This window comes from Dipodomys spectabilis, unplaced genomic scaffold (genome assembly GCF_019054845.1).
Source record: "Dipodomys spectabilis isolate Male_0828 unplaced genomic scaffold, ASM1905484v1 ptg000002l, whole genome shotgun sequence".
Classification (NCBI taxonomy): domain Eukaryota; kingdom Metazoa; phylum Chordata; class Mammalia; order Rodentia; family Heteromyidae; genus Dipodomys; species Dipodomys spectabilis.
In genome coordinates, this window is record NW_024870679.1 from 43,464,081 (window position 1) to 43,582,358 (window position 118,278).

Below are 118,278 nucleotides of genomic sequence, written 5' to 3' on the forward strand. Positions count from 1 at the left end.
GTTTAGGCAGGAAAGTCTGTGAGACTCTCATCTCCAATAAACCACTCAGAAAGCCAGAAGTGGTGCTGTGGCTCAAGTGATACAGCAGTAGCCTTGAGTTGAACAGCTAAGGGACAGTACCCAGGCCCAGAGTTCAAGCCCCATGACAAAAAAAAAAAAAAAAAAAAGCTTGATATTTCAGCCCTAGTCTGAGTATCAAGATGCTGGATCTAGGCTGATGCTGTTACTAATCCTTGGTATGATTTCAAGCATATCTCTGGGCCTGTGGTTCATCTTGTGTGTAAGTGTGTGAGTGCTGGTCCTGGGGCTTGGCACTGGGCTTTTTTGCTCAAGGTTAGTGTTTTACAACCTGAATCCCAATTTCACTTCCAGCTTATTTGGCTGCCATTGAAGAGTCTCATGGACTTTTCTGCTAAGGTTGGCTTTGACCTGAAGTCCTCAGACCTTAGCTCCTGAGTAGCTAAGATTACAGGCATGAGCCACTGGTGTTTGGCTCCATCTTTAGAAATGAGGCTGGGAGTGTGGTAAGCACTCAGTAGTAGAGTGCTTTCCTAGTATGGGTGAGGCCTTGAGTTTGATACCCAGCATCATATAAGAGTAACTGGACTGAGAAGCTCACAGTTTTATTGGTAGGAGAACACATGAAGGAAGAGGATAAGTTAGATTGGGGTTGCGTGAAGAGGTTTGATGGTTTCCCACTTTCAGTTTAAATTTTGCAGCTCCATTTCAAACTGTCATATTTTTTTTCTTTGTGAAAAGGTCTTTATTTATTTTTTTTATTGTGAAAATACTGCACAGAGGGGTTACAATTACGTGGGCAAGATAATGAGTACATTTCTTATCAAGCATTGTAGCCTCCTCCTTTGTTTCCCCTTTCCATCCTCCTCTCCATCCTCCCTTTCCATCCTCCTCTCCCCACTCCCACCAAAGTTGTAAAGTTTGTTTTCGACATAATGACTTGTACATCTCATTGTTGCAATGGGTCCACCTGTATCCCTATTTAAACGATTTTTTTTCCCCTTCCCCTCCACAAATTATACCAACATCAAATACAGTGAAAGCAGGGGTTATACCATGGGGAAGGGACATACAAAGCAACAAAGAAATAATCTTATAAATGTCAAACTGTCATATTTTATTAGAAGGGAGTATTTCATTGTCAGTAAAAACAGGTAGGAACTACTAGATATACTTTCATTTTTCTTTTTTTTTGGGTCCGGTCGTGAGGCCTGAACTCTGGGCCTGGGCACTGTCCCTCAGCTCTTCAGCTCAAGGCTAGCACTCTACCACTTGATCCACAGCGCCACTTCTGGCTTTTTTCTTTTTGCTTATGTGGTGCTGGGGAATCGAACCCAGGGCCTCATGCATGCAAGGCAAGCGCTCTACCACTGAGCCAACTTCCCAGCCCATACTTTCATTTTTCTATACTTACTGGAAATACCTTTCTTTTTTTGACAGTCCTGGGGCTTGAACTCAGGGCCTGGGCACTGTCCCTGAGCTCAAGGCTAGCATTCTACCACTTGAGCCACATTACTATTTCTGGTGTTTTCTGTGTGTGTTGTACTGAGGAATCAAACCCAGGGCTTCATGCATGGCTAAGCAAGCACTCTACCACTAAGCCACATTCCCAGCCCATATATATATATATATATATATATATATATATATATTTTTTTTTTTTTAAAGGCATCTTTTTTTTCTTCTCCTTGACATAGAACTAAAACTATAGGGTAGGATATATTTAAAACATTCTTGCTGAAATAGTTTTTCTTTCTTTTCTTCTATCCAGGAGTGAAATGGAAGATAAACAGGTTTAAACAAGCACAGAAATGTCTAGCAATGTTAGATAGTGCTTAGTGATCAGTGAAACGTCACAGATTAAACAAACTTTGCAGGCTCAGAAAGCTACCAAGTGGCCCATAAGAGAAGTTACATCGCGGTACCTTGTGACTTTAGGAGTCACTCAATCACACTTGACTTTATCACATTATAGGGAAAGAATGATCTTCAAGAGGAAACTTCATTGGATTTCTTGCAGTTGTCACTAAACTATCATAAATGTTCCTCTACCTGAATAAAGAAGAATGAGTCAAGCTCTCATTCTCCTCAGTCACTGCAGTATAGAATCCAAGAATAGAATCTGAAGGCGAGCTAGATCTAAGTCTTTTTCTTTTTCTTTCTTCTTAGTACGATTCTGTCAGCTTCTTGAGCTCTATAGATAGATGGTGGCCAATGAGAACACTGAAAAGTTGCAAGTCACTTGAAATATCATAGCACGTTGGTTTTTAATGTTCTCTATTGCCTTGAAGACAGCTTGGTACATTGAAAATTCTGGAGGATTGTGCCTCAAATCTTGATTGTATTTCTGCACCAGTCACTAGATATCTCAAGGGTAGATTACTTCCTGTGGCCAGACTTGAAGTTACACCCTTGTGAACAATGGAGTAGACGACTCCTAAGATCCCTCTTTTTGATGCTTCAATGACACACTACTATTGAGGAGACTATCTTCATAGTTGGTTCAGTCTTCAAAATCATCAGCGGCTCTGATTTTGGGGTTAGGCCATGGGAGTCGGTCCTTCACACTGCATGTGTTAGGCTGCGGAAAGGCAGGCGAGTTGGTTTTCCTTGAGATGACCGTCTTGTTCCCTTATTGGATGGGACGGTTCATGTTCAGAGAGGTCCACTGAGATCTTCGGCTCATCACCATTTTCTTTTCAAAGGTTATCTTGGCAGTCAGGTGTAAGATGGTGGTGTAGACCCCCTCATTGACATTTCACCCAGCGGTCCAGATTGTCTTTTTTATTCATTTCTTTCATCATTGTGTCATGGTCCCTTTAAGGAAGCGGCCATAGTTGAGTGGTGGGAGCAGCTGCTGGCAGCAGAGAGACTCACAGGATTTGGCCTACCCCGGGCCACTCACCGCGCACGCTCCGGCCGGGGGCTTGGTGGGAAAGAGGGGCGGGGCCTGCGGTGCGCCTGCGCACCAGGGGCGCGCGCAAGGGGCTGGTTTGGTGATCCCTTTAAGAAACCACAGGCGGAGGAATTTCTCTTAGAGAAAATAATCCTACTCACGGGGCCCCTTGGAGGCCATTAACCCCCCGAGTCCCGGCCCCCCCCTTTCCCGGGCAGGCCCTCCCGCCCACGCGCACGCCCGCGGGACCCCGGGAGCCGCGGCCGGCGCGCGGCATCCGCCCCCCTCGTCATTCCCGCGCCGAGGCCCGGCCGGGCTCCGGGGCCGCCGCCGCCGCCACCGCGAGGCCGCCGTGTCTGCAGTGTGGGCGGGGGCCGGGGGCCGAGCGGGGCCGGGAGGGGCCGAGAGGGGCCGCGGCGGGGCCGTGCGGGGCCCAACATGGCGGAGAGAGAGGTGGAGTCCGGCCCCCGAAAGAGGGTAGGTGAGGTGAGGTGAGGCCGAAATCGGGCGGCGGCGGTAGCGGGTGGCGGGGGCGGGGCGCGGCCCGCGCGGAGCCCGGCCGGCGCGGCGGACCTCTAAGTGGAGGGTTGGGGGGAAGGGGGTCTGGGTGCGCCGGATCGAAGCCCACCTGAGGTCTGGGCGCTTTGGCGAGTGGTCCCTGGGCAGGTGGGACAAAGATTTGTTGGTGGTGGGGGTGCTGATGAGAGGGGGAAGGGCAGGGGCTGTGGGCTTCCTCCCCCTCCTCAGCTTGGGGGGTGTGCTCTGAAGCGGCCTGGGGAGTGAAGGTGTCACATTCCCAACTGTATCTTTAGTAAAGCGGAGTCTTTGGAAGTTTAACTGGGGTGAGGTCAGGAGGGGGGTTAAAGTGGTGGCGGGAACGAATCGAGGCGTGTGTGGGGGGTCTCCTGAGGATTAGCCTGGGGGTTCCTCTAGAAGGAACACCCGTGGGAATTCGTTTTCCTGCCTCTTCTGCCTCCCCCTCCCCCATAGTCCTACAACTGTTATCCAGACCCAAGTGGAGGTGGTACTCTTTTTACCTGGGAGGTTAAAAAAAAAAAAAGGGAGGATCGTTGATCCTGATGGAGGGGGAAGATATAGGCAATTGCAAATGGCCTGTTCTAGTCTGGCTTCTTTACCTGCTCTGAGGAACCTGGAAGAGTAAGACACGTTCTATCATACACAACAAGGATATGCGTATATAACAAGGATATGCCTGTCCTGCATGGGAGTTGTTAAATACCTTTAAAAGTTTGTCTTGAAACTTCTTATTTAATTCGGAGTGGTTTCCTTTAGTTGGGGAGCAATACTGTGAATTGAATGTTTTTTCAGACATTTCTTCTCCTCCCCCCAGATGTTAAGTAGTGAGTTTTCCTGTCTGGAGTCTCCTTTTTGAAAGTGGTCTGAGAGGAAGGATCAGTTAGTATTAAGTTACCCGAGTAAAAAATTGCTAATCTTTACTGAGAATGCCCTTTGTTTTAGCATACATTCACAATCTCATAAAGATCATTGCCAACATTTTTAGTGCTTACTGGATGTCATAGTTTGTGAGGGACTTTCATGTGAAGAATTTAGCCGTACAGTGTACAATGACTTTATAAATCACATTTGCTGATGAGCAAAGGAAGGTATAGATTGGTTTAAGAACTAAGATTTGGCTTGAAGTCAAGAGGTTTGAGCTAGGATTTGAATCTAGGTTTGTCCCAACTAAAGTGTCTGTCTGTCTGGGTTCGGTTGTGGGGCTTGAACTCAGGACCTGGGCGCTGTCCCTGAGCTCTTTTGCTCAAGACTATAGCACTCTAGCTAGGTCTTTGAGCCATGTGCCACTTCCGGTTTCTGGTGGTTAACTGGAGGTAAGAGTTTCATGGGCTTCCTTGCCCAGGCCAGCTTTGAACCTCAATTCTCAAATCTCAGCCTCCTGAATGGAATGACAGGCATCAGTCACCTGCACTCAGCACACATAGTGTTTTTTACAATTGGTTCTGGGGCTTGAACTCAGAGCTTGGGCGCTGTCCCTGAGTTTTTTCACTGAAGCTAGCAGGCTACCACTTTGAGCCACTTGTGGTTTTCTCCTTGTTAATTGGAGATAAGAATCTCTAGAACTTTTCTGCCCAGGTTGTTTTCCTACAGTGTTCCTCAGATCTCAGCCACCTAAGGATTACAGGCGTGAGCCCCTGGCACCCTGCTCCCTTAGGAGTTTTGTCTCTTCTTAAAAGTTTTAAGTGAGGAACCAGGCGCAGGTGCCTTACGCCTGTAATCTGCCCAGGAGGCTGAGATCTGAGGATCACAGTTCAAAGCCAGCCTGGGCAGGAAAGTCCGTGAGACTCTTATCTCCAATAAACCACTAGAAAACTGAAAGTGGTGCTGTGGCTCAAGTGATAGAAGCCCTAGCCTTGAGCTGAAGAGGCCAGGCTCAGAGTTCAGTCCCCACAACTGGAAAAAAAAAAGAAAGTTTAAGTGATAACCAAAGAAGTGTCAAATTATTTTTCCCCAACAATTTGTTAAGTATTTACAACTATCCAGAAATACTGAAAAAAATGTTCCCCTACAATTAATTTATTAGGAAAGTATTGAACAGCTACCCAGAAATATTGAAAACAAAATTTTACCTGTGGCTCATCATGCCAGTAATCTTAGCTACTCAGCAAGCTGAGAACTGAGCATCACTGTTTGAAGCCAGACCAGCCAGGAAAGTTTGTGAAACTCTTATCTCTAATTAACCAGCACATATCTAGAAGTGGAGGTGTGGCTCAAGTGGTGGAGTGGACAGAGTTCTAGGTCTAGTAAACACACACACATACACACATACACACATACATGCACGCAGTTTCAATTCAGGATGCACCCATATACCCAACCACCTTGATTCTACCATTTAAATATTACAAGACATTTGTTTCTGTCATATATTTATCCCTTCTATTCCTTCAGCATCATGTTGTAGTAAATTTTCATTGTATTTTTAAAATTTTTTTCTTTTTCGTTGTAGGGCTTGAACTCAGAGCCTGGGTGCTGTGCCTGAGCTTTTCACTGAAGGCTAGCACTTTACCACTTGAGCCACAGCTCCATTTCTGGCTTTTAATTGGAGGTAACAGTCTTACAGACTTTCCTGTCTGGGCTGGCTTTGAACCATGATCCTCATATCTCAGTTTTCTGCATATTTTAGGATTATAGATGTGAGCCACTGCCACTTGGCCTCAGCTTTTTTTTCTTTTTCTTTTTTTTTTTTTTGGCTAGTCCTGGGGCTTGAACTCAGTGCTTGGGCACTGTCCCTAAGCTTCTTTTGCTCAAGGCTAGCACTCTACCACTTGAGCCACAGCACTGCTTCCAGCCTTTTCAGTTTATGTGGTGCTGAGGAATTGAACCCAGGGCCTCATGCATGTGAGGCAAGCACTCTACCACTGAGCCACATTCCTAGCCCAAGCTTTTTTTTCTTTTTTAATTAAGGAAGATATATCTTTAAGTAATGTACAAAGGTATGCTAGTCTATAAGTACAGTGCATCTTGATTAATGTCATCCTTTACATTGTTCACCATCTCTCAACCCCAATCTTTTCAAGTTATCTGTTTCCATTTTCACATATGTACATTGAATACATAATTCATCTTGTTGCTACTTGTTTAGAAGGTTTAGTAGATTTTGTGTGTGTGTGTGTGCGCGCGCACGCGAGCGTGAGCACGCTCGCATGCCAGTACTGTGTCTTGAACTCTGGGCCTGGCACTCTAGCTTAGCTTTTTTTGTTTTGTTTTGTCGGTTGTGGTAGGGCTAGAACTTTGGGCCTGGGCTCTGTCCTTCAGCTCTTCAGCTCAAGGCGATAGTGCTCTACCACTTGAGCCACAGCGCCACTTTTGGTTTTCTGAGTGGTTTATTGGAGATAAGAGTCTCATGGACTTATTTGCCTGGGCTGGCTTTGAACCGAGATTCTCAGATCTCAGCCTCCTGAGTAAGTAGGATTATAGGTGTGAGCCACCAGAGCCTGGCTTGCTTAGCTTTTTTGCTCAAGGCTGAGGTTGGAGGCATGGCTCAGGTGGTAGAGGGTCAGCCAATGAGTGAAAGTGTCACATAGCTTTGAACTGTGATCCTCAGATCAGGCTCCTGAGTAACTGCATTAGAGGCGTGAGCCACTGGTGCCTGACTTCAGTAGAATTATTTTACAAGGAGTACATGCTCCCATTTTTTGTGTGTATGTTTGCCAAGTTCTATGTGAGTTTCATATGTGTAATCTCAGAAAATGAGTGTGGGTTATATTGTATTATTTTAAAATAATTTGTGGTTTGAAACAGTTAAGCTATTTACATAGACATGGATAATACATTGATGCTATTTTAATCTGAAATTACATTGATGATATGTTATTTATGATTATTGCCCTTGACCTATATCATGAGTATTGCTGGCTGGAGTGGTGAGGAAACTATATGCTTGCTTGCCCTTGTGCAGTGATATTTATGGTCTTTTAGGGTCTACTTTGCTGGTTTTTCTGCTGAATTTAGTGTAGAGCTTATTTAAAACCTTTGGAATTTTTTTATTTTTTTTGTCAATCATGGGGCTTGAATTTGGGACTTGGGTGCAGTTCCTGAACTCTTTTTGCTCAATGCTAGTGGTCTCCCACTTTGAGCCACAGTGCCACTTCTGGTGGTTAACTGGAGATAAGAGTCTCATGGAATTTATTGCCTGGACTGGCTTTGAACTGAGATCCTCAGATCTTAGCCTCCTGAGTAGTTAGGATTACAGGCGTGAGCCAACAACTTTTTATTGTTTTTATAAAGGAGATGTACAAAGTAGTTACAGTTGTATAAGTCAGGTATTACTACTACTACTACTGTTACTACTACTACTACTACTACTATTATCCGTCCTGAGACATAAACTCAGGCACTGTCTTTGAGCTTTTTTGCTCAATGTTACCACTCCAGCACTTGAGCCACAGCTCCACTTACAGATTTTTGGTGGTTAATTGGAAATATGAGTCTCTCAGACTTTCTAGCCTTGGCTGGCTTTGAACTGTGGTCCTCAGATTTCAGCCTCCTGAGTAGCTAGGATTACAAATGTGAGCCACTGGTACCCAGAACTCTTGTTTCTATTTATACCTTCAATTCTTAGGAGCTCCATATAATGGGAATTCAGATAGCTCTTATTGAGTTTTATAGCAAGAAAAGTTTACCTGTTAACAGTAGGTTAAATCTGGCTTGGGTAGCAAGTTATGTGGTTTGTAATTTTGTGGGGCTTCTGTAAATTTTCCACACCATAATCACTACAAAGTTCTCTCCTCTGGGTCTTTGTGTAGTTAAGTATGGAACATGAACCTAACTAAGGTATTCCTTAGGAGGAGAAGGGGAGAGGAGAGGGAAATGAAAGATAAGGATGAGAAAGTGGTACTGTGGCTCAAGTGGTCGAGTGTTAGCCTTGAGCTGAAGAGCTGAGGGACAGTGCCCAGGCCCAGAGTTCAAGCCCCACGACCAACCAAAAAAAAACCCAAAGATGAATGATTTTGAAGTACATTGTGTTTGTAGTATATGTGAAAATAGCATAAAGAATCTTAGTGAAAGTGGTTGACCAATAGGTGGTTGAATGGTGCGTAAAGAGAAACAGACTCTGTGAGGGGTGCTGTCTGAGGGAGTGGCTTGGGCTAACAAGGGGGATGAAAGGGGATGAATATGGTTGAAGTAGATGGTTTGCATCTATGAACATAGAACAGTGCAAACTTGATTTCAACCTCCGTGCTTCAGTATCTTCCCAGTGCACCCACCCTAATGCAACATCTTTCATTCTTTTCCTCTCTCTCTCTTCCTTCTTCACTGCTGAGAATGGAACTTGTGATCTCAGGCATGCTAAGCAAGCACTCAACCTCTTAGCTACATTCCCATCCACAAACTCTCATTTTCTGGGGGCATTTAGAAAGTATTTTTGAGGTTTTTTTTTGTTTGTTTGTTTGTTTTTTGGTTAATCTTAGGGCTTCACCTCAGGGCCTGGGCTCGCTGTCTCTAGCTTTTCTGCTCAAGGCTAACACCTTACCACTTTGAGTGACAGTGTCACTCCTGGTTTTCTGGTGGTTAATTGGACATAAGAATCCCATGCTGGGTGCTGGTGGCTTACGCCTGTAATCCTAGCTACTGAGGAGGCTGAGATCTTAGGAACGTGGTTCAAAGCCAGCCCGGGCAGGAAAGCCCATGAGACTCTGATCTCCAATAAATCACCAGAAAACTCGAAGAGGCTCTGTGGTTCAAGTGATAGAGTGCTTGCCTTGAGCTGAAGAGCTGAGGGACAGCGCCCAGGCCCAGAGTTCAGGCTTCACGACTGGACCCCTCCAAAAAAAAATTAGGTGCGTAATATTCTTTTTTTTTTTTTTTTGAAATAAACAGATTTAATTACCACTTAGTTTTATACATCAAAACCTAGACAAACTTAAAAGACAAGGTGCGTAATATTCTTAAAGAATGATATATCCTTTAACAATCCTGTTATACTATGAACTAAATATCCTTTAACAATCCTGTTATACTATGAACTAAATATGCAAGTTACTTTGAAAAGGAAAGAGAAACAAAATATTATTGAATGGTATTAAATTTAATTACATAGATTTGGTCAGGCTTTTTTACATGTCTCTACCAATTAGTAAGCCTGGCTTTTTTTAATTTTTTTTTTTTTTTTGGGTCCGGTCGTGGGGCCTGAACTCTGGGCCTGGGCGCTGTCCCTCACCTCTTCAGCTCAAGGCTAGCGCTCTACCACTTGAGCCACAGCGCCACCTCCGGCTTTTTTCTTTTTGCTTATGTGGTGCTGAGGAATGGAACCCAGGGCCTCAGGCATGCAAGGCAAGCACTCTACCACTGAGCTACCTTCCCAGCCCAGTAAGCCTGGCTTTTCAGTTTATATACAGTCTGGTATTTAGCATTTGGGAAGTAGTAACAGTTTTAACAGTTATCTGCTTAGCCCATACCCCAACACACTTTCCTCTACTTAGACAATACTTCTAATTTTATTTTAATACCATTCATTCTTTGCCTTTTTCTATCTACACAGAAACTTTATCTTTGACCAAAGATAGCACCTCCCTCCCCCCCACATAGAAGGACGTAGTATATACTGTACTCTGAGATTAAGGATAATATATATTCATTTTTCTTCATATCTTCCAATATGTCTTACAAATTAGAAATAGAAAGGAATTTGTCAAGGTTACATACAAAAAATTGTAGTTAATGTCATGCTTAGTAATGGAAGACTGAAAACAAACCAATCAATTTTATCTTTTCTCCTCTTCTCTCCTCTTCTCTTCTCTCCTCTCCTCTTCTCTTCTCTTCTCTTCTCTTCTCTTCTCTTCTCTTCTCTTCTCTTCTCTTCTCTTCTCTTCTCTTCTCTTCTCTGTCCCTCCCTCCCTTCCTTCCTTCCTTCCTTGCTTCCTTGCTTCCTCCCTTCCTTCTTTTTGCCAGTCTGGGCTTAAACTCAGGGCCTGGGCACTGTCCCTGACTGAGCCTCTTTGTGCTCAAGGCTAGTGCTCTACCACTTGAACCACAGCACCACTTCCAGTTTTCTGAGTAGTTTATTGGAGATAAGAGTCTCATGGACTTTTCTGCTAAGGCTGGCTTTGAACTATAATCCTCAGATCTCAACCTCTTGAGTATCTAGGATTATGGTGTGAACCCCTGGTACCCAGCTGAGAAATTTTTCTTTTTAGATCAGGAATAAGAGTGCTGAGGAGGCTAAGATAATGAAGATCATGGTTGGAATCCAGCCCTGGCAGGAAAGTGTGTGAGATTCTTACGTTTAATTAACTGGTAAAGAGTTGAAAGTGAAGCTGTGGCTTAAGTGATGAGTGTCTGTCTTGAGTGAAAAAGCTAAACCAGAGTACACCCCAAGTTCAAGCCCTAGTACTGGTACCAAAAAAAAAAAAAAGTCAATGTCTTTTGCCATTTTCACTCCATATAGTAATTGAACTTCTAGTCAAAACAGGAAAGAGTAAAAACAAAACATATCCAAATTGGAAAGAAGTAAGTAAAACTATCTATCTTTAAAGATACTATGACTTTTTTTTTTTTTTTTTGTCAGTCATAGGGCTTGAACTCTGGGCATGGGCGCTGTCCCTGAGCTCTTCTGGTTTTCTGTTGGTTAATTGGAGATAAGAGTCTCAAGGACTTTCCTGCTGGTTTTGAACCATGATCCTTAGATCTCAGCCTCCTGAGAGCTAGGATTACTGGCGTGAGCCACCAGTGCCTTGTAATAATATGATCTTATATGTGGCAACCCCTAAAAATCCTCCTGCCTTCCCAGGGGCTCAGCATATAGGAAAGAGACTTGACAATGTGATTACATAAAAATAAAGAGTTGTGGGGCTAGGAATGTGGCTTAGTGGTAGATTGCTTGGCTAGCGTGCATGAAACCCTGGGTTCAATTCCTTAGTACCACATAAACAGAAAAAGCTGGAAGTGACGCTGTGACTCAAGTGGTAGAATGCTAGCCTTGAGCAAAAAGAAGCTCAGGACAGTGCCCAGGCCCTGAGTTCAAGCCCCATAACTGGCAAAAAAGTTTCTGCACAACAAAATACATAGCTACTGAACTAAAAAGACAGCCAACAGACTGATAGATCTTTACTATCATGAAATCCAACAAGGGCCTAATATCCAAAATACATATGAAGGTCAAGAAATTACTCCCCTCCCCAAACTATTAAGCCAATCAATAAATGAGCAAAGGAGCTAACGACAGACTTCTCAGAAGACTCTCAGAAGATGTAAGAATGGTAAATAAGCACACGAGGAAATATTTAACATCTCTGGCCATAAAGGAAATGCAAATCAAAACACCCCCCTTCCCCCCTTTTTTTTTTGGTCTGTTGTGGGGCTTGAACTCTAGGCCTGGGCACTGTCCCTGTGCTCTTCAGCTCAAGGCAAGCGCTCTACTAGCTTTGAGCACAAAAACTTAGGGATAGTGAGTGCCCAGGCCCTTAGTTCAAGCTCCAAGATTGGGAAAAATGTAGTACGTATACACAATGACATTTGATTCATCCACCAGAAAGAATAAAATATATCATTTGCAGGGAAATGGAAGGACCTAGAACAAAGCATGTTAAGTGAGGTAAGCCAAGCTCAGAAAGACAAACAGCACGTTTTCTCTCATATGGGAAAGCTACTTCTAAAATACAATGAACATGGGGCTGGGAAGGTGGCTCAGTGGTAGAGTGCTTGCCTTGCATGCCTGAGGCCCTGGGTTCGATTCCTCAGTACCACATAAACAAAAAGAAAAAAGCTGGAGGTGACGCTGTGGCTCAAGTGGTAGAGTGCTAGCCTTGAGCTGAAGAGCTGAGGGACAGTGCCCAGACCCAGAGTTCAGGCCCCACTACCGGACCAAAAAAAAAAAAATACAGTGAACATGATAACTTATATAGGACTCTAGGCATTCACACATAAATAGACTAAAGGAGGATACCTTTAGGGGAGGGGAGGAGCTCAAACGCTTAAGTAACTCCTCTGAAGATTTAAAATACTATTTATTGAAACAAATTCCAGGAAATGGAAGTGTGGGTTTTTTGGTTGTTGCTGTTAGTGGTGGCATTTGTTTTTGCTTTGGGGCTTTTCTTTTCTTTTTTTTCTTTAGTGGGGATACAAAGGGAACACAAGAGGAAGGGTAAACAAATGCAGTGATGGTATTCACTATACACTATGTGGAAAATGAACTATGCAATTAGTGGGCAAGGATGGGAGGGGGAAACAGTGGGAGGGAGAAAAGAAGGGTGACAATGTCCAAAAAAGAAATGTACTCAATTTCTGGACTTATGAAATGGCAACTCCTCTGTATAACACCTTACTAATTAAAATTATATTAAAAAGTAGCCAGAAAAAAAAAAAACTCCCTGCCTGCATCTTCCTGCCTTCCTGACTGCATGCATGTGAACAGTCCCAAGAGGAAATTGAGAAAGCCATTTTATTTATATTAGCCTCAAAAAGAATGAAATACTCAAGGACCTGGGCTCCTTTGATTTACTTTCATTACTTCTTGGAGTATTCGTTCCTTTCTCGACAAAAAAGATGTTCCCAGGCTCATCTTATACATTAGTATATCAGACTTGAAATTACCCAGTTCTTCAGGAAGCTTTGATATCTTTCAATGGGAAATAGTGTTTAGGGACCACAGTTGAACTCAAGCTTTTCAAGTTGGAGTTGATGAACTTTTGTTGCCCAAGGTTGGCACTCCATGACGCGCGCCACAGCTCTACTCTTTTTTTTTTTGGTAGTTTAATAAGAATTTCATGGGGCTGGGAAGGTGGTTCAGTGGTAGAGCGCATGCCTTGCATGCCTGAGGCCCTGGATTCGATTCCTCAGCACCACATAAGCGAAAAGAAAAAAAGCCAGAAGTGGCATTGTGGCTCAAGTGGTAGAGCGCTAGCCTTGAGCTGAAGAGTTGAAGGACAGCGCCCAGGCCCAGAGTTCAGGCCCCACGACCGGACCCTCCCCCCCCCCCCCAAAAAAAAAAAAAAAAAAAAAAGAATTTCATGGACTTTCTTGTCCAGACTTGCTTCAAACCATGATCCTCAGATCTCAGCTTACTGAGTAGCTAAGATTACAGGTGTGAGCCACCAGCACCCAGCTAAAGTCTTTTTTTCTTTTCTTTTTTGCTGGTCCTGGGTCTTGAATTTGATCTGGGTACTGTTGCTGAGCTTTTGTGTTCAAGGCTAGCATTTTACCATTTGAGCCACATCTCACATCACTTCCACCTTTTTCTTTTTTTCCCCAGGGCTGAGGACCGAAACCAGGGCCTTGCCCAAGCCGGGCAGGCGCCCTTCTGCTGGGCTAAACCCCCAGCCCCTTCCACCTTTTTTTTTTTTTTGCCAGTCATGGGGCCTGAACTCTGGGTCTGGGCGCTGTCCCTCAGCTCTTCAGCTCAAGGCTAGCGCTCTACCACTGGAGCCACAGCGCCACTTCCAGCTTTTTCTGTTTATGTGGTGCTAAGGAATTGAACCCAGGGCCTCATGCTTGCAAGGCATGCACTCTACCGCTGAGCTACCTTCCCAGCCCCCTTCCACCTTTTTTTGTAGTTTATTAGAGATAGGGCTCTCACTGAACTTTACTGTCCCATGTGGCTTCAAACCAAGATCCTTAGTTCTCAGTCTCCTCTGAGTAGTTTAGGATTACAGGCATGAACCACCAGTACCGGCTCAGACAAAAATCTTTGAGATAGTGTCAGTTGCTTACTTCCAATGTACTTTTTTTTTTTGTCCAGTCGTGGGGCCTGAACTCTGGGCCTAGGCGCTGTCCCTCAGCTCTTCAGCTCAAGGCTAGCACTCTACCACTTGAGCCACAGCGCCACTTCCAGCTTTTTTCTTATGTGGTGCTGAGGAATCGAACCCAGGGCCTCGAGCATGCAAGACAAGTGCTCTACCACTGAGCTACCTTCCCAGAACTTCCAATATACTTTTCAACCACATCTGACTTCTTTTTCCCTTTTGTTATTGAAGTTCTTCTCTTTAAGATTACCCAAAATCTGGGTGCTGTGGCTCACACTATAATCCTAGCTACTCTGCAGGCTAAGATTTGAGGATCGCTGTTCGAGGTCAGCCTGGAAAGGAAAGTATGTGAAAATCTTTTTTCCAATTAACCACCAGAAAACCATTCTCCCAAGTGGTAGAATGCTAGCCTTGGGCAAAGAAGCTCAGAGACAGCACCAGGCCCTGAGTTCAAGCCCCATGACCAACGAAGATTACTCAAATGACCTAATAATCACCAAATTTGTGGATCTTTTCCAGAGATACTCTTTGAAAAAAGTTTTGAACTTAACAAAAAGCAGTAGTATAGCCTACAGACTGATGTTAATTTTAGATGTTGGGCAGTACAAAACTATATTCTAATATAGTTGCCAGAGGAGAGAGCTCTTGTTGGTCTTATATCATCAGTCAGGCAAAAAAATGTTTTTCCCCCCAGTACTGGGCTTCAAGCTGTTAGGTGAGTGCTCTACCACTTGTGTCATACTTGCTGTTCAGAGACATTGTTATTTGATTTTTCTTAGACATCTATCTCCATTGCTGTTTCTCTCTTTAAAATGTTTGTAATGTTTATATTTTTCATAAGATGTCATTCTCATGGCTCACAGCTGAGACCAGAGGCTCTTTGCTTTACAACTCTCTCTCTTCTTCCTTTCCTTTCCCTCTCCCCCCCTCCTTCTTTCCCTTCCCTTCTTCCTCCTCTTTTTTGGCAATATTGAGGTTTAAACTCAGGGCTTCGAGCTTACAAGAGCCAAGCCTACAGCTGTTTTTTTTTTTTTACTGCTCTCTCTCTCTCTCGATAAGGTCTTATTTTCTGACTGGGGTGACTTTGCAAACAAAATCCTTTTAGTGTTAGACTACAGGTAGCTAGGATGAGGGCATGGTGGTGCAGCCTTTAGGTAACTAGGATGGCAGGCATGTACCACCATGGTTGAAAAAGGATCTTGTGCATTTTTTCTGCCTGAGTTGGCCTCAGGGCCTGGGACAGTGATCCTCTCAGCTCCAAGTAGCTAGATTAACAGGTATAAGCCACCAGCACATGGCTCTTTTTATCTCTTTTGCTGCATGCATATTGTTTTCCCCAGTCGGTATTCTTTTCTTTTCTTTTTTTTTTTTTCCTCAGTCGTGGGGCTTGAACTTTGGGCTTGGGCGCTATGAGCTCTTCAGCTCAAGGTGAGTGCTCTACTGCTTGAGCCACAGTGTCACTTCCAGTTTTGTAGTGGTTTATTGAAGATAAGAGTCTCACAGACTTTCCTGCCCAGGCTGGCTTTGGTGAGGCTGGCTTTGAACTGTGATCCTCAGATCTTAGCCTCCTGAGTAGCTAGGATTTCAGGCTTGAGCCACAGGCGCCTGGCTCCCAACCTGTATTCTTCTTAGGCAATCTCTTTATTTCTATATTAGTGTTTTTACCATCTACCTGTTAAATTTACTAGGTGAGTTCCTTTTCATTTCTTTGGTTCTGTTTGTCTTAGTCTCTAAGTTTATTTCCACATTATGCTTTGAGCTCTTTTGGTGTCTTACAAATATTGAATATTAACTGCCTGAAGTTGAATTCCTATTCCCTTTTCTCTACCAATTACTTCTTTTTCTCATTAGAGCTTTCTCCCCCCCCATGGGTTTGAATACATGACCTTCTGTTTGCTAGACAGACCCTTTGCCTTTTGAGCCATACCTCTCCACACCTCTATCACTCTCAACTTGTTTTTATCGATTTCCTCTTTTTTTTTTATTGGCTTATAGTCACCCAAGTTAGAAAAACCTCTTGATTCACCTTTGCTTCTAACTTTCAGTCTAGTTTAAATTGCTAAGTCTTGTTGAAACTCTAAGACTTGGTTTTAGATTTTTTTTTTGTCAATTTTAACTCTGGACCTGGGTGCTGTCACTGAGCTCTTCAGCTCAAGGTGAGCACTCTACCACTTGAGGCACATCACCACTTCTGGTTTTCTGGTGGTTATTTGGAGATAAGAGTCTCACGGACTTTCTTGCTTGGGCTAGCTTTGAACCGAGATCCTCAGATCTCAGCCTCCTGAGTAGCTAGGATTGCAGGTATGAGCCACCAGTGCCTGGCAATTTTAGAAATATTTTTATATGTTTACGGCTGTTGCCCTACTTTGAGTACTCATGTGTTTTGTCTTTTAGTTTTCTTTGCCCTAAGAACTCACTGACTGACTCTCACTCGCTCAGTCTTACTCTGTCTGTCTGCACATGTGTTTTCCCGTCCCACCATGAATAGTTTTATCAGACATATCTCCTTGGCCTTATAACTTTTTCTTTTCTTTTTTTTCTTAGTCCAGGGTTTGAACTCAAGGTCTGGGCACTGTTACTGAGCTTCTTTTGCTCAAGGCTAGCACTCTACCCCTTGAGCCACAGCGCCATTTCAGGCTTTTTCTGTTTATGTGGTACTGAGGAATCAAACCCAGGGCTTCATACATGCGAGGCAAGCACTCTGCCACTAAGCCACATTCCCAGCCTGATTTCTTTTTTCTTTTGAAAAGACTTGCCTTACTAAAACTTAGTGTTACAGGGATAGAACAAATGTGACTGGCTCTTACATATGGCTCACCTATGAGAACAGGCATCAGCTGCACCTTCATTCTGTTTCTTGGTAAGCACAGGGCAGTTTTCTTATGCAAGTTGGAAGCAAGTTGAAAGCTAGGGGAAAGAATCATTTGTTCCCATTTTTCCAATAACCTTATTTCCTACGGACTAACATTAATAGTATAAGCTAATGTTTGGAGGTTCAGTCTCTTTCCTGTAGAGCTATATTGTTACTCTGGCTCCAGTAGAGCAAATCCATCAGACTGGACAGATCCTTTCATTCAACAAATATTTAGGACATGGGTCAGGCTTGATTCCAAGCTCTGGACAAATAGTAATGAACAAGAAAGACAGGTTGTGTTAGTGGTGGGAGCAAGATAGTAAATAGAGGAAAGGATTTTAGGTAGTGAAGTAAAGAATATTATGTAGAATAATATGATAGTGGTTGGGGTAGGGAGATATGTCTCTTAGAAGCCTGTTGGTGAATGTATCTTGTTGTTGGTGGTAGTGGTGGTGATGGTGGTGGGGCTGAACTCTGGGCCTGGGCACTGTCCCTCAGTTCTTCAGCTCAAAGGAACCTCTGGTTCCTTTGCAGGAGATGAACTTCAGAAAGCAAGATGGGACATTAATAATACCATTCTGGTAATCTGAAAGTAATCAGAGTAGGATGGAGATATTTTATTTTATTTTTGTCAGTTGTGGGACCTGAACTCTGGGCCTGGGCGCTGTCCCTCAGCTCTTCAGCTCAAGGCCAGCGCTCGTCACTTGAGCCACAGCTCCACTACTGGCTTTTTCTGCTTATGTGGTGCTGAGGAATCGAACCCAGGGCCTCAATGCATGCAAGGCAAGCACTCTACCACTGAGCCACCTTCCCAGCCCCATATAGTTGGGATATTTTAGAGAGTCACTAGCACTTGTGGATGAATAGTAAGATGAAGACCACTGATGGCTAGGTTTTCAGCTTGAAGAACTTTTCCCCTTCTATACTTGTCCTTCCCAGTCAGTGCTAAGGGTAGAGCCCCACGTTACGCCCATGCTCTGCCACTGAGCTATGGCTCCTCATACCTGAAAAACTAGATAGTTGATGGTACCATAACCAAGATAGAAAGATAGGGGATAGGAATATGCACAATAATGGGTGAAGGACAGAACTTTACAAGCCCCTATCTTGGGGCTTGAACTCATGGCTTGGGCACTATCCCTGAGCTTCTTTTTGCTTAAGACTAGCACTCTACTAGTTGAGCCACAGGTCCACTTCTGGCTTTTTAGTATTGTCTCATGGACTTTTCCTGCCTGGGCTGTCTTCAAACTGAAACCCTCAGATCTCAGCCTCCTGAGGACTTACAACTACAGGTATGAGCCATTGTCATTGGCTTAAATAGTTTTGCTTACTTAAAAATTGCTAATATTGCTGGGTGCTGGTGGCTCACGCCTATAATCCTAGCTATTCAGGAGGCTGAGATCTGAGGATCGCGGTTCAAAGCCAGCCCGGGCAGGAGAGACTGTGAGACTCTTTTTTTTTTTTTTTTTTTGTCGGTCGTGGGGCTTGAACTCTGGGCCTGGGCGCTGTCCCTCAGCTCTTCAGCTCAAGGCGAGCGCTCTACCACTTGAGCTACAGTGCCACTTCCGGTTTTCTGGTGGTTTATTGGAGATAGGATTCTCACGGTCTCTCCTGCCCGGGCTGGCTTTGAACTGTGATCCTCAGATCTCAGCCTCCTGAGTAGCTAGGATTACAGGCCTGAGCCACCAGCGCCCGGCTCCATGAGACTCTTATCTCCAATAAACCACCAGAAAACCGGAAGTGGCGCTGTAGCTCAAGGGGTAGAGCGCTTGCCTTGAGCTGAAGAGCTGAGGGACAGCGCCCAGGCCCAGAGTTCAAGCCCCGCGACCGACAAAAAAAACCAAAAAAACCCCCCCCAAAATTGCTAATATTGGGGGCTGGGAAGGTGGCTCAGGGGTAGAGTGCTTACCTTGCATGCATGAGGCCCTGGGTTCGATTCCTCAGCATCACATAAACAGAAAAAGCTGGAAGTGGCACTGTGGCTCAAGTCATAGAGCACTCGCCTTGAGCTGAAGACCTAAGTGACAGTGCCCAGGCCCAGAGTCAGGACTTACGACCACAAAAAAAAAAAAAAAAATTGCTAATAATGTAGGGTGCTGGCATCATGTGACATCATGCTTATAATCCTAGCTACTCAGGAGGTTTAGATCTGAGGATTATGATTTAAAGCCAGCTTAGGCAGGAAATTCAGTGACTCTTACCTCCATTGAACCTTTCAGAAAAAGCCCAGAAGTAGCACTATGGCTTAAGTGGCAGAGCGCTAGCCTTGAGCACATACAGGCTCAAGGACAACACCCAGGTCCTGAGTTCAAGCCTCAGGACTGACCCCAAAAAATTGCTAATGAATACTTAACACCTACAGTGTAGTCTATGTCATTTTAGATCGAAATCTTGACATTTAGTATCATTTTGGATGAGGTAATTTTTTTTTTTTTTTGTTGGTCATGGGGCTTGAACTCTGGGCCTGGGCACTGTCCCTCAGCTCTTCAGCTCAAGGCTAGTGCTCTACCATTTGAGCCACAGCTTTTTGTGCTTATGTGTTACTGGGGAATCAAACCAGGGCCTTATGCTTGCGAGGCAAACAATCTACCACAGCCACTTTCCAGCCCCAAGGATGAGGTAATTCTTTTTGGGGGTTCTATGTGCTTTGGGATAAAGAGCAGCATACTTACCTTCTATCAACTAAGATACTGTACCTTCACCTTTTCAAGTTTTGGCAACTGAAATCTAGGTATCTTCTTGGTGGCAAAAGTGCTCCTGTGTAACTATTACTAGGTTTTTTTTTTTTTTGGTCCCATCGTGGGGCCTGAACTCAGCCTGGGTGCTGTCCCTCAGCTCTTCAGCTCAAGGCTAGCACTCTACCACTTGAGCCACAGTGCCACTTCTGACTTTTTCTGCTTATGTGGTGCTGAGGAATTGAACCCAGGGCCTCATGCATGCAAGGCGAGCGCTCTACCACTGAGCCACCTTCCCAGCCCTCTAGATTGTTTTTTTAATCATATACCTTTAAGTCTTTTCCAAGTGTTCTATTCTGTTTAGCTTAAGTAAATTCTGATAATACAGCATGTTGACTGACTAGTTAGTTTTCTTTGTGCCTTTTAAAAATTCATAATAGGAGCTGGGATTGTGGCTTCGTGGTAGAGTGCTTGCCTTGCATTCATGAAGCCCTGGGTTTGATTCCTCAGTACCACATACACAGAAAAAGCTCTGGCTCAAGTGGTAGAGTGCTAGCCTTGAGCAAAAGGAGCTCAAGGACAGTGGCCAGGCCCTGAGTTCAAGCCCCAGGACTGGCAAAAAAATAAATAAAAATTCATAGTTTCAGTTGTAACTACTACTTATTTTTTATTCATTCATTCATTCATTCATTCTATTTGCCAGTCTCGGTGCTTGAACTCAGGGCCTGGGTGCTGTCCTTGAGCTTTTGTGCTCAAAGCTACCACTTGAGTCACAGCTCCATTTCTGGCTTTTTGGTGGTTAATTACAGATAATAGTCTCGTGTACTTTCCTGCTGGGCTGGCTTTGAACTGTAGTCCTCAGAACTGAGCCTCTGCAGTAGCTAGGATGGATTATAGGGGTGAGGCACTAGAGCCTGGCTTTACTGTTTATATTGAGCATATTTAGTTTCAGGATATTTCTGTGTGCAACATATCTATATATATGTGTTGAATGCCCCGTATTTGTATATGAATATATTGTAACATGATTGATATCATGCAGTGTTTTGGCTTTTTTTTTTTGTCAATTCTGAGGCTTGAACTCTGACCTAGGCACTGTCCCTGAGCTTTTGTGTTCAAGATAAATGCTCTCCCGCTTGAGTCACAGCTCCACTTTGGGCTTCTTGATGGACTTTGCCTGAACTGGCTTTGAATTGCTATCCTCAGATCTCAGCCTCCTGAGTAGCTAGGATTACAGATATGAGCCACGGCACTTGGCAATCTTTCCCTCCCTTGCTTCCTCCCTCCCTTCCTACTTCTGTCCCTCCCTCCCTCTTCTGGTTTTCTAGTGGTTTATTGGAGATAAGAGTCTCACAGATTTTCCTGTCCCGGCTGGCTTTGAACTGTAATTCTCAGATCTCAGCCTCCTGCGTAGCTAGGATTACAGGCGTGAGCCACTGGTGCCCGGCAGTTCTAGACTTTTTGATGGAGTCTGTAAGATCTGTTAAGAATAAGATTGTATCATCAGCAAATAGGAATTATTTGACTTCTTTGTTTGATGCCTTTTGTTTCCTTCTCCTGTCTTACTGCTCTGGCTAGGAATTGGAGTGGAAGATTGTTTCTGATTTTAGGGAAAATGATTTTAGTTTTTCTCTATTGTCATATATAGTCTTTATAAAGTGCAGGTACATTCCTTCTGCTACTGTTTTCTTGGAGCTTTTGACATAAAAGAATGCTGGATTTTGTCAAGCTTTTTGTGAATCTCCATTTGAGATGATAATGTGATTTTTGCTTTTGGTTCTGTTTATGTGATTTATTATATTGATATATATATATACATACATATATATGTGTGTGTGTGTATATATATATATATATACATTTGTCGGTTGTGGGGCTTGAACTCTGGGCTTGGGCACTAACTCTGCGCTCTTCAGCTCAAGGCAAGTGCTGTACCGCTTGAGCCATAGCACCACTTCGGTTTTCTAGTGGTTAATTGGAGATAAGAGTCTCACTGATTTTTCTGCCCAGGCTGGCTTTGAACTGTGATCCTCAGATCTCAGCCTCCTGAGCAGCTAGGATTACAGACGTGAGCCACCGGCAGCCAGCCTGATTTATATATTTATTAATTTACATGTCAAACCATCCTTGCGTGCCTATGATGAAACCAACTTGGTCCTGATGTGATGATATTTTTGATGTGTTGTTGAATTTGGTTTCTAGGGATTTTATTGAGAATTTTTGCCTCAGTTTTTTTTTTTTTTGGGTCTGGTTGTGGGCCTGAACTCTGGGCCTGGGCGCTGTCCCTCAGCTCTTCAGCTCAAGGCTAGCGCTCTACCACTTGAGCCACAATGCCATTTCCGGCTTTTTTTTTCTGCTTATGTGTGCTGAGGAATCGAACCCAGGGCCTCATACATGCAAGGCAAGCGTTCTACACTGATCCACCTTCCCAGCCCCTTTTGCCTCAGTGTTTGTCAGTGAGATTGGGTTATAATTTCTTGTTAATATTATAGTGTGTGTATCCTAGTATACTCTTTTGGAGAAAGTTTCATGGGCTATTGAGAAGAATATGTGTTGTACAACTACTAGATGAAATCCTCTAGCTGTCTGTTGACTCCATTTGTTCTACAGTGTTATTTAATTCTGGGGTTTTTTTTTTGTTGTTGTTGATTTTTCTGTTTAGATGATTTATCTATTGGTGAGAGTGGTGTATTGAAGTCTCCCACTATTATTGTGCTGGGATCTGACAGTGCTTATAAGTCCAGAAGTGTTTGTTTAACGTGAGTATAAATCTATTGTGTATACTTGTTAATCACTATAATTTCTTCTTCATGCATCATTACTTAATTAATATGAAGTGATCTTTGTCTTTTCTGACTCGTTTTAGTTTGAAATCTCTTTTATAATGTGTAAGTATAGACCCTTGCTTTGGGATTCATTTGGTTAGAAGTTTTGTTTTCATTCTTTGATTCTAAACCTATGTCTTTGTTGTATTTGTTGGTGACTTGTTTTAAGGAGCAAATGATTGGTTCCCCCCCCCCCCCTCCCCCGGCGGCTTGAATTCAGGGTTTGGGCATGGTCCTTGAGCTTCTTTTGCTCAAAGCTAGCACTCTATGAGCCACAGCGCCACTTAAGGCTTTTTTGTTTATGTGGGCTGAGGAATGGAACCCAGTACTTCAGGCATGCTAGACAGGCACTCTACCACTAAGCCACATCCTGGTGTCTTTTTTGTAATCCTGGTGTCTGTGTCTTTATTTTTTGTGCTGGTGTCTGTGTCTTTATTTTTTGTGCTGGTACTAAGGCTTGAGTTGAGGGTTTGCATACTGTCTCTTAGCTTTTTTTGTTCAAGGTTAGTGCTCTACCACTTTGAGCCACAGAGCCACTTCTGGTCTTCTAGTGGTTAATTGGAGATAAGAGTCTCATAGGCTTTCCTGCCCAGGCTGGCTTTGAGCCACAATCTTTGGATCTCAGCCTCCTGAGTAGCTAGGATTACAAGTGTGAGCCACTGGTAACTAGCAACAGTTGTTATAGTAATAATTATAATTATTTTTGTGCTGGTCTGGGGCTTGAACAATGTTGTCCTTGAGCTTTTTTGCTCAAGATTAGTACTCTGTCATTTGCGCCAGACCTCTACTTCCCGCTTTTTTGATGGTTAATAGGAGATCAGAGTCTTAACAGTGTCTTGCCCCAGTTGGCTTGGAACCACCAATCCTCAGTTCTCAGCTTCCTAAGTAGCTAGCTTAGTGGCATTAGCCACTGGTACCTGACCAACAGTTATAATTTTTTCAGGCCTTGAAATATGTTCTTCCATGCCATCCTTGCTTTGTTAGAGTTTGTGTTGAGAAATTTGCTGTTCTTCTAATAGGCCTACCATTGTAAGAAGCTTACATTTTTCTCTTTTTCATTGTTCAATAGTCTTTTTCTTTTTTTGTGCTCTTTTTTTGAACTCAGAACCTGGGCACTGTCCCTAAGCTTTTTTGCTCAAGGCTGGTACTCTACCACTTGAACCACAACTCCATATTCAACTTATTGGTACTTCATTGGAAATAAGAGTCTCATAGACTTTCTTGCCCAGACTGGCTTTGAACTTCAATTTTCATATCTCAGTTTCTTGAGTAGCTAAGATTACAGGCATGAGCTACTGTTCCCAGCTTCAGTAACATTCTTTATTCTGTATAATTTGTATTTTAACTATTTTAAGGGTGTTTCTTCTCTGATAATGCCTGTTTAGTGTTGTACAAGCCTTGTCGATATGGATGTCCTCTTTTTCTTGAGGTTGGGGAGCACTTTTGTTATTTTGTTACTTTATTAAACAGGGTTTTTTTTGTTGTTGTTTTTTTTTTTTTTTTTTTTGGGTCCGGTCGTGGGGCTTGAACTCTGGGCCTGGGTGCTGTCCCTCAGCTTTTCAGCTCAAGGCTAGCGCTCTACCACTTGAGCCACAGCGCCACTTCTGGCTTTTTTCTTTTTGCTTATGTGGTGCTGAGGAATTGAACCCAGGGCCTCATGCATGCAAGGCAAGCGCTCTACCACTGAGCCACCTTCCCAGCCCCTAAATAGGTTCTTAATACATTTAGTTTGTATATCTTTGTCTATACTCAGATTCATAGGTTTGATCTTTTGATTGAATTTGTAAGGTCTTTATGTTCTATTTGTATTTTTGGAGTTTTTTTTTGGTCCCATTGTGGGGCCTGAACTCTAGGCCTGGCCGCTGTCCCTCAGCTCTTCAGCTCAAGGCTAGCGCCCTACCACTTGAGCCAAAGCGCCACTTCAAGCTTTTTCTGCTTATGTGGTGCTGAGGAATGGAACCCAGGGCCTCATGCATGCAAGGCAAGTGCTCTACCACTGAGCCACCTTCCTAGCCTCTTGACGTATTTTATCTAATGTCTTTCATCTTCTTTCTCCCCTTCATCTTCAGTCTCTGTTACCTTTCAATTTCTGAATTTGTTCTTTCCTAGTTGCCAGGCTTTCAATTGAGTTTATCCTACCATTCAGGGACTGGGTCTTGTACTTGATGTCTAATGCTTTTGCTCAAAGGCTGGCCCTCTACCAACTGAGCCATTCCTCCAGCTCCTGGATTAAGTTTTATTTGGGTTTTTGGGTTCCTAAATTTTAGGATTTCAATTTGATTATTTTTGACGATTTTTTTAAATTGAAGAATTTCTCTTTCACGTAGTGTTTTGTCTTCATTTCTATCATACGTTTGGATTCTCTGGTTGTTTGTATCCTGTTTTGAATTTGTTCAGGTTTCTTTTTTTTTTGTCAGTCGTGGGGCTTGAACTCTGGGGCTGGGCGCTGTCCCTCAGCTCTTCAGCTCAAGGCAAGCGCTCTACCACTTGAGCTACAGCGCCACTTCCGGTTTTCTGATGGGTTTATTGGAGATAGGAGTCTCACAGTCTTTCCTGCCCAGGCTGGCTTTGAACCGCGATCCTCAGATCTCAGCCTCCTGAGTAGCTAGGATTACAGGCGTGAGCCACCAGCGCCCAGCTCAGGTTTCTTAATATTACCACTTGTTCCCTTTTTATTGAGTTCATTGTTTGAATTTTCTTCATTGTCACTTGAGCCCTTTATTGTGGAGTTATAGGGCTTGAACTCTAGGCCTGTGTGCTGTCCTCAACTCTTTAGCTCAAGGATAATGCTCTACCAATTGAGCCACAGTTCCACTTCCAGTTTTCTGGTGGTTAATTGGAGATAAGAGTCTTACAGACTTTACTGCCCCAGCTGGCTTTGAACTGTGATCCTCAGATCTCAGCCTCCCAAGTAGCTGGGATTACAGGCATGAGCCACTGGTGCCTGGCAGTTGTTGGCTTTTTGAGGCGACACATTGCCTTGTTTATTAATTAATTTTGTGATTTTTTTTTTTTTGTTTTGAGGTTTTTTTTTTGGGGGGGGGGGGTCCGGTCGTGGGGCCTGAACTCTGGGCCTGAGCGCTGTCCCTCAGCTCTTCAGCCCAAGGCTAGCGTTCTACCACTTTAGCCACAGTGCCACTTCCGGCTTTTTTCTTTTTGCTTATGTGGTGCTGAGGAATGGAACCCAGGGCCTCAGGCATGCAAGGCAAGCGCTCTACCACTGAGCCAACTTCCTAGCCTGTGTTTTGAGGGGTTTTATGAATCTTGGGTTGTGTCATGGTGGAGAGTTCCATCTTTCATGTCTGTTTTTGTTTGAGAATTCTTTTTTTTTTTGGTCGGCAGTGGGGCTTGAACTCTGAGCCTAGGTGCTGTCCTTCAGCTCTTCAGCTCAAGGTGAGTGCTCTACCACTTGAGCTACAGCGCCACTTCCGGTTTTCTGGTGGTTTATTGGAAATAGGAGTCTCACGGTCTCTCCAGCCCGGGCTGGCTTTGAACCGAGATCCTCAGATCTCAGCCTCCTGAGTAGCTAGGATTACAGGCCTGAGCCACCAGCGCCCGGCTTGTTTGAGAATTCTTGTACAGTACTTAAATTAGGGTTATTGGCTTGGTTGAGGTATATCTTTTTGTAGCTAACTTGATTTGAGGGGTGCTTTTCAGTTATCAGATAATCAATTTGAAACTCTTTTCCACTCAGTGGAAGGGCTATAGAAAAAGAGGACAAAGATATGATTGCAGTTGTGTACTAGAAGGTAGGTAGTGTTGTTCAGATATGAGTTTGGAGAAAAGAAGAGAGGGAGAAGCAGAGCTAAAATGTGAAAATATGGGGATAAGTAGCCTGTACTAAAAAGTAAAAAAATGGGAAAATAAATGGCCTATATCAGATATATAGGGGAAAAGTTCATATATTTACATGAATAAGAAACTAAAACAGTTAAAAACACCAACAAAGACAGACTTACATAAAACAAAGAACAAAATTTTTAAGTGTGTATGTGTTCATCTCTCTGTGTCTCTTTGTGGAGTACATGGGGTGGCAGAAATCATGTCTTGTTTTTGCGGATGGAACTGTGGCTTGGGCTCAGTGTCTGGCAGCTGTTCTTTAGTCTCTTTGCTTAAGGCTGACACTTTACTAGTTGAGCTGTCACAGCTGCACTTGTGCCTTTTTTTTTTTTTTTTTTGGTGGTAAATTAAAAGGTAAGAGTCTCATAGATCTTTCTTTGGCTGGGCTGGCTTTGACCTTCATTCCTCAGATCTCAGCCTCTCTAGTAGCTAGGATTATAGGCATGAGCCACAGGTGCCCAGCTAGTAATCATATTGTTTTGAATGAGGTGCCTGGGCGCTCTTTCTTAGCAGTTAGTACATACAGCCATAGTCCCTGCTCTCAGTAGTAAGTACTTCAAAGATGTCCTGTTCCAAGATTCTTTGTTGTTTTGGCCTCAGGTGATAGGATTGTTTCTTAGCTGAGGAGGATGGAGCCTTGGAAAACTGCCATGTCCCCATCTTCAGAATTCTACCTGCCTGTTAGGTACCTATGCTCTGTGGCTTGGTAGGTGGTCCTCAGGCTCCCTTACTGCTAGATGTCTGGCAGTAAACATTTATATGGTAGCTGTGTTTCTGAAAAATAGTTTTCTGATAAATTATTTTGCCTACTGAATTAAAGCAGCTGAATTTGGAAATAAGTTCCATTTCATTTCCTTTGAGTATTCAATAATCTTTTCTGGCTTAGGTTACTAAACAAGCAACACCTGTCCTCATCTGAATTCTGCACTGTATTATTATTATTATTATTTTTACTGGCCTTGGAGCTTGAATGCTATGCCCTAAGCTCCTCAGCTTCTTTTGTCCAAGGTGAGTGCTCTACTACTTGAGCCATGGCACCACTTCTGGCTTTTTTGAGTAATGTATTAGAGATAAGAGTCATGGAGCTTCCTTCCTGGACTGGCTCTCACCAATCCTCAGATCTTAGCCTCCTGAGTAGCTAGGATTACAGGTGTAAGCCATTAGTGCCTGGCTCATACATGAATTTTTACTGAAAAAAGAAAACAGGGCGGGCTGAGAAAGTGGCTCAGTGGTAGAGCACTTACCTTGCATGCTTTAGGCCCTGGGTTCCATTCCTCAGCACCACATAAGCAGAAAAAAAAAAAGCCAGAAGTGGCATTGTGACTCAAGTAGTAGAGTGCTAGCCTTGAGCTGAAGAGCTGAGGGACAGCGCCCAGGCCCAGAGTTCAGGCCCCACAACCGGACCCCCCCCCCCAAAAAAAAAAAAAAAAAAAGAAAATAGGGATTTTATTATTTATTTATTTATTTGGCTTTCCAGTTTTTTTTTTTTTTTGTCGGTCGTGGGGCTTGAACTCTGGGCCTGGGCGCTGTCCCTCAGCTCTTCAGCTCAAGGCGAGCGCTCTACCACTTGAGCTACAGTGCCACTTCCGGTTTTCTGGTGGTTTATTGGAGATAGGAGTCTCACGGTCTCTCCTGCCCTGGCTGGCTTTGAACCTCGATCCTCAGATCTCAGCCTCCTGAGTAGCTAGGATTACAGGCGTGAGCCACCAGCGCCCGGCTGATGCTTGTTTTTCTGAACTTTGCTTATTTTGCTTAAAATGATGACTTGCAGTTTCATCTATTTGCAAATGATATAATTTAGTTAATCTTTTTTGGCAGAATAATACTCCATGTGTGTATATACCACATTTTCTTTTTTTTTTCCTTTCTCTTTTTTGGAGTGTGCTGGGGTTTGAACTCAGGGGCTTGTGCTTGCTTGCTTGGCTTGTCTCTCAGTTTGTGCTCTGGCAGTCTTCCAATAAAGCTTTTAAAAGTTCACATTTTATTTTTTTGTTATTATAAAGGTGATGTAGAGAGTCGTTGTAATTTTATAAGTCAGGTAATGAGTACATTTCTTTTTGAAACAGTGTCCCCTTTTGTCTCCCAGTTTTCCCTCCCATTCCCACTTACAAGTCATACAGTTCATTTCCAACATAGTATATAGTCAGTACCACTGCTGCATTTGTTCACCCTTTGTCCCTCTGTTTCTGTGACCCCCTTTCCTCCTAAAGACAGATAAATGAACAAACAAGGCAAAATAAACAAAAACAACAAAGGGAAAATCCTCTTATTTCCATTTCCTGGAGTTTATCGTGGTAAATATGTGATCAGAGGCACAGAGGCATTGCACCTTTGTGTTCTTCCCTTGAGTATCCTCCTTTCTGTGAATGTGTAGTCTTGTGTAATTTATCATGTCCTTTTGTATTTTAGATCTAGCTTCCACATATGAGAGAAAACATGTACCATTTGTCTCTGTGCTTGATTTGTTGTAGGTCCATCCAGCTCCCTGCAAATGATACAATAATATTCTTTCTGATGACTGTGTAAAATTCCACTGTGTATAGGTACCAAATTTGTTTGGATCCACTTATGTATTGTAGGGCATCTGGACCGTTTCCATAACTTGGCTGTTGTGAACAGTGCAGCAGTGAACATGGATGTGCAAGTGTCTTTACAGTACACTGGTTCATGATGTTCTGGGTAGAAGCCCAGTAGGGGTATGGGTGGGTTGTAAGGAAGATCTATGTTTAGTTTTTTGAGTAGTCTCCAGATTACTGTCCAGAATGCCAACTAGGCTTTTTGCTGCTTATTTTACAGATAGTTTTGTAGACTTTGCTGCACAGACCATTTTTGAACTACAGTTCTCTGGATCTCAGCCTTATGAGTAGCTAGGATTAATGGTGTGAGCAATTGGCATTCATCTTCTACCACATTTTCATAATCTATGGGTTGGCTATTTTGAATAATGCTGCAAAACATGCAGTATATACAGGTGTTTCTATTTTATCCTGACTTATGTTCCCTTGGATGCATGCTCATGAATAGATGGCTAGATCATATCAAAATTCATTTTTAGGCTTTTTTTTTTTTTGGTCCGGTCATGGGGCCTGAACTCTGGGCCTGGGCGCTGTCCCTCAGCTCTTCAGCTCAAGGCTAGCGCTCTACGTCTTGAGCCACAGCGCCACTTCCGGCTTTTTTCTTTTTGCTTATGTGGTGCTGAGGAATCAAACCCCAGGGCCTCATGCATGCAAGGCAAGCGCTCTACCACTGAGCCACCTTCCCAGCCCTCATTTTTAGGTTTTTGTTTGGAACCTCCACACTGCCTACCATAATGGTTGCAAAAATTTACATTTCCTTCAGTGGTTTATAAGGATTCCTTTTTCTTTGTTACCTCACCAGCATTTGTTATTTGTGTTCTTAATGATGGGCATTCTTACTGAAGTGAGATTTCATTTTGTTTGTGCATTTCTTCCTCTATTTGTTGGCCCATGTACGTCTTTTGAGAATTGTCTGGAATGATTGGAAGACGATTTATTGAGATATTTTGGAGTTCCTGTATATTCTTTCATCATTCTCTTTGTCAGATGTGTAACCACTGGAGAGTCTCCCATTAAAAGACTCTATTAAAAGATCTTTGATCCAGTTTCACTTGGTATTAGTACATATAAATGGGTATCTAGTTTCAGTCTTTTACATGTAGATGGCTAGTTTTCTGAGTACCATTTGTTGAAGACACTAGATTGTCTTTTCTCCAATATAAGTTTTGAAGTACTTTATTCAAAAGTCAGGTGGCTCTACATGATTCATTTCTCAATGTTATGTTCTATTGCTTTGTTCTTTGTGTCTATGCTTTTCTGTGTCTGTATAATGTTGTTTCTGTAGTATAGTTTGAAACACGGTTAGAGGTTGGCATTGCTTTTTTTTTTTGGTCGCCCCTGGGCTTGAACTGTGGGCCTGGGTACTCTCTCTCAGCTAAAGGCAAGCACTCTACCACTTGAGCCACAGCACCACTTAAGGTTTTCTAGTGGTTTATTGGAGATGAGAGTCTCGCGGATTTTCCTGCCTGGGCTGGCTTTGAACCATGATCCTTAGATCTTAGCCTCCTAGTAGCTAGGATTACAGGTGTGAGCCACTGGCGCCCAGATATACATTTTTTTAATCTTCTTGTTTTAGAATTTAAATTTTTAAATTTCACCAGAATGTATTCCCCTGTTCCCATTACTTCTTTGGTATTGAGTGGGCTCATTCAATCTAAAATATTCATATTTTTGGTTTTAGAGAATTTGTTTTTCTATTTCATTTTCCCCCCTCCCCCCTCTTTTTTTGGTGCAGGTTATTGGGCTTAAACTCAAGGCCTTGTGCTCTTGTTTAGCATTTTTCTGCTCAAGGTCGGTATCCTACTATTGAGCCACATCGCCATATCTAGCTTTTGATAGTTAATGGAGATAAGAGTCTCCCAGATTTGTCTACTTTCTTTGCCTTGCTTCAGACTGGCATCTTCAGATTTTCATCCTCCTGAGTAGTTAGGAGTGAGCCACCAGTACCTGCCATTGTTTTCTTCTTTTAAGGTACTTTTGAGGTTGCTATTAACACCTTCTGTTTCATTCTTTTATGTCACATAAATTATCTTTTTATCTTTTTGCTTAGTTTTCACATTGGTCAAGATTTTGTCATTATCCTAGTTAATACTTTTGCTTACAAATACTTTCTCATACCCCCTTTCATGGCCACATGTACTTTCTTTTCATCTGTACCTGTCACATTTCTCAGATATGTTTAAATACTTTCCTTGAAATTTCTTTTCTGTAAATTACCTGTTTATTTCTGGGATGGTTTGTTGTTTGCTCATCTTAAACTTTCTCTTTCATAACATTGGTTTATTTCAGAAACCTGGGATTTGGGATTTAGTGTTAATATTTGTGAGTATCAGATACTGTTGATCACTAAAAGTCACTTGTGTTTCCTCTGAAGATCAGTAGGTAATTAATTTTTCCCTTAAAACTTTCTCTCTTGCTTAGAGAGGCTGACTGTGTCATAGTCATAGTAAGCAGTGTCTGGATCAAGAAGCCGTAGTTCTGTGTTTTTGTGTCATTAGTGTGTAGTAGACATGGAAGCAAGAGGCTAGAATATTTAGACGTTTATTCTGAGGTTGTTAAGGGTAGATAGAGTTCTTTGATAGAGTTGCCTGTGCTTTACTGTATATCTCCATTCTTGGTTCTGCTTCTCTGTTAGGCCCTAACTTAGTAGGAACCTTCCCTGTAATACGGCTTTACTTAAAGAAGGGCAAATTAACTCTCAATAGCCTAAGCTATCACTGTCAAATGTTCTGTTAATTTTGATGAAAAACTTTACATAGTAGTTTTTCATTAATGTTGTTAGTCACTGGTTAAGCATTGGCTGTATTTTATTTTTACAAATATTTGTGGTCACCCTTTTGTCATGTAAGAATGACAAAAAAGGATGAAATTTATCTCATAGATGTATTTGTTGGAAGGCTTTGATCTGTGTAGTTTTTACTTATCTAAAGTTTGTATTTTATTCTATTTGGAAGTATTTTTGTTGATCTTGTACATGTGCATAATTTGACTTAAAAATTATAGCTCCTTGGGGAACAGGGTGGGACACCAAAAATTAAGATTAAGAATTTGAGAGTGACATTACTTTTCTCTTTCTTTTTTTGCCTTTTCAGTTTGAAAAGAAAAATGGTGCAGGTTTTGATGAAATTGTAGAGAACTGTAAGTACTATTTGAGAAAAAAAAATCATGTCTTTAGGTAGATGTAATTCTGGATAAAGCATGTAATTGTTAGACTGCTTAGTTATGGCTGACTTACATGATAATTAGTCCAGTTTGATAGTTTAGGTCTCATTATTTGTATTAGTACTAATAGGTTCATTTGAATTGTGAATCTTAGTATTTTTCAGTAAATGTTTTCTTCTCAGTTATTAGTGTATTAAATACAATAAAACTTTGTGATAGTATTAATCATATAGAAAGTTATGTTTATCGTTTCCAAAGGTTTCTGCTTCATTTACCGTCTCTTACTTTTCTCCTTGGAGTCTATGTTATAGCATTTAAAAAGTAACTTTTGTTTCTATGATTATAAAAGTAATACATTTAATTTACAGTATAGAAATGAATAAAGTAGAAAGTTAAAGTCTTTGCCATTATCCTTTTTCAGAAATAACCAGTTATAACAACAGATTAATATATATCTTTCCAGACTTTTTTTCTATGAGTATACAGAGTTGTATGGTATATGGGATTTACATGTATGTGGATGAATCATGTGAATATTATTACTGCATAGATATCTTCTGTGCCAATGAATATTGACCTATTATATTCTTTTTAATGGCCATTGAGTATTATTTTATAGTACGATTGTAATTTAACTAGCCTCTTATATGCAAGGGTAAACTATTTTCAGATTTTTATTACTATAAACAACACTAAATGTTTATATCTTTTTATGCTTGTTGAAATATTTGTGGAGAGTTAAGTTCAATGAATAACATTGATAAATTATTAAAGCATTTTTTTTTTTCGTCGTGGGGCTTGAACTCTGGGCCTGGGCACTGTCCCTGTGCTCTTCAGCTCAAGGCGAGTGCTCTACCGCTTGAGCCACAGCGTCACTTCTGGTTTTCTAGTGGTTTATTGGATATGAGTCACATGGACTTTTCTACCTGGGCTGGCTTTGAAATCCTCAGATCTCAGCCTCCTGAATAGTTAGGATTACAGGCGTGAGCCACTGGTGCCCAGCCTTAAAGGATGTTTATGTGCTTGGTTAAAAAGGGTACAGTTTGTCAGCTGAATTTAAGGGAAAATCAATCCCTACCCTTCCCCTTTCCCTTTTCTTTCCATCTCTGTCTGTGTCTCCCTCTGTCCCTCTCTCTGCCTTCCCCACCAATAGGATCTGTGAATACCTCCTTTTTTTTTGGAATTAGGTTGGTAATATTTTTGAATGCTAACACGTTTTTTAGACTACATTCTAACCTGTTACTTGATGTATTGAAAAATGTTCAGTGGATTTAGTTACTCAGTGCCCTTTCAGTAGAAGGCTACAAAATAAGAGTCTAGCTAGCTTATCTAAAAGAAACACTTTAACAGAAATTAGGGTAGAGATGAAAAACCTTACTTCTTTCATATACTCAGCAAAAGCTTGTGGATGGACCTGTTTCCTACTGTGCTTACAGAAAGCAGTTCTAGTTGGGCACTGGTGGTTTATGTCTGTAATCCTGACTACTCAGTGGGCTGAGATCTGAGGGTCAAGGTTCAAAGCCAAGCCGGCGCTGGTAGCTCATGCCTGTAATTCTAGTCATTCAGGAGGCTGAGATCTGAGGATCATGGTTCAAAGCCAGCCTGGCCAGGAAAGTCTGTGAGACTCTTATCTCCAATTAACTACCCGATAACCAGATGTGGCGCTGTGGCTCCAAATGGTAGAACACTAACCTTCAGCTCAAGGACAGTGCTCAGGCCCAGAGTTCAAGCCCCTTGACTGACTCCCCCCCCCCCCCCCAAAAAAAAAAAAAAAAGCTTCAAAGCCAGCCCAGCTAGGAAAGACTGTGAGACTCTTAATCTCCAATAAACTACTAAAAAAGCTGCAAATGTCACTGTGGCTCAAGTGGTAGAACACTAGCTTGAGCAAAAGAAGCTCAGGGACAGCACCCAGAAAAAAAGCAGTTCTGTTCCAGTGGTTTTCAGTTTTTCTGAATACTATTTTTAAATTTCAAGTTCTTAGGAGAAAAGTTTCAAGTAACTTGATGATGTTTGTACTGGAATATATCCTTCTGCCATTGCTTCTTGTTTTCATGAAATAATTTTTGAGTACTTACTCTGTTACATACCTTTGCTCAAGTTTCTATTTCTTCTTTTTCTTTTTTATGGTTGGTTGTGGGGCCTGATCTCTGGGCCTGGACACTGTCTCTCAGCTCTTCAGCTCAAGGCTAGTGCTCTACCACTTTGAGCCACACAGTGCCACTTCTGGCTTTTAGTGCATTTGTGGTACTGAGGAATCGAACCCGGGGCCTTATCCATGCAAGGCAAGCACTCTACCACTGAGCCACCTTCCCAGCCCCTCAAATCTGAATACTAGTAATAAAAAATGAACTAAATGACTTCTTACAAAGTTTTTAGTCTGACACTTTAAGTTGACTTGGTCCTTTTATCTTATTTTTTGCTTTTGTAGAAACAATTTTAAAAAGCAATCAGGAATCTGAAGTTTTAAATTATTGTAGTTGTGCTCTGTTCCTAATATTGGGATCTTTCTTTCTTTCTCTCTTTCTTTCTTTCTTTTTTTTTGTCAGTCATGGGCATGAACTCTGAGCCTGGGCGCTATCCTTCAGCTCTTCAGCTTAAGGCTAGTGCTCGACCACTTGAGCTATAGCACCACTTCCGGCTTTTTCTGCTTATGTGGTGCTGAGGAATTGAACCCAAGGGCTTCAGGCATGCAAAGCAAGCACTCTACCACTGAGCCACCTTCCCAGCCCCCTCTTTTTCTTTCTTTCTTTCTCTCTCTCTTTCTTTCTTTCCTTCTTTCTTTCTTTCTTTCTTTCTTTCTTTCTTTCTTTCTTTCTTTCTTTCTTTCTTTCTTTCTTTCTTTCTTTCTTTCTTTCTTTCTTTCTCTTTCTCTCTTTCTCTCTCTTTCTTTCTCTCTCTCTCTTTCTTTCTTTCTTTTTTGCTGGTCGTGGAGCTTGAACTGTGGGCCTAGGCACTGTTCTGAGCTCTTCAGCTCAAGGCTAGCACTCTACCACTTGAGCCATAGCACCCACTTCCAGCTTTTTCTGTGTATGTGGTGCTAAGGAATCGAACCCAGGGCCTCATGCATGCAATGCAAGCACTCTACCACTGAGCCACCTTCCCAGCCCCAGGATTTATATTTCTGATACACTGTGGGGTTTTGCTCTACTCTCTCAACTGCTATTAAGCTGGAAAAAGAAGCTCAGTGGTAAACTGCTTTCTTAGCAAGCGGGAGGCCCTGGGCTTGATTCCTACCACCACAGGACAAAGAGAAGGAAAAAAAATGCTGAAGGTTAATAAAGGTTTTTATATCAAACGTTGTATGCAAATAGTATGATAAAGATTACCCTTTATTTCTCTTTTTCTTATATCTTAAAACATGAAAGGAATATTGAAAGCTTTGGAGGTAAAGAAGTGACTAGTTTGGCCATTTTCCAGGGAAGGATTTCAGTATCTATCCAGGAATGATAAGGCAGACTACCGGGTACCTAATGTTTACAAAGTTTTGGTGGTCATTCAGGGCCTTCGATTTTGTCTTAGAATTCATGTCCAGGAAAAAAAATGGTTACATTTCTGTTCAGTATTTCAAACTGACCATTGTAGTGATAGACTTAGGAAGTATCCAGAAGCATACCATGGTAAGGGCTGTAGTTACAACTTAGATCCTTGCACTTGTTAGACGGGTACTCTTACCACTTGAGTCACACTCCCATTCCTTTTTGCTTTAGTTATTTTTGGGATTGGGTTTCCTATTTATGCCCCTGCTGGCTTGGACTGTGATCCTTCTTTTTTTACATCTTGCATAGCTGTGATGATAGATACACAGAGCAGTTGGATCAGGCAGGGGTTTGCTAATATTGATCTTGAATTATGATCCTTTGCCTCCCTACTAGCTAGGATTACAAGTGTGAGGCATCATACCCAATTTAAAGACAGCTTTTTTTTTTTGGGTCCGGTTGTGAGGCCTGAACTCTGGGCCTGGGCGTTGTCCCTCAGCTCTTCAGCTCAAGGCTAGCGCTCTACCACTTGAGCCACAGCGCCACTTCCGGCTTTTTGCTTTTTGCTTATGTGGTGCTGAGGAATCGAACCCAGGGCCTCTGGCTTGCAAGGCAATCACTCTACCACTGAGCCACCTTCCCAGCCCAAGACAGCTTTTTTTATAGGTGGAGGGATGAGTATAGCCTAACCTCAGCCTTCTGAACTTTTTCATTCTCCCTTTTAGTCTACATTGACCTTTTTTGGAGATAGCATTAGCTAATACAATTGATATATCTTATGTTTGATGAACTCATAAGAATAACAAAATGCTGTTATAAATAAAAATAAATTTACAATGACTATTGTGTGAAAATACAATTATGCAACCTTTTTAAAAAAATATATATTTTGTTGCGGTCCTGAGGCTTGGACTTAGGTCCTGGGCACTCTTCTTGAACTGCTTTGCTCAAGGGGATAGCACTCTAACACTTAAGCCACATCTCCACTTCTGGCTTTTTTAGTGCTTAATTGGAAATAGGAGTCTCAATGGATTTTCCTGCCCTGGCTGGCTTTGAACCACAATCCTCAGATCTCAAGTCTCCTGAATAGCTAGGATTATAGTCATGAGACACTGGCGGCTGGCTACAAAGATACTTTAACAGTACTTGTTTTCTGGATTATATAAAGTATGAAATTAAAAATTAGATTTGTGATTTGAAGACGAACCTGTTTATTTGAAGAGAGGAGATAGCAGCTAAGTATTGTATGGTAAGAAAGGAGAGAAGATAAACTTAAAAAGTCATAAATAGCCTAACTAGTATTTGACACCTCTCTGATATAGTATATCTATAGCTATTGACTTGAATGACTTTTGCTTTATTTATTCATTTATTTTTGTTTAACTTTACTTTTGTTCTACTTTCAGAAACAATATGATCCTGAGATATTGAAAACTTGAATGTTGTAAAAAGATATGGTCTCTCACATCTGTGGCCCTTGGTACTGTGGAGGCTGAGATCAGAATGATCATGGCATGAGGCCAGGGCAGACAAAATGTTTATGGGACATCCTATCTCCCCAGTAAAAGTGAATATGGTGGTTCATGCCTATCCCAATTTTTTTTTGTGTGTGGCAGTCCTGGAACTTGAACTCAGGGCCTGGTTACTGTCCCTGAGCTTCTTTTGCTCAAGGCTAGCACTCTACCATTTGAGCCACAGCACCACTTTCGGCTCTTTTTGTTTATGTAGTACTAAGGAATTGAACCTAGGGCTTCATGCGTGCTAGGCAAGTACTCTGTTCCACTAAGCCACATTCCTAGTCCCCATCCTAATTTTGTGAGAAGTGTAAATAGAATGGATGGGTATTCAGGTTGCCCCTGGGAAGAAAGGATGGCCCTATTTAAAGAATAACTAAAGCAAAAAGTAGAAATAGAGGTGTTCAAGTGGTAGAGTACCATCCTTTGTATAAAAGGTAAGGGACTAGCCCTGATTTCAAGCACCATTACCAGCACTTTTTTAAAAAAAAGAAAGAAAGAAAGAAAAAAGGCTGGGTGTGTCTCAAGTGATAGAGTACTGCTAGCAAGTGCAAGGCTCTGAGTTCAAACTTCAGTGTCACAAAATAGAAAAGGTGTGGGGCTATCTGGTTTAGTTAATCAGTAAAGTACATGCAACATACAGTAGGCATTGGGTTGCTCACCAGCAGTGCACCAAAAAAAAGGATAGGTCTTATTCCACAAAGTTTATGATTCTGTATTGTACATGCTCTAATGTGTTTCAGTTTAAACAGGACAGTGAAGGTTTTTAGGTACATGCTGAGTATTTGTGAGTATAAGCATCATTAATCTTGCTCATTGCTTCTGTAGTGCTACAATTTTCAAAAAACTGAAGTCTGTTGTCTTGTTAAAAAATGAAGAACAGGGGCTGGAAATGTGGCTTAGAGGTAGAGTGCTTGCCTAGCATGCATGAAGCTCTGGGTTTGATTCCTCAGTACCATATAAACAGAAAAGCCAGAAATGGCGCTGTGGCTCAAGTGGTAGAGTGTTAGACTTGAGCAAAAGCAGCTCAGTGACAGTGCCTAGGCCCTGAGTTAAAAAAAAACCCCAAAAATAAAAAACAAAAATGAAGGAACAAATGGTTGGGTTTCTAGAGGTTTTTTTTGTATTTGGGCCTGAAATTACATATATATTTTTTCTGTAGTGAGGCTTAAACTTTGGGCTTTGAACTTGCTCAGTTTGCTTGCTCATGGCTAGCACCCTATCACTTGAGCTACTGCAGTCCTTTGTTGGTTAACTGGAAATGGAGTCTCTTAGACTTTCTGCTCAGGCTGTGTTGTTGACAGCTGCAATTTGAAAGAAGACTGAGATGTATTCTAGGTATAACCTAATTTTTATGAAAATTTGTTCTATGGCTATTAGCCTTTTCAGTTTAGGATTATAAACAGGAATTGGTGTTCTTTTTAATGCAGTTAATGTTCATTGATGAGAATCAGAATTTTAGAGTAGTTCTAGAAGAGTATCTTTTTTTAAAAGACACAGAATTTGATATGATTACCAAGAAGACTCAGTTATGTTTGTTCCCAAATTTGTTTGTTCTAGTAGTGTTTGATTTTAATTTTGTCCTCATAAACTAGTGGAGTCTTTCTTTGAAAAGTAAGCTGTTTGTGTGAAAATTGGAAAGAGTAGGTAAGCCAATGGTGCTTATATGTGTCTAACTTTTATTCTACTTTAAAGAAACCATTTTCATTTGTGAAAATGGCTTCAACATTTATGATCTATTCAAGAAAGAAATGAAATGAGCATAGCCTGAGCATAGCCATTAGTTTTGACCAATCATCACATTATTGACAGATGTACTTCTGTGAAACTCAAGTAAAAACAAATGTTTAAAGCATGTTACATGTTTAATGGTTTCTAGCTTCATATGAGTATTGATTAACAAACTACATTTGTGGTTCTATCATTTAAAGTAGCTTTTATTATTTAGGAAGTTGTATTATATAGAATAGCAATAAAAAATTATCATAAATATTTCTGTGACAAAATATTAATTTAAGCTTTTATTTAAAATGTGCAACTTCACTTCATTTTGTGTATATAATTTGTTTTTAGATTCTAAGGAGTTTGCTTGTACTTTTATTTCTCTGTTCCTTTATATAACAGGGAAAAGTAACAACTGCAGGAAATTTTTATAGACCCATGATCTCTAAAGTTAAAATCACAATCGATACTACTTTATTTCTGAGAAATCATAGTTTGATAACAAGAGTGTAAAGAAGAAATTAAATAACATGTTACAAATAAAAAGAATAGCTCTTTCACAGTGTTCATTTATGTGGTAGTTGGATTCTTAATTGATGGTTTTACCTTAAAATGAAGTGATTCTTAGATGTAATTTAGAAATGTTAGTATGCCAGTAGAGTAAGAGCCAAGCATAAAAAACTGGAGTAAAAGTCAATTTTATTTGGCATAGTGAAATTTGCTGTTATTACCAAACATTGTACTTAAATTATTAAAGAATCCTTTTACAAAATTTTAACCATCTAAGCTCAGCTCACACCTGTAATCTCAGCTGTTTACGAAGCTGAGATCTGAGGATCAATAATTAAAGCTAGCCTGGGCTGACAAATCCATGAGACAAATGAGAAATAAAAACACCGTTCTTACCAAAAAAAAAAAAAATCCCAAAAAACAAAACAAACAAAACACAAAGTGAAAATGCCTGTATTGACTTTAGATTTTAGTTTCTGTGTATTTTCTTTATTTTTTCTTTCTTTATTTTTTTTTGCTAGTCATGGGGCTTGAATTCAGGCCTAGGCACTGTCCCTGAGCTGCTTTTGCTCAAGGCTAGCACTCTACTACTTGAGCCACAGTGCCACATCTAGTCTTTTCTGTTTATGTGGTACTGAGGAATTGAACCTAGGGCTTCGTGTGTGCTAGGCAAGTACTCTACCACTGAGCTACATTGCCAGTCCCTATTTTCTTTAATTTTGATAATTTCTTGAAGAATTATCTGTACTTATGGTTTCAAAGTTAACTCTTCTCAACTTCTATTGAGATTACTCCACTGGTTTGTACCCTCATTTTCCAATGGTAAATAGCTCTTTGTCAAATTAGAAGTATGTTAGCATTCATTATCATTAGTCACTCCTTTTTCTCTCTTCTTTTTTTTTTGGTTGTGGGGCTTGAACTCTGGGCCTGGGCTCAGCTCTTCAGCTCAGCTCTTCAGTCCCTCAGCTCCTCAGCTCTAGGTGAACATTCTATCACCATAGCGCCACTTCCCGTTTACTGGTGGTTAATTAGAGATAGGATTCTCATGGATTTTTCTGCCCAGGCTGGCTCTGAACTGCGATCATCAGATCTCAGTCTTCTGAGTAGCGAGGATCACAGGTGTGAGCCCTCAGGGCCCAGCTTAAAAGGAAAAAAAAACCCAAAACATATATTGTTTTGTTTTGTTTTGTTTTTTCAGAGTCGGGGACTGAACTCAGGGCCTTGCACTTACCAGGCACGTGCTCCTGAATTGAGCTACCCAACCCCTCTTTATTCTTCATTCTCTATTTGTAGTAAATAAACTTAATATGTAATCTTATCTAGTCTTTATGATTTTTTTTTTTTTTTTTTTGGTCTTTTTTGGACATGTGGCTTGAACTCTGGGCTTGGATGCTGTCCCTGAGTTCTTCAACTCAAGGCTACCACTCTACTGCTTGAGCTACAGTGCACTTTGGTTTTCTGGTGGTTAATTGGAGATAAGAGTCTCGTGAACTTTCCTGCCAGGGCTGGCTTTGAACCGCTATCCTCAGAACTCAGCTGAGTAGCTAGGATTATAGATAGGATTATAGATGTGAGCCACTGGTGCCCGGCGTCTTCGTGAGTATTAGGTATCAGCTCTTCATTGATAAACCTAAATTTCTTTAACAGTATCATCTTCACCTATAGACTAATACATCCAACTGTCTTCTGAGATCTTGATTCAGAAATTTAATGGTGATACCAAAATGAAAGGTCTAAAAACAAAGTGTGTGTGCTACTCTTTACAATTTGCTTTTCCTTTAACTTTCCTGTCTCATGAAATGGCATATTATTGTGTATTCCTTGATTCCTTTTGTACCTAGCACTTCAGTATATTGGAAAATGACATGCAAATCTAACCATTTCTCATACTTAGTTTTTACTGCTCTATCCTAGTCTACTAGTTTTTTTCTTGGATTATAACAAATGGATTTCTAACTGGGCTTTCTGCTTCTATTCTTTACCTTAAATGCAACACATTTATAGTATACAGAAATTTTATGGAAAATACATGATCCTTGTAAGGCATAAATCACATTAATCTATACCCAGGATCTTTTAATTATTTCCTTTCATATTTAAATGCATAAAAATTGTCTATTGCTTTCAAATACTTGATAGATCAATTTTTTTCTTTCTGCCTTTTTTTCCTCCCTGGTGGTTGTGGGGCTTGAACTTAAGGCCCAGGTCCTGTCCCTAAGCTTTTTCACTTAAGGCTAATGCTCTACCACTTTGAGCCACAGTGCCACTTCCAGTTTTCTGGTGGTTAATTGGAGATAAGAGTCTCATGGACTTTCCTGCCAGGGCTAGCTTTGAACTGAGATCCTCAGATCTCAGCCTCCTGAGTGGCTAGGATTACAGGTATGAGCCACTGGTACACTACTTGAAGCCTATATATATATATATTTTTTTTTTTTTTGGTCGGTTGTGGGGCTTGAACTCTGGGCCTGGATGCTGTCCCTCGGCTCTTCTTCTCAAGGTTAGTGCTCTACCACTTGAGCTACAGCGCCACTTCTGGTTTTCTAGTGGTTTATTGGAGATAAGAGTTTTCATGGACTTTCCTGCCCTGGCTGGCTTTGAACTGCCATCCTCAGATCTCAGCCTCCTCAGTAGCTAGGATTACAGGCGTGAGCCTCCAGCACCTGGCTGAAGCATATAATTTTTAATAATTTTTCATGTACCATGAGGACATTCACAAGAGAATGAAGTCTGAGTAATCAAAGCAGAGCCATCGTGTCATGCACACCTATAATTTAGGATTGCCATTGAGGTCATCACTATGACACCTCATCTGAAGCAGATTGAAAGCAACACTATTGTAGGGGTGGAAGGAGTTGCAGCTCAAGTAATATAGCACTTGCCTAGTAAGTGTATGACCTGAATTCAACTTGCAGTACCATAAAGAAGGGGAGTTTGACAAGAGGGGAGGGGGGGATAGAGAGGGAGGAAGCCAAACCAAAGTGCTTTTATAATAACTGTGAACATGGAACAATGTATTTGTGAAGGAATGTCAGATTAAAATTTTTTTTTTTGGACAATGGTAGTGAGTTCCAGAAATATCAGTCGGAGATACATAGGAAGAGTGTAATGGTAGTGGAACATTCAGGGTTAGTCCAGAGAGTTTACTTCAGTGGTTTATCGAGTCCCATTTTCTAGTCCTGATGAGTCTTTTATCCTAGTCCTTTTGGTACAGTGAGGCTGTCCCCTCACCTTCACATGCATACAAAAGAATCTTTACATGTTTTATTAGAAATCAACATCTCTAAGAACGATTTTAGATCGCCAGTGTGTTTTCAAGTTGACTTAAATATTTTTGTAGTAGACATTAGTACATGTGCTTGAAACTCAAAGAAAAGAATGGTTATTTGGGAAGTATTTTTGTCTTCCAGCCACCTGATTTTGCTTTTGGTAGCAAATTAATGTAAAGTTTCTTAAATGTAGTGATAGTCCTTATATTGTATTTATAATATTATGCATGTATATTCATATTTTCCCTTAGTAAATCTTGAAAACTAATATAATACTGCCTCATTCTCTTTAACTATAATGTGCTATGATAGGTAAATTTGTAATAAACTTACCTCATTGTTGAACAGAGGCAGTTCCCAATAATTTGCTCATATACATACTCCCTTTCATAGATTGTGTGTGTGTGCACATGTGTGTGCATATGCCTCTTTGGAGGTTATTTGGAGATATGAGTCTCACAGACTTTCCTGCCCCAGCTGGCTTTGATCCCCGATCCTCAGGTCTCAGCCTCCTCAGTAGCTAAGATTACAGATGTGAACCACCAGTGCTCAGTTTTAGAGCTCTTTTGAGATTATACCTGCATTATTCTTTCTTTTCTTTCCTTCTCTCCTTCCTTCCTTCCCTTTCTTTCCTTTCTCTCTCCTTCTTTCTTTCTGCTTTTCTTTTCTTTTCTTTCTCTGGGGCTTGAACTCAGGGCCTGAGTGCTGTCCATAAGCTTCTTCGGCTCAAGGATAGCGCTCTACCACTTGAGTCACAGCACCACTTCCGGGTTTTTTCATTTTTGCTTATGTGGTGCTGAGGAATCGAACCCATAGCCTCAATTATGCAAGGCAAGTGCTCTCTACCACTGAGCCACCTTCCCAGCCCCCTTTTCTTAATAGTTTATTGGAGATAAGAGTCTCATAGACTTCCCTGCCCAGGCTGACTTTGAACTGCTATCCTCAGGTCTCAGCCTCCTGAGTTGCTAGGATTATAGGTGTGGCCATCACACCTGCCCAACCTGAATAAATTCTTAATAAATTCTTAACAGTAATGTTGTGTCAAGAAAGCTTATATATTTCTGGCTTCATTGGGTCACACCTGTAATCCCAGCCATTCAGGAGGCTGAGATCTGAGGGTCACAGTTCAAAGCCAGCCTGGCAGGAAAATCTATGAGGCTTTTATCTCAATTTAACTACCAGGTATGTCTGGTAGGCTCAAGGTGTGGCTCAAGTGGTAAAGCTCTAGCTTTGAGAATATGAAAGCTCAGGGTCAGCACCAATACCCTTGAGTTCAAGCCCCAAGACTGGCAAAAGAGATAAAGAGGAAGGAAGACAGGAAGGTAGGAAGATTTTTTTATTCTGGATTTTGTGTTATCATTAAAAAGTCTTATTCTTACCTTAAGACTTAATAATCCTACCATCATAGTTACTTTATCTCCCTCCCTCACTCCCTCCTTTGTTCCTTCCCTGAGGTTTGAACTTTGAGCTTGCTTGGCTAGTGTTCTGTCATTTGGGCCATGCCTCAAGCCCCCTATTTGATGGTTATTTTGGAGATGGAATCTTGTGATCTTTCTGCCTAGGCTGGCCTTGATCATCTTGATCTCAGCTTCCTAAGTAGCTAGGACTATAGGCACGAGCCATCAGTGCCTGGCTTAATTTTCTTACACCACTGGGACTTATTTTGGTGTGAGTTAAAGACCTAGTTTCCACCAGCCCCACTACCGTGAGAGCTACTGGTTCTGGTAAAGTTAAGCCCCTTCACCCCAGCTGGCATTCGTTCCTCCTCTGTGCTGTCCCAAGCTGCCACCAACATTGCCCTCTTGTGAAGATTAAGTCCTATCTATTGAGCTTCGGGATTTTATGTTGTTTTCTACACTTATTTCAGTAGAGAAACTGGCTTTATCACCAGGTTCTTTTTTACACATATTTTAAATTCCCACATGAGCATACTGTCCAACTTGTGTTTTTCATAAAGTCAAACTTTTTTTTTTATTGGTAGTGGGGCTTGGCACTATCCCTGTGCTCTTCAGCTTGAGGCGAGCACTCTACCACTTGAACTACAGTGCCACTTCTGGTTTTCTAGTGGTTTAATGGAGATAAGAGTCTCACGGACTTTCCTGCCTGGGCTGGCTTTGAACCGTGATCCTCAGATCTCAGCCCCCTGAATAGCTAGAATTACAGGTGTGAGCCACTGGCGCCCGGCTTAAAAATCAAACATTTCTTAAGGTCAAATTTGTTTTGCAGTGATGTGGTAAGTTGCCAAATAATCGAGATTATTTTAAAATGTTTTGTTCAAACTCTTTGTTTTTTAATTAAAATTTACTTTCAGTGTATGTAGGGTTGGTTTTTTTTTTTTTTGTGGGGGGTATTTTTTGTTTTTATTTGGCTTTTAATGTAAGGTGGATATTCCTGTCATTTTACATGATTTCGTACTGAGATTTTATATATAAATTATAAAATGTTTCCCTAAAAAAAAAATCTGGTTTTTCCCAGGGGCTACCTCTTTCTCTTAATATGCTATATCCTGAAATTAAATGTAAAGATGTTGAAAGTTGCTTTCAACATTACTTTTCAGTATTGATTGCTCATCTGGAACTTAAACTGCTGGCCCTTTAAAATGCACTTGATTCATGAAAACAGTTACAGAACACATGCTATGTGGCTTGCTAGTAAAGATTAAGTATTGAATAGAAAAGGTTCTTAATTTTTACCTTTAGGTGCTTACTGTGTGGCCAGTAGATTTATTTGTTCATCAGTACGCTTTGACAACCTGTTTCTTTAACAGGTGTTTAAAAACTGCTTTTGTTGAAAAGCACTGACTCCCTACTTTTATCCTTTGCTATGAACAGTTCTCTCCTCCAATCACTTTGAAGCCAACTTGAAAGCCAGAGGAATAGACTTATTCTTATGAGAGTTTTCAAATAAAGGGAAAACTGAAAGAATAGTATATTAAGACCAGTCCCAGTAGCTCACTCCTGTAATCCTAGCTACTCAGGAGGCTGAGATCTGAGGATTGTGGTTCAAAACCAGCCCTGTCAGGAAAATCCATGAGACTTTTATCTTCAGTTAACCACCAGAAAACTGGAAGGATGCTGTCGCTCAAAATAGTCATTGCTTTGAGCCAAAGAGCTCAGAGCCAGCGCCCAGGCCCAGCGTTTAAGGGCTGTGACTGACCAAAAAAAAAGAATAGTATATGAAATAACTGTAATACTCCCTGTCTCCCGTTTGTCATGCTTTTTTCTCTGTGTCATGCTAGGAGGGAGTAAGTATCAGGCATGTTGATAACTCACCCGTAAATGTGCGTGTGTCCATATGTGTTCGTGCGAGTGCCCATGCACGCTGCTATTGGGCCTTGAACTTTGAGCCTAGGCAGGGACCTTGAGCATATTCAGTAGCTCTGCTACTTGAGCCACAGTTTCACTTCTGGTTTTTGCTGGTTAATTGATGGTAAGAGTCTCATGGACTTTTCTTCCTGGGCTGGCTTTGAACCTTGTTCCTCACATCTTAACCTTCTGAGAGGCTAGAATGACAAGCATGGGTCGGTAAATTTTGTAGTGTGTACTCCCCCAAGATTTTAGCATCTGATTTACCATCTGTTGTCTTAATTTATTTTAGGAAATATAAGTGATTTTATAATAAAATCATAAATTATTATAAATTATAAATTATTAAGTAATTTAAAAATAAATTTTATTAAAATAAAGTTATTGTTAAAAATAATAACATAAATGATCTATAATATCAAGCATGTTCCTTAATATTAGGAAAAGCTTTTTTTCCTATATATAACATCACCATGAACTCAAATTTTTATTTACTCTAATACTATTTCTGATTTTCTTTCACTTTTATATCATCTTTACAACCTAGCACAGTACTTTCTAACTATAGAACCTGTGCTGGATGAGTGACTCTATATTTTATGCACTGAGAGCTATTGAAGGATCTTTTTTATTTTTTATTTTTTTTTGTCCATCATAGGCCTTGAACTCTGGGCCTGGGCGCTGTCCCTGAGCTCTTCAGCTCAAGGCTAGCACTCTACCACTTGAGCCACAGCGCCACTTCCAGCTTTTTCTGTGCATGTGGTACTGAGGAATCAAACCCAGCCCTATTGAAGGATCTTAAGAGAAGGTTTTAATATGGAACGATTTATGTTGTAGAAAGACACTTCTAGTGTCTATGGAGAGGGCAACTTGAGGTCAACTTTCATTTGGGTTCTGGACAGTTTGGACTTAGTTACAAATAGGGAATTTATTGGATCATGGAGTCCAGGTAAGGGTTGAAAAATCAAACAAATGGGCTTCAAGAATAGATAAAAACAAAGATGCTATTTTCAGTCTTTGCTTTGTGTCCCTCTAATTTTTACCAGTTTTTGTTTGCCTTCTTTAGACCATTAAACTTGGTTTGAGCATGGTGTTTGTAAGAATATAGTTGCTTCCTGGATATTTATGTGAATTGAGTTAGTGTATTATATGATATATAAGGTGTTGTGTGTGTGTGTGTGTGTGTGTGTGTGTGTGTGTGTGTGTGTGTGTGTGTGTTTTACAGGCTATTGAACTCAGGGCTTTGTTAATATACTATTGAGGATGTTACTATAGTAAGGAAGAAATTCAGAGTATTAGAACTAGGTGCTGAGTGGAAGAAATAGATTTGAGAATTATAATGGATAGAATTTGTCAGCAGAAAGGAAAATTGGAGCAGTTCTTTCCTCTTGAATGACTGCTGGTTTGGTATGTCTATTATTGAAGTGTAGGAAACAATATTTTCTTTGAGTGAATACATGATATGTTGAATTAGAAGTGGATTTAGAGATCTGAATTTTGAAGAATAGGTAAGCTAAAGTGAATAGAGTCAGTGGGAAAATTCAAGGTTATACAGGTAAATAAAATAGTTTGAGTTTATGAAATGAGAGATCTGGAATCCTAAAAAAAAGCATGAACAGAGAAGGAAGAGTCCAAAATAAATCAATAGGCTAATTAGAAAGGCAAGAAGAAGTATAGTGTCAAAAGAAAAAAATTTTTTTTTTATCCAGGATAAAATAAAACAACTAAGGGGGCTGGGAAGATGGCTCAGTGGTAGAGCGCTTGCCTTACATGCCTGAGGCCCTGGGTTCGATTCCTCAGCACCACATAAGCAAAAAGAAAAAAGCCGGAAGTGGTGTTGTGGCTCAGGTGGTAGAGCGCTAGCCTTGAGCTGAAGAGCTGAGGGACAGTGCCCAGGCCCAGAGTTGAGGCCCCACGACCGGACCCAAAAAATAAATAAATAAAACAACTAAAAGAACATAAAATCTGAAAAAATGTGCACTAGATTTGACAATGACATTAGTGAGATTAGTTGTGGGGAGAGTTGGGAGCAGATTACAATGAGTTCAAAGGACTGATTATTGAGAGAGGAAATAGAAACAAACTAATGTAGAGATTGTACAAGCTTGTGATAAAAAGCTGGCAAATGATGGCAGTGTAAGGTGGGCAGTTTTGGAATGCAAAGATAGTAACATGAACAGTGAACAGGTCCTTTAAAATTTAGGGTAGCTAAATTTTATTTTTGTATAAATACTTATCATTTTAAACTTCAGCTGCATCAAGTCTGTATAAGTGTTAGTGCAGAGAAAATGGGAATCTGAGACCAAAGATCTGGCTTCTATTAGAAATATTCAGGGTCCAACTTCCCTACATGAACTATAAAAATCATAATTACTACTTTCATTTTCCTTTCTCTGTTCTAGTCACTGTGCTAGTAATCCTCACCACAAATTATTTTTCAAGGTGAGTATTAAGCTATTTTATACAGATTCAGAGTTTACTTCTGAGGACCACAGCTTTTCAGGATCATACTAGATCCTGAAACACAAATGTGTCTTGATTCTGAACTTGGTGGTCTTTCCTCTAAATCAAATTGTTTCTAAAGTTTTCTCATTTTTTTAACTCTCAGGTAGGGATAGTAATATTTTTTATACCTATATCAAAATGTTAAATTAATACCATGATAATAATAGTATCTATAGTGTCTGAAAAGAAAAATATTGGTTACATACCAGAAAGACCTTATAATTGTGGCCATTTTTAGCATTGTCACTTGTCTAAACAGTATTTTACTTTTTAAGGTGGTGGTATCATGGATACAGAAATGTCTGAAGATATAGATCACAACCTAACTCCTACCCTTGACAGCATGTCTTATGGAATGCCGAATCAAACGGGATCTGAAAATTCATTGCTGGATGAAGATGATTATTTTTTGAACTCTGGGGATCTTGCAGGAATTCCAGTCGTTGGTAGTGACAATGAGGATGAACAGGATTTTAGTTCAAAGGACAATCTTGTTTCTTCAGTTCATACTGATGATAGCTTGGAAGTAGAGAGAAGAGCTACACAGCATGAATCAGACAATGAAAATGAAATACAAATTCAAAATAAATTAAAAAAAGACTTTCCTAAACAGTTTGATCAGGTTTCTGTCTTTAAATCAATACGGAAAGATTTTAGTTTAGTAAGAGAAAACAACAAAGAGACATTTTCTGGGAAGGAGAAAAATAGAGACCTAACTTATCATGAACGTGAAAAACGGTTGGATAAATCCCATAAAGATTTGGATTCAAGGTTGAAAAGCAGTTTTTTTGATAAAGCAGGTAATAATTGTTGGCATAGAACCATAAAACATAATAAAAAGTACTGGTAATATAGCTTTTATTACTTTTGATATTAAGTGAAATGTGAACAGTTAATTCACTGTAAGCCTGTCTTTTTCATTTATCATTGTTTTCTGTAGAATGATTGAATCCCACCCACCCCCAGTAACTTTTGATAACAGTATAAATGGTTGAAAATAGCTCTAAACCTCATTTCTCTTTCTTTTGGTTGTAATATTTTGATTAGAAGGCAAGATATTTTAATCATTAGTTTATTTTCTTTGGTTGACTATTGGAACCTGAAGTTGGATTTGTTTGTGCTGTAAGCCCTAATTTAAACTATTATACCTCCAATTGATCTAAATTAGGGGAATTTACTTTTTTTGTTCCTTCTATTCTATGTTTTAACAGATTTTTGAAGCTTCTTTTAGCCTGTTTATCCAGTGTACCCTTATGCTTTAACTCTAGTTCCATTTAGTGTGTGTGTATATGTGTATATATATATATATATGTATATGTATATATATATATATATATATATTTCTCTGCCCTACTCTCCTATTTGCCTGTATGCTATTCTCTCTCTTAGTATATATGCTTATAAAAGTACTTCATATTCAGCGATGCCTAGTTCCTAAATCTCTTGCATTCTGTAGTCTTTCATCTCCACTGTACATTAAGAATTGTTTTCTTCATTATATTTCCACAGCATTTTGTCTTTGCCTCATTATTTATGGTACTTATCACATAATAAAGCTCTGATTTGTTTTGTTTCTTTCTGTCTTACTGCTAGTACAGGAGTTTCTTGAGGACCAGATTGTTTCTTACTCATCTTTGTGTTCTTGGGACTTAACCTGGTGCAGTGAAAATTGTAATCCTTCCACAAATCTCAGTGATGTGGAGGAGAATAAGTGCACTATACCAATCACTATAATTCTTTCCTTCCTCCCTCCCTTCCTTCCATCCTTCTTTTCCATCCTTCTTTTCCCTCCTCCCTCCCCCCACTGCCAATCCTAGGGCTTGAACTCAGGGCCTAGGCACTGTCCCTGAGCTTCTTTTGCTCAAGGCTAGCACTCTGTCACTTGAGCCACAGAGCCACTTCCGGCTTTTTCTGTTTATGTGGTACTGAGGAATCGAACCCAAGGGTTCATGCATGCTAGGCAAGCACTCTACCACTAAGCTGCATTCCCAGCCCTTATTGTAATTCTTCTGCAAGAATATAATAGATATAATAATTATACCTGAAAGATAATAATAGAACAAACCAGTGCTATGAAAAAGAACAGTTATTTTGAGTGTTTATTATATGCAAGGCTATATAAAGGTATACTATGTTTTTCAATATACATAATTTAGTGTCCATTTTCAGTATCCTTTTAGAGGATATGGAAAATTAGATTGTTTGAAGGAGCATAATTTCTACTAGTAGAAGGGACAGATAAGACAAATAGAAATATCAGTGCCCAATTGAATAACGTGAGATTTAGTTTATAATTAAAAATAATGATAGAAGAGTTTACCACAGAGAGTACTAGCTTTCTTTCAAGTAACTGAAACAGTATGTTTTAGTGACTTTTTAATAGATATTTTTTAACTTTTAGCAAATAGGAAATATTTTATAGAGATGAGATGAATTTTGAACTGAGCAGAGTCTGGAAAAGTATAAACATTAAGATAGAGAAGATTTGGAAAGGGATTAGCCAGAAGTAAGGAAGGGGACAGCAAACAGTTTCATAGCATGATGTTTGAGCAAGGGAAGGTTTTAGGTAAGAATGAAAGGTAGGTGAGTAGGTGAGGCTAGGTTGTGCAGAACTTGAGGAACACTATCTTCTTGGGGTGGTTTTGGGATCTAGTTCACTTTGATGAATCTCTTTGGAGAAGAGTGGTAATGATTAAAATGATAGTTTTTTAGATCATTCTTATATAAGATTTGTTATTCATATACATGTGTTTGTTTGTTTGTTTTCTTTCAATAGCTAATCAAGTTGAAGAAACATTACATACTCATTTACCACAAACCCCAGAAACAAACTTTAGGGTAAGTTTTCAGTGTGTATGTAGATTGCTGTCAAAGTTTTCTTTATGTCTTTAACTATATGTTAGGTGGAGCACTGGTTATTTTTTAAATTTACTTATTATTTGGTTAAGGACATCTTTGGAGACAGTCTAAGAAGCCTGAGCTCCTAGGTTCTTTATCTGTATTTGATAATTTTAACTGGTAACACATTTACTTTTAGGCATAGGAACGCTAATGTATGTCCATAAAATTCTTCATTTCCCTTGAGCTTTTCTTTGGGCATTGGACCTGAAGAGGAATAGTATTAAAATTTGAATATTTATTAATCCTTTATATTGTGTTTTAGGATTCCAGCTACCCATTTGCCAATAAAGAACCCATTGGTTCCGAACTGGGGAATTCCTTTGCATCAAATATTAGAATTAAAGAAGAACCTTTGGATGATGAGTATGACAAAGCAATGGCACCACAGCAGGGACTTCTAGACAAAATTAAAGATGAACCTGAAAATGCTCAAGTAATCATTTCATCTTTTTAATCCTCTTTCTTTTAATCCACACATTACATTATTTATTTGAGAGAGGAAGTTCTTAAAAAGTGAAGTAGAATAGGCACACATCTCTGTAATCCTAGCTATTCAGGAGACTGAGATCTGGAGAATTGTGGTTCAAAGCCAGCTCAGGCAGAGAAGTCATTGAGACTACATCTCTAAAGTAATGAGCAAAAAGCTGGGGTAGAGGCCTTGTTCAAGTGGTAGAGCAGCAGCTAAGCAAACATGAGACCCCAATGGGGGTTGGGGAAGTGGTTGGTTGACAGGGATGAAAAGAGACTTACGGAAGTTGAGGCAGTTGGAGTTATCTTAAGGCAATTACATGAAAATTTACTTGAATAGTAATTACGGCTTTTATCATCTTTGTTCTTTAATACTACTCTCATTTTTGCAATGCATTCCAGTACAAGATTAGGGAACCAGTGAGTTTGAAGGCGAGTCTCAAAAGAACCAGTGAGTTTCAGAAGATGAGAAGTAAAGACAGCATGAATTAGCTATTTTTTAGAATTATTTGATCTGAATAAAGCTTAACTTTTCTATCTTTCTGTTAGATTAGGGAGTCTGAGAATATAAGATTTGTGAAAGAACTTTTTGTTCAGATTTTTAAAAATTTCTCACCACCACCATTGACAAGATGTCTACCCTGTATATCACAGAATCTTTAGCAAGATTCTTTGCCTCTTATCGTCTAGATATCATTAGCATCCCCTTTCCCTCCAACTTGTAACAAGCAGAAATGTCTTCAGATGTTACCAAATGTCTCCTGGAGAGTTGGGCACTGGTGGATCACAGCTATAATCCTACCTGCTGAGGAGGCTGAGACCTGAGGATTGGAGTTCAAAGCCAGTCCAGGCAAAAATATCCTTACCTCCAATTAACCACCAGAAAACTGGAAGTGGAGCTGTGTCGAAAAGTGGTAGAGTGCTAGCCTTGAGCACAAAAGCTTAGGTACAGTGCCCAGACCTTGAGTTCAAGCCCCATGACGGACAAAAAGAAAAAGTCCTCTGGGAGGCAAAATTATCTGTTGAGAACAGCAATTTTAGAATATAGAAGTAGAAGAATAGATGATTATAGAGGTGAGTGATTAGTATGAATCAGATTGATGTTCAGTTAAGCAAGAATTATTTGGTGCTTAGGAGGAGGTAAATTTAATAGGATAGTGATGGTAAAGCTATAGGAATTGGATGGATGTGTGTAGTCATTACCTCATTGAAAGCATGTTTGTGAGAATAGTTAAAATTAGAGAGCTCAGATACCTGATTAGTGATTAGGGTTCTAACACTCAGGAATAGTCCATGTGACAGTACATGCCTTAGAAGACTACAACCAGGCTGTATGCAGGGCAGCTCTTGAATCTCTTTACATGCCCTAATGTGGACATAAGAAATGATAATGCTGGCAGGGAACCAAAAGCATCTCTTTCCTTTGTATATGACCCATTGACATGTCTTTGGGCATTGGGAAGGTTATTTAGTATTACTGTTTTTAAAACAGGTTTCAATAACTAGAGAATTAAATATATTTATACACATGAATACATTCAAAATTTAAATAAAAATAAATATTAAATGTATTCAGAATTATAAAATGTTGAATATCGTTTTATTATGATTATGAAGGAGAACTTTCCTTAACGTCTACCTCTTAATTGACTAGACTTTTGGAAATGAAGCAATAAGATGAGTAAGTCCTAGGTATAAGCTCCAAAAGCATTCTTTGTGCTTTATTCTTTATGCTGGTCCACACTAAAGCAGTCCCAGTATGTAGTTTTCCTGAGCAATTCTTTCTTTAGTCAGTCATGTGATTCTATAGGAATTAAACCTTTGATGATTCTTCTATAAAATGCTCCAAGGGAATTCATATTATCTACTGTAGGTACTTAGTCTTTTCTTCTTGTCTTTTGCTCTGTTCTCTCCTTTTCCTCTGCTTGCTTTATTTATTTATTTTTGTTGGTTTTGGGGCTTGAACTCGGCCTGGGTGCTGTCCCTCAGCCCAAGGCCAACATTCTACACTTGAGCCACAGCGCCATTCTGCACTTGAGCCACAGTTCCAGTTTTCTGGTGGTTAACTGGAGATAAGAGTCTCATGGACTTGCCTCCTGGGGTTGGCTTTGAACCTCGATCCTCATATCTCAGCCTCCTGATTAGCTAGGATTACAGGCGTGAGCCGCCAGTGCCTGGCTTTTTTTTTTTTTTTTTTTTTTGGTATGTTATCCAGGATGGTCTTGAACTTGCTATCTGTCTGCCTCTGCTGGCATTACAAGTGTGTAACGATGCATATGTAACAATGCACCTGGCCTCACACTACTTTTTTGGATACAGAAAGCTACTGGGCTTTGAACTCAGGACCTCTCACTTGCTAAGGTGGTACTCTATCACTTGAGCCACTGGAACAGTCCTTTAGTGTGTTTTTGTTTTGTTTTGTTTTGGTTGTTCATGGGGCCTGACTGAACCTCAGGGCTTGTGCACTGTCCCTGAGCTTTCCTGCTCAAGGGTAGTTCTCTACCATGTTGAGCCGCAGCTCCATTTTTTGGTTTTCTAGTAGTTATTTAGACATAAGTGTCTGACAGACTTGCCTGACTGGGCTGGCTTTGAACTTCAATCTTCAGATCTGAGCCTCCTGAATAGTATTACAGGTGTGAACCACCAGCACTTTCTTGTTGGCTATTTTTGTAATAGGATTTGGCTTTATGCCTGGGCCAACCTAGACTGAAGTTTTCTTTTTTTTTTTTTTTTTTTTAATTTTGTCAGTCCTGGGGCTTGAACTCAGGACCTGGGCATTATTCCTGAGCTGCTTTTTGCTCAAGGCTAGCACTCTTATCACTTGAGCTATAGCACCACTTCCTGCTTTTTCTGTGTATGTGCTACTGAGAAATTGAACCCAGGGCTTCATGCATGCTGGGCAAGCACTCTGCCACTAAACCACATTCCTAGCCCCTGCAGTCCTCTTATTTATTCTTCCCTTTGACATGCATGTGCTGCTGTGTCTAGCCATTGTGCTTCCCACATAGCTTAGAATTATAGGCATGCACCATTCGACCCAGCCATTGCTTAAAGTGGAGTATCCCACAATCTTTATGCTCAGGTTGCCCTTGAACTATAATCTTCCAAACTTTGTAGATAAGATTATAGGCTTGAGCCACCATCCTTTATTCACTCTTACCTTTACTTTTGACCCTCAGTTAGTTATTAGTGAATTTCTCATGGTTTAATAAAATCATAGTTTTAGTTCTTGGTGTCTTTCCAAAACTTCCCTTGGGTTTTCTCTGTGCTTAGTTTTGTAGTTTTGTTCACTTTTTCCCCTTTTAATATAGTTCATTTTGGTCTTAATTTCTTTACTATTTAAGTTAGGTGCTAAAATGTATGTGTATACTTACCTTCTACCCATTTGCTCCTGGTGGTTTCTTCAGTTATAAGTTTGCAAAGTGTGTCAGTTGTCTTCTTCTGAGGTTACTGCTTAACATGTGGTTTCCAGTTTCATTTCTCTACTCTGCTCCCAGTGTATGCTACTATAATATTTTCTATAGGCTTATAAAATACATATTTACAGTCACAGAAGCTTTTATTTGCAATACTGTATTGTTTTATCTTCCCATCAGCCTTATGGCCAGAGTACAGGTTACATTTGTAAGTGAGGGTGCTGAATTTCAAAGAGATGATATTTACTCAAGGCCGTTATGTCCAGGAAGAGGCAGTCTGGGGTTATAATCAGAATCTTATTTTTGTTAGTCTATCAGTTTTTCTATAAGAAACAAAATGATACAAACTAGAAAGGTCATTTAATTTTTTTTTAAATGCTTGGAGAGGTTTTTAAAATAGAAAATTTGAAGAGAGCCAGAGTCCTTATTCTTCCTTGCCTTTCTCTCATAGGTTCTAAAAGCGAGATGCTAAATAATACTATATTAAAATCATGATTATTTTCTCTTCTGTCCAAAATAATAAAGGGTGAACTAATTTATCAGTCTTTTCATTGATATAAATGTGAAGATGGAAAAGCAAATTACTTGTTAAAATAGCGATTAGTTACCCACTTAGAAAGTAGAACGCATTCATTCCAATATTAGGATTTTATATTAGCAATTTAATTTGACTATAGAAACTGTGTTCTTAATTTCTAAAATATGTATGTATCTTTCCCTACAAGGCAAAAACATTGGTAAATGAAGGTTTTTGTTTTTGTTTTTGTTTTTTTTTGGTCCTGGGGTCCTGGGAGCTGTCCCTCAGCTCTTCAGCTCAAGGCTAGCACTCTACACTTGAGCCACAGTGTCACTTCTGGCTTTTTTCTACTTATGTGGTGCTGAGGAATTGAACCCAGGGCCTCATGCATTCGAGGCAAGCACTCTACCATTGAGCCAATTTCTCAGCCCTTCCCCCTGTCCCTCCCTTTTTTTTAAAACACCTTTTCTCCTAAAAGTTTATGTCTCATCAATCACATACTTACTTTTGGAAATACATTTGTATTTGTTAGTCATTGATTTGTTTGTCAAATATTTGTAAAGTTAGTCCTTATTAGGAATTCAGATTAACTGAATTGTACTGAAGGCATTGGTGGTACATTCAAACACAATACTTTATGTACTTATTTTGTTACACATAATATATAAAAGCTTGTCAGGATGTTGAAATTGTCCTCATACAAAGTAAAAAATACTGACGGAGACCATTACTGTGAGCTTATGAGCACCGACTATTTCTGGAGTTTTCTGAGATGAATAATTTATTTGGAAATTAGGAGGATCATGAATTGGAGCTAGCCTGCGTCAAAAGTTAACTGGACTCCATCTCAAAAATTTAGTAGAGCTTGGTGGTGAGCACCTGTTATCTCAGCTACACTGGAAGCAAAGATAGGAGGGGATCATAGGCTGAGATTGACGAGGCAAAAAATAAACAAGAAATCATGAGTCCTTACCAAAAATTAACTAAAGCAAAAACAGAAAGAGGGCTTGTTTGAAGTTGTGGATTTAAACCCCCTTACCACAAAAAATAAAAATTTAACTGGAAATTTGCTTTAATATACTATATAACATAATTTCAGGCAAACATATTAGGAAAATTTAATACATACTTAATCAGAGCACAACTATGAACATCTTTTTTCAAATGACGTCTCAAGTAATTTGTTAAGCATTTCTTATAAATGATACTCTTGATCACCTACAAGGCAGTACCTATTTTAGATATATAAGTATCACTGAACTTTAAAATGATGAAAACCTTCTATAAGTAATTGCTAAAAGAACACAAATTATTGATAATAGCATTATTATTTAATTCCTGTTGGATTTTTTTTTTTTTTTTGGGTCCGGTTGTGGGGCCTGAACTCTGGGCCTGGGCGCTGTCTCTCAGCTCTTCAGCTCAAGGCTAGCACTCTACCACTTTAGCCACAGCGCCTCTTCCGACTTTTTTCTTTTTTCTTGTGTGGTGCTGAGGAATCGAACCTAGGACCTCAGGCATGCAAGGCAAGCACTCTACCACTGAGCCACCTCCCCAACCCCTCCTGTTGGATTTTTGATCTACTACATTTTAAGAAAATTAAGAGAAAAGATCATGGAAAGAGGGAGATAAAATGATCATTACTTGCTGGTGAGAACATTTATTAGAAAATTAATAGAACGCAGCTGGGCGCCAGTGACTCATGCCTATAATCCTAGCTACTCAGGAGGCTGAAATCTGAGGATCACAGTTCAAAGCCAGTCCAAGCAGGGAAGTTTGTTAATAATTTGTTTGGAAATTGGGAGGATCGTGGATTATTTCCAATTACAGAAAAAGCCAGAAGTGGTGCTCTGCCTCAAGTGGTAGAGCGCTAGCCTTGAGCAAAAGAAGTTCAACCCCAGGATCTACAAAAGAAACAAACAAAACCTAAAAAGAAAATTAATAGAACTCATGAAAACTTAGTGGAATGCCTAATTGCATTATATCTATATAAAAGATTGCATTGTTTGTATAAATACTTCCCAGTTAGATGACATAATGAACAAGGTATATTATTCTCAGCAACAACTAAAAGTACTATATGAGATAAAAGATAGCTGAGTGGAGAGACTTTTTTCAAATGAAAGAAATATGATGTCAGTTGTTCCTAAAATAAGGTATAGATTTGATGTGGTCAAATCAATATGTCAGTAATTAGATTTTGAAGTTTTGAAGGAAATAGGCATGCATTTACACATTTATATATATGTTGTGAAAAATACTTGTAGTAATTGAGTGGCAAACCATGTTAAATATCTTGTCATTAGTTTCATTAGGATAGTAACATGGTAAGATTAGTCATGCTGATAATGATTTGTATAGATTTCCCCTTCATATTGATATTCATATTTTGTATATTAATCAATGGCAAGTGGAACAATTTCACTTATTAGATAGTGGATGAAAAATGCCCAATCACACATGTACTAAAGCCAATATTGGCAAGTTATCGATAGCTGGCCAAATCTACCCTACCTGTTGTTTTCCTACTTTGTTTTTCTGCCCACTCTCTTGTACACAAAGTTTTATGGAACATTGCCATGTTCAATTATTTATATATTGTCTTGTGAGTGCTTTTGGTCTACTATGGCAGAGTTGAGTAGTTGTGACAGAGACCATATGGCCTGCAGAGTCAAAAATATTTACTATCTGGCCCTTTGCAGATAAAGTTTGCTGACCCCTGGATTAAAGGACTGTATTATAAACAATGAAACCACTTTCTTATTATTTTATTATGGAAGTAAATCTTTGTAAGAGATAGAAGAAATCACAAAGGTAAAGATTGTCAGATTTTTGGCATAAAAATGGATCAGTACATAAAAATTTTAAGTCAAAGTACATATTGAGGAAATGTTGATAAGAAATGCTATGAAGGATGAATGTTGCATTATAATGCAAATAGGAGCAAAATGTGGAAAGACTTATTTGTTGTTTTTACATAAATTGCTGGAATAAGAATTTTTGTTGGGAAAATAATCTCACTATGTATAGCAAACCTTTATGCCTTTTTAGTTAGGAATTCTTTTTAAGAATTAAAGTAGACTCATGGCATTACTGATTATGTTAAATATGTGAAAACGTTGGGTTTTATTTACATAATGTCAGTGCAAGACCATCTGGATGCCAGAATCAAAAGATACAAATAATACTGATCCTGTCTTTATTGAAAATTTTTTATGACTTTATTTAAAATTTTATTACAGATTTTTGCACAAATTTTCACTTAAAAATGCTGCCTTAAAATACTACCTTTATTGGAGGGAGGTTTGGGTTTCTTTAATTTTATGTCTGAGACAAGTATACTCACCTCAATCACCTCTTTGTGTAATCTGATATGTGGGATAAACAATATATATTGGTACTTTTCAAACTTGAGTAGTAGTGACATTCCCCACCACAAAGAGTATGTCTGAGATATGTTCCAGGAATAAGGAGTATTGCAGTGTTTTGTAAGCTTTAGTGTGAAAAACAGTATATTAAAATTAAAAAAAAATATCACTAAATGTAGACAATGCAACATTATAGTTGTAAGAATAGACAACAGCACTGAGTGATGATCATTCATGGCTTAAAATATGTATATGTGCCCTTAAAAGCCATTGAAAGGACACAGTTTAAAATGGGATTTTAGAATTTTCAGACTATCTAGACCTCAGGGGTTCTTGGACTCAAATCTCAGAAACCACTGCTATTTAGTTATTAGAAATTATTTTGGGGGTTGAGGGCATGCCTCAAGTACTATAGCATTTGCCTGGCATGTGTGAAACCCTGGGTTCAATCCCAGGACTGGAAAATAAAATTTCTTTTTTTGGGGAGGGGGTCTGGTTGTGGGGCCTGAACTCTGGGCCCGGACACTGTCCCTCAGCTCTTCAGCTCAAGGCGAGTACTCTACCACTTGAGCCACAGCACCACTTCCGGCTTTTTTTTTTTTTTTTGCTTATGTGGTGCTGAGGAATCGAACCCAGAGCCTCATGCATGCAAGGCAAGCGCTCTACCACTGAGCCATCTTCCCAGCCCTGGAAAATAAAATTTTAAGTTATTTTGAAGTAATATGCAAATATTCAAACAATTCAAATGAGCACAACATGAGTTTATAAGAAATACTCTAGACTAATTATAGTTGTGTAAAGAAACAAAACCTATCTTTGAGTAGAAGAGGGGAAAAGACTGGAAAGAAATATACCAAAAAAAAGAATAAAAGTGGTTCTTTTTGGGTGATGGAAATTTATCAGAAGTTTTTTCTTCTTTCTACTTACCTAAATTTTCTATAGTGATTGTGTATTACTTTTATAATAAACAATTACTTAAAATACTGTAATAGTTAAGAAATTTCAGAACTGATTTGTAAATGTTTGGTAGTATTTAAGGCTAATTAAAGAGCTAACATTCCTTTTTTTCCTTTTACCCTCCCAGAATATGCAAGCATGTTACACTAATCTTGTTGTTTATTATAGCTTGCTGTTGTGTATTTCATTAAGTTAATATTGTAAATGTTTTCCACCTCCATATAACAATAGTACAATGCCTTGAATATTTGGATTTCTTTATATGTTGTTTTCTCTGTACTTATTTACTTATTTTTTCCTTTTTAAAGGAGTATAGTCATGGCCAACAGCAAAAAGCTCAAGAGGGGGAACTGAAAATTAGTGCTGTATTTTCAGTCAGTGGCAGTCCTCTTGGTAAGAAACAACTGAATAAATGAATTGTATTAATTCTGAGCAACATGAATGAGAGGAAGTTTGTACTTGTATTGATAAGCTAGGCAGTTCTCTTTGTCCATTTAGAATGCCTTTAAATTGTATACTACATAATTATTGTTGTGTTTCGAGACTAGCTATAGTCAAAAAAAGAAAGGATGGATACTTAAAATGCATGGTAAAAAGTAAAATTTTTATTTCTTTTAATTTTTTTTTTTTAAAGCTCCTCAGTTGACTACTGGCTTTCAGCCTTCACTGGCATCATCTGGCATGAATAAAATGCTTCCTTCAGTTCCAGCCCCAGCTGTTCGAGTTTCCTGTTCTGGTTGTAAAAAAATCCTCCAGAAGGGGCAAACTGCCTATCAGAGGAAAGGGTCTACTCAGCTTTTCTGCTCTACACTGTGCCTCACTGGATACACAGTTCCACCTGCCCGCCCACCGCCTCCTCTCACCAAGAAAACTTGTTCAAGTTGCTCAAAGTATAGCAGAATTCTAAATTATTTTTTTGCTTCTTTCTTTTATCAACCTTTATTCTTAGCTTGGTATTATATTTGAATGTCTGAATTTCTGACTTTGGTTTTGTTTTGTTAGAAATACCACATTATGGGGGCTCGGAAGGTGGCTCAGTGGTAGAGCGCTTGCCTTGCATGCATGAGGCCCTGGGTTCGATTCCTCAGCACCACATAAGCAAAAGGAAAAAAGCCAGAAGTGGCGCTGTGGCTCAAGTGGTAGAGCACTAGCCTTGAGCTGAAGAGCTGAGGGACAGCGCCCAAGCCCAGAGTTCAGGCCCTACAACCGGACCCCCCCCAAAAAATAAAATAAAATAATAAAAAATAAATACCACATTATGGCCGGGGAATGTGGCTCAGTGGTAGACTACTTGCCTAGCATGAATGAGACCCTGGGTTGGAGTCCTCAATACCACAGAAGCAGAAAAAGCTGGAAGTAGCACTGTAGTTCAAGAGGTAGAGTGCTAGCCTTGAGCAGAAAGCAGCTTAGGACAGTGCCTAGCCCCTCAGTTCAAGCCCCAGGACTGGCAAAAAATAAGAAATACTACATTATTTAGTGCCAAATGGTGTTGCTGCTTTTAGTTTTACTGGGTGCTAAGGGTTCCACGTATTTTCTCCTTTAGCTATTAAGAAGTGATTTTTTTTTTCTTTTGTTAGTCATGGGGCTTGAACTCAGTGTGGGTGCTGTCCCTGAGCTTTTTTGCTCAAGGCTACTCCTACCGTTTTGAGCCACAGCTCCCCTTCTAGTTTTCTGGTGGTTAATTCGAGGTAAGAGTCTCATGGACTTTTCCTGCCCTGAGTGGCTTTGAACTACAGTCCTCAGATCTTAGCCTCTTCAGTAGCTAGGATTAAAGACCTGAGCCACCAGCGACCGGCTTAAGAAGTGATATTTAAATCAACTCATCTTTGTTAGTGGAGATGTCTTATATAACAAAAACTACACATTTAAATAGTATTACAGTGCTTTTTTTTTTTGGACTATAGATAACAGATACTTGAAGTCCAATAAAACTTTATGTTCCTTGTTCTTTTTTTTTGGTCAGCCGTGGGATATAAACTCTGGACCTGGGCACTGTCCCTCAGCTCTTCATCTCAAGGCTAGCACTCTACCACTTGAGCCACAGCACCACTTCTGGTTTTCTGGAAGTTTATTGGAGATAAGAGTCTCATGGACTTTCCTGCCCCAACTGGCTTTGAACTACTATCCTCAGATCTCAGCCTCCTGAGTAGCTAGGATTACAGATGTGAGCCACCCGTGCCAGGCTTTGTTTCTTGTTCTAATATAACTGGAATTTAATATTTTTTTTACTTTAATGTATATTTTTTCACCTTAGTATCTCTGAATACTAAAGAGTGTCCATTGCAATTTTTGTTGTTGTTGTTGTCAGTTACGGGGCTTGAACTTGGCCTAGGCACTGTCCCTTTTGCTCAAGGCTAGTACTCTATCACTTTGAGCTACAGCACCACTTGCAGTTTTTGAGTAGTTAAGTGGAGGTAAGAGTCTCATGTGGACTTCCTACCTAGGCTGGCTTCAAACTGGAATCCTCAGATCTCAGCCACCCGAGTAGCTAGGTTTACAGGTATGAGCACCGGTGCCTGGCTTCCACTGTAATTTTACTAGCCAAAAAGGAGTCTGGGCACTGATGCCTCATATCTGTAATCCTGGCTACTCAGGAGGCTGAGATCTGAGGATAACAGTTTAAAGCCACCCCATGTAGCAAAGTCTGTGAGACTCTTTGTCTCCTAATAAACCACCAAAAACTTGAAAGTTGGGCTATGCCTCAAATGGTGGAGTACTGGACTTGAGTGAAAAAGACTAAAGGACAGCAACTAGGATCTGAGTATGAGCCCCAAAAAGTCAACAAAGAGTAAAACCTGACAGAGTAGAATCATTTTGATATATTTGAGGGATATCAAGTACATTCTTAAATAATTTTATACAGTTATTGTTAAAAATTACTTGTCTAAGTCTATAAATCGGAAAACAAGGAATGATTCTTATTTTGTTTTGAAACATGTTGGCTTCTCTATTCAAACCATGATTTATTATTTTAACTCTTAGTATTTATAGTTCCTACGCAATGCTACTCTTTCTTTGTCTGGAAAGTAAAAAAGATTTTCCCTCTTCTACTTTAGTTAGGCAGGAGACTGAAAATTAAACATGTTCCCTACAAGTTGGTTGGTTATATGCACATCCTTCTGTAGCTTATTTCATTTAAATTGTTTAAGGAGTAATATTCTTTTTTTTTTTGTCGGTTGTGGGGCTTGAACTCTGGGCCTGGGCGCTGTCCCTCAGCTCTTCAGCTCAAGGCGAGCGCTCTACCACTTGAGCTACAGCGCCACTTCAGGAGTAATATTCTTTTTTTTTTTTTTTTTTTGTCGGTCATGGGGCTTGAACTCTGGGCCTGGGCGCTGTCCCTCAGCTCTTCAGCTCAAGGCGAGCGCTCTACCACTTGAGCTACAGTGCCACTTCCGGTTTTCTGGTGGTTTATTGGAGATAGGATTCTCACGGTCTCTCCTGCCCGGGCTGGCTTTGAACCGTGATCCTCAGATCTCAGCCTCCTGAGTAGCTAGGATTACAGGCGTGAGCCACCAGCGCCCGGCTAGGAGTAATATTCTTATATTGTATAATAGTTTAAATTGATTTTATAATTCATATATCCAAGTGTAGATTGGAAGTTCTACTTTTTTTGGTCACATTGCTACTATTTAAAAAACAACAACAAAAAACACAAAAAGCCAAACCTAGCAATAGAGCAACTGCATAGCTTTGCAAGCCAGGATCTGAGATAATTCATTTCCATGACAGCCAAACAACTACCACAACAAAAAACCCACAACAGAAATTCTGCAACTAGGATTATATCTTTCAAGGTTTTATATATTTTTATATATTAAGCATCCTTAATCCAAAAACCTGAATACAAAGAACTCCAAAACTTGAACCTTTTTTTTTTTTGGTCTTAAGTATTCTTTGGCAGTGCTACCGAATTTTTATCTCGTGTGTGTGTGTGTGTGTGTGTGTGTGTGTGTGTGTGTGTGTGTGTGTGTGTGTGTGTGTGTGTGTGTGTGTGTGTGTGTGTAATAATGTTCATATGTTGTTGAAAGTTACCTAGAAAGTTGATCAGAGGTGAAATTTGATTATATCATATTGTTGGGTTGTTTTTTTTGAGGGTATGACAATAGCTTGAAGACTAAATTCAGGTAGTCTATTACATGGTGACAAGATTTTATATTCCTTTTTTTTTTTTTTTTTGTCGGTCGTGGGGCTTGAACTCTGGGCCTGGGTGCTGTCCCTCAGCTCTTCAGCTCAAGGTGAGCACTCTACCACTTGAGCTACAGCGCCACTTCCGGTTTTCTGGTGGTTTATTGGAGATAGGAGTCTCACGGTCTCTCCTTCCCCGGGCTGGCTTTGAACCGCGATCCTCAGACCTCAGCCTCCTGAGTAGCTAGGATTACAGGCGTGAGCCACCAGCGCCCGGCTAAGATTTTATATTCTTGAAAAATTCAGAGAGTGTGAGTAAAGTGTTCTCAAAACAAAGATGTTTATGTAAATTGTCTAGTTTAGTCCTTCCATGATATCTGTGTACTCTAAAATAGCATGTTGTGCTTGATCAATACAGTGTTACCTCTCATTGTAAATAAAAGAAAGCAAGCCTAAAGGTAGGCCCAGTATATAGTAGATACTTAGTATTTGTTGAATGCATTATTTAAAGAACCTTTTTTTTTTTTTCTTTTTTGTCAGTCATGGGCTTGAACTCTGGGCCTGGGCGCTGTCAGCTCTTCAGCTCAAGGCTAGTGCTCTACCACTTGAGCCACAGTGCTACTTCCAGTTTTCTGAGTAGTTTATTGGAGATAAGAGTTGGCTTTAAACTTTAATACTCAGAACTCGACTTCCTGAGTAGCTAGGATTACAGGTGTGAGCCACATACCCTGCTAAAACCTACCTTTTTTTATTTTGTCTGTTATGGACTTGAATACAGGGCCTCGGTGCTGTCTCTGAGATTTTTTAGCTCAAGACTAGCACTCATCTCTTTGAGCCATAATACCTCTTTGGTTTTCTGGTGGTTATTTGAAGTAAAGAGTTTCATAGACTTTTCTGCCTGGGCTGGCTTTGAACTGCATTTCTTTTTTATTTTTTTTTTGTGTCTAGTCGTGGGGCCTGAACTCTGGGCCTGGGTGCTGTCCCTCAGCTCTTCAGCTCAAGGCTAGTGCTCTATAACTTGAGCCACAGCGCCACTTCTGGCTTTTTTCTTCTTGCTTGTGTGGTGCTGAGGAATCGAACCCAGGGCCTCATGCATACAAGGCAAGCGCTCTACCACTGAGCCACCTTCACAGCCCCTAAACTGCATTTCTTATATCTCCTAAGTAGCTAGGATTAGAAACATGAGCCACCGACACCTGGCTAGGACCCTTTTGAGAAAATCTGTTATTACTGTTTTTTGTTAGAATTTTTAAAATTACTGTTGTAAAGGTGAGTTGACAGTGTCACCCTTCTTTTACCCTCTCCCAGTTTTTCTTTCCTGTCCCTGTCCACAAGTTGTATAGTTCATTTTCTTTCTTTCTTTTTTGTTTTGGTCTGTCAGGGGCTTGAACTCTGGGCCTGGGTGCTGTCCCTCAGCTCTTCAGCTCAAGGCTAGCATGCTACCACTTGAGCCACAGCCTCACTTACAGTTTTCTGGTGGTTTATTGGAGATTAGAATCTCATGTACTTTCCTATCTGGGCTGGCTTTGAACCACAATCCTCAGATCTCAGCCTCCTGAGTAGCTAGTATTACAGGTGTGAGCCACCGGTACCCAGCTAGGCTAGTTCATTTTCTTTAAATTATTATTATTTTTTTTTTGCTTTTTTATTGTTACTATAAAGATGATGCACAGAGGGTTACAGTTACATAAGTAAGGTAGTGAGTGTATATATACTTTTTTTTTTTTTTTTGGACAATGTCACCCTTTTCCCTTACTCTCTCCTAGTTTTTCTCTTCCAGTTTTTTCTTCCCTACCTACAAGTTGTATAGTTCATTTTCAACATCATGTCTAGTGAGTACCCCTGCTGCATTTGTTCACCCTCTCTCCTATTTCTGTACTCCCCTCTTACCTTCCTGAAGACAGATAAATGAGCAAACAAGACCACAGGAAAAATGCTTTTGTTTCCATTTCCTGGAGTTCATTTTGGTAAATGTCATTTGAATGATTAGAAGCACAGAGGCCTTGTATCTTTGTGTTCCTTCCTAAGAGTATCCTCCTTTGGCCTCATTGTATGTCAATGTCTAGAGTCCTGTATAATTTATCATGTCCTGTTGTACTTTAGATCCAGATTCAGCTTCTGCATATGAGAGAAAATGTGCCATTTGTTTCTCTGAGTTTGGTTTACCTCACTTAACATTATTTGTTCTATTCCATTTCTTTCTCTGCAAATGACATATTAGAGAAATGCTCTTATTTTTTAGCTACAGTTTATTGATATAATTGTTATATGATTTCTACATAATGTTTTTGGTATTTATACTCTGTATACATAGCTTTAAAGATGAATACTTAAGTATATGTTCTATCTTTAATTTCTATATTTTATTATACACATTCTTTGATTGTAAATTGAGTTAGACTGAAAATTGTTATTTTAATATTTTTCCTGCTTTCTATTTTGCCATGAAATACTAAGGAAGATTTACATACGTTTTAAACTGTATACTCCCTCTTAAACCATTTTTATTCTTGTTCATATATGTTATTGTCAAGTTTATCTTACCACTCTCGCCTCTGCTATTGCCACAGCTAAGATGTTACCTTCTGGTTTTTTGCTTCTGCTCTGTATGTTACTAGGGATTGAATCTGGCTCTTATGAATGCCAGACAAGTGCTTTTCCTGTGGACTTACATCTTCAGCTCTCATGTTTTCTCCTTCCCTCTCTCCCTCTGTCAGTACTTTTTTTTTTTAACTGAGGTCCTCACACTTGCATATGAGCATTTTTACTAAATTTTTTACTAGTCCCTTTTACATCTTTTTTTTTTTTTTTCTTTTGAACCCAGGGCTTCACACTTGCTTGGCAATTGCTGTTACTGCTGAGTCATGTCTCTTGCCCTGTTTTTGCTGGTTATTTTTGACATAAGGATTTGCCTTGGCCTGGGACCCATGCCTAGGAGCACCCTGCCCATGTTAGACTTTTGCTTATAGCTAGGATTTTAAGTGTGTATTACCACATCTAGCTAGCTTTTCATTGATAAGGAATCTTGAAAACTTTTTACCTGGGCTGCCCTCAAACTACTATCCTCTCAATCTCAGTTTCCCAGTAGGCAGTGTTTCAAGTCATTTGGTTTGTTTCAGATCTTGTACTTTTTTTTTTTTTTTTTTTTTTTTTGGGTCCGGTCGTGGGGCCTGAACTCTGAGCCTGGGCGCTATCCCTCAGCTCTTCAGCTCAAGGCTAGTGCTCTACCACTTGAGCCACAGCGCCACTTCTGGCTTTTTTTCTTTTTGCTTATGTGGTGCTGGGGAATTGAACCCAGGGCCTCATGCATGCAAGGCAAGCACTCTACCACTGAGCCACCTTCCCAGCCCAGATCTTGTACTTTTTGCCCTCGCTGGCATTGGTAGCTTTTCAGGTAGCTTGTATTACAGATAGCAGTTACTATATCAAACTTGTTTTTTTGGTCGGTTGTTGGGCTTGAACTCTGGTCCTGGGTACTGTCCCTCTCAGCTCTTCAGCTCAAGGCTAGTGCTCTACCACATGAGCCACAGTGCCACTTCCGGTTTTCTGGTGGTTTATTGAGTCTCATGGACTTTCCTGCCTGGGCTGTCTTTGAACCGCAATCCTCAGATCTCAGCCTCCTGAGTAGCTAGGATTATAAGCGTGAGCTACAAGTGCCTGGCTCCAAACTTGTTCTTTATGATAGAATCTTGTTAACTTTTTGCTCAAACTGGATTCTGGTCTCCTAACTTCCAAGTAGTTTTTTTTTGGGGGGCGGGGGGGAGGGTCCTGGTCACGGGGCCTGAACTCTGGGCCTGGGCGCTGTCCCTCAGCTCTTCAGCTCAAGGCTAGTGCTCTACTACTTGAGCCACAATGCCACTTCCGGCTTTTTTCTTTTTGCTTATGTGGTGCTGAGGAATCGAACCCAGGGCCTCATGCTTGCAAGATAAGCGCTCTACCACTGAGCCACCTTCCCAGCTCCCTTCCAAGTAGTTTTAGTTATGAGGCACTATGCCCAGCTTTCAGTAAAATTTCTATAGAAGTTTACATATATTTGTTTGAAAATTATTCACACTATACATTCAAGAGTGCTTCTATGATAGTATTTTAGAAATCGTTGGTCTATTTGTTCCAATAACTGTGAGCTCCTTGAACACATACAAGGACTGTGTTTTGACTCAGGCCTCAGCTAGTATCTGGTTCAATATAACTTCAGCAAATACTCCTGTGAAATACTTTAAAATATATATTGTTTAGAATATTAGAAAGGGAAAAAATGCAGGAGGCAGCACAGACTAGAACTACTAAATAGGAAAGGTATAATATATATACATATAATATATTACATATTACAGAAGAATATGGTATCAGGTGTTTATTTGCTATTATGTTTACTATTTTTCTTTTTTTTTTTTTGGTCTGTGGTGTGCCTGAACTCTGGGCCTGGGGGCTGTCCCTCAGGTTTTCAGCTCAAAGTTAACACTTGAGCCACAGCGCCACTTCCTTTTTTTTTTTTTTTTTGCCAGCCCTAAGGCTAGAACCAGGGCCTGAGCACTGACCCTGAGTTTCTTTTTGCTCAAGTCTAACACTCTACCACTTGAACCACAGTGCCCCTTCTGGCCTTTTCTGTTTATGTGGTACTGAGGAATACAACCCAGGGCTTCATGCATACTAGGCAAGCACTCTAACACTAAGCCAAATTCTCAGGTTACTATTACCTTTTATTGAGATACGTTATTTTTTCTAAAGGAGATATTTTGTTAATGTAATCTATTTATGGTGCATGACTGAGTATAACCATAATATTAACTTTTGTGAGTATGTACTTGTGAGGAAAAATGTTTACAACATTGTACGAATTTGAAATTTTGAGTTTTACAATTAAGCTCCCTTGTAATTTACTTTAGAAAAACTGATTTGGTGGTAGAATTAGGACTGGAATAGTGGTAAGGAGCCTTAGTCATTAAGAATTTTAGTCTAAGCCGGGCGCTGGTGGCTCACGCCTATAATCCTAGCTGCTCAGGAGGCTGAGATCTGAGGATCGAGGTTCAAAGCCGGGCAGGAGAGACCGTGAGACTCCTATCTCCAATAAAACCACCAGAAAACCGGAAGTAGCGCTGTAGCTCAAGTGGTAGAGCGCTTACCTTGAGCTGAAGAGCTGAGGGACAGCGCCCAAGCCCAGAGTTCAAACCCCACGACCGACCAAAAAAAAAAAAAAAAAAGAATTTTAGTCTAGGGGCTGGGAAGGTGGCTCAGTGGTAGAGCACTTGCCTTGCATGCATGAGGCCCTGGGTTTGATTCCTCAGCACCACATAAGCAGAAAAAAAAAAAGCCGGAAGTGGTGCTATGGCTCAAGTGGTAGAGCACTAGCCTTGAGCTGAAGAGCTGAGGGACAGTGCCCAGGCCCAGAGTTCAGGCCCCATGACCGGACCAAAAAAAAAAGAATTTTAGTCTTAATTGCCTTATAGTATAGTATTAACATAGGGCAATGTATAATAATCATGCTAGAATATATAGTATATAATTGAAAATGTATGTTTATTTTCTTAAAGATAATAGTTCTGGTAGTTTGCTGGATGTGGTAGTGTGTACTGTGATCTTAGCACTCTGGAGTAGAGGCAAGAGTATCGAAAGTAGAGGCTATCCTGAGCTCCTTAGCAAGATTCTATCTCATATAATCCAGGGCCTGGGGATGTGACTTGGTAGAGTGTTTGTCTAGTATGTCCAAAGCCTCAGTTTCCATTCCCAGCATGATGAGGGAAGAAGAACATCTAATAATGGCTTGGAAGAATTTTAAATGTAATATTTTTTATTAGCTTACAGGGGAACATTTCATTGTTACCTTTCCACACATGTTTACATTGTATTCCAATTACTTTGATTCCCTCTTTCTTTTCCCCTGTCTCCTCTTCCCCAACCAATTTCAACAATTTTCTTTGTTCTATTTTCATAGTTAAAAATAATCTGTTTCGACTTTATTTGCCTTCCTTGTGCCTCATTCCTCGAGTGTAATGCCATTTTAAAGAATTTTGGGGAAATAAGACAATTCTAAAGAAGAAAGTTTAACTATATAATCCGACATATAATGAGTACAAATGATACAGATACTTCTTTTTAACCTTTGAGACATAGTAAAATCTCAACAACAGTTCTATGAAATAGTTGGCATATTAGTTCTACTTTATTAAAAAGTAATTAAAGGGCTGGGAAGGTGACTCAGTGGTAGAGCACTTGCCTTGCATGCATGAGGCCCTGGTTTCGATTCCTCAGCACCACATAAGCAAAAAGAAAAAAGCCGGAAGTGGCGCTGTGGCTCAAGTGGTAGAGCACTAGCCTTGAGCTGAAGAGCTGAGGGACAGCGCCCAGGCCCAGAGTTCAGGCCCCACGACCGGAACCAAATAAAAAAATAAAAAGTAATGAAAGATCAAATTAAGACAACCGAGGTTTCAAAATTTAAATTTCAATGCCCTTTCATTATATTTTATTTGGTTATTTTAAAACCATATACATACACAAAAGGATTATACTGTGGCTTATTTTATCTCTTATTATTTTTAGAGACATTTTAAATCCAAAGGATGTGATCAGTGCCCAGTTTGAAAATACCACCACCAGTAAAGATTTCTGTAGTCAGTCATGTTTGTCAACATATGAACTGAAAAAAAAACCTATTGTTACCATAAATACAAACAGCATTTCCACCAAATGCAGCATGTGTCAGAAGAATGCCGTTGTAAGTTGCCTTTTTATTTTATTGGGGGAGGAGGTGAATCCAGTGCTGTGCTCAAAGAACAGCCTTTGATGGTCTCTGCTTACTACTTGTATGTTGCTTTTTAATTCCTAGATTCGACATGAAGTTAATTACCAGAATGTGGTACATAAACTTTGCAGTGATGCCTGCTTCTCTAAGTTTCGCTCGGCTAACAACCTCACTATGAACTGTTGTGAGAATTGTGGAGGTTACTGTTACAGTGGCTCAGGACAGTGCCACATGCTTCAGATAGAGGGACAGTCTAAGAAGTTTTGTAGTTCAATGTGTGTCACAGCGTACAAGCAGGTACTTGACTGTATTTAACTCTAGTATTCATCTTTGAGAGGAATCTATAAGCTTTCTGGTGGAAATAATTTTTGAAATAATTGTTAAAAATGTTAAGAGATTATTGCTTGCTTCTTTTCATATAAGTAGCGTTTCCCAAATGAATATGTGCCAATTTTTCTGTAATAATTTTATATAAGTGCCAGTTTCTGTTCATTTATTAGAAATTCATGTTTTTAGGATGTAACTTTATTTCAGATTTGATTCATACTTTAGTGTGCTTTTTTTAAAGAGAAGGTCTTGTAATGTAACCTAGATTGACCTTGAACTTGAGATTCTAATGCTTAAGGTGCCTGAGGGCTAAGATTACAGGTGTGTATCACCATCGCCAGCCTTTGGCTCATTATTTTTATTAATAATTTCCAAATAAAAAAAAGCTATGAAGAAATGTAATACATTTTCCAGATAACCAATCTTATCCTTTGGTATTACAGCTTTCTAAGTTTGGAACATGTTGGAATTTGCATATATACTTTTTATCTGACAAAGAAAAGTCCAAATTGTATATGTATTCTTGTAGTAATTTAAATTGCAAATCAGAAAATAAAAGTTTGTCTTAGGGAGTGGTTCTGTTAGCAGAATGCTTCCCTCAAAAGCATGACACTTCAGATTCTCCAGCACCATACAAAAAAGGGAGAAGAATTATTTTTAAAAAATGTTAATATTACTTTTTAAAGGGATTTTCCTTTTCTTCATAAACTAGGAAAAATAGATGAGTGTTAAATACCATTTCATGAATTGATGAGTTTTGCAGAGGGTAATTTGAGTTAACTGTGTTGGTTGTCTTTAAATAGTTGGCTGGCCCTTAGGCTTATGTTTTGTTAGTAGATGATCAAATGTTGATTTTGAAATTGGTAAACCGAACTTGGGCAGGGTTGGGAGAGATAGGGGAGAGCAATGGAAGAGTTGACATTGATGAAGATGCATGGTACTCACAGATGGGCATGTTGAATTGGAAGAAAACTCTTTGTGCAGTTACTTAAGGAAAATGAGAAAAGTAAATTAAAAATTGTTAAGCTCTAAGCAATAGCAAGTACCTTTTACATTTAAGATTTTACAGTGGCTCCATATTTGAGTGCAATTGTGTATCCTTTTTAAAAAGTGAATTTTTAGTGGCCAAGAGCTGTTGGCTCACACCTGTAATCCTAGCTACTCAGGAAGCTGAGTGAGATCTGAGGATCGAAGCCATCTTGGGCAGGGAAGTGTGACATTCTTCTTGTCCAATAAAAAGCCAGAAGTAGAGCTGTAACTCAAGTGGTAGAATGCTAGCCTTGAGCAAAAATCCTAAGGAACAGTGCCTAGGTCCTGAATTCAAGCCCCTGTATCAGCACACACAAATACACTGTAATGTTTCAGAACCCATGCTTTAAACCAATTAATAATAAATCCTGAAATTAATTGCTAGATTATAGCAAGTATTACTTGGTAATATAGTATAGTGGAAACTGTTAAAAGTATATCACACACTATATCATCAGCTATATTTTCCTATGAAACTTTTCAAATTAATACATATTGTAATACAGAAATTCAAAATCTCATGTGAATACAGGGTCACTTTGTAAAATTTGTAACTGAGAGGACTATAACTATGAAATCTCGAAAACCACTGATTTAAAATATTTCATGAATAAGAAAAAAATTAGTATTTCATGCATGGCTCTGGAATTTGTCCCCAGCACTGTAGATAATAACAAACAATATTTCAGCAGTGTTAAGTATACACACTTCACAGAATTATGCATTTACTATGAATTTAATAAAAACATATGATGTTTTATTCTCTTAACAGAAATCAGCCAAAATTACACCTTGTGCACTTTGCAAATCATTGAGATCTTCTGCAGAAATGATTGAAAATACCAATAGCTTGGGGAAGACAGAACTTTTTTGTTCTGTTAATTGCTTATCTGCTTACAGAGTTAAAATGGTTACTTCTGCAGGTAGTACTACTTTCATAAACTATAAAATGTATAGGATGGCACAGCTTTTTGTAAAATTTAATTTATTTCCAGGAAAAAGTTAGGATACTTCAAATTTTTGTTATAAAATATCACATTAAAGTGGTTACTTGTTTCTTTGCTTGCTTATATATTGTGAATTTTTCCCTTACCAAAATAATTTCATACAGTTTCTTTAATGTGTTTTCTTTATCTACACCTTATTTATTTAAGATTTATTTATTTTATAGTTTCAGGTAAATTGTGACTACTTTTAATTTTTTCAATAATGTTATTTTTTGTTTTATGTATAATGATTGAGTTTAGTTTCAGTCCTGTAACTTAACCTGGCCTTTGAACTTTGTATATTATAAAATATTTAAATCATTATGGGATTGTATGCATAACTCATTACATGTTGTTTTCATTTGCTAAGGTGTACAAGTTCAGTGTAACAGTTGTAAGACGTCAGCAATCCCTCAGTATCATCTAGCCATGTCAGATGGAAGCATACGAAACTTCTGTAGCTATAGCTGTGTGGCTGCTTTCCAGGTATGGCTTTAGGAGACTTCGTCGTGTTCTTCAGTGAGTTACTCTAGTGTAGTAAGCAAGCCTGGTGTTTGCTAGTTCCTGGATTGCCTTAGCTTCTGTTTCAGTCCTTAGTATCTTAGTTCATCCTGTATTTGGAGGCATGTCAGCTAACTGCCTTCTATAAATAAAATAGTACTATTAGAACCCAGATTATCTATGGGAGAACAATGGTTTTAAACTTTTTTTTTTTTTTTTTTTGGACATAAACCCCATTCATTCATAAGCTGCTGAAAGGCAGAAAATTTAACCTGCTCATTAATGTTTGCCTAGCACTATGTGGGCACACAGTTCTCATTTGTTTAAACAAATGACTGAATTTTGTTTTGTTGTTGTTTCATTTTTTTTCAGAATTTGTTCAATAAACCAACTGGTATGAATTCTTCAGTAGTGCCCTTGTCTCAAGGCCAAGTAATTGTGAGCATCCCCTCAGGTTCAACGGTGTCGGCAGGAGGCAGTAACAACACCTCTGCTGTCTCTCCCTCCTCCCTCAGCAGCTCTGCAGCCGCTGGCCTCCAGCGCCTTGCTGCCCAATCCCAGCATGTTGGGTTTGCACGGAGTGTTGTGAAACTCAGGTGTCAACACTGTAACCGTCTTTTTGCCACAAAGCCAGAACTTCTTGATTATAAGGTAAAGTACAGATTTATTATAAAGGGTTTAAGTATAACTGTGTCTGTTTTAGCTTTCTGTCTCTGAAAATGATACTATTTGTTTTGAAAGTAAGAAGGATAAAATTTCATTAAGGTAAATGAGATGTTTAATTAATACTTGATATTTCTTTGCAGGGTAAAATGTTTCAGTTCTGTGGCAAGAATTGTTCTGATGAATATAAGAAAATAAATAATGTAATGGCAATGTGTGAATATTGTAAAATTGAGAAAATTGTAAAGGAGACTGTGCGATTCTCAGGTGCTGACAAGTCATTCTGTAGTGAAGGTAAAAAGACAGAAGATAAGCTAACCTACTGAGCATGTTGGTTGTTTTAAAATAGTTGATGTTTTAAGTTACATTACTATATGAGTGTATCTAATTTATTCCTATTAGTTTTCCCAAAGTCTTTAATTTGTTGACACACAATTCTTTTTTTATCTATTCCTTCATATTTAAATAGATAAATGAAGTAAAAGATTTTCAAAGTATAATGGAAAGATATGAAAAGCATTTAACATTCAATTGGTGGAGAAGGAAAAGATCTTAGGTCCTGTATTTAATTATAGATATATAAGTCCTTAAGTTCTAGTGGCACCCTAAGTTTATACTTCTGTTGTTTGAAACAGTATATTTCTGATTGTAAAATGGTTTGACTGTGCACATCAACATGAAGTAGATTATTTTTTAAATAAGTTTTTTATTGTAAAAATAGTGTACAGAGGGGTGTTTTATTTACTTAGATAAGTATTTTATGTTTAAAATGCTCTGTTTGATTCTAAAACTGCCCAATATTATCCTTCCAGACCAGTGGTTTTCAAACCTTTTGATGATACAAGGAATTTTAATATATTAAGACTGGAGGTGTGATTCAAGTTGTAGCTGCTTATCTAGCAAGCACAGGGCCCTGAGTTGAGACATCAGTACATCTCCCTCCCAATTCATTTTACATTGTGACTCAACATATTTTCACATACCTAAATAAAAATTTGATGAAGTTAGGATACTTATATATGATAGTGCAATATTTTATATTTTGTTTTTATTATTAAAAACAATCCTAGGTTTGATCCTCTAAATTGATCTCTTGACCTGGTATTATCAGGAAATAAGTGTGAAAACCTTGTTCTAGACCAATTAAATAAAAAATATAGGTAATATTCCCCAAATGTTAATTTCATTTTTTCTGATTTTTAGGTTGCAAATTGCTTTATAAACATGACTTGGGAAAACGTTGGGGAACTCATTGTAAAATGTGCAGTTACTGTTTACAGACTTCTCCCAAATTAATACAGAATAACTTGGGAGGAAAGCTGGAAGACTTCTGTGGTGAAGAATGCATGTCCAAATACACAGTTTTGTTCTATCAGGTGAATAAAATTCACATTTCTAAGATTTTGGAGATGCAGCCAAAATTACTGTCTTTTTAAATTTCATATACCATGAAAGCAATGATTTCAAACTTTTAAATATTAAGTATTTTATGTTCTCTAGGAGTTACATAGATTTAGGAAGCTTTTAATGACATTGAAATTTTAGTCCTTTTTTTTTTTGTCGGTCGTGGGGCTTGAACTCTGGGCCTGGGCACTGTCCCTCAGCTCTTCAGCTCAAGGCGAGCGCTCTACCACTTGAGCTACAGCGCCACTTCTGGTTTTCTGGTGGTTTATTGGAGATAGGAGTCTCACGGTCTTTCCTGCCCGGGCTGGCTTTGAACCGCGATCCTCAGATCTCAGCCTCCTGAGTAGCTAGGATTACAGGCGTGAGCCACCAGCGCCCGGCTGAAGTTTTAGTCCTTTTGCCTTTAATTTTCATAAGAGACATCAAGTTGGTTGTTTTTGATGTTGTTGTTGGTGGTTTGTGGGGTTTGAATTCAGGGCCTCTGTGCTGTCCCTGAGCTCTTTTGCTCAAGGTTAGTGCTCTACCACTTTGAGCCATACCTCTACTTCCTGTTTTCTGGTGATTAATTGGAGATGAGAGTCTCATGGATGGCTTTGAACTTCAATCATCATTTCAGCCTCCTGAGTAGCTAGGATTATAGATGTGAGCCACCAATGCCCAGCCACATACCAGGTTAAAGATATTAAAATACCTTAAATTACCATTTTACTGATTTATTTAAATAGGATGAATTTGTCTAGTGAAGAATGAGGGATTGGGGCTGAGAGTGTAGCTTAATGGTAGAGTGCTTGCCTAGCATGCATGAAGTCCTAGATTTGATTCCTCAGTACCACATAAACAGAAAAAGCCAGAAGTGGCATTGTGTCTCAACCGGTAGAGTGATAGCCTTGAGCAAAAGAAGCTCAGGAAAAATGCCCAGGCTCTTGAGCTCAAGCCCCAGGACTGGCAAAAAAAAAAAAAAAAAAGAATGAGGGATGTTTGATATTAAGCAAACTTCACTTTGGTATTTGCCATCAATTGGAGTATCTAGAATATGTCTTGGTCTGTAATGATTTAGAATAAAATCATTAGTAGTAAATAAATAGGATAAACTAAAGGGTAGTCAGCCTTTCATTTTTAAATTTCTGTTTTTAAATTTAATCTCTTCTATTGTTACATGTGCTCCCTTTTATTCTGCCATTCCCAAGACAGATAATTAGTTTCTTCTTCACTATGTCCTGCTTCTGTTATAGATGGCCAAATGTGATGGTTGTAAACGACAAGGTAAACTCAGCGAATCCTTGAAATGGCGAGGGGAAATAAAACATTTCTGTAATCTGCTTTGTATCTTGATGTTCTGCCATCAGCAAACTGTATGTGACCCACCCTCACAGAGCAACAATGCGGGTAAGATTTAAACCATGTAGTGAATGTAGTCACTGGTCAATGCCAGGAACTACTTTTCTTCTACATATTAGAATATTTGAATAATTGTCAATTTTATAAGATGTAAAGCCCATTATGTTCAAATGGCATTTCATTTAGATGCTTTTGTTAAACACCTTAATAGTAGGTAAATGGGTCACATTTTTATAGCTTTCTGTGCATATTGAATCAACCAAACTAGCAATGTTTTCTTTGGGATGATACTACTTTGTATTTATGTATTCATCTTTTTTAGTTTTGTTGATAATGGGACTTGAACTCAGGGACAAGGCACGGTCCCTGAGCTTATCTGGTCAAGGTAGGTTACCACTTTGAGCCACAGTTCCATTTCTGGTTTTCTGGTGGTTAATTGAAGATAAGAGTCTCACAGCCATTCCTGCCTGGGCAGGCTTTGAACTGCGACCATCAGATCTAAGCCTCCTGAGTGGTTAGGATTACAGGCGTGAGCCACCATTGCCCAGCTGTATTACACTGTTTTGTAACTACACAAACACCCATGCACTGTGGGTTCCTTTAAAAAACATCTCAAACTTCTTATATCAAAAGTCAAACAGTAAATCATGTGGCTTTTTAAATCTACCAATACAGACAGGTGGGATGACTAGCATATCTGTAATCCTGTTGTGGTAGGAGGGTGGCAAGGTGGAGGCTGGTCTAGGCAATGGATGGATAGATGGATGGATGAATAGCTGGATGAAATTTAATCTCAGAAACTTAGCAAATATAAATCTAGTACTATCTTAAAAGTTAGAATAATTTTAGTATCTTTATAACTAGAAGTAAGAACTGTAAGAGCCTATTTTAAAAACTTAAATCCTTTAAAATGTCAAGGCATGTTAAGAAACCTTTTAAAAGTCCATTAAATCTACTCTTTGATTTTTTTTTTTTGGAGTGGGGGGAGTAGTCCTGAAGCTCAAATTCAGGATCTGGTTGTTGTCTCTGAGCTTCTTTTGCTCAAGGCTAGTGCTCTACCACTTGAGCCACAGTTCCACTTCTGGTTTTATTTTGGTAGTTTATTGAAGATAAGAGTCTCATGGCCGGGGGCTGGTGGCTCACGCCTGTAATCCTAGCTACTCAGGAGGCTGAGATCTGAGGATCGCGGTTCAAAGCCAGCCCGGGCAGGAGAGACCATGAGACTCCTATCTCCAATAAACCACCAGAAAACCGGAAGTGGCGCTGTAGCTCAAGTGGTAGAGCGCTTGCCTTGAGCTGAAGAGCTGAGGGACAGCGCCCAGGCCCAGAGTTCAAGCCCCACGACCCACAAAAAAAAAAAAAAAAAAGAGTCTCATGGACTTTCTTGCCCATCTGGCTTCAAACTGAGATCCTTAGATATCAGCCTCCTGAGTAGCTAGGATTTATTTACAGGCGAAACTCACTGAGATCTGGCTACTCTTCGATTTTTTTTTTTTTTTTTTGCGGGTTATGGGGCTTGAACTCAGGGCCTTGGCACTGTCCCTGAGCTCTTATACTCAAGGCTAGTGCTCTACCACTTTGTGCCACAGTACCACTTCTGGCTTTTTCTGTGTATGTGGTACTAAGGAATTGAACCCAGGGCTTCATGCATGCTAGGCAAGCACTCTACCACCAAGCCACCTCCTAGCTCCTACTCTGATTTCTATTGGTGCACATTATGTTGGTATTTTTGTCAGCTTTAAGCGGGACTGTAGCATTTTTATACAAAGATAAAGAACATAGAAGATGAACAAATTAAAAGCTAATAATTAGCTGGGCATCAGCAGCTCATTAATGTAGTCTTAGCTACTTAGTAGGCTGAGATCTGTGGATTGCAGTTTGAAGTCAGTCCTGGCAGAAAAGTCTGAGCCTCTTCAATTAACAAGCAAAAAAGGCACAAATGGAGTTATTGGCTCAACTGGTAGAGTTGAGAAAAAGCTAAGGGACAGCATTCAAGCTGTGAGTTCAGTACCTGCATCAAAAACAAAAATGAAAACAACCCCCCCAAAACTCAAGTGAAAAAAAAATCAATCATTTTTGAAAGCATTGCTTAACACTCTGGAGACACTGGTTTCTATACAAGATGTCAATTATATGAGGTTTCTTTATTTTTGTTTTTTAATCAGCAAATATTTCCATGGCTCAAGCTGCTTCTGCAGGACCCCCATCTCTCAGAAAAGATTCTACACCAGTCATAGCTAATGTGGTGTCATTGGCAAGTGCTCCTGCTGCTCAGCCCACAGCAAATTCTAACAGTGTCTTACAAGGTACAGTATAATTTGGAAGTGTTCATCTTGCCTTTTTGAGTTAGATACTGTGAGTTAACTATTATGAATTAAATACTGTACCTTTTTGCCATGGATGGCCATTTTCATGTTTGAGACATTCATGTTAGGAATGCAGCTAGCTGTGGTATGCCATGGCTTTGAAGAGTCATCTCCTTTATTTTTCCTATGTTCTGCTAGTTTATTTCATTGAATTGATGAAAATAGAACATGTAAGATAGTAGGAAACATTGTGATTTTAGACTGAGGATCAGCTTTAATACTAATGTTTAGATAACTTTAAAAGATACTGAATTTACCTTTTCATTTATATCAAGGTGCAGTTCCAACAGTAACAGCAAAAATCATTGGGGATGTAAGTTTTTACTATTTTAATTGGTATTGACTCTGTATTTTCTGTATTTTTATGTACTGCATGTCATCTGAGCTAATTTGCTCTCCTTTATTATAAAAAATAAACTTCATAAGCTTGTTGCTCTTTATTCAAAAATAGGATTTCTTTTTTTTTTGTTATTTGTTTTTTGCCAGTCCTGGGGCTTGAACTCTGGGCCTGGGCACTGTCCCTGAGCTTCTTTTGCTTAAGGTGAGCACTCTACCACCTGAGTCACAGTGTCGCTTCTGGCTTTTTTGAGTAGTTTATTAGGGATAAGGGTCTCATGGACTTTCCTATCCAGATGGCTTTGAACCACCATCATCAGATCTCAGCCTCCTGAGTAGTTAGGATTGTAGGTATGAGCCATCAGCACCAGCTAGGATTTCTTAATTAGGTCTCATATACTTTAATTTCTGTAAGTACTTGGGTACCTATTTGTAGTTATTGAAGGTGTTTTCAAAATTATATAGAATTAAATTGTACAGGCTGGGCGCTGGTGGCTCATGCCTGTAATCCTAGCTGCAGGAGGCTGAGATCTGAGGATCGTGGTTCAAAGCCGGCCCTGGCAAGTCTGTGAGACTTATCTCCAATTAACCACCAGAAAACTGAAAGTGGCGCTGTGGCTCATGTACTAGCCTTGAGCTGAAGATCTGAGCGACAGCGCCCAAGCCCAGAATTCAAGTCCCACAACCAACCATAAAAACAAAGAATTGAATTGTACAGAACTTAGGCATTTTACCTTTTCAACTTTTTGTATAATTTATAATATATTTAAATTGTGAATGAAATTCTAAAATGTGATTTCAGTGGATATTGTGAATAAAATATTTGTAAAACTTTCTTTAATGCAGATCATGGTATAAAAACCAGTGTATTTTTTCATTTGTTAATAATTTTCATTATTAAATAAATGAAAAAATAAGTAATGAACAAAACTCCTGACTAGAATAATGACATTTCTAAGATGTTTCCTGGTCTCTGGGATAACTTTTTCATTGTGTGTGTGTGTGTTTTCCTGGTGATTGCACGCAGCACTTTGCATGTTAGGCAAGTGCTCTATACTGGTCATATCCTGGCCCTTCAAATTACTTAAATAATCTCAAATGATTCTATTATTTCTAGGTCTCTATTACTGATTCTGTTACTTCTTTATTTCAATCAAAAAATAATAGTTCTCATTTTAAACTCAGTCACTATTGTTACTGATCAACAATGTGTTAAAATAAGATTAACATTTTTCCTAATAAACAGAAGTAGTACCTAAATATATTGTCAGTAAATGGTTATGAAAATAACCATTTTTTTATCAATCACCATTAATATTTCAGGAGTACTATATTTCTTACATGTTTGTTTCATCTGTGAGATTCCAATGCAGTATTTCTTTTAAAAGTATACTGTTTCTTATAATTAATGATATATTTTGAAAAACTCTTAGGATTCTGACTTAATTTTTTTACTAGGCAAGTACCCAAACAGATGCCTTGAAATTGCCACCTTCCCAAACGCCAAGGCTTTTGAAGAATAAAGCTTTATTATGCAAGCCCATCACACAGACTAAAGCCACTTCATGTAAACCACATACCCAAAACAAAGAATGTCAGACAGGTATGTTCCTTGGGCTTGCTTTTTTTGGGGGGGTGGAAGCGGGGAGGAATGTGGGATCTGCTTACATTGAGCACACATTGTTTACTTTATAATATGTTTGGTTGTTTCTTTGCATGGTTCAATTTAGTTCCTGTAGCATCTGTGTGAGTAAGGTATTCTACTTATCTGAGACCTAACAAGGTAGACCAAAGAGAAGAAAGTTAATTAATAGTACCATATTGTGAGCAGATTTAATTCCCTTATTAATGACTGCAATCGTGTGGAATAGGCAGAAGCTTTAATGTAATGGAGGCAGGCTGTTAATTAAGAGGTGCTATTTTCCAAAGGGCCCTTAAATTTGAACAATTCAACATTTTGTCCCCGCTCCTTAGCTCTTTGCATTCTGTTGCCTGTGTCCAAATTAGGACTTCACACATGCTATATCCCTATACCTTCACATTGTCTAAAAAAAAAATCTTTTGCCTTAGGGAGCATTTCAGAACTTACTTATGAATTGCTTTCACTTTGCTAGATGTTGGGGAGGATGATAACCTTTTGTCTTCTTAGCTGGCCTTTCTTGGTGTGGAAATTCTATCCCACGAATGAGCTGGCCTGCCTTTTCTAGGGTAGAGCTTCCATCCTGTGGTGGTAGCTAGGTGGTAGATTGTTCCTAGCCTCTTAGTCACACTCTCCAGAAGTTTAACTTCTGGTAAAAAATTTTTGTGTTCGTTATCCTTGATTGTCAGTGGAGAGGATAGAGGCCCATTTTCCCCTGCTACAACTACTCAGAGTGAAGCTTTTGTCAGGTGAAGCTGAGCTAAGCTTGGGTGTTAGAGCAGGTAGTGGCTGAAATGCCATAGACATACTACTCTTAAAAACATCGATTGAGTTTGTTTTGCAGTGTTCTTTATTTGCTATGTATATTTAGGAAAATTCCAAATTCTTTTTTTTTTTTTTTTTTAGTAGTTTTTGACTGTTTTGTTTGTTTCATTTGGAAATGGCTCTGGATAGCTCCTCATGCTTTCCATCCATAGGTCTCAAAAGTTTAGACAGAAGAGAATCCTAGATCCCTAGATATAGGGTTATCCTGTAGGCTAGTGCTTCTCAAACATAATAGACATACGAATTATTTGGGGGTCATACTGAGTTATTTTTTGTTAATAGCTGGTGTTCTAACACTTCAGCCACACCTTGAGGACTTTCTGGTGGTTATTTTGGATATGGAATCTAGTGGACTTTACTGCCTAGGCTTCAAACTGTGATCCTACAGATTTCAGCCTCTTGTGTAGCTAGGATTGCAAGCATACACCCCTTGGCACCTGGCTTATTTTTACCATTTATGTTGGGAATTTTCAAAATTCTTTCTTTTTTTGGGGGGGTCCGGTCGTGGGGCCTGAACTCTGGGCCTCGGCGCTGTCCCTCAGCTCAAGGCTCAAGGCTAGCACTCTACCACTTGAGCCACAGCGCCACTTCCGGCTTCTTTCTTTTTGCTTATATGGTGCTGAAGAATCGAACCCAGGGCCTCATGCATGCAAGGCAAGCGCTCTACCACTGAGCCACCTTCCCAGCCCCTGTGAGACTCTTATCTCCTATAAACTACCTGAAAACTGGAAGTGGACCTGTGGCTCAAGTGGTAGAGCACTAGCCTTGAGCTGAAGAGCTGAGGGACAGCACCCAGGCCCAGAGTTCAAGCCCAACAAATGACAAAAAACAAAAACAAAAATAAATAAATAAATTCCATATCTTGGCCATTGTGAATAGTTTTACAATAAACATACTGAGTCAGATTGATTTTTCTCATCTGTCATTTGTATTCTGTTGACTGTGTTCTTGAGATCATATTAAAAAAATCGTATTGCTGGGGCTCTGGTTGTTCACATCTGTAATCCTAGCTGTTCTGGAGCCTGAGAGCTTAAGATTGCATTTCAAAGCCAGCCCGGGTAGGAAAGTCGATGAGACTCTTATCTCCAGTTAATCACTAGAAAACCCAGGAATGGTGTTAGAGCACTAGCCTTGATCAAAAATGCTCAGGGACAGTGCCAGGCCCTGGCTTGAAGCCCTATAACCGACCAAAGAAAAACCTCTAAACAAAAAACATCCCACATGAGTGCCCTAAATGCTTTGCCTCTGTTTTCTTATAGTAGTTTCATAGTTGGGGGTCTTGACCTTTAAGTCTTCAGTCTGTTTTGAGTTTGTTTATTTCTTTTTGCCAGTACTTGGGCTGAACTCTGAGCCTGGACACTGTCCCTGAGCTTTTTGTGCTCATGGCTAGTGCTCTGCCCACTTGAGCCACAGCTCTGCTGGCTTTTTGTGCTTAATTAGAGATTTTGTGCTTAATTGGAGTCTCACAGTCTTTTTCTGGTCTAGCTGGCTTCAAACTGCGATCCTCAGATTTCAGCCTCTTGAGTAGCTAGGGTTATAGGCATAAACCACTGGTGCCTGGCTTAGTTTGAATTTTTTTAGATATATGATGACTAATAGGGGGTCTAATTTTATTCTTAAGCATATGGATATTCCGTGTTCTCAGAACCATTTATTGAAGGTACTGTCCTTCTCCAGTGATTCTCTTATGGGGTATAGGTTTTTTTGTTTATGTAGGCCAGTCCTGGGGCTTGAACTCAGGGCCTGGAGGCTATACATGAGCTTTTTCCCTCAAGGTTTGTGCTCTACCACTGAGCCATAACTCCATTTTTGGCTTTTTGGTGGTTAGTTGGAGATGAGAGTCTCATGGACTTTCCTGACCAGGTTGATTTGGAATCATTCATGATCCTCAAATCTTAGCCTTGAGTAGCTAGGATTAGAGACATGAGCCATCAGTGCCCAGCCAATGACAGTTATTTTTAAGTATTTCCATAACCTTGTTTTATGAAACTGGGTCATATAATTCAGTTAAATAACTCATGTTGGCCTTGAGCTTGTGATATTTTACTGCTACATCCCACGTACAGCTATAGCAGTGTGCCACCATGCCCGGTTTGTTCGTTTATCCCTTCTGCCTATTTAATATTAAAATATTAAAAATATTTTAACCTATCTTTTTTTCCCCTAGAAGACACTCCAAGTGAGCCTCAGATTGTTGTGGTGCCAGTTCCAGTACCAGTGTTTGTACCCATACCTCTTCATCTTTATACCCAGTATGCTCCAGTCCCATTTGGAATTCCAGTTCCAGTAAGTAGTCACCTAAGAGAGTAATACCAATTAAGTATTTTCTTCAGTTAAGATTTTATAAATGTGCTCAGAACATTTCTCTTGTTTCTAAAATTATCGTGTTACTATTTTTAATAAATATGTATTGACTAGTGAGAAATCTACTTGTTTGTATTCTACCTTCTCAAAGTGAGTTACGATGTGATTGGGCTCCAGGGTGGTTCACATCTGTAATTTTAGCTATTTGGGAGTTTGAGATCTGAGAACTGAGGTTCTAAGGTTTATAGCCAGCCAGGCAGAAAAGTCTACGAGATTCCATCTCCAGTTAACCAGCAAAAATCTGGCTATACATGTAACTCAAGTGATTGAATGCCATCTATGAGCAAAAAAGCTGAGAAGCAACAGAAATCCTCAAGTTCAAGCCCCGGTACTGGTGCCTAATTCCAATTGTGCACACTCTTTCTCTCCCTCCTTCCACACATACATACACACACACACACACACACACACACACACACACACACACACACACACACACACACACACACACACACACACACACACGTTATATGTATTAAATGTGCATGTGCATATATAGGTATGTTTATATTCCTGTATGGAATATTTAAGCTCAACAGTTGTGACAGGATTAAGCAGAAATATAAGCAAAGCAGTTTTGAAAACAAAATGTAGCTGTTTTACAGGATTATTCTTTGGAAGGATTCAGAAACATTTTCTTGAGTTTTACAAGCTGTAGTCTTACAAAAATGAACGGCAAGGGATATACCTGTAAGCATCAAGAATCTCACCAGTTTGATCATTATTCTGGTACTAAAATCATGGTTTTGACCTATTAAGAAACTGTTCATTTTGTCCTTTCCTTCCAGATCCCTGTCCCCATGCTTATTCCATCCTCAGTGGGTAATGAAGACAAAGTCACTGAGAGTATTGAAGACATGAAGGAAAAGCTTTCTACACATCCATTTGAAGCTGATCTCCTTGAGATGGCAGAAATGATTGCAGAGGATGAAGAGAAAGAGAAGACCCTGTCCCAAGGAGGTTGGTACACTCTTTAAACAAGGAGAGACACAGCTAAATTTGTCAGAAACTCAAGTCACTTTAAACTTCATGATTATTTTGTGGTTTTGTCCTTACATTCAAAAATCCCTGGTCCATATGTAATAATTCCAGATATATCACCAGCATTGGATAAACAGAACTGTAGCCAAAGTAACACAGCTAATTTCCTGTGTTAGTTGAGTGATGGTGGGTGTGTACACATACACACACACATGTGTATGTGCGTGCATGTGTGTATGCCAGAAGGGGAGCTATGGCTCAAGTGGTAGAATACTAGCCTTGAAAAAAGAAAGCTAAGGGATGGTGCCCTGAGTTCAAGACCCAGTAGAGGCACAGAAAAAAAAAAGAATAAAAGAAATGAAATCTGTGATCAAATTCTCTTTTCTTGTTTTTTTTTTTTTTTGTTTTTTTTTTCTGGTTGGCCATGGGTCTTGAACTCTGGGCCTGGGTGTTGTCCCTCAGCTCTTCAGCTCAAGGCTAAGTGCTCTACCATTTGAGCCACAGCACCACTTCTGGTATTCTGGTGGTTAATTGGACATAAGAGTCTCATGGACTTTCTTTCCCTGGGTGGCTTTGAACTTCGATTCTCAGGTCTCAGCCTCCTGAGCAGCTAGGATTATAGGCGTGAGCTACTGGCAGCTCAAATTCTCGTTGATTTTTTTTTTTTTTTTTTTTTTTTTTGTGCCAGTGTTGGGGCTTGAACTTGGGGCCTAAGCACTGTCCCTGAGCTTTTTTATGCTCAAAGCTAGTACTTTGTCACTTGAACCACAGCTCCACTTCTGACTTTTTGGTAATTAATTGAAGATATGAGTTTCACAGACTTTCCTGTGTAGGCTGGCATTGAGCAGTATCCTTATATCTCAGCCTCATGAGTAACTAGGATTATAGGAGTGAGCCACTGGCGCCCAGCAGTTCCCTTTGATTTTATGAGAGAAACAAAAGCAACTTTATTAGTAACCTGGTAAAAGAACCTTTTCCTAGCCAGGTGCCGGTGGCTCACGCCTGTAATCCTAGCTACTCAGGATTCTGAGATCTGAGGATCATGGTTCAAAGCCAGCCCGGGGAAGAAAGTCCATGAAACTCTTATCTCCAATAAACCACCAGAAAACTGGAAGTGGCGCTGTAGCTCAGGTGATAGAGAGCTCGCCTTGAGCTGAAGAGCTGAGGGACAGCGCTCAGGCTGAGTTCAAGCCCCATGACCGACAAAAAAAAAAAAAAACCTTTTCCTATTTTCAGTCTTTGAGCTTCTCTTTTTCCCCCTCCTGGTCCTGGGGCTAGAACTGTGGGCCTGAACTCTATCCCTGAGCTTCTTTTGTTCAAGGCTAATGCTGTAGTGGAGCCACAGCTCCACTTCCAGCTTTTTCTGTGTAGTTTATTGAAGATAAGAGTCTCATGTTTGCTATTTGGGCTGGATCCTTAGATTCCAGCTTCCTGAGTAGCTAGGATTACAGATGCGAGCCACTGGTGCCTGACTTCTTTGAGCTTTTTCTTTTTTCTCTTGTCATGGGGCTTGAACTCTGGGCCTAGGTACTGTCCCTTAGGTCTTCATCTAAAGGCAAGCACTCTACCACTTAAGCCACAATGCCACTTAAGGTTTTCTGGTGGTTTATTGGAGATAAGAGTCTCATAGATTTTCCTGCCCGAGTTGCCTTTGAACTGTGATTCTCAGATCTCAGCCTCCTGAGTAGCTAGAATTACAAGTGTGAACCACCTGTGCCCGGTTTTCTTTGAGCTTCTTAATGTGCACTTATTTTATTATTGATAAAACTGTATTGTTTGTTCTATGTGTTGAATGCTCATATAACTTAAATAAGTTATATATAACTTAGATATTGATCTAATATTTGCATCTGCTGGTCTTTTAGTACTGGGATAAAGATTATTATATTTGGGCAGAGCAATTTAAAATAGATTTGTTAGTCTTAAAATGAGAGAGATAGAGAACAGTTTCAAATAGTACAAATATGTAAAATTAGAAGTATAAATTTTTTCATGGTATCACCTACATGTGTAAGCACTGTTAACAATGATAATTTATTTAATTGCTTTCATTGCATTAATGAATCATCCTTTATATGTATGAATTCTTTTTCCTTAGAATTCCATGGTATGATTCATGTGTGTGTGTGTGTGTGTGTGTGTGTGTGTGTGTATATATATTTGCATGAATACTTATATATAGTCATATACATATGAATCAGTCACTTTACTTGAAATGCATTTTGTTTCGTTATATGCTTTTCTTTTTTACTTCAGGATCTCAAACTTCTGAACAGGAGCTCTTTCTAGACACCAAAATATTTGAGAAAGGTTTGTAATGTAAATATATTTTAGTTTTTATAAGTCTTTGTTAGTAATAGAAACCCATAGAAAATGATTGATCTAATATTTGCGATTTTAATTTCTAAGAGACATCAGTTGTCTGTCATATATACTAATTTGTGTAATAACTTCCTCATCTTATTGCTTTAAGCGTAAATTGAGTTAATTCTTTAAAGTACATATTAAAAGTATAAAACCAATTCTGTGAGGCTCATGAATGAACACAGGTTATTTTATTCTTGAGTATACCTAGGTAATTGTCCATATCTCAGTTTTTCTGTTAGAGTTCGGGAAAGTTTCTAAACATGTTGAGAATATATTTGTTTTCTTTATCAGACCAAGGAAGTACATACAGTGGTGATCTTGAATCAGAGGCTGTATCCACACCACACAGCTGGGAGGAAGAGCTAAATCATTACGCCTTAAAGTCAAATGCTGTGCAAGAAGCTGATTCAGAACTAAAGCAGTTCTCAAAAGCAGAAACTGAACAGGATCTGGAAGCAGATTTTCCCTCAGGTTTGTGGAACACAGCCTGTCCCTTGAAAGTCCTTTGTTTAGAACATCAATGGGACTCCAAATTGGGGAGAGGGGTGACGGGGAGGAGGGTGGGAGATGGGAAGGGATGGTAAGGGGAAACAAAGGAGGAGGCAACAATGCTTGATGAAAAATGTACTTATTACCTTTCTCATGTAATTGTAACCCTTCTGTATGGTATTTTCACAATTAAAAAAAATCTTAAAACAAAAATAAAAATATAAAGACTCCAAGTTGTGATCAAGCAGCTATGAGGTACTGATAACCTAGGGCACAACAGTCTCTGCCAGTAGCATAATGTTCCAGAAGTGGTTAATTTGGTTTATTGACCTTTTTTAACCTTCCCTGTAGTACTTATTTACAAAAGATTTTCCTGACTGTTGATGAAGATTTTATTTAAGGGCTACATTCTTTGTTTCTCTTTTAAGTATACGTGAAGTTCTTATTTTATCACAAAATAAAAAAATACAGTTATTACCCAATATTTCTTTTCTCAGTAAATAATTCTGTGAGTTATTTACCTCACACTTTGCTTTCTGATGATTATTATAGAATCCTTTGACCCACTTAATAAAGGACAGGGAGTCCAGGCACGTTCTCGAACAAGGCGACGACACAGAGATGGCTTCCCTCAGCCCAGACGAAGAGTAAGTAGCAGCTTAATTATTATTTCTTTTCTTCCATTTTACCAGACTTTATTCTTAAGTCATAAAACTCATAACAGGTAGAGTCAGGTAAATTTCATTATTCTGCAACCTCTTATTTTTGTGCTTTTGTTTTTATTTCTTAAAGTCAGAACCATTTTTGTTTTACATTTCTTTAGCCAGGACTTTTTCTTTTGTTTCTGTAATTGAGGGTTTTGTTTTGTCACATTAGAAACCTATTATAGTCCTTTTCTGTTATCTCTTACTTAAGTCTAAATGTAGCTATTTTTGTATGCTTTAATTCTGAAGTTCATTGTTATATATAGCCAAGTTATAAGAGTGAAGTTCATATAGGTTGTTTTTTCATGTCAAAAGGCCTTTCTATACCAAAGTTCTTAGAGAATAATAGTCTTATCTTTAAAAACTGTTCTGTTGAGCTGGGCCCTGATGGCTCACGCCTGTAATCCTAGCTACCAAGGAGGCTGAGATCTGAGGATCACAGTTCAAAGCCAGCCTAGACAGGGAACTACCTCAGACTCTTACCTCCATTTAACCACCAGAAAACTGGAAGTGGTACTGTGGCTCAAGTGGTAGAGCACTTGCTTTGAGCTGAAGAGCTGAGGGGCAGTGCCCAGGCCCAGAGTTCAAGCCCCACAACCAACAAAAAACTTAAAAACAAAACAAAAACTGTTCTGTTGAGTTAACTACCATTTCCTGTGTGGGGAACAGGAACTGTTTTTCTCTCTTTTCCACTTCTACCTATTTTTGTTATGCTAAAATAAATCCTTGCTAAAGCTTTCAAAATAAATAAGTAAAATGAATTATGATTTGAGCAATTAATTTAACAAAATGAATATCAAGAAGCTGAAACATGTCTTCTCTGAGAGGAGAAAGAGTTCAAGGAAGAGAGGCCTGATGAATGGAAAGAGGAATGGTGGGTGAATACAGTCATAATAATGTACATATGGGGCTGGGAAGGTGGCTCAGTGGTAGAGTGCTTGCCTTGCATGCATGAGGCCCTGGGTTCAATTCCTCAGCACCACATAAGCAGAAAAAGCTCGAAGTGGCTCTGTGGCTCAAGTGGTAGATCTCTAGCCTTGAGGTGAAGAGCTGAGGGACAGCACCCAGGCCCCATAGTTCAGGCCCCACAACCGGCAACAACAACAACAAAAAAGAGCATATGTAAAAATGTAACTATGAAGCTTGAGCTTCAGAGGTTGGGATAGATGGGGGTGGGTGGACATGACACTGATGAAGATGCATTGTTCATGTTGAAATAGTACAGTGATTAAAGGGTAAAATAGTCATAAATTCTAGTTGTAGTTCTGATGGTCTTCACAAGCATACACAGTATGTAACTGCTACCATAGTCAACAGTTCTGTTGTATCAAGAAGTTTTCTCTGGCCACATTTTGCAGTTAACCTTAATTCCTGGTACAGAATGGTACTTAGATTTTCTTTTCTAAAATTCCCTACCAACAGTACCACATATTATGCTGTCTTGTGCACCGTGGTATCTCCTTAGCCTAGTGTTTTGAGCACCGTCTCTGTTGTTTCATGTCTTGGTGGTTTCCTTTTTTTGTGATGGGAGCGTTGGGGTGGGGGAGAGGAGGGTTCAGGACCAGGTTTTGAACTTGAAACCTGATGTTTTTTTGCTCATTGCCTAGCACTTTGTCAGCTGAGCCATTCCTCCAACCCCAGTTTGTTTTATTTCTGAGAACCATTTCATTATAAAAGCCCAAAATTTGTGCAGCTGTGTAACAGTTAATTGAAAATTTATGTTTCCAGTTTGGGGCTACTTTTGGCTAAGTGAAGGATATTCTTGAATAAATCTTTGTGAGAACGTATGTTCTAATTTCTCTCAAAGAATGGAATTGCTAGGCTTTATAGTTAAGTATATTTCTAAGGTTACAAAAAGTTGATGTATTATTTTACATTCCCGTCAGAAATGTATAAAAGTCCATAAACTTCATGACTGCCTATTACTAAACTTGGATATTTGCCAGTTTAGTTGTTGTGTAGTGAGATCTTGTGATGTACATTTTTTTCCTGATAACTGATATAACTGATATAACCGATACTGTTGAGCTGCTGCTGCTGCTCCTCCTCTTCTTTCTTTCCTTTCCTTCCTTCCTTCCTTCCTTCCTTCCTTCCTTCCTTCCTTCCTTCCTTCCTTCCTTCCTTTCCTTTCTTTCTTTCTTTCTTTCTTTCTTTCTTTCTTTCTTTCTTTCTTTCTTTCTTTCTTTCTTTCTTTCTTTCTTTCTTTCTTTCTTTCTTTCTTTCTTTCTTTCTTTCTTTCTTTCTTTCTTTCTTTCTTTCTTTCTTTCTTTCTTTCTTTCTTTCTTTCTTTCTTTCTTTCTTTCTTTCTTTCTTTCTTCTTTCCCTTCCTTCCTTCCTTTCCTTCCTTCCTTCCTTCCTTCCTTCCTTGCTTCCTTCCTTCCTTCCTTCCTTCCTTCCTTCCTTCCTTCCTTCCTCCTTCCTCTTCCTCCTCCTCCTCCTCTTCTTCTTCTTCTTCGTTCTCCTTTCTTTTTCTTTTTCTTCTTTCTTCTTCTTTTTTTGCCAGTCCTGAGGCTTGAACTCAGGGCCTAGGCACTGTCCCTAGTTTCTTCTGCTCAAGGCTAGCACTGTACCACTTGAGCCACAGTACCACTTCTAGCCTTTTCTGTTTTTCTGTCTATGTGGTTCTGAGGAATTGAACCCAGGGCTTGCTACTAGGCAAGCACTCTACCACAAAGCCACATTCCCAGCCCTTGTTGAGCATCTTCTTCTGTGCATATTTGCAGTTAATGTGTTTTCCTTGGTAGAATATTCCAATCTTTTATATTCTTTGTGTGGGAGAGTTGTCAATGAACTGTAGGTTCATTGTGTTTTTGTTTATTTTTTGAGACAGTCTCACTGAATAGCCCAAGCTGGCCTATAATGAGGCTGGCTTCAACTTCAGTCATCAGTCTCCCAAGTGCTGGAGTTACAGGAATGCATGACCTTGCCGGCCATAAATACTCTTTTATGGATATAGTTCTTTTAGCAGCAGAATTTTGCTACTCTCCTATCACCTCCTTTTTTTGGTTGTTAAAGATAAGAGTTTCACCAACTTTACTGCTTGGTTTGGCTTGGAAAAGCAATCCTCAGATCCCAGCCTCTTGACTAGCTAGGATTATAGTCGTGAGCCACTGTCACCCAGTTGTTCCTTTTTTTTTTTTTTTTTTCTTAATGGTAAACAGAAAAATTTAATTTTAAGAAAGTTAATCAATTTTTATTCTTTTTTTTTTTGTTTTTTGTTTTTGGGTCTGGTCGTGGGGCCTGAACTCTGGGCCTGGGCACTGTCCCTCAGCTCTTCAGTTCAAGGCTAGCGCTCTACCACTTGAGCCACAGCACCATTTCTGGCTTTTTTTCTTTTTGCTTATGTAGTGCTGGGGAATCGAACCCAGGGCCTCATGCATGCAATGCAAGCGCGCTCTAGCACTGAGCCACCTTCCCAGCCCCATCAATTTTTATTCTTTATGGTTCATACTTTGTACTAGTCCATGTAACAATGTTTAATCATGCACCTGAGCTTTTCTTATTTTCTTCTAGAAGTTTTATAGTTTTAACTTTTATTTTGGTGGTCCATTTTGGCTGAAATTTTAATTAATTATTCAATCAATTAATTTACTTATGCCAGTCCTTGGGCTTGAACTCAGGGCCTGGGCACTGTCCCTGAGCTTCATTTGCTCTAGGCTAGCACTTTATCACTTGAGCCACATGGCCACTTTTTCTGTTTATGTGGTACTGAGAAATCGAACTGAGGGCTTCATGCATGCTAGGCAAGCACTCTACCCCTAGGTCACATTCCCAGCCCCTGGCTGAATATTTACATATGGATTTAGGTGCAGTAGTCAGGGGCCATTTTCATATGGATATCCAGTTCTAGCAGCGCTCTTGGAAATAAGGTTGTCCTTCCCATTGAATTACATTGGCACTTGAATTAGGGCAACTGACTATACCTGTGTGGGCCTATTTCCAGAATTTGTTCTATTCCATTGATTTACATGCCCATTTTTACACCAGCACCAACTTACTTGATTAATTCAGCTTTGCAGTAAGTCTTGAAATCGGGAGTATAATTTCAATTTCTTTTTTTTTTTTTGGGTCCGGTCGTGGGGCCTGAACTCTGGGCCTGGGCGCTGTCCCTCAGCTCTTCAGCTCAAGGCTAGCACTCTACCACTTGAGCCACAGCACCACTTCCTGATTTTTTCTTTTTGCTTATGTGGTGCTGAGGAATCAAACCCAGGGCCTCAGGCATGCAAGGCAAGCTCTCTACCACTGAGTCATCTTCCCAGCTCCTATAATTTCAATTTCTAAACTTGCATTTGTACCTCTATATACATTTTAGAATAATCTTGTTGATTTTTATAAAGTAGACAGCTAGAATTTTAATTTGGGTTGCTTTGAATGTATAGATCATAGAACTGGCATTTTAGCAATTATGAATAATCTGTGAACTTGGTACCATCCTCATTTATTCATTTAGCTCATCTTTCATTTCCCTCAACAATATGTTGCATGTTTTTATTTTACATGTCCTTATATTCTTTCAGATTTATTTCATAGTTATATATGTTTGGGGCCAGGCTCTAGGGTTTGAACTCAAGGCTTCTTGTTTTACAAGCCAGGTGCTCTCCCACTTTAACCAGACCTCCAGCACTTTCTTTGGTTTAGTTTTTTTTTTTTTCCCCCTCTCATTGGCCTCTCATATAGCAGGAATGGGGTATATGATCACACCCAGCTTATTGGTTAAAATAGAGTCTTTTTGCTCAGGCTGGCCTCAAAAAACTGTGATCCTCCCAATATCTACCTCCTGAATAACTGGGATTACAGATATGAGCCACTGCTCCTGGCTTAATGTTTTTATTCTAGAATTTTTTTTGTTTTGTTTTGTTTTGTTTCTGATTGCAGTATTGGAGATTGAAGCCAAGGCCTTGTGATTGCTAGGCAAGCACATTATTGCTTGAGCCATACTCTCAGTTCGTTTGTATTTTATTTAATTTATTTTTGCCAGTCCTGTACTTAAACTCAGGGCCTATGCACTGAGCTTCTTTTACTCAAGGCTAGTACTCTACTACTTGAGCCACAGCACCACTTCTGGCTTTTTCTGTTTATGTGGTACTGAGAATCTACCACTAAGCCATATTCCTAGCCCTGTCTTTTATTTTTGAGATAGAGTCTTGCTACCTTTGCTGGTACTGGCCTCAAGACTGAAAATCCTACCTCTCCCCGAATATCTGGAATTACAGGCATATGCCATCATCATCCTATCTAAAAATTTTATTTTTCCATGTTCCATATTAGTATATAGAAATGCACAATATTTGTGTATATAACTTTGTCTAACTAAACTCCTTAGAGTTTTCTGCCTGCACAATTACATTACAATGGAAGAGGGCAGTTTTACATTTTCCTTATTAATCTGAATGCATTTTCTTTTCTTACTGTATTGGACACATTAGGATCTTTGTTACGTTGCTAAATACTAGTAGTGAAAAGGAACCTTTTGCTTTGTTCCCAATCTTAAGGCAAAAGGATTCAATCTTACAACATTAAGTGTGTTATCTTCTGTAGGTTTCCCATGGATGGCCTCTATCAGGATGAGGAAGTTCTCTTCTACTCCTAATTTGCTGGAAGTTTTTATCATGATTGGATATTGAACTTTGTCAGGTGGATTTCTTACATCTGTTGAGATAGTATCTGGTTTTCTTTTTTAAAGTCTATTAATATGACAAAAATATATTAATTTTCTTCAAAAAGACTAACTTTGTATTCCTGAGATAACTCCTACTTTTTAAATAATATATTCTTTTCATATATTAGTTTGTTAATATTTTAAGGCTTAAAGTGTCTCAAGAAAAGATATTCACTTGTTTTCTTGTAATGACTATTAGTTTTGGTATTGGAATAATAGTTATGCTAGAGAATGACTTAGCATTTCCTTTTCTCCTTTTTAAAAAATAAAATGCTAGTATTAAGACTTGAACTTAGTTCTTGCTGGGCTTTTGCATTCACAGCTAGTACTTTACCACTTGAGCGACATACTCCAGTTCTGGCTTTTGCTTGTTAATTGGAAATAAAACTTTCAGGGATTTGTCTGTACTCAAGGCTTGATTTGAACTGAGATCCTATGATTTCATCTTCATGAGTAGATAGGATTACAGATGTGAGCTCCCAGTGCCCAATCTCATTTTCTACTCTTTTATGAAATATAATTTGGTGAATTCCTTTCAACTGTGTTGGGATTTGACAGTAAGACCATGGATCTGAAGTCTTTTTGTGAAGTTTTAAATAAAAACATCTGACTTTTGGGGGTTACTCATGTTATCTCCCTGCCCCCCAAGTAAGCTTTTTGTCTTCCCAGAAACTTTTTCAGCTTTTTTGTTTGTTTCATTTCATGTAGTTTGTTAATTTTATTGGTTACAATATGTCCAATCCTCCCCCCCCCCCTTTTTTAAATGTTTACTTCTAAATCAGGTACTGGTAGTTTATACTTTCTCTTTTTCTTGGTCATTCTTACTAGAAAGTTACCAAATTTTTTAACCTTTTAAAAGAACAAATCTTTTATTTTGTTACTTTTCTTTTTTTCCCCATTGGCTTTTGCTTATTTCCCTTTTCAAAAAACCTCTTTAATATGGATTTTATTCTGTTCCTCTTTTTCTAGATCCCCCACATCCCTGCACTGGAGTTTTAACTCTGGGTGTTTGTGCTTGCCAGCCAGCCAGCCACAACAAAGGTTCTTAAGATAGAAGCCTCATTGATGGATTTTGTGTATTGTTAATACTAGTAGTAAAAACGGACCTATCGCCTCCTTCCTCTTTCTCCCTTTCTTGTCACCAACATCTATTTCGTTGTTTTCATAAAAGCATTTCAGTATTACAGTTGCTTCTCTAATCATTGCCTTAGCTCTCCATCGCAGATTTTTTGATAAGTATTAAAGTTTTCATTTAAAGTCATGATATTTTATAATTGAATTTGTAATTTCTCCTGTGATCCATAATTGTTTATGAATATATTGTTAGTAGGTGATTTTAGAGGCTTTTTCTTGACATCTATTGAACTAGCAGTGTTCATTATTGGTTTCTAGTTTAATTCTTTTGTAGTTAGAGGGTTTACTATAGCCTATTTTATAGCTTAGAATAGGATCAATTCATGTAGCCCATTAACTAGATCAGAATGATAATGAAGGCTACTCATATCTCAGTGGGTGGGTCCAATGTCTGAAAAATAGTAAGCAGCCACATGTTGGTAATTAATTCAAGTGTGATTTACATTTAATGATTTTTCCTTCTGTCTCATGTGGATTGGATTAGATAGTTCCTTTCTAGCTCTAAGAATCCTGAATCTTTAGGGTATAAAACCAAATTCCATATTATTTATCCCAGCTTTGAGAACTCTTATTTTAAAGATCCCAAACTAAGTTTTATATTCTGTAAATTTTTGGAATTCTCACAGGGACGGAAGAAGTCTATAGTAGCTGTGGAGCCCAGGAGTCTTATTCAAGGAGCCTTTCAAGGGTGTTCAGTGTCTGGGATGACATTGAAATATATGTATGGGGTAAATGCCTGGAAGAACTGGGTTCAGTGGAAAAATGCCAAGGAAGAACAGGGGGATCTAAAGTGCGGAGGTAAATACACAGCATGAATTTGTGTCTTGGTTTAGGTGGGGAGATACAAATTAGTAAAGCCATAGTCAACTCCTAGGTCAGAACCTTAAAAACGTTAGCTTTATTTAGTTCTTACTGCTATTTAAACTTCTCTTTGTCTCTCTTGGTCAGGAGGTGAACAGGCCTCATCCAGCCCGTGTTCTGAGCCCTTAGGAAGTACTCAAGACCAGACACTCTCTCAAGAATCCTCAGAGTCAGGTTGCAGAGGTAAAATTTGCTTTTTCCATTTGTTATGAATTACTTACGATATCACTGATTTAAACTTTGGAATTTTGAGGTTTTTTTTTTTTTTAATGCTGGTTCTGGGGCTTGAACTTGGGGCTTGGGCAGAGTCGCTGAATTTTTTTGCACAAGGCTCTACTAGTTGAACCACAGCTCCACTTTTGGCTTTGGGGTGGCTAATTGAAGAAGAGTCTCATGGACTTTCCTACATAGGATGTTTTTAAATCGAGATCCTCAGATCTCAACTTCCTGGGCTGCTAGGATTATAACTGTGAGCCACTGGTGTCCTTGAGTTTTAGGATAAGAAAGAGCAATTAATATCCTACCTTCACTGTTACTTATATAGATAAGGCTGTATCTTTTGAAGGTGAATTTATTCTGCAAACCTAAGAGATTCATTGTAGTTTCTTAACACTGAAAGTGGTATAAAATGTGTTCTTGAGTCTTACAACAATAGTAACTGATATAGAATCTACTATGAGGTTTTTCTTAGAATACTTGGAAAATTTTGCTGCTTTTGTAGGAATATTTCTTAATGACATTTATATAATTAGCAGTGTTCATTAGTTTTAGCTATCAAACTTGAATGAAACAATTTAAACATAGCTATTGTGTATAATTTTATGGCCTATATAGTTTTCATTTTTCACTATTTTTAACACAATTTTTTTTATGTTTTGCTTTTAGTGATTTTTTTTTTCTTTTTTCTTTTTTTTGCCAATCCTGGGGCTTGAACTCAGGTCTTGGGCACTGTCCCTGGGCTTCTTTTGCTCACTCTACCACTTGAGCCATAGTGCCACTTCTGTCCTTTTCTATTTATGTGGTACTGAGGAATTGAACCCAGGGTTTCATGCATGCTAGGCAAGTACTCTACCACTAAGCCACATTCCCAGCCCTGATTATCATGGTTTATAATTATATATACTATAAAATTTCTTCTAGCAGTAATTACTTAAATCTTTCACATCCAGGGCCAATGTTGAATTGGCCAAATCATGTTTCAGTTTCACATCTATTTTAAAAATAAAAGTTATATAATAAAGTTTTTATGGAATGATATAGAGAAAAGTGGATGAGTATATCCATTATAGGTTTTTTTTGGTCACTTTTCAGCTATACACTATAAACTCTTACACCTGGGTAATTATTACTGCTCTTAGCTTCACCTGCTGCTAGACTATGCTGCTGGTATTGGAGCACACGCAGCCCTACTTATTGGAGGCATGTTTCTGAGATGTAGCTGACTGACTGAGTTCCTATAGATTAAATGTAATCTCTTTGTTCTAAGGTAAGGGAATATCCTCCTATTAGGGTAATCTAGGAGGTCGGCAATCCCACACTTAGAACCATAAAAGACAGTGGCCTGGACTGGGAAGGTAGCTCAGTGGTAGAGTGCTTGCCTTGGCATGCATGAGGCCCTGGGTTCAATTCCTCAGCACCACATAAGCAGAAAAAGCCAGAAGTGGCACTGTGGCTCCAGTGATAAGTGTTAGCCTTGAGCTGAAGAGCTGAGGGACAGTGCCCAGGCCCAGAGTTCAGGCCCCATGACCAACACACACACAAAAAGACAGTGGCCTGTAACTTAACTGTGAAGATCATTTGAGCACACAAATCCAGACCAGCTTGGACAGCATTGTGAAACCCCAGATTATAGTGACAGTGAAGTAATACTGTTTTAGACTTCATCTAAATTCAATAGCTCTAGGAGATGCCTACCCATTTCTATTACTCTTTCACTCAGAAAATAAATGTCTTTTATTTATCAGGCATGGTGTTAAGTACTGAAAAGATCAAACATGGTCCTTGCCCTCAAGAGCCCATACTCATCCAATACAGGAGATCCCAAGTGTATCTTTGGAAATGTGCAATCCTGTCTGAATGAAGAATAGCAATGAATATAAAGTGTGTTTTCATTCTTATTGCACAACATGGGGCAATCTGTTGGAGTAGGATCTCTACAAACTGGATAAATCCTCTGATTAAAATTAATCAGGAAGTGGTGCTGTAAGCGGTAGGTCACTCGCATTGAGCTGAAGAGCGCAGGGATAGCACTCAAGCCCAGAGTTCAAGCCCCACGACCAACAAAAAAAAGAATATTATTTTGGGGCTGGGAAGGTGGCTCAGTGGTAGAGGGCTTGCCCTGCATACCTGAGGCCCTGGATTCGATTCTTCCGTACCACATAAGCAAAATAGAAAAAAGCCGGAAGTGGCACTGTGGCTCAAGTGGTAGAGTGCACTTGCCTTGAGCTGAAGAGCTGAGGGACAGTGCCCAGGCCCAGAGTTCAGGCCCCACGACTGGACCCCCCAAAAAATAAAAATAAATAAATAAAATTAAATCAGTCCTAATTACCTTCAAATCTTAACATGATATATGGTCATAATCTGCTTTAAGCTGCCCTTCTTAATTTTTTCTTGTACACCTAAATCCTTAGAACCTTTACATCCTTATGGTCTAGCAACTGGAACACTGTATTATAATATTTCTTTTTTACTTATTTTATTTTTTGTCAATTGTGGGGCTTAACTCTGGGCTTGGGCACTGTCCCTGTACTCTTCAGCTCAAGGTGAGCGCTCTACTACTTGAGCTACAGTGCCACTTCCTGTTTTCTAGTGGTTTATTGGAGATAAGAGTCTCTCAGACTTTCCTGCCTGGGCTGGCTTTGAACTGTGATCTCAGCCTCCTGAGTAGTTAGGATTACAGGCATGAGTCACTGGTGCCTGGCTGCATTATAATATTTCTAAGGGCAGAGAGATGTTCTATGTTATTTGAAGAGTAGTCAGTTCTGAAGTTAGTAGAATTCCTTCTGTAGGTATTCTCTGTAGGTATTCTTTAGTGTACTTCCAGGCAATAGCAATTGTTTAGAGATAGTTAGATCTTAGAAAGCCAGTTTTTTTTCTCTCTCATACAGGATTAGTGCTTTGGGAAATCTTTCTGTGTCCTCAACTTGGACTTCTTTTGCCCATCTACCATTCTAACTCTTAGCTCTTCTGAGGAGCCCCAGTGTCACTTCCTCTGCACTCTAATTTGACTCTTTAGTAGAACTTTTTAAAATTTCACGCTATCTTATTTAAACAAAACCTTTGTTATTGTACCATGTGTACTATGCTAAGCTTTTTTTCTCCTACTTGGAAAGCCTTGAGGTCAGGACCTTTCTGTGTGTGTGTGTGTGTGTGTGTGTGTGTGTGTGTGTGTGTGTGTGTGTGTGTGTGTGTGTGTGTGTGTGTGTGTGTGTGTGTGTGTGTGTGTGTGTGTGTGTGTGTGTGTGTGTGTGTGTGTGTGTGTGTGTGTGTGACGTTGAGATAGGCTCTCACTGTGTACTCCAGGTTGCCATGCAACTCATAGTCCTGCCTCACCCTGTCAAGTGCTGTGATTACAGGTATGCACTATACTTAGCTTAGAATCTGTTTTTAATCACAGTGTGTACCACAGAGCCTAGAGCACGGAAGTGCTCAGTGCTTATTCAGTCACTCAATGTTATTTTATGTGTTTTGAGTTAATATTTCAGATGCTTTATACCTTTCCACAGTCCGTCCTATCAAGCTGAAGGAAGATATTCTGTCCTGTACTTTTGCTGAGTTGAGTTTGGGCTTATGCCAGTTTATCCAAGAGGTGCGGAGACCAAATGGTGAAAAATATGATCCAGACAGTATCTTATACTTGTGCCTTGGAATTCAGCAGGTACCAATTTAAATTTTTTAATTGATCGCATTTTTAATAAATCTGAATTTGTAAAATAAGCAATCTACTACTGCTCCTACACTTTTTTTTCTCTCTTTCTGAGATGGCCTCAAACTCACAATCCTCCCATCTTATCCTCTTGAGTAGCTGGAATTACAGTGCAGGTTGTCATGCCCTGCTTCTTAAGACTTTTTGCTTTTTATGATTTTCAGCAAGTCAACTTAAGTGAAACTTCCTCTAACCTTCCTGGCAAAATGGCCCCCTTCAGATGCAGGAGTGTCAAAAACTCCCTGGCCATCAACTGAGAGGGGTTTCATGTTGCTGGCACATGCATACAGAGTCACAAGGCACTGGCAAGCGTCAGGCTAAATCACGCAAATGTTCATGAGTTAAAACCCTGAGTGTAGACGGCCTCTCTTCTCTCTGCCACCTACTGACACAAATGTGACTGAACTCTTCTCAGTGAACAATTGTCCTTGCTGTTAAAATATAACCCTTTAATAAGCTAAACTAAGGTGATGCTATTATTACAAAAATTGAGGATGGTGGGGTCTGAGAAGGTGGCTCAGTGGTAGAGCGCTTGCCTTGCATGCCTGAGGCCCTGGGTTCGATTCCTCAGCAACACATAAGCAAAAAAGAAAAAAAGCTGGAAGTGGCGCTGTGGCTCAAGTGGTAGAGTGTTAGCCTTGAGCTGAAGAGCTGAGGGACAGCGCCCAGGCCCAGAGTTCAGACCCCAGGACCAGACCCTCCCCACCCCCCCCAAAAAAAAAATTGAGGATGGTGTATTTTATATGTTAATGAACAGAAAATGCATTAATAGCAATTTACAAAGGAAGCAACAGAGATACGTATGTATGTAAATTATGTAGTTTCATTTAGTTTTATTTTAAGATAAATATATCATTGTTATCACATTAACAGTGGGCACAGTGACTCACATATGTAATTGTACCTATTCAGGGGGCTGAGCTCATGAAGATCACGGTTCAAGACCAGTTTAGGCAATATCTCAGCCATTCAAAAGATGGGCATAGCTGGTTGCTGGTGGCCCATGTCTAGCTACTCAGGAGGCTTAGATCAGAAGATCGTGGTTCAAAGCTAGCCTGGTCAGGAAGGCATATGAGATACTCTTATCTCCAGTTAATCACCAAAAAACTGAAAGTGGAGCTGTGGCTCAAAGTGGTAGAGCACTAGCCTTGAGCAAAAAGAACTTGGGGACAGTGCCCAGGCTCTTAGTTCAAGCCCCACAATTGATTTAAAAAAAAAAACAAAACACCAAGATGGGCATACTGGTATGTTTTTGTAATCTCAGCTGTGTAGAAAGTATAAACAGAAAGGTTTCTGTCTAGGCTGGGACAAGCACCCTATTAGGAAAAATAACAGAAGGGAGAAGAACTGAGGGAGCGGCCCCAGCTGTAGAACACTTGACTAACATGTATAAGGCCCTGGGTTTAAACCTTAGTACTGACCCCAAGAAAGACCCATTATAACATTTACTCTTTATATGAATGGTGTGAGATCAGGGGTTTCTTTTTTTCTATTTCTTTGTGTATTTATTTTGCCAGTAATTCAGTTTTTGCAAGTCTCTTCAAAACTTATACTCTGAAGATCAGGAATCATTGCAAAAATATTGGCGATAATGTCATTGATCACCAAAGTGCAGTGGTTAAGTAAATTAGCATATTAATGATGTAGTATATAATTTATTAAATTTATTTACAAATTATACAGTTGTGCATACTTGTAATCCCAGCTTCTCTGGAGGATGAGGTGAAAGGATCTGAATTCCTGGCCAACCCAGGCAACATAGTGAGACCCCAGCTCAAAAAGTACATCTGGTAGCATGTACAAATATTGTTAAAGCAGTAGATAAGTAGAATGGGAGCATAAACCGTGTGTGGATCACTGTATGTTGACACAGTCATATAAATAGATAATACATGAAGTAAACTAAAAACATTTACAATGGTTATTATCTCCATATAGTAGAAATATGGATGTTGTTGATTTCTCTTTTTCCCCTTGCCAAGTTTTCTTTTATCTGTATGTGGGATTTTGTATTTGAGGCATTTATTTATTCTTCATGGTTTTGTTGAAAATGGTAGAGGTATGTCAAACCTCTATTTCCCTCCATTCTCACCCCTAGGGGTAACTAGTGCCCCAGCAGCAGTGAGGGGCTCTCTGCCTTCTGTGATAGCGCTTTGCCCTGACTTTACGTGTCCGTTAAGAATGTTTGCTTTGCTAGGTTTTTTTTTTTTTTTTTTTGGGGGGGGGTCCAGTCATGGGGCCTGAACTCTGGGCCTGGGCACTGTCCCTCAGCTCTTCAGCTCAGGCTAGCACTCTACCACTTGAGTCACAGTGCCACTTCCGGCTTTTTTCTTTGTGCTTATGTGGTGCTGAGGAATTGAACCCAGGGCCTCATGCATGCAAGGCAAGCACTCTACCACTGAGCCACCTTCCCAGCCCCTACTTTACTAGTTTTTAGTCAAATGGGACCTATATTCTACACGTGTTTTTAGAGCTTGTTCATCTAAATGGGAATATTTCTCTAGATCAGTATATAAAGCAGGATCCTTCCTAAGAAAAAACTCATCATTATGTGAATGTGCTACTCAGTGATTCTTTTAGACACGCAGGTTTGTTTTACTCCATTTGTGTTCCTGCTCCTCCTGTCTAAGGAACATTTAACTACATACTAAACCAAGATTTATTTCAATAATTAGACTTCTTTTTTGTTGTTGTTGTTGATCATGGGGCTTGAACTCTGGGCTTGGGCACTGTCCCTCAGCTCTTCAGCTCAAGGCTAGTGCTCTATCACTTGAGCCACTGCACCACTTCTGGTTTTCTGGTGGTTCATTGGAGATCAGAGTCTCAGGGATTTTCCTGCCCTGTCTTTGAACCGTGGTCTTCAGATATCGGCCTCCTGAGTAGCTTGGATTACAGGCATGAACCACCAGTGCCCGAACTTATTTATTCTTTTCTGTGAATAAGACATTTTGTTTCAATACACTAGTATCTATATTCCTTTTTTTCCCCCTTTCCTTTTTTCCCTTCCTTTCTCTTTTTCTTTCCTTCACTTTCCTTCTTTCTGTTCTTTCTTCTTCTCTTAAAAGGTTGAGTAGTATTTCATTGTGTATAGGCACATTTTTTTTATCCATTCATCTATCTGTTTGTGGACACTTAGGTTGACTTTAATGGGGCTATTGTGAATAGTGCTGAATGAACATGGAAATACAGCCTCCCAAGTGCTGGGATTGAAGGTGTGTACTACCACACCCTGCTATAAATATTTTTAATTTTGATGAAGTGCATTCTTTCCTTTTCTTTCCTTTCTTTCTTTTTTTTGGCTGGTTGTAGGACTTGAACTCTGGACTTGGGCACTATCCCTCAGCTCTTCAGCTCAAGGCAAGCATTCTTCCACTTGAGCTACAACACCACTTCTGGCTTTCTAGTGATTTTGGAGATAAGAGTGTCACAGACTTTCCTGCCTGGGCTGGTTTTGAACTGTGATCCTCAGATCTCAGCCTCCTAAGTAGCTAGGATTACAGGTGTGAGCCACCGGCGCCTGGCTCCTTTTCTTTTCTTTTTTTTATTTTTTTTTGGTCTGTATTTTTGTTGTTCATAAGTCCACTGTTTTAATTCATTTAAGTTAAATTCAAAATCATGAAGATATATCCTTTGTTTTCTTCTCTATGACTTTTGTGGTGTTAGACCTTAAATTTAGGTTATTGGTCTATTTTGTATTCATCTTTGTATCTAAAGGCAGGATCTGTGTGGATATGCAGCTCTCCAGCAAAGACCCACTAAAATGGCCTTTAGATCTTTGTAGGAAATAACCAACTATGTATGGGCTTATTTTGGATCATCAAGTCTGATATTTGTGTGACTATTTATTCTTGTGACAATAGACTTGGTGTGTATACTGAGGCTTGAACTCATGGCCTTGTGCTTGGTTTTTTCATCCAAGGCTGGCATTCTGCCACTTGAACCCAACCTCCAGTTTTTGCTTATTGCTGGTTATTGAAGATCAGAATTTCTCACATTTGTTTGCTCAGGATGATTTTTTTTTTTTTTTAATTTTTTTAATGGTCTTTTTTTTTTTTTTCTTATGTGGTGCTGAGGAATCGAACCCAGGGCCTCAGGCATGCAAGGCAAGCGCTCTACCACTGAGCCACCTTCCCAGCCCCATGCTCAGGGTGATTTTGAACCTGAAACTTCAAATCACAGCCTCATGGGTGGCTAGGATTATAGGTGTGAGCTGCTAGTGCCCAGCTATACAATTTTTGGTTTGGGCAGTACTAGAGGTTGAACTCTGGGAAATTTGTTTTGTTTTGCTCTTTTTTTTTTTTTCTTGGTTGGTTATAGGGCTTGAACTCTGGGCCTGGGTGCTGTCCCTCAGCTCTTCAGCTCAAGGCCAGTGCTCTACCACTTGAGCCACAGCACCACTTCCGGTTTTCTGGTGCTTAATTGGAGATAGGAGTCTCCGAGACTTTCCTGCCTGAACTGGCTTTGAACCATGATCTTCAGATCTCAGCCTCCTGAGTACCTAGGATTACATGCATGAGCCACCAGCCTCCTGGCTACTTTACTTTTTTAAGTTATGAAATTAAAAAAAAAAAGTGGCTAATTCAAGATTCTTTTAAGTATTCAAATTCTATATGAATTTGGGGATTCACTTTCCTATTTCTGAACCCCCCTCCCTCAAAGAAAAAAGCCTTTGGGAATTTAATAGAATTACATTCAGCGCTTGTTTTGGAGAATATTGCTGTCTTACTATTAAATTGTACAATCCATGAAATATGGGATATTTCCATTAGATCTTTCCATATGTTCTTTAGTCTTTAATTTTTACTTTGAGTAGCGTTTTATATATGCCTTCTATCTCCTCAGTTAAGCTTTTTTTCTGTAGTATTCTCTGTAGTACTTTCTTTTCTTTGATGCTATCGTGACAAATGATCCTGTTATCTTAGTTTCTTGTTTGGATTGCTCAGTGCAAGTTTATAGAAATGCAGCTGATTTTTGCATATTGTTTGTGTCCTGCAACTTTGCTGAATTCTCTCATTAGTTTTAACAGATAGATTTTTTTTTCTTTAATGTGTGGATTTTTTTAGGATCTTCTTATATAAGTTCTTACCATATGCAAATTCTTCTTTTCCTATATGAATGCTTTGTATTTTTCTCGTCAGTTCTGGTTAAGACCTGCAGAGCAATGTTGAATAGGAGTGGCAAGAATAGACGTATTCTTGTTTCATCCTTGATCTAAAGGGAAACAAAATACTGTTTTTAAATGACTTCTTAAAGATAAATTATTCTACATATTAATGGCAGTTGGCTTTATTAGCTGAGGTGCTTGTTTTGTTTGCTTGTTTGTTTTGGTAACACTTAAGATCAGATACTTTTCTACTGGAGCCCTACTCCCACCCTTCTCCTTTTATTTTTCTTCGTGTGTGTGTGTGTGTGTGTGTGTGTGTGTGTGTGTGTGTGTGTGTGTGTGTGTGTGTGTGTGTGTGTGTGTGTGTGTGTGTGTGTGTGTGTGTGTGTGTGTATCTAATCCTGGGGCTTGAACTCAAGGGCCTGGGAGCTGTGTGTGTGTGTGTGTGTGTGTGTATGTGTGTGTGTGTGTGTCTAATCCTGGGGCTTGAACTCAAGGGCCTGGGAGCTGTCCCTGATTTTGTGCTCAAAACTACTACTCTAGGGGCTGAGAAGGTGGCTCGGTGGTAGAGTGCTTATCTTGCATGCATGAGGCCCTGGGTTCGATTCCTCAGTACCACATAAGCAGAAAAAGCCAGAAGTGGTGCTGTGGCTCAAGTGGTAGAGCCCTAGCCTTGAGCTGAAGAGCTGAGGGACAGTGCCCAGGCCCAGAGTTCAGGCCCCATGACCGACCAAAAAAAAAAAACCCTAAACCTACTACTCTATCACTTGAGTTATACCCCCATTTCCAGCTTAATTAGAGACAAGAGTCTCACAGATTGCTGCCTGGCATGGCTTTGAACCTAGATCCTCACTCTGATCTCAGCCTCTTGAATAGGTAGGCATGAGCCACCAGCACCTTGTCTAGCCCATGTTTTTTTATTTTATTTACTTATTTATGTATGTTGGTTGTAGAGCTTGAACTCTGGGCCTGGGCTCTGTCCCTGAGCTCTTCAGCACTCTACCACTTGAGCCATAGCACCACTTCCAGTTATTTCTCTGGTGTATAATTGGAGATAAGAATCTCACAGACTTTCCTGCCTGGACTGGCTTTGAATGGAGATCCTTAGATCTCAGCCTCCTGAATAGCTAGTATTACAGGTGTGAGCCACTGGCACCTGGCTCTTTTTTTTTTTTTAACTTTAAATAATTGTTATTATGAAGGTAATATGCAGAGGTATTACAATTACATGCATGAGGTAATGAGTACACTCCTTTTTGGACAATATCACTCCTTCTCTCACTATGATTTCTTTTTAAGAAAGTGAAAAGCTTTATCTTATCAGTTCAGTGTTAAGGGTAATGATAGTTAATGTAAAGGAAACCTTCAACTTGAATTCTTGTATTTTATTCTTAAAATATTTTGAATTGAACATTGTTCTTAATATTGAAGACAAAATTTAAGGGGAAACTATATTCTTTGAGTTACTATTTTTAAGCTTATGCTTTCTTTTCCTTTTCCTTTTCCTTTTAGTACCTGTTTGAAAATGGTAGAATAGATAACATTTTTACTGAGCCCTATTCCAGATTTATGATTGAACTTACCAAACTCTTGAAAATATGGGAACCTACAATACTTCCTAATGGTAAGGTGATTGTTTTTATTTTGATTGTTTTTATGATAAACTTTAAAAATTTGTTTTGTGATCATCTTTTTATAAATTATATATATATATATATATATATATCTGTTCTGATTTATAATTATGCTTTTCAGAAGATACCTTTTGGTGTATTGTTGAATATTTTACTAAGATTGCAACAGTTAATAAAGTCACTATATATAACTTCTACAAAGTACATGTGTAGATACTCATTGCTGAAAATAAAAAATAGAAGCTATATTTTCCTTTCTAGAAATTTTTGTAGTTGCCACATATTCTACCTGCAAGAATGATAGTTTCATATATGCTAACCTAGATCCTCTTTGAATTATCTTTGGCCTTGTGTCATTAGAGAAGTCCATAGGCTACTGTTGATCCTAAGCTCCTCGCTGTGAATAGTGTTATGCCTAGGATGACTGTCCTTTCTTTGGAGCTGCTGAGCACTTTTAAAGCATTCTGAGTTACATTTAGCATTCAGAGGTGGGGCTCAGGACATAGATTTGGAAGTCAAAGTCACGTGTGTGGATAATCTCCTGAGAATAGAAATGCAGAACAGACACAAAGAGGATTGAAGGGATGTTAGGGAAGACTTACTAAAATAGCCCCGAAAGAAAGATGCAAAAAATAGTACATTTACTTCATTCTTTGTAAAACTTCTTTGTTTCAAGAACAACCCCAGACAAGTCATCAGGACTCTCTCTCCGTTTTTATTAGCATTAGTTAGTACCCAGGAGGATTTCATTTTGGTCTCTGCATGTATGCATATAATCTACCCTTATCTGACTTACTCCGTGCAATTACTATTAGCATAAATTTAAAATAAGAGGGATTTGAAGGAAGGTACCTACCCCCTAATGACCTTAGCTAAAGCAGAGTGATCTGACAGGAGTGAGCCAAGTCTGGCTCATTCCCTGTTGTTGTTGTTTTGCCAGGCCTAGGTCTTGAACTCTGGGCCTGGGTGCTGTCCCTGAGCCTCTTTGTGCTAAAGGCTAGCACTCTACCACTTGAGCCACAGTGCCATTTCCAGAAGTATTAGTCTGATATGAAAATTATATGAAATTCAGATGTTTCTTTTTTTTTTGGGGGGGGTCTGGTCGTGGGGCCTGAACTCTGGGCCTGGGCGCTGTCCTTCAGCTCAAGGCTAGCACTCTACCACTTGAGCCACAGCGCCACTTTCGGCTTTTTTCTTTTTGCTTATGTGGTGCTAAGGAATCGAACCCAGGGCCTCAGGCATGCAAGGCAAGCGCTCTACCACTGAGCCACCTTCCCAGCCCGAAATTCAGATGTTTCTACAAATAAATTTTACTGTCATATAGTCACATTTCTTAGTTTTTTGCATTGACCATGGCTCCTTATTTTGTAGAACAAAATAGTTGTACAGTGCCTTCAGGGACCACAGAGCCAAAAGTATTTACTTTCTCACTCTTTGTAGGGAAAGATCACCACCTCCTGATCTAAAACAATAGTAATTTATTAGAACTATTACTGAGGAAGTAGAGTGTTCATAGTATCTACGTAGTTGGAATCCTGTACCCTTCTCTTTATAGTGCTGCTTCTGTTTTTCTCTATAGCCGTGAGAGGGAAAGAGGAGAACAATCAGTTTCTCCTTCATATCTTCCTGTCCTAGAAAGTGGGCAGTTCATTCACTCAGTACCATTTCTTCCGCTCCTCTGTCTAGGTTACATGTTCTCTCGCATCGAAGAAGAACATTTATGGGAGTGTAAACAGCTGGGCGCTTACTCACCAATCGTCCTCTTAAACACCCTCCTTTTTTTCAATACCAAATACTTTCAACTGAAGAATGTCACAGAGCACTTGAGGCTTTCCTTTGCCCACGTGATGAGACGGACCAGGACTCTGAAGTACAGCACCAAGATGACATATCTGAGGTTCTTCCCACCTTTACAGAAGCCGGAGTCAGAGCCAGGTGTGTGAGTGCTTCTGAAATTTCTATTGGTACTAAAACAGGGCTGTGACAGAGGAGTCATTGTGAATTCTAGACTTGTAAAGGGAAACTTTGATTTTTTTTTCTGTATTATTGGGCAGGTTAAAGACTTGTCAAAATGAGAAGGATCATTTGCTTCAGTATACTTTTGTTAGCTTTTAAATTAGGAATATTAACTTAATTGGACAAAGCCCAAATGATCTACACTTAAAGCTTCTCATAGAGCCAGGTACTAGTGGCTCACACCTGTAATCCTAGCTAATCAAGGGGCTGAGATCTGAGGATTGAAGTTTGAAGCCAGCCCAGGCTGGAAAGCCCCTGAGACTCTTATCTCTCCAATTGTTTACCAAAAAGCTGGAACCAGAGCTCTGGCTCGAGTGATAGAGCACTAGCCTTGACCAGAAAAAAAGCTAAAGAACAGTGTCCAGGCCCTTAATTCAAACCCCGGGACTAGCATATGTGTGTGTGTGTACACGTGTGCATGTGTGCACGCACACACAACCAAAGGAAATAGTAGTGCCTTACCCCATTATGTTGTTAAGAAAGAGTTTGTCCTTCTCTTGTAAAATGATCAACTCTCCTGAGAACTTCTTTTCCTGACAAAGATGGAATTTTTCACAATATAGCACAAAGCAAACAAAATTGAACAGCTGGGTGCTGGTGCCCCACAGTAGAAATACTTTCGGAAGACATGACAGTGTCCATCTTAATCTCTGTGTAGGAGATCATGTGAACCTTTTTCTCTGCTATCCTTGCCGTGACTTGAGAACTGTACCTCTAGTCAAGGCCAGCAGGGCTGGCCTGTGGTACTTTTGCCAGGGTGACTCCACGTTGTTGAACAGGGGACATAACTGTCACAGAACAGGTACTTGGTTTCCTGTCATGCTATAAACTCAGCACTTAGAATAATGTCTGGCACTTCACTTCCATGAGATCTCAGTGAATACCTGTTGATTTCCCTGAATCAAAGAGAAGGAGTGGAACAAAGATCTGGTTGTGAATAAGACTTTACGTGTCCTGACTTGAAGAGTAGACTCTTTTACACATGATTATTGTTTCCTATCTTAAGATAAACTAACGGTTGGCAAGAGGAAACGGAATGAAGATGATGATGTCCCAGTGGGTGTGGAGATGGCCGAGAATACTGACAACCCACTGAGGTGCCCTGTTCGACTGTATGAGTTTTACCTGTCAAAATGGTAAGAAATCACCCTTTGTGTCGGTGTGGCTGCCCTTCATGACCCAGTTAACGTGGTTTGCATTCCAGATGCTTGAATATCAGAAATGTCGCTGGTTTCTCTCTGTTGACAGAGATTTACCTATAACTTCAGTTTTTCTTCATGCTCTTACCTGCCTGTATTTTGAACCTAGAAGCAAATTGCTTTATCTTGATACTTTCTTCTTCCAAAATTTCAAGAGCAAAAATACAGACTGTTGTTATTCAATCTTCATAAAAATTGCTCAGCCTTTTTCTGATATCCAATCTAAGGTAACTTACTTGTATGGAAAAGTTCTGAGAAGACACATCACTAAACTTTTAGGCAGAAAAACAACGTTCAGAGAATTGTTTTTTGTTGTTGTTGTTGTTTTATTTCTTTGGTAGAGATGGGATCAAACCCAGGACTTTTGCATATGCTAGGCAAGTACTCACTCCTTCTGAGCTACATTCACAGCTGAGAATTGAATTTTTTTCTTTTCTTTTGATTGTCCTGGGGTTGAACCCAGGGCCCGGGCATTGTCCCTGAGCTTCTTTTGCTCAAGGCTAGCATTCTACTACTTGAGCCCCAGTGCCACTTATGTCTTTTTCTGTTTATGTGGTACTGAGAAATCAAACCTAGGGCTTCATGCAGGCTAGGCAAACACTACCACTAAGCCACATTCCCAGTTGAGGACTGAATTTTTTTTTCTTCTGTCGGTCGTGGGGCTTGAACTCTGGGCCTGGGCGCTGTCCCTCAGCTCTTCAGTTCAAGGTGAGCACTCTACCACTTGAGCCACAGTGCCACTTCTGGTTTTCTGGTGGTTTATTGGAGATAAGAGTTTCACAAACTTTCCTGCCAGAGCTGGCTTGGGGCTGGCTTGGAACACTAATCCTCAGATCTCATCCTCCTGAGTAGCTAGGATTACAGGTCTGAGCCATCAGCTCTGGTGAGAATTGAATTTTTTTTTTTTGGTCTGTCGTGGGACTTGAACTCTGGGCCTGGGCGCTGTCCCTCAGCTCTTCAGCTAAGGCTAGCGCTCCACTTGAGCTACAGCGCCACTTCCAGTTTTCTGGATAAGAGTTTCACGGACTTTCTTCCCCAGGCTGGCTTTGAACTGCGATCCTCAGATATCAGTCTCCTGAGTAGCTAGGATTACAGACGTGAGCCACTGGTGCCCAGCTAGAGAATTGAAATTTTTTAACTGCCCCTTTTCCTTGAGAAGCATTATTTCAAAAAACAACATTTCAAAGAAAGTTGGTGGCTGTGTTGCTTTTGTGATATTAAGTGACCTTGGGGCTCAGTTTAGAGTACAGCCTTTTAGGAGATGCTGTTCTCAGCCTGTGTGACTTTTTTGTTTCTTCTGATAGTTTTTTGTTTGTTTGTTTTTTAAATAGGGATGGCCCAGGCACTGGTGGCTCCTGCCTATAATCCTAGCTACTCTGGAGGCTGAGATCTGAGGATCACAGTTCAAAGCCAGCCCTGGCAGGAAAGTCTGTGAAACTCTTTATCTCCAATAAATCACCAGAAAACAGGAAGTGACTCTGGCTTAATTGGTAGAGGGCTAGCCTTAAGCTGAAGAGCTGAGGGACAGTGCCCAGGCTGAGTTCAAGCCCCATGACTGATAAAAATATATAAATAAGTAAAATAAAAAATTAGGGATGAAGCCGGGCACTGGTGGCTCACGCCTGTAATCCTAGCTACTCAGGAGGCTGAGATCTGAGGATCGCGGTTCAAAGCCAGCCCGGGCAGGAAAGACCATGAGACTCCTATCTCCAATAAACCACCAGAAAACCGGAAGTGGCGCTGTAGCTCAAGTGGTAGAGCGCTCGCCTTGAGCTGAAGAGCTGAGGGACAGCGCCCAGGCCCAGAGTTCAAGCCCCACGACCGACAAAAAAAAAAAAAAAAAATTAGGGATGAATGTCACCACATTTAAAGCTTTTATTTTTCTTGTGTCCTTATTTACTTTGATTACATTCTGAGAAGTGGAATTACTATGTTGAAGTGCAGGGGCTGTTTTTTTCTCCAGTACTGGGGATTGAATCTTGAACCATACCCCTGGTGTGTGTGTGTGTGTGTGTGTGTGTGTGTGTGTGTGTGTGTGTGTGTGTGTGTGTGTGTGTGTGTGTGTGTGTGTGTGTGTGTGTGTGTGTGTGTGTGTGTGTGTGTGTGTGTGTGTGTACGTGCATGCATGTGTGCATGTGCACTGATCCTGGGTCTTGAACTCTAGGTCTCAAGACTAGCACTCTATCACTTAAGCCACAGCTCTATTTCTGGCCTTTTTGGGGATAGTTAATTGGACGGCCTGTGCTGACTTTGAACCACAATCCATAGATCTCAGCCTCCCAATAATTAAGATGACCAGTGGGAGCCACCACACCCAGCCATGTTCCTGTTGTTTTCAGGACTAAAATGTGACTTACACTTGTCTTTTATTAATATTCTCATCACCAATTCAATGTGATTTTCTGAGTGTGAAAAGATATGGAACTGTAGATTACTCCCTGGAGGAGAATGCTGAAACCATTGGTTTCACTGTGGTTATGTAAGTGGAAGCGGGGGAAAGTTGAAAAAGAGCGGTTCATATTTCCTGTACTCTCTGATCCCAATTTTCCTTTTTTTGTATGTTTCCCCTCCTTCTGTGGCTAGTTCCGAAAGTGTGAAGCAGAGGAATGATGTGTTTTACCTTCAGCCTGAGCGCTCCTGTGTCCCGAATAGCCCCATGTGGTACTCCACATTCCCGATAGACCCTGGGACCCTGGACACCATGTTAACACGTATCCTCATGGTGAGGGAGGTGCACGAAGAACTTGCCAAAGCCAAATCTGAAGACTCTGATGTTGAATTATCAGATTAAGATGGATGGATGTGCGGTTCCTATTTTCATACACATTGGTATGCACCAGACTGTGAATGCATCTAGCTGATGGGAAGCGATGTATAGCTCCAAGTCCTCTTGACTTGATAATGAGACGGTGGAAGACAGATGACTCGTGAACCACAGTGTGGATGTACAAATGAAAACTGAAGGAAGGAATATGAATTGAGAATTGTTATTTGGCAGTGATAGTTCTTAGACATCTTCAGAATGACTAACAGTTTCTCTGAGTGGTGCATTATCTTATTTTGTTGGGAATAACAAATTGTGGAATATTTTTAAGGAAGACTGTGTATAAAACTCTACCATAGTAACCTTAGAGCTTAGACAGGTAGCTTTGGCTGTAGCAGGCCACCTGAGCAGGCCCTCCAGAAAAGCAGGGAGAAAATCAGTGCTGAGCTGAGAGGACATCAAATGAAGCGGCCGGGTCCAGGCTTGAAGCCCAATAAAATACTAGCTCTTTTTACAAAGATAGTAAAGTGGTATTGATTTTGATTTTCACTGCCAAGCCATTTACATGAAGGATAGAAACCTCTAGAGCTTTCTCTACAGGCCCCTCACACCAGGGAAAACTGCATCACTGCTATTGAGGAAATAGTAATGTGTCCAGAAACGTTCACTCTCTGGTCTGGCCTTTCCAGCACTGGGTCTGGATGTGGGTAAATTAAAGGGGATGGTATTCCACAAACTCAATTATGCACAGAAGATGTGGAGCCCAATAGTCTCCTAGTGTCCTGAAATGTTTGTAGAAAACCTACTGAAAAGCCCGCTTGGCTGGGTACTGGCCCTTATTGCACTGTCTCATGGCTTGAGCTGTAGGACACGGAAATGGGGGCTCTAGATTTACTTCTCCCCCATGGCAGCTTTTCTCCCATTGTTTTACCTTCCTTGTTCCCAAAGTGATTCTGAATGGTCTTTTGCACCAATTTCTAGAGGCTCTTGCCATTTCAAAAAGATTCATCTAGCTCCTTGACTCTGGCAAAACTGTGGGTGATTCCACAAAAACACAGTATTACTTAGCTAACTGAATCATGTTAGAAAAGGTCTAAATATGTTCCTGTGTAAAACATTTGGAAGGTGACCTTGTTGCCCTAAGAAATTTGCAAATAGGGATTCTGGTGTTAGGTACAGAGACATGGACTGTTTTGCATATTCACAAGCAGGTCTCTTACAGCATTATTCCAGACTCTAGCTCTTTCAGTAGTTCTGCAAGTCACAGGTGTGTGTGGCACAGCAGTCCGTCTCCCTCAGCTCCATCCTCAGTTTCTTCCCAACAAACCTTTGAATCAAAGCTTTCATGATGTTGATCAATCATAGAACTTCTTAGGTGAGGTTAATTTGACTTTGTGATAAAATTCAGAGAAGTCAAAAAGCTTCATAGGAAGTTTTATCTTGAAAGGCTTTTCAGTATGTCCCATGTTAGGTGTGGATGACAGGTGTATTTTGTTTAAAGTGAGCCTTTGACATTGTATACTTGATGGTTCTGTCTCTGCCTGTAACAAATCTCATTTTTGTTACCAAGAACTGCGTGAAAGAAGTAAATCTTCCCGGTTCTATATGATGAATTCCATCTGTGTTTGTCATTTCTGATGGGGAAACCTCTTACTTCTAGACCTGTTTTGGAGGAAAAGCAGTTGGATTGTCTGATAAATCTGCCAATAAACCATCCAGGAACATCAGGTGTAATGGACCCATCATACCAGTTTTATGGTTTGTATAAACACTAATATTGTCCCATCTGCAGTTCTTAAAAAACAAATATTATTATAAAAGGCCAGAAAGACAAAATAATTTGTATCTTTTAGTGGAGAATCATGAGGACTCAGATAAAATGTGACTAAATCAGGATTTCAACTGCATGTTAGTATACAGAGTTGCCCAGACCCTGAGCTAATTCCTAGGAGAAAATACTGATTAATTATTGGTCATTCTTCATCAGTGTAGCTGTTGATGTTGTGTCCAATTATTTGCCTTTTGAAATTTTACTAAATTATGTAAGATTACATTTTCCAGGAAAGAAAAAAAAGAGAAACATCTAAATCATTATTGCTAATCTTTTGGTTTTTAACCACATTTGGGTTTCCCTTTGCAGAAACCACAGAAATTTTCCCTTAGAATAAAATATATTTGTATTTGATGGGTGAGTTCTTTTCTTTATGACTTAGAAGGACTTTAAATATCTTTTTTTCTATTTGACCCTATTGGTATGACCCAACAGATAGTAAAATTGCAAAGAAAAATAGCAGTTTTTGGAAAAGAAATTATTTACCTTTTATTAAGCCCAGTAAATATTTCACAGCAGTTTATCTATCAAAAAGCCTTGTTCCCATTTCTAGGTAATTAACTATCCAAAGCCTTGAAAGCTATTCATATACGTATTTTAGGCTTTTGTTTTATTTATAAAGCTTGCATCAGTTAACATTAACAAGATAAGAACATACATATATTTAAGTTCAGTCTGTATGACTATATGGCATTTTGCTTAGCATCAAAGTCAGGGAACTGTGCGAATATATTTCCAAATTCCTGTAGACCATTTCTATCTGCCTTGTAGCATTCCTAATTTTGTAAAACAAGAATATTCTAACAAAAAAAGCACCAGTCTACAGTAAAGATGAATTTCTGTAAATGAATTTGCTTTCTATTAAACTCATGATGTAGCTTTTCATGTAATCATCAGGCAACAACACTTTTTTTTTTTTTTTTGAGTCCAGTTGTGGAGCCTGAACTCTGGGCCTGAGCACTGTCCCTCAGCTCTTCAGCTCAAGGCTAGCGCTCTACCACTTGAGCCACAGCGCCACTTCCGGCTTTTTTCTTTTTGCTTATGTGGTGCTGAGGAATCGAACCCAGCGCCTCAGGCATGCAAGGCAAGCGCTCTACCACTGAGCCACCTTCCCAGCCCCAGATGTTGCTATTCTTATCCAGGAAGGTCTACTTACTACATACTACAAAGACCAAAGGCTTGAGACCCTTGTTTTTCCACTTACTGGTTATTTATAACCTAATGTAAGTTACTAAACCTCTCTGTGCCTCAGAGTTATCATCTACAAGGTGAAAATAGTAATCCCTAGTGTATCTGGCATATGGTAGGCTTTCACATATCAGTTTTTTTTTTTTAATGACATACACAGATTGCCTGGCACGACTAAGTCTTTGAAGAAATCAATTCCCAGACCATGGTCTAGATTTTTCACTAGGTTCAGCAGTGTGAATTCTCCAAACCTAGTCCTCTACATGATCAGTTCTACATATATCACATACTAAGTACTAGGCTATAATAAAATCATAAAAATCCCAATGAACTTCTCTGCATTGAGAAAAGGAAATACTGCATAGTGCATTCATAAATATAAAAGGAATATGCCATACAGTTTATTTTTTATTGTGGTACTGGGGATCAAACCCAGGGCCTTGTGCATGGTAGGCAGGTACCAGACCACTGGAGCTACATTCCCTAGTCCTGTATACTTTTTACTTGGGGAAAAATTCTTTAAAGCTTCTTTCACTTGGTAATGGTTTTGTATCAGCACTTTGGGGTCAAGACCACTACACAGCAATGGCCATCTTCCTACTTTACCTCACTAACAGTACACTGTATTCTTAGGAACAGTCTATTTTCCAGGATATCCTTCAGCTAAGAGTGGGACTAAGTTTTGTTGAATGAGTTTACAGTTACCAGGCTACCTCTTCTGATGTTTTCCTTCCTCATTTACTATGGCAAAGCGGTTTTGTCCCTAAGGGAGAGGACAACACCCTAGAGCACATTGGCTTCATGGACAGAGCCATCTATCTCCTGGATTGAAGGGCCCCAGAGCGGAGCATCAGAAAGCTGCTCTGAGTTGTTGTTACTGTACTTTGTTTCCATTAAAGTAACCAAACAAGTGTCCTCATTAATACACCTACTACATTCACAGTCCCATTACTGCTTTGCAGAATGGTAAGTTTAATCACATTATGGGGGTGGGGGGGTGAGATTATCAGCATTGGAAGGTGGTAACTTTTTAAGAGTCAGTATTTTCATGTTATGTTGTATCTTCAGATACTCAGGAACACCTGGGTATGAGCTAGTGAAACATTAGGTTCAAATTAAGCTTGTTAAATAAAAAACAAAAACAAAAAACACTGATAAGGCATTCAGCCATTTCTTCTCCATGAGCTGTAACTTACAGGGCAAGCAATATAATTGAAATTTCACAGTAGTAGCAAAACTGTATTTAGTCACTGTAATACAACACTTCCAGTTTTAGTAGACGATGTTGGGAAACTGGCATTTTACATGAAAGTAAAACTAGATCCCTAGCTAGCATCCTGTCCAAAAGTGGACTCAGGATGGATTAAAGTCTGAAAGATGAAAGGTAAATATTATAAAGTTAATAGGAACTACAGAACAGTCTCATGATCTAGGTATGTGATGCTTCCTTGAAATCTCCAAGGCACAAACCATATAAGGAAAATAACAAAAGAGGATTATTATACCCAAATTAAAGTTTATTCAATAGAGAATTGAAGCTGGGCACCAGTAGCACATTCCTGTAGTCTTAATTTACTCAGATTTGAAGATTGTGGTTGGAAGCCAGCACAGGCAGGAGAATTTATGATTCTTCTCTCCAGTTTACCACCAAAAAACTGGATGTGGAATTGTGAGTTAAGTTGGTAGAGCACTAGCCTTGAGAAAAAAGAGCCCTAGGACTGGTATACACACAGTAAGAGGATAGAGATAATAAATGACAAGCTCAGGACAATATTTGCAATGCTTGAAAGCCC

General features: G+C 39.6%; 1 protein-coding gene and 1 non-coding gene across 5 annotated transcripts; one reads left to right on the top strand and one right to left on the bottom strand.

The window, feature by feature from the left end:
• Positions 1 to 2,972: 2,972 nt before the first annotated feature.
• Zmym4 (zinc finger MYM-type containing 4) lies at positions 2,973 to 115,651 on the top strand. Of its 4 annotated transcripts, XM_042677437.1 has the most exons (31): positions 3,310 to 3,391; positions 22,325 to 22,421; positions 31,996 to 32,041; positions 48,639 to 49,163; positions 51,140 to 51,201; positions 51,527 to 51,697; positions 60,296 to 60,380; positions 60,622 to 60,877; positions 70,650 to 70,824; positions 70,936 to 71,148; positions 72,980 to 73,130; positions 73,564 to 73,679; positions 74,067 to 74,345; positions 74,501 to 74,651; positions 75,561 to 75,733; positions 76,994 to 77,147; positions 79,265 to 79,405; positions 79,741 to 79,778; positions 81,260 to 81,404; positions 84,433 to 84,551; positions 85,418 to 85,589; positions 87,867 to 87,920; positions 88,269 to 88,448; positions 89,019 to 89,113; positions 96,590 to 96,761; positions 96,912 to 97,007; positions 100,550 to 100,701; positions 107,366 to 107,477; positions 109,174 to 109,422; positions 110,510 to 110,639; positions 113,286 to 115,651. In XM_042677437.1, exons 4-31 carry the CDS (start codon positions 48,650 to 48,652, stop codon positions 113,491 to 113,493), a joined length of 4,563 nt encoding a protein of 1,520 aa, XP_042533371.1. In that variant the 5' UTR covers positions 3,310 to 3,391; positions 22,325 to 22,421; positions 31,996 to 32,041; positions 48,639 to 48,649; the 3' UTR covers positions 113,494 to 115,651. The 4 variants fall into 4 exon arrangements, with proteins under 4 accessions (XP_042533365.1, XP_042533371.1, XP_042533359.1 ...); XM_042677431.1 differs by lacking the exon at positions 22,325 to 22,421 and having other exon boundaries at positions 2,973 to 3,391; positions 84,436 to 84,551; XM_042677425.1 differs by lacking the exon at positions 22,325 to 22,421 and having other exon boundaries at positions 3,311 to 3,391.
• On the bottom strand, positions 101,058 to 101,172 carry LOC122112949. Its single transcript, XR_006148329.1, has one exon. It is a non-coding gene; the product is annotated as a small nucleolar RNA SNORA17 (small nucleolar RNA).
• Positions 115,652 to 118,278: the final 2,627 nt, after the last annotated feature.

Coding starts and splice junctions, on each gene's coding strand:
- Zmym4 (XM_042677425.1), top strand. CDS start 3,353: ATGGCGGAGAGAGAGGTGGAGTCCGGCCCCCGAAAGAGG. Junction 60,381..60,621: donor AGTCAGTGGCAGTCCTCTTG/GTAAGAAACAAC, acceptor TTTTTTTTAAAG/CTCCTCAGTTGACTACTGGC. Junction 73,131..73,563: donor TAAAATGGTTACTTCTGCAG/GTAGTACTACTT, acceptor TCATTTGCTAAG/GTGTACAAGTTCAGTGTAAC.